At 59.8% G+C, this 109516-nt stretch overlaps 6 protein-coding genes across 18 annotated transcripts; 2 read left to right on the top strand and 4 right to left on the bottom strand.

Annotated features, from left to right (window-relative positions):
• Positions 1 to 567: 567 nt before the first annotated feature.
• CDK5 (cyclin dependent kinase 5) lies at positions 568 to 4850 on the bottom strand. The gene is made up of 12 exons (XM_004765944.3): positions 4700 to 4850; positions 3947 to 4035; positions 3787 to 3854; positions 3567 to 3627; positions 3414 to 3470; positions 2637 to 2732; positions 2438 to 2512; positions 2154 to 2250; positions 1901 to 1970; positions 1158 to 1218; positions 969 to 1049; positions 568 to 846 (listed from the first exon to the last, which is right to left on the bottom strand). Exons 1-12 carry the CDS (start codon positions 4734 to 4736, stop codon positions 760 to 762), a joined length of 879 nt encoding a protein of 292 aa, XP_004766001.1. The 5' UTR covers positions 4737 to 4850; the 3' UTR covers positions 568 to 759.
• Positions 4851 to 6559: 1709 nt separating this feature from the next.
• Positions 6560 to 22057, top strand: SLC4A2 (solute carrier family 4 member 2). 4 transcript variants are annotated; one of them, XM_004765951.3, is made up of 23 exons: positions 6560 to 6716; positions 8935 to 9048; positions 10782 to 10947; positions 11097 to 11338; positions 11431 to 11549; positions 12946 to 13181; positions 13269 to 13411; positions 14337 to 14517; positions 16321 to 16456; positions 16540 to 16705; positions 16887 to 17001; positions 17138 to 17322; positions 17424 to 17649; positions 17777 to 17992; positions 18082 to 18230; positions 18347 to 18541; positions 19380 to 19634; positions 19750 to 19839; positions 20048 to 20214; positions 20783 to 21036; positions 21127 to 21296; positions 21552 to 21725; positions 21822 to 22057. In XM_004765951.3, exons 2-23 carry the CDS (start codon positions 8998 to 9000, stop codon positions 21900 to 21902), a joined length of 3717 nt encoding a protein of 1238 aa, XP_004766008.2. In that variant the 5' UTR covers positions 6560 to 6716; positions 8935 to 8997; the 3' UTR covers positions 21903 to 22057. The 4 variants fall into 4 exon arrangements, with proteins under 4 accessions (XP_004766008.2, XP_004766009.2, XP_012918667.2 ...); XM_004765952.3 differs by lacking the exons at positions 6560 to 6716; positions 8935 to 9048 and adding an exon at positions 9577 to 9681; XM_013063213.2 differs by lacking the exons at positions 6560 to 6716; positions 8935 to 9048 and adding an exon at positions 9882 to 10258.
• A 91-nt stretch (positions 22058 to 22148) lies between these two features.
• On the bottom strand, positions 22149 to 26444 carry FASTK (Fas activated serine/threonine kinase). 4 transcript variants are annotated; one of them, XM_004765961.3, is made up of 10 exons: positions 26244 to 26444; positions 25045 to 25464; positions 24373 to 24552; positions 24103 to 24242; positions 23406 to 23619; positions 23144 to 23303; positions 22847 to 22938; positions 22632 to 22767; positions 22445 to 22559; positions 22149 to 22364 (listed from the first exon to the last, which is right to left on the bottom strand). In XM_004765961.3, exons 1-10 carry the CDS (start codon positions 26323 to 26325, stop codon positions 22257 to 22259), a joined length of 1647 nt encoding a protein of 548 aa, XP_004766018.2. In that variant the 5' UTR covers positions 26326 to 26444; the 3' UTR covers positions 22149 to 22256. The 4 variants fall into 4 exon arrangements, with proteins under 4 accessions (XP_004766018.2, XP_044942313.1, XP_044942314.1 ...); XM_045086378.1 differs by having other exon boundaries at positions 25658 to 26443; XM_045086379.1 differs by having other exon boundaries at positions 25992 to 26443.
• Positions 26445 to 26710: 266 nt separating this feature from the next.
• Positions 26711 to 29218, bottom strand: TMUB1 (transmembrane and ubiquitin like domain containing 1). Of its 3 annotated transcripts, XM_045086380.1 has the most exons (4): positions 29099 to 29189; positions 28575 to 28661; positions 27813 to 28231; positions 26711 to 27524 (listed from the first exon to the last, which is right to left on the bottom strand). In XM_045086380.1, exons 3-4 carry the CDS (start codon positions 28199 to 28201, stop codon positions 27173 to 27175), a joined length of 741 nt encoding a protein of 246 aa, XP_044942315.1. In that variant the 5' UTR covers positions 28202 to 28231; positions 28575 to 28661; positions 29099 to 29189; the 3' UTR covers positions 26711 to 27172. The 3 variants fall into 3 exon arrangements, with proteins under 3 accessions (XP_044942315.1, XP_004766012.2, XP_004766013.2); XM_004765955.3 differs by lacking the exon at positions 28575 to 28661 and having other exon boundaries at positions 29099 to 29218; XM_004765956.3 differs by having other exon boundaries at positions 27813 to 28661.
• Positions 29219 to 32002: 2784 nt separating this feature from the next.
• AGAP3 (ArfGAP with GTPase domain, ankyrin repeat and PH domain 3) lies at positions 32003 to 84219 on the top strand. 5 transcript variants are annotated; one of them, XM_045086374.1, is made up of 18 exons: positions 32003 to 32777; positions 58223 to 58281; positions 58541 to 58628; positions 58804 to 58889; positions 59011 to 59152; positions 59552 to 59686; positions 59838 to 59965; positions 61524 to 61682; positions 65124 to 65216; positions 68989 to 69093; positions 74324 to 74492; positions 78173 to 78286; positions 79905 to 80042; positions 81697 to 81851; positions 81934 to 82024; positions 82177 to 82399; positions 83053 to 83308; positions 83474 to 84219. In XM_045086374.1, exons 1-18 carry the CDS (start codon positions 32444 to 32446, stop codon positions 83678 to 83680), a joined length of 2682 nt encoding a protein of 893 aa, XP_044942309.1. In that variant the 5' UTR covers positions 32003 to 32443; the 3' UTR covers positions 83681 to 84219. The 5 variants fall into 5 exon arrangements, with proteins under 5 accessions (XP_044942309.1, XP_044942311.1, XP_044942312.1 ...); XM_045086373.1 differs by lacking the exon at positions 32003 to 32777 and adding an exon at positions 56391 to 56952; XM_045086376.1 differs by lacking the exons at positions 78173 to 78286; positions 79905 to 80042 and having other exon boundaries at positions 32004 to 32777.
• A 2402-nt stretch (positions 84220 to 86621) lies between these two features.
• On the bottom strand, positions 86622 to 106148 carry GBX1 (gastrulation brain homeobox 1). Its single transcript, XM_004765953.3, has 2 exons — positions 105062 to 106148; positions 86622 to 87880 (listed from the first exon to the last, which is right to left on the bottom strand). Exons 1-2 carry the CDS (start codon positions 105588 to 105590, stop codon positions 87327 to 87329), a joined length of 1083 nt encoding a protein of 360 aa, XP_004766010.2. The 5' UTR covers positions 105591 to 106148; the 3' UTR covers positions 86622 to 87326.
• Between the last annotated feature and the right edge of the window lie 3368 nt (positions 106149 to 109516).

The following is a 109516-nucleotide window of genomic DNA, read 5'->3' as shown; positions in this document are numbered from 1 at the left end:
AATGCGCCCCACTACTGCCCACTGCCCCTGCTCTTTCTCTGTATCCCAAATATGGGAAACTGGGGGCTGGGGAAGGGGGGTTCCTAATCTCACCACATCTCTGGATCTCTCCTGTCCCAGCCTACAGCCCCGGGGATCGGGATGGGGGTGCCGGCGATGAAAAAGGGGGGGGGCTGGGAAATGTACGGGTGGGATAGGGAGAGCCGTGAGGAAAAGGCCTGGTCCTCTTTTGCCCATTCTGGTGGGAACCCATCCTTACTCTGACACTGGCTGCCTACGCCCTCAAGACTAGCGCTTCTGGGCAGAGGGAGAAAGGGGGGTAGGTGTCAGCATAAGCACCAGAGCGGGGGTGCTGCTGCCCCCGAGCCCAGCCATCAGGGTGAGGGGCAGAGCCTCCAGCACCCGGTCTCAGGACACTTCGGGTAGTGGAGTTAGGACTGGACAGCGGGGCTGGGTCTGAGCTGGAAGCAGGGCTGTAGAGGGCAGGGCGCTAAGGCAGAGCAGAGACCCCGGCCCCAGCCCCGCCCCCCACCCCCCGGAGCCACTCTACCACCACATCAGCCAGACTGTGGGAAAGGAGCCAATTTATGAAATTAAGTAAAGTCCATGGAGGGAGCGACGAACACGGGCCAGAGCACTGCCAACCCAGCCAGGCCCAGCACAGCTGGAGCTCAGCACCCCGTGCCTCCCCTGCTTTTCCTCCCCTCCTGGGAGGAGGCTACAATTGGCCAGGCCCCAGCCTGGCCAAGGTCCTGGCACCTACGGGGGGCAGAAGTCGGAGAAGTAGGGGTGCTGCAGGGCCTCTTCTGCCGAGATACGCTGGACGGGGTTACACTTCAGGAGGTTCTGAAGGCACGGGAGAAAGGCACGGCGGGTTCGGGCTGGGTTAACCGCCTGTGGCCTCTTCCCCCCCAGTCCCCCCCCACAAATATCTGTGGACCCCACCCTCTACCCTTGCCCTCGGTCACCTGTAGCAGATCCCTCCCTGTGGCATTGAGCTTGGGCACGACATTCACCAGGGACGTTGTGGCCGGGTACATCGGGTAGGGCTGGGGAGGGGGGGCAGGGAGAGTCAGACCAGAGGTATGGGGGCTTGGAGCTGCTACAGCTGTGGAGTGAAGAGGCCCTCCACCCCCATCCCCCATCCCCCATCCCACCTTGTAGTCTGGCAGCTTGGTCATGGCAGGCCACTGCTCCTCAGTCGGCGTCCCCAGAAGCGTGTCCATGGGGTCAAGGGTCACTCAGGTGGAAAAAGGCAGGTGAGGGGCTCTTCCCCTCCTGGCAGGGGCGTCCCTCACATGCCCAACCCCAGTCCCCTCACTTTATCCCATTGCTCAGGACAGAGGTGGGGTTCAGCACACTCATGGTGTTCCTGGCGTGCCAGGCACTTTTCACACGTTCATACTCTGACCTCAACCCTGATGTCTGCTCCTGAGGACCCAGTCACCCCCTCCTCTGCCCACAAATAATCCTGTGGCTGCTTTGGGGTCCTTTGTCCCAAGGATTCACGTCTCCGCTGGAGGAGCATGCCTGTGGCTTCAATCAGCCTTGAGAACCGCATGCTCATGGCTTCAATCAGCCCGGAGAACCGCATGCCCGTGGCTTCAATCAGCCCGGAGAAGCTCGGGGTGTCCGCTGCCCTCTGCCTCCCACCCCTCGCCCAGAGCCATGCCCTCTCCTGGCCCAGCCCATCGCCACCCTCACTCCCTGCACTCTGGAGCTCCAGGAGCTCCTGACTCCCCTTCATTTTTTTTTTTTTTTTAAATAAACTCTAGGCCCAACGTGGGGCTCAAACTCATGATCCCTGAGATCAAGAGTTATGTCCTCTACCGATGGAGCCGGCCCGGTGCCTCCCCTGCTCTTGAGAGAGCTCGAGGGGAAGGGGAATGTCAAAGGATATCGGAAGATCCTCTTCAACTGGTCATCTACGTCGTTGCCGGGGAAGAGCGGCCGCCCCGCATTGGCCAGCTCTGTGAGAAGAGCAGGTGTGAGAGGAGAAGACACGCGAAGAAGCCCTCTTTCCCACGGTGCCCTCTGTGCCTTCTAGCCCCATCCCCAAGGGCCTCACTCCCTTCCCCAGAGGAGATACTCCGGACCCTATCTGTCCATGTGACTGGGAGAGGAAGCGGCTCTGCAGACCCCCAGCGTGTCACCTGCGAAAATGCAGCCGGCTGACCACATGTCGATGGATGTGGAGTACAGCTTGGCCCCAAAGAGGACATCCGGTGGGCGGTACCACAGCGTGACCACCTGGAGAAGACCCCACCCACAGCGACCCCCCGCTGAGAGGACTGGAGGGGGGGAGGCAGGGCTCAGCGAGGGGCAGGGGGTGGGGCAGAATAATGTTTTGGGTCCTGGAGAAGGGGATGAAGGTGCTCTGCTCGGAGGGGATCCCCTCCCCCCACCCCATATCCCACACCCCACATCCCCAGCTCACCTCAGCTGAGTAACAGCGGACAGGGATCCCGAAGGCTCGAGCCAAGCCAAAATCAGCCAATTTCAGCTCCCCATTCTGGGGGGGGATGGGGACAGGGAGAGGGGTTTGCAACAGTCTCAGGGCAGGCCTCCCGGCATGGCTCCCCTCATCACTTGTGACTTGAGTCTGCCCCATCTCCCACCTTCTCCCCAAGAGGTACCCTGTTTATGAGCAGGTTCTGGGGCTTCAGGTCCCTATGCAGCACGTTGCGACTGTGACAGAATCCCAGGCCTTTCAGCAGCTGGAAGAGGAATGACTGGGCGGGGAGGGAGGAGTAGGGGAGGGCATCACACCTTCTGGATAGAAAGCTGCCCTCCCCCCTAGATGGGTCCTGCTCCCTTCTTCACCCTCTGCTTTGTCTCAAAACCCCACCCATCTTTCAGTGATGATGGAGGACCTGCTTTGTACTGGGCTAGGTATTAATAAGTGAACAGTGCACAGGGGCCCTGATCCGAATCTTTCTGGAATTTACAGCCTAGTGGGCCTTCCTACCTTCCTGCACTGATCTCTCCCCTAAATGGCCTCGGGTAAGCACACACCCCAGAGCCACCAGTATATATATCATGCTCTATTATTAATCAGCACTACTTCCCCTGGAACCTGGGACAAGGCACTTGGTCTTGGGCCTAGAACAGTGCCTGGCACAAAGCAAAGAATCCAATAGGTATTTTCTGAATGAATGAATGAATCTCTTTGAATCTCATCTTCTCATCTCTCAAGTGCAAATCACATCACTGATAGCAGAGTGTTACTGTCAGATCAAAGAGCGAAGATGCTTGCAAAGAGGGAGGCTCCTGGAGGACAGAAATAGAGCTTGCTTATTCCCTGACACTCCAGCCTATCCCCGCTCAGGGCCTGAACTTGGTGCTCAGAGGGTGTAGACTGAAGACAGACTCCTACCCCGCCTCCCTGAGTCTCCCAGACACCAGCCCCTCACCTTCACAATTTCAGGATCCAGATCACCATTACAGCTGTCGAAATACTTCTTAAGGTCCTAGAAAGGGGTGGGAGTGGGGAACCGGACAGAGTTTGACCTCAGTCTGGGCCCCTGCACCCTCCCAAGGCTACTGTCCCCGGAATCCCCTTTCACCTGGTCACAGAACTCAAAAACCAAAGTCAGCTTCTTGTCGCTATGCAAGACGTCATGAAGCCTAGGAAGGAGGAAGGACTCAGCCAGGCATGTCTGCAAATGTCAGCCTCAAGTCCCGATTTCAGCCCAACCCTGATCCCAGTATCGGCCCAGCCCCTCTCTGAAGCCCCCCTCCTCCAAGTGACCACACAGGCGAGGGGGACCCTGCCCAGCTACACACCTGACGATGTTCTTGTGCTTCAGCTCTTTGAGTAGGCAGATTTCCCGAAGGGCTGAACTCGGCACTCCCTACACATGGGAGGGGGCCGGGCGGGCAACAGTCACATCCCACCCAGCCTGGGCCCTCAACCCCCTCCCTGGCCCTGAGGGTCCAGTCCTACCTCATCATCGTCGTCCAGCCTCACCCGCTTCAGAGCCACGATCTCATGGGTCTCCCGGTTTTTGGCCTTGAATACTGTTCCATAGGTCCCTGGGGGAAGAAGGTCAGGGGTGAGGAGGAAGATGAGACAAGGCCCCAGGAAGTCCCTGTCAGGGGCGCAGGCAGCGTGGGAGTGTATTTGTGCAGCCTGGAGGACTAAAGAGAGAGATTCAGCGTGAAGGCTCAGCATGGAGGAGCTCTGCCAGGGAGGGTGGGGGCAGAGAAGGTGCCTGCAGACGCCTCAAGGGTGTCTGGAGCAGGGAGAGGCTGCAGCTGCCGGCGTAGGGAAGTCTGTAATAAAGGCACTGCTTCCGGGGGTTCTGGAAATAGCGAGCAGGCCTGGGAGAAAAGTGTGGGCCGGTAGAAATGAGGTCGGCGGTCTGCATGGACCACTGAGGCTGGGGTGGGGGGTGGCGGCGGTGGTGGTGGATGAAAGCTCTGCCAGTGGTGCTGAGGCTCGGGGCAGGAGATGCAGGAAGTGCTAAGGTCGGCAGGTAGGTCTCAGGAAGTGCCAAGGTTGGGAAGGGGCGTCTGCGGTTAATGCTAACGGGAAGGAGAGGTGTCTGCAAGGAGTGTTGAGCTCGGGGCCAAGGCTGCAGCCAGTGCTGAGATCGGAGCTTGTGGGTATTGCTGACGGTAGAGGAGCCGGCGCTGCAAGGAGCGCCGAAGGGTCTGCAGAGGAAGATCTGGCAGGAACATCTCGTAGTCCCATTACCTTCCCCAATCTTCTCGAGTTTCTCGTATTTCTGCATCGCGGCAGCCGCGGGGACCCCTACGGGCCCTGGGTTCTAAGACTCCGGCCCCGGCGTTGCAGAGGAGGCGGCACCCCAGCCTCCGGCCCTGCCCCGCCCTCCTGTCTGCGCATGAGCTTCTGGGGCATGTAGTACCAAGGAGAGCCAGATTTCCCAGCAATATAAGGGGCATTAGGCACAGGAAGACTACAACTCCCAGCAGGCTGCGCGGAGGCTTTCTGCAGCACTCGCCTCCCAGGACTCCGGTTCCACCGCGGAGGAAAACCTTGGACTTCAAGTCCCAGAAAGCATCTCGTGTCCGCTTGCCGGGCCTCGCCGCGGTACTGCCGCGGCTCCCAGTGTGCTCTGCTCTTGTTATTCCTTTCTGTGATCACAACCTTCTTTTGCAAAGGGCCTCTCTGGGGCTACACATTCCAGAACGCAGTAGGGTGGGGGTGGGGCGCCCTCTGGGGTTTGGGGTTTGGCAGTCTGCATCCCCGGCCCGGATGGGTGCTCTCTGACCCGGCTGATGGCGTTGGGGTTCCAACGACCTCCTGACAACAGCAATACGGATTCCCACCTCTCCTCAGGCCATCTGGAGACCTCAGCGTTGATTGAGGAATGGCTCTGAGCCATGCCTTGATAACGACTTAGCAGGGACCAGCCGAACCACAGAGCTGGGAAGAGAGGCAGGTGTGCCTCTGGATTTAACGTAGACCAGAGACCCCTGTCTGCCCTTTGGGCCCCGTTTGTCGTCCCGGAGCCCACCTGACTGCAGCTGCTCGCAACACCGTGACGTCCCGAGGCAAGCTGGCTGGAACGCTGGGCGTCCCGCGGTACCTGCTTGGAGAACCCTGGCCCACCGGAGTCAGCCAGGGTGTGGCCGAGGGCTGGCAGGTTGACTACCGCCCTCAACACACAGAAGTACAGACAGATGCTACACTCGGAGCAGCCTTGACCTCATCCCTTAAGGAGTTGATTATAGATTTTCTTGCGCTCCTCTCTAATTGTCTCATGATTGCATTCTTGAGGGATGTGAACTGGACAAAAACAGCCCCAAACAGCACTCCTCAGCACCAGAACCATAGTTGGTGATAAACATTTGTCAATTAACTTGTTTATATCAGAACGTTCTCTGCATACACAATGCTGTGCTTCACCTAGTGGCATATTAAAAAAAAAAAAAAAGTATACTCTTTATCTGGAAGAATTTATAATTTAGTTGAGAAAAACCAGAAGTACAGAAATCTTTAGCGGCAGGTGATGATTACAGTAGGGTTCGAGGAGGGAGGTCGCCGCAGGGTATCACTGAGGCAGAAGTTCCCGGGTTCGGAAAGTCTAGGTCAGCGCAGGGTAATGGGAATCCAACCTCCAGGAGCCATTACCCCTATCGCTACCGCCCTCCCAACCCCCAACCAAAGACAGGGCCTATCCTGGAGGCACTGGGGATTTCTGGGGAGTGGGGGGTAGGGGGAGAATCTTGATCCCGAAGCATCCGTATTTCCAGTTCCTCCGCCCGGAATTTCCCGATCACCCTTGTGTCTCCGTTTCCCTGTCTGGGATATCCAGCGTGAGGCGGGCTCCTTTCCGCCCAGAAGTGCTTAATGCGGCCAAGAGACGGCGTCCCGGGGGTGCCCGAGTCCCAGGCGGGGAAGCCCGGGCGGCTGCCTCACGGGGACCGAGCCGGACAGCGGGCTGGCGGCTGGAGCGCCGAGCTCCCGGTGCCGGGCGGTGCCTGGAAGCGCGTCTCCGTCCACGGGTCTCAGCCCCCACTCCCCGCCTCCCCACCCGCTGCGGCGGGGCCGCGCACGGTGCGGCGGGGGGCGCGCACGCAGGGGGCTGGCCTGCCCGCGGCGCGGGGGAAAGTTGAGTTGGGAGAAGTTGGGAGCGGCGGGGGTGCGCCCCGAGGTGGGCACTAGGGAGTCGTCGGGAGCGCGCGAGGGCGCCGAACAAGGGGGAGAGACCCCGAGACCTCCGGGGCACGAAGTCTAGAGCAAGCGGGTAAGCCGAGAGGTGGCAGCGGAGGAGGGCCAGGGCCGCGGAGGGAGGAAGGGGGGGGAAGGAAAGGGGGGAACTCGGGACTCGGAGCAGGGAGGGAGTGGAAGTGGAGGAAGGGGCGGAGACTGGGGCGCGGGGAAGCGAGGTCTTGGGGAGAAGGATGCGGAGGCGCGCGAACTGCTGGTTCGGAACGGGATCCGGGGTCCGCTTATTAGAGTTTCCTAAAGTGAGGGTGCCGCGCCCCCTGCCACCAGGAGGGGGTAGTCTCGGAGGCGCCGCCGGCCTTCCCAATTCCTGGGCGGGCTCCAGACGACACCCCTCTCCTACGACCCTCTACTCTATTCTTAAGGCCCGTCCAGGGTGCCTAGGCTGGGGGTGTCCCCGGGCCGCTGCTCCGGACCTCCGGGTTGAGAGGTGGAGCAGGGAAGGGAGGGGGTGGCGGGTCAGATCAGGACAAGGGGTCAGGCAGAAGAGGGAGCGACTGGGTGGGGAGGGGAAAGACGAGTCGGGAGAGTTGGACCTGACTGGGGCTTGGGGGGGGGGGCTGACTTGTCTAGGTGGGAAGCCCTGTGCTTGGTGTTGGGGGCGGCGCTGCCTGAAATCCACTTTATCCTCCTCCCTCCGCCCCCTACTCCACCCTCACCAGCCCCACATCGAAGAGCTGTGGAATGTACGAGTTTACTTGGGGGGTGGTTAATGCCCAAGTGGGGGTCCGGGGTGCTAATCCCTTGGGCGGGAGTGGGGGAGATGCTAATCCTCTGGGCCGGTTGGGGCTGGTCCCCGGAATGTGCCCCCACCCCGGATTATCGGCACCGATGCTCTGGACAGAAGCTGCTTTGTGTTCTGGGACGGCGGGGCGGGGGTGGGGAGGTGGGGGAGTACACGGAGGGCACAGCCTGGAAGTAGGAGTGGGGCACCTGCAGGTGCTCCAGACACCAGCACCCTTCTCAGACCAGGGTCCCTCCCCCCAGCACCCCTCTCCCCCACACCAAACGTGACCTGGCTGAAGGCCTGCTAGGGGGAGGTGAAGAGAGCGTCAGCTGAGTCGGGAGTGCTTGCCAGGAATGTGTTGCTCCAGGCTCCCCCCCCACTGGACTGACCCCCCAGACCTATGTTGTCTGACCCCACACTGACCTCTCTTTTCCCCGAGTGAGCCCTAAGTCGATCAACCCGGATCCCCTCCCCCAACAACACACTGGGGAGCTTCAGTACTCCTGAGAACCTGGAGTGCCGCCCCCCCACATCTGCTTCCCCCACTAGGAATGAGTACCCCGACTTGCCCTGGGCAAGTTCCTTAACCACAGCTCTTCTGCTTTCCCACCCCACACAGTGCCCTCCGGAGACACCCCGACAGTCACAGTCAGGAGGCCAGCAACCCCGCCACTCAGATTTTCCTGGCCTCGGGCTAGGGGAGGGGAGAGATCAAGCACTGCCCCTTAGGGCTGAACCTCAGGGTTTCGGCGCCCACCCTCCCAGTTCATCACGTGCCCCTCCCCCATTATAAAGGCCTGTCCTGCCCGGTGCCGCCGTCTCCCTCCCTCCCACTGAGTGAGTGGAGTTGGGCTCCTGCCCCACCCCCAGGGAGCCTCCTTCATCAGGGGAGGGGGCACAGTCCTGTGTCTCCTCCCAGCCCTGGGTCTGTGTCTCTGCCACCCCCTTGCTGGCTGTTTGGGGCTCTCTCCAGTCTCTCCCTTCCTTCCCACTCTGCTCCATGGGGTGTCTCCCTTTCCCCAGGATGCCCCTCTCCGGGTCGGCCCATCTCGGTTGCCACAATTCGGTCACTGCTCCCGTTTCTGGCTCAGCCTGTCCTTTCCTTCCCTCCTCCTGCCTTCCCCACCCTGATTTCTGCTGCTTTCTCGGTAGGTCTGGGCCTTGACTCCTGCCCCCCCTTTCTGCAGTCTCTTGCACCTTCTCTGTCACCTCACTTGGCCTTCTGTGGCCTCCTCTGCAGCTCCCCCCACATCGTCTTCTCTCTGTTTTTTCTTTTCTTCCTATAAATAACTCTTTTCTTTGCTCTCTGGTCTCTATGGGGCATCCTAAAGCCCTTCACAGTCCAGAGGTTCCTGAGCAGCAGGGAGATCCCTTGGTGCCCGCTGGCGGGAAGTTCCTGAGACCTGACCTTCCCCGGGCTGGGCGTGTGTTGGGGGGGCGGCTGAGCAAGGCTGGGGCACTTGTGTGCCCGGCGGCCTGCCCTCACGTGATCTGTCCCCCCCCCCCCCAGGTTATGCCGCCACCTTGTTGCCCTGAAAGCCGCCGTGACAGTGAAAAGGGCTAAGATTTGGCCATGAGCAGCGCCCCCCGGCGCCCCGCCTCGGGCGCAGATCCTTTCTGTACTGTGAGTATTGCTGGCTCGCCACAGGTGTCTTGGGGAGGGTCTACTGGCAGACTGCGGAGTGTGTGTGTGTGTGTGTGTGTGTGTGCGTGCGCGCGCGCGCGCGCGCTCAGGAGGAGGGGGAGCCTCTGAGGGATTGGGGAGGGGTGCTTCCATCCCTCCCCTGGCCCCATCTGGGTCTCACGGGTCTGGGATGGGTATTGGTGGGGCGGTCCAGCCACTTCCAGGAGGGAACTGAGGCTATTTCCTGAAGATCCGGGTGGTTCTCTAGCCTCAGAGAGAGAGGAACTTTGGGGACCTGGGTCTCTAACCTGGCGACCCCCTTCTGACTCAGCCTTAGAGGCGGCAGCGTCCTCACACAGCGGTTCTGGGCAGAGTTTGCTTGCACTGACGCCGGCCCCTGGCCCCACGTGCCGCCCGGCCCGCCCTGCGCGGCCCCACGTGGCCACTGCCCCACGTGGCCCCCTCCTGATTTTCCTGGGGAGTGTAATGATTAACCCCAAGTGCCATAATCAGCCCCTTATTGGCCATCTGGCCCAGCAGTGCACGTGACTGGGAAAGGGGCACAGGCTGGTCCCCTCCCCCTCCTTCCCAAGTTCACCCCTGCCGGCCATGGACTTCCTCCTGCGGCCTCAGGTGCGAGGGGCTCTCAACCCCCCTGCCCCCCACCCTGGCTAGCTCCCCGCGCTCACTCGCTTCAGCCGCCTTTCGCCGCCTTCCTCCCGCTGCTAATTCCGGTGAGAGTGGAGCGGGGAGCTTGGGGAAGAGGGCTAGAGCTGCTGGGTGGGGGGGGGGGGGGAAGCGAGGAGGAGGGGTGGGAAGCGAGCCCCTGACTCTGGTATCTTGTGTCCAGTATCCCTGCTACTCCCTGCCGCTCCTGTTCCCAGCTCCTGTCCCCACCTCAGTGTCTCCCGGGGACCCGCCTACCTCTTAGCCCTCCTCCCCTTGGCTCTTCCTTGCTCTGGCCACTGGCACCTCCACGGAGGGGGGCTCCATACCCCGCCCTTGGAGATCCTGATGCCCTTGAGGTCCAGAAGCTCTTGAGCAAATATTTGGCGGTGCCGGGAGCTGAGACCGGCGGGGCGGGGTCAGGGGGTGCGCTGGACAGAGACTGTGGCCAGGCAGCAGGCTGCTTAGCTAGGCTGAGCTCTCCAAAGCCCTGCCGCCGGCCGCCACCACTGTCTGCAGTCCGCTCTTCTGCAGTATGACTCAGGTGGGGGGGGTGAGGGGCGGGGCTGGCGTGCCGAGGGGCCCCAGGCCTGTTGGGGTGCAGCCGTGGGGGGGGCATTCCTGACAAGGGGAAGCGCTGCATTCCTGATTCCTGGGGGGGGGGGGGAGACTAGGTTTCAGTTTGACTCGGGAGAGTTCAGGTGAGTAGGCTTGGGTACCTCCGGAAGTTACTTTTCAGGCCAGTAGTTGTGCTCCAGGCAGAGGGCTGCTCACCGTCAGCCATGTGAACTGGCCAGTTCCCACGCCTTACCTCGGGGCTGGAGACGCAGGATTCCTCCTGAGATTTCCCTCCTGCCCTAGAACAGGGTTCAGGTGTCTTGGAACCTAGGGGAAGGCTGCTTGGGGAGTGGGGCCAGTGGGGGTGGGGCTCTGGGTCCCTGGCACTCGGGAGGGGGGGGGAAGGCTGCTGGGAGGGTCCTAGAGCTCCAGCATGGCACAGGGTGGGGGTTCGGGGTACATCTCTTGGTGAGCCCCTGTGTGTCCTCCCCACCCCTGCATTCTCACAGCCGGAGCCGGAGAGCTTGGGCCCTGGAGCGCCTGGGTTCCCTGAGCAGGAGGAAGATGAACTTCACCGCACTCTGGGCGTGGAGAGGTTCGAGGAGATCCTGCAGGAGGCTGGGTCCCGAGGAGGAGAGGAGCCCGGCCGCAGCTATGGAGAGGAAGACTTTGAATGTGAGGGGGCGATGGGGAGGGGAGGCAAGGGCACTTAGGGTGGCCTGTCCCGCAGGGAAGGGGCCCAGGGTCTGGTGGGAAGGGCTCAGGACTGCGATGGCACGGAAGGAAGCTGTGCCCGCCTCTAGCCAGGTCCTTCCTCCCCGCAGACCACCGCCAGTCGTCCCACCACATCCATCACCCGCTGTCCACCCACCTGCCTCCGGACACCCGCCGCCGCAAGACACCCCAGGGCCCGGGACGGAAGCCTCGCAGGCGCCCTGGAGCTTCCCCGACTGGGGAGACCCCCACCATTGAGGAGGGGGAGGAAGATGAAGATGAGGCCAGTGAGGCCGAGGGGTCCCGGGCACTCACCCAGCCATCACCAGCCTCCACACCCTCTTCTGTGCAAGTGAGTTGGGGCAGGGCTCCTGGCGGGTGGGGGGGGTGTCTCTTCGGGGTCCCTGGCCTGGCCTCACTTGCCCCCGTGGGTTCCTGTTCCAGTTCTTTCTCCAGGAGGACGAAGGTGCTGACCGAAAGGCAGAAAGGACCAGTCCATCTCCTCCCCCACCAGTGCCCCACCAGGAGGCGGCTCCCCGGGCCAGCAGAGGGGCCCAGACTGGGTAGGTGTCCCCAGATAGAGACCTCCCCTACTGGTGTCAGTGATGTGATGTGGGAGAAAAAGCATGAGCCTCGGGAGCCTCAGATCAGGGTTCAAATCCGAGCCCTGCCCCTTTGGGCAAGTATAACTTCTTTGAGCCTTCTCCTATGTAAACCAAAAATAATAGAACTTTCTTACAAGGTGGTTGCAGGGATTAAAGGGGTGGTGTGAAATAAGGTCCCAGCATGGGTTACTCCGGCACGGGACAGGTGTGCAGGGGTGCATCGATTGGGGATTGGATATAAGGTCCCAGCATGGGTTACTCCGGCACGGGACAGGTGTGCAGTCAAAGCCCCTGCACTTCCTCCCCCATCTATGACGTCAGGTAGGGCGGCATCGATTGGGGATTGGATAACATCCGATCGGTAACATGGGGCCCCAAGGTGGGGGAGACCCCCCTTTCACTCCTAGGGAGCTGCCAGTCCACCGTGGTAAAATGGCATCAAAAAGTCACTATGGTGAAGGGCAGATTTGGTCCCTATCAGTGGGGGATTGGAGTTTGGGGGTGTTAGCCAGAGAAGTCTTCTTGGAGGAAATCACTTTGAACTGGGTCTCAAGGTCACCATTATCATGGACCTGCTGTTTCCTGGGTGCCAGGCAGCGTGAAGGGCTGCAGGGAAGGAGGTGGGGCACGGGCTGCCTGACTTGCTGGGGAGACAGACAGGGTGGCCGTCTGCAGGGGCTCGAGCGGGGAACTCGTGCTGGCGGGCAGCCCAGGGGCCCGGGGGAAGGCGGAGGAGCCTCAGGGAGCGCATTGGCATTGGAAAAGCAGGTCAGATGTGTGGGCAGGGGTGCCAGCAGGACCGAGAGCACTGGGGATGGGTGTAGGGGAAGAAAGCCTGACGGGGGCTCTGCTCATTGTGAATGGGGGACACAGGCTTGGAGCTGTGGGAGGGCAGTTTAGAATGACGTGGCTGGGTGCAGTGGCTGAGAGGAAGGGGACATCCTGGTTTGGGGCCAGGAGCAAAAAAAAAAAAGTAGGCACCTGTAAGGCCGAGTTCATGGGAGCCGCCTGCACTTTCAAAGTTTCTTCCATTTGGTTAGAAACTTGGGAGCCGTGACCCTCTTGAGCCCACGGGGAGGGGTGTGCGCCAGAGGGGAAGCAGGGCCCGCGCCGGTAGCTGTTGCTGTCCTCACCCCGCAGCCCCCAGGGGCTGGTCTCGGCTCTGCTTTGCTGCTGAGGGGTTGGTGGTCTGAGGCAGCTGGTGTGAAGAGCCCGGTTGCAGGGCTGCCCCTGCCTGCGGGGGGCTCACCGGTCCCCGTGCACGCCTACCGCAAGTCCAGGTGGGGTCCCCTCTCCGGATTTGTCTAGCATCCCCCTGGCCTGACTCTGGCTCACGGCGGCTCTGTCTGTCCAGAGTCCCAGTGGAGGAGGCGGCGATGGCTATGGCCAGCGGCACTGCAGGAGGTGACGACGGGGGAGCGTCCGCGCGTCCCCTGACCAAAGCACAGCCCGGGCACCGAAGCTATAACCTGCAGGAGAGGAGGCGCATTGGGAGCATGACGGGGGCGGAGCAGGCCCTGCTGCCCCGAGTCCCCACAGACGAGAGTGAGGCCCAGACGCTGGCCACCGCTGACTTAGACCTCATGAAGAGTGAGTGCTGGCCGGGCCAAGCCCAGGGCTGGTGGGAGCAGGAGTGAGAGAAAACGGGAGCCTCACCCTGGCCCCCGCCTCCTGTAGGTCACCGGTTTGAGGACGTTCCTGGAGTGCGGCGGCACTTGGTGCGGAAGAATGCCAAGGCATCTGGGCAGGGCGGCCGGGAAGGGCGAGAGCCCGGCCCCACGCCTCGGGCCCGGCCCCGGGCCCCCCACAAGCCCCATGAGGTACCGTTCGCCACTTCTTGCCCTTCCGTTATCTCCCTGTCCATTTCCAACCCACAGGTTCCCTGTCCCCCACCCACAGTAATAATCTCTAATACCAGGGCTGCTCTCTGCAGTTGTGAAGGTTGTACACTGCACAAGAGTCCTTGACATGGTTGATTCGGGTGTTAGAATTCTGATTCACATGTCAGACACCGTTGATTTCTATATTCTGGCCGTTTTCTGGCAGCTGGCCGTGAGGAGCATGAGGACCCTTTGGGCTGGAGGAGGCTCTGTAGAGGAGCTCAGAGCCCAGGGGACGTCAGCCGTACATCAGGCAGTTCCTTAGGGACACTGCCCATCGTAGGCTCCAGCGATCTGGTCCTCAAACCCACCCCTTCCAGTGGATTTTTTTGACCTTTTTTATTGGGGTCTGTCAGCATCCAGTGAAGTGCACTGGGGCTAAGTGTGCGGTTCAGGTGACTTTTTGCACATGTACACAGCCGGCTAACTTTGCCCACACACAGAACGTTTTCCACGCTCTCTCCCTTCGCGCCTCTGCTCAGTACCACCCGCTGTGACTGCTCTGGTGTCCTGCTCAGTACGACGTGTACCAAGTGCGTGTACTCGGGAGCATACAGCATTCTAGTGTGTGCGCCTGCGCGGTGATCCTTTATCAAGCACGTGCTACGCCATGTACGGAGCTGAGGGTTTTGTATGCTTTCTTTTGAGTCCCCATAAAAGGCCTTTGAGGTGGTTAGTCGTATTCCTGTTTTATAGATGAGGCAAAGAGAGAATCAGATTGGCTAGGATCAGGCGAGGCCCATACCCTGTGTGGTGCCTGGGGCCGTGCCAGCTCACGTCCCACCCCGACGCTGGCTGTCTTGGAGAGCAGTCCTGGGGCCCCTTGGCTCTGATCTTGCTGTGCCCTTGCATCTTCTATCCCAAGGTGTTTGTGGAGCTGAATGAGTTGCTGCTGGACAAAAACCAGGAGCCTCAGTGGCGGGAAACAGCCCGCTGGATCAAATTTGAGGAGGATGTGGAGGAGGAGACGGAGCGCTGGGGGAAGCCCCATGTGGCCTCCCTCTCCTTCCGCAGCCTCCTGGAGCTCCGCCGGACCCTGGCCCACGGTAACCTGCCCTGCCCTCCCCCCACCCTGCCCCAGGTAAATCTCGTGGACTGAGCCTGTTCTCAGAGGACCAGAGCCCCCCAGAGTGTAATGCTACCCCAGCCCAGGAAGGCGCCTCCTCGTCTCCTGACGTCACATAGCCTGTCATTGGCTGGGCTCTGTCATTGGTGACTGCAGGGCAGGGTTGACACCGCTCTCTTATCTGGCATTTTTAGCAAATGGCTCCTTAAAGTGATGTTTTCAGATAACCCGAGCTGGTATGTTTTTAAAGAATGTCGATGGAAATTTTTCTGAAGTGATCTAATCTAATCTGTAGGGCTATGTAAAGTGCAGTTTTTCGGTTTTGGGGTTTTTTCTTTTTAGCATTTTATTTTTAAGTCGTCTGTACAGCCGTCGTGGGGCTCGAACTCACAACCCCGAGGTCAGGAGTTACATGCTTTTGCGACTGAGCTGGCCTGGTGCCCCCAGGGCTATGACCTAGATATCAGACTCTTTGAGGTCTCTGATGTTTCTGCTCTGTGTCTGTGTCTGTTATCTCCTTCCCTTTGGAGAAGTCACTCCCAGTTGCTGTGAGAAGGCAGCTGAGGACTCAGAAACCCGCTGTCAGAACTGCTTTAGAACCAGGAGTAAATGGGCTCAGAGGGAAGCTGTCAGGCTTTGCGTAAGACGCCAACATGCACATGCCTTGTCGCTGTGCTTTGTGACCTCTGTTTCGGCTGCTCAGGGCCCTTTGGTTCTGTTAGTTGTTACACTCCTTTTTTTTTTTTTTTTTTAAAGATTTTTTTATTTATTTATCTGACAGACAGAGATCACAAGTAGGCAGAGAGGCAGGCAGAGGGAAAGCTGGGGAAAACAGGCTCCCGGCTGAGCAGAGAGCCCGATGCGGGACTCGATCCCAGGACCCTGGGATCATGACCTGAGCTGAAGGCAGAGGCTTTAACCCACTGAGCCACCCAGGCGCCCCTCCTTTTTTTTTTTTTTTTTTTAGATTTTATTTATTTGAGAGAGACCATGGGTCTCTCTCACGGGGGCAGAGAACCAGCAAGGGGGAGGGGCAGAGGCAGAGGGAGAAGCAGGCCCCCAGCCGAGGGGCTCGATCCCAGGACCCTGAGACCAGGACCTGAGCTGAAGGCAGACACTTAACTGATGGAGGCCCCCAGGCGCCCCCTGTTTTCGTTTAAATGGTTCTGTTTGTTGTCTAGTTCTGCGTTCCTACAAGTTGACCTCGACAGAAAGATGATCTGGTCACTTTTGAAAGGATTTCCACTTCTATATAAAATAGTAATTCAGAGCAGTGACCAGTGGAAAGATCTGGAAACTGTCCCATGAGCAGCTGTTGGACTTGGGGGAAGTCTAGGAGGCCAGGCTAGAGGCTGACATCTTCCGATGGCTCAAGGCCACAGATGGGCCGTGTCATGTTTGGAGGGCAGAACTAGGACCCTAGAATGGACATAGAGGAGGCAGCATGTGACTCACCGAGTGAGCCCTGAGTGGACAGCCTGGCGCGCCCCAGCGGAGCGCTGCGGCTTCTTGGAAGGGGCCTCTGGGAGGGCCCTGCCTCGGTGGCCTTTGCTGAGGCCCACCACATCCCTGTGGGAGAGAGGCTCGGAAGGAACGGACAGGACGGGTCAGAGACGTGATGGGGCTCGGGTCTTGAGCGCCGCTCACTGGTCTCTAGGCCAGTGCTCCGTCCCTGGACTGTGCTTACCTGGGCGCCCCCTCATCCCCGGTCCCCCCCCTCTTCCACCCGCTGCCCTCACTTCGTGCCTGGGGAGGAGGCCCGTCCATGCCACCCTTCTTCCAGGGGCTGTGCTTTTGGACCTGGACCAGCAGACCCTGCCCGGGGTGGCCCACCAGGTGGTGGAGCAGATGGTCATCTCCGACCAGATCAAGGCCGAGGACAGAGCCAACGTGCTGCGGGCCCTGCTCCTGAAACACAGGTGAGCCGCACCAGCCGCCCCTGCCCGCCCGCCCCACGCCGTGACCACCGCGCTCCTTCCCTCACCGCCCTCCGCTCTGCCAGCCACCCGAGTGACGAGAAGGACTTCTCCTTCCCTCGAAACATCTCAGCCGGCTCCCTTGGCTCCCTGCTGGGGCATCACCATGGCCAGGGGGCCGAGAGTGATCCCCATGTCACCGAGCCTCTCATCGGAGGTGTCCCCGAGACTCGGCTCGAGGTGGAACGAGAGGTGAGGGCTGGCACTGGCTGGTTCAGCTCTTGGCCGCTAGCGTGGGCGGCCAGGTAGTGTGCGTGATCCCAGCGTGGCGATGCGGTGGGGGGACTATGCGGGGTGGGGGGACTGTGGGGCGGGGGGGAGCCTACGGTTGGGGGGCCTGGCTGGGCTGAGCTCTGTTCTTTGGCTTCCCCAGCGGGAGTTGCCACCCTCAGCCCCACCGGCGGGCATCACGCGCTCCAAGTCTAAGCACGAACTGAAGCTCCTGGAGAAGATCCCCGAGAACGCCGAGGCCACAGTGGTCCTTGTGGGTACGTGGGCAGGTCTCGTGGGTGGGAGGTGTCGACAGCCTGGCCTGCCTCGGTGCCACCTTTGGGCTGGCAGCTGGGGGTCTGGGGGGGCTGGTCCGTGCCCTCCCTTAGCCCACGATGGCACCCCTGCCCCTAGGCTGCGTAGAGTTCCTGTCCCGCCCCACCATGGCCTTCGTGCGGCTGCGGGAGGCCGTGGAGCTGGACGCGGTGCTGGAGGTACCCGTGCCCGTGCGCTTCCTCTTCCTGCTTCTGGGCCCGAGCAGCGCCAACATGGACTACCACGAGATCGGCCGCTCCATCTCCACGCTCATGTCCGACAAGGTCAGGCCCTGCCCAGTGCCCGTGGGGACATGCCTCAGCCCCGCTCCGGGACCCCTGGCCCTTGCCCCGCACCCTCACCGGCCCCGGGCCTGCTTTGGCAGCAATTCCACGAGGCAGCCTACCTGGCCGACGAGCGGGAGGACCTGCTGGCCGCCATCAACGCCTTCCTGGACTGCAGCGTGGTGCTGCCGCCCTCGGAAGTGCAGGGCGAGGAGCTGCTGCGCTCCGTCGCCCACTTCCAACGCCAGATGCTCAAGAAGCGGGAGGAGCAGGGCCGGCTGTTGCCCCCTGGGGCTGGACTGGAGCCCAAGTCAGCACAGGAGAAGGGTACGGGCCTGGGGGCCGGGAGCCGCTGCCTGCGGGGGCTTGGGGCTGGGTGGTCCGGATGAGCATGGAGGAGGGGCTGAGCACAGAGGGGCCGTGGCGGGTGCCCTGACGGAGGCCTGGGTTGCAGCGCTCCTGCAGATGGTAGAGGTGGCAGATGCAGTGGAAGACGATCCCCTCCGGCGGACAGGCCGGCCCTTCGGGGGCCTGATCCGAGATGTGCGGCGCCGCTATCCCCACTACCTGAGCGACTTTCGGGACGCGCTCGACCCCCAGTGCTTGGCTGCTGTCATCTTCATCTACTTCGCCGCCCTGTCTCCTGCCATCACCTTCGGGGGGCTGCTGGGTAAGGCGAGGCTTTGGGATGCCGGCCATGCAGGCAGGGTACGCCCCGGCCCTGGCTGCCCACGCCTGAGCCACGTCCTGCCGCCCCAGGAGAGAAGACTCAGGACCTGATTGGGGTGTCGGAGCTGATCATGTCCACGGCGCTCCAGGGCGTGGTCTTCTGCCTGCTGGGGGCCCAGCCGCTGCTGGTGATCGGCTTCTCCGGGCCCCTGCTGGTCTTCGAGGAAGCCTTCTTCTCGGTAAGGGCCCACAGGCTGGTGGGGGGCTGGCTCTTCCTGCCCCATTCCCCGGACAGGCCCACACTGTTAGGCCCCGGGCTCTGGGCCCTGACTTTGATGGCGCCCCCCGCCCCCAGTTCTGCAGCAGCAACAACCTAGAGTACCTGGTGGGCCGCGTGTGGATCGGCTTCTGGCTGGTGCTCCTGGCCCTGCTCATGGTGGCCCTGGAGGGGAGCTTCCTGGTGCGCTTCGTGTCCCGTTTTACCCAGGAGATCTTTGCTTTCCTCATCTCCCTCATCTTCATCTATGAGACATTCTTCAAGCTGGTTAAGGTGAGCAGGCCCTGCTGGGAGAGCTGGGTCAGGAGTGGTGAGACCTTGAGGCTGGCGGGGAGCTGGAGCGCCTTCTGCCTCACTCTCACTCTTCGCTTTGGGGTGGGAAGTCCCAGGCTTGCCCGGAGCTCCCCTGGGCTGTGGGCCAAGGAGCCCACGGAGCACGGGCTGGTTCTTCCTTCTGGCCCCTCTCCGCCCTCTCTGGCACCAACATGCATCCTGGGACTTCAGGTCGATCTTAAAAACTCACGTATTTAATAACAAAGGTAACACATTCTTTTGTTAAAGTGGCGGACAGTCCAGAAGTGTCAAAGAGGAAGGCCCGTGAGATGACACACACAGTCACAGTCTGGGCCTCAGAGCCGGGCCATGTCAGGCTTAGGAGAGGACACGGCCTTGTGGTCCTCTGCTCCCCGTATCCTGGCCCTCCAGGCTGGCTGCAGCCACCCCCCAGCTGCCTGAATCCCCTTTCCCTTGCTCACATCTGGTCACCAGTCATTTTCTTGATCAACAAGACAAGCCCTGGGGCGCCTGGGTGGCTCAGTGGGTCAAGCCTCTGCCTTCTGCTCAGGTCATGATCTCAGGGTCCTGGGATCAAGCCCTGTGTTGGGTTCCCTGCTCCGCGGGGAGTCTGCTTCTCCCTCTGCCCCTCCCCCTGCTTGTGTGCATGCTCTCTCTCTCTCTCTCTCTGTCAAATTAATAAATAAAATTAGAAACCAAAAAAACAAGCCCCTTAAGGCCAGACCTGCCATCTCCTACCCTGCCTACCCCACTCAGCTTCGTCCGTGCCCAGTAATCTCTCCGCTTGGGCTGATGGAGCCTTCTGTTCTCTTCCTAGATCTTCCAGGAGCACCCCCTCCACGGCTGTTTGGTCGCCAACAGCTCTGAGGTGGACAGCAGCGAGAACAGCACGTGGCGTGCGACAGGAGCTGCGCTGGGACCGGGGAACGGGAGCTCTGCGGGCCCAGCCGGGCAGGGGAGGCCCCGGGGTCAGCCCAACACCGCGCTGCTGTCGCTGGTGCTCATGGCCGGCACCTTCTTTATCGCTTTTTTCCTGCGCAAATTCAAGAATAGCCGGTTCTTCCCTGGCCGGGTGTGTGGGCTGAAATGCCAGAGGGAGAGAGGTGGGGGGCGTGGGAGGCTGGAAGGGGTGACTGAGTCAGAGCTGGAGCGGGGCGGGGGCCTCTGAGCACGCTGCTTGCCCACAGGTGCGGCGGGTGATTGGGGACTTTGGGGTGCCCATCGCGATCCTCATCATGGTGCTGGTGGATTACAGCATTGAGGACACCTATACCCAGGTGAGCCTGAGCTCGTGGTCCGGCGCGGAGCTGCCGCCTGGCGCCAGGCTCCGGCCCTTCCCTTCCGGCTCAGCCCCAGAGCTGCCTCTTACCTGTGTGGACCCCAGGCCTCTTCTGCAGCACACCCTCGGCATTCGCCCTGCCCTGTGCCCCTCGGGGCTTCCCCTCCACAGTTCACCAGCCCTCAGCCCCACTCTCTGCCCTCCAGAAGCTGAGCGTGCCCAGTGGCGTCTCCGTGACAGCCCCAGAGAAGCGGGGCTGGGTCATCAACCCCCTAGGGGAGAACAGCTCCTTCCCCGTGTGGATGATGGTTGCCAGCCTGCTACCGGCTATCCTGGTTTTCATTCTGATCTTCATGGAGACACAGATCACCACGTGAGTGGCCCTGGCCCAGTACGGTGCTCCGCAGACAGAACAGCTCTGTTTGTGGAAGGGCTGGAACCCCAGCAAGGCCAGCCACTGCGGGGGACTGAGTGAGGGAAGCCCAGGGTGCCAAGCTGGCCCCTAGAATTTATTTACCTTTTTATAGATTCGTTTATTTATTTGAGAGCAAGCACGAGGGGGAGGGGCAGGGGAAGAGGGAAAGCAGCTCAGACAGACTCCGAGCTGAGCTCAATCTCACAACCCTGGCATCACGACCTGAGCCAAAACCGAGAGTCGGACGTTTAACCAGCAGCGCCTCCCAGGCGCCCCTGGAATTTATCCTGTAGGCAGTAGAATGTTCCTCTGATGTTTGCTGGGATGGGCACAGTGGGGGTTGGAAGCGGTCCTGAACCACAGAGAGGGTGGCACAGGGTGGGCCTTGCCCCAGGACAAAACTCTTCCTGACGGAATGGGCAGGCACCGCCGGGTTCCAGAAGCAGATAGCGGTTCCTGACTGGGTGCTCTGGGGAGACCTGGTGGTCTGCCGCGCTGGGCGTCAGGGCGCGCCTGTCCCCACCAGGCTGATCATCTCCAAGAAGGAGCGGATGCTGCAGAAGGGCTCCGGCTTCCACCTGGACCTGCTGCTCATCGTGGCCATGGGCGGCATCTGTGCTCTCTTTGGCCTGCCCTGGCTGGCTGCTGCCACCGTGCGCTCCGTCACTCACGCCAACGCGCTCACCGTGATGAGCAAGGCTGTGGCGCCTGGGGACAAGCCCAAGATCCAGGAGGTCAAGGAGCAGCGGGTAACTGGGCTGCTGGTTGCCCTGCTTGTAGGTGAGTTCCGCTCTCGCTCCACCCCTGCCCGGAGCGGTCTGCAGGGGTGGGGAGCACCGGGGCCAGCTGCTGCTCCCTTTCCTCCCCCAGGTCTCTCCTTGGTTATCGGGGATCTGCTCCGGCAGATCCCCCTGGCTGTGCTCTTTGGAATCTTTCTGTACATGGGAGTCACCTCCCTTAACGGGATCCAGTTCTACGAGCGGCTCCACCTGCTGCTCATGCCCCCCAAACACCACCCAGATGTGACCTACGTCAAGAAGGTAAGACCCCACTTGGAAGAGCCTCACGCCTCCACCCCCTCCTGGCCTGCGGGGCTCCCTCTCCAGCCCCCGTTTGGTCTGTGGGCACCTGGCTTTGGTAAGCATCCAAAAACGCACTTCCATCCCCATCCCCACGGAAGGAGAAAGGGCCACCTGTCTTCCACAGGTGGCAGACCATGTGGCCCTCTGGGGACCAGGGCCCTCCAGCGCTGGGGAGAAGCCTGGGCTCACCTGTCGTATCGCACCCACCCCCAGGTTCGGACCCTCCGAATGCACCTGTTCACAGCCCTGCAGCTGCTGTGCTTGGCCCTGCTCTGGGCAGTCATGTCCACGGCTGCCTCCCTGGCCTTCCCCTTCATCCTCATCCTCACGGTGCCCCTTCGCATGGTGGTGCTCACGCGCATCTTCACAGAGCGAGAGATGAAATGCGTAAGGCCTCCTGCCCCTCCCCTGGCCCCCGTCCGCCTCTGGGGTCCCTGCCGAGGCTGAAGTCAGGCTCAGCCTCCGTTCTCCGCCCCCCCACAGCTGGATGCTAATGAGGCGGAGCCAGTGTTCGATGAGCGGGAGGGCGTGGACGAGTACAACGAGATGCCCATGCCTGTGTAGCTGCTGCCCGGACCACCAGCCAAGGGACAGATGGACAGAGGGAGCAGGGGCTTGGGGTGGGGGGGGCTCTCTCCAGCCCTCCCTTGTTTTTATTTAAGTGAATAATTTAAAGTCCCCATACCACCCCCACAGTAAAGCGCTTCGGCCCCCACCTACCCCTGGCCTTCCGTCTCTGTGTGGGGAGGAAGCGTGGACGCGAAAGAGGGGGGCCCAGCCCACTCCCTGTCCCAGACACAAGATGCGCGATGAGGAAGGAAAGGGACTTTAATGAGAAACCAAAATATAGAGAGCCAAAGTGCAAACTGTCCACCCCCCTATTGGGGGGCGTCATCCTGAGCCCCATGTGCACGCCCCTCACCCCCCTTCAGGCCCCCAGCGGAGGCCCAAGGCCTGGAGCTTGTGCCTCAGGTAGCTCTTGAGCTGGGGCAGGCCTCTCTGTGACTCCAGTTCCTCGAAGGGTAGCTGCAGGGGAGGGGAGCAGCGGGTTACCCACATGGTCTGTGGGCTGGGCAGAGGGGAGGCAGGACGGTGGGGAGTCTCACCGGCAGGAGCTGGTAGCCCAGCAGGCCCAGGTGCCGCTCCCGTAGGGCCCGGGAGCCCAGCAGCACTTGGCCATCGCGGCAGAAATGCCAACGTTCCCGCAGCATGAGCACCACCCTGGAGGGGGCGGACGGAGGCTCAGGCGGGTGTCCACAGAGGCAGGGAGGCTCCCCCGCCCTCCTCCCTTACCTCTGGGCGGGGCCGTGGGTAGTGGCCTGGGAGGCGGCCTGGCCCTGGGCACAGGACCTGGGAGGGTAGGGTAGGAAGGGGTCCTGGGTCCTCACGGGAAGCACAGCACCAGAGCTGCTGACACACAGCAGGAAGTCTGGAGGGGGGAGAGAGAGGGCCACTGGCTTCCAGCCAAGGCTCTGTATCCTGGCCAGCCACCCCCCGCGGGAATTCACCTGTGCAGTAGCCTGGAGGCACGGTCAGGTCCTGTCGGTACTTCTCTTCCCCTAGCAGCTGGCGCAGGCCCTCTGCCACTATATCCTTGTGACTGAGTCAGGACAGGGAGCAAACACCAACAGGGAAAGGCTCAGGAGGCTGGACCCTGGGCAAACGCTTCTGATGTCCCAAGCACCGCCCCCTTCTTTTCTTCCCAACTTCTAAGAGCGCATCAGCATGGGTCGGCGTCCCCCTGGCTCTCCTACTCTGTGCTTCCTGCGGGCTGGTCCCCTCCCCTCCCCTGCTGCCCCATCCACCTGTACTTGCAGCGGGCACGGTCAGTGATGAGTGGCTGGGGGAAGATGGGCACTTGCTGCCTTCGGGGAAGGCGGGGACCCCGGTATCCCGGAAGCTCCAGCTCCACGGCCGTGTCTAGCAGGGAGAGGTAGCGCCGCACAATCAGGGCGTGAGGGGTGCCTGTGGGAAAGCAGGACTGAGGCTCGCGGGTAGCTGACTCCCACCCCCAGTTACTCTGCCCACTGGCCGCCAGGGTCCCAGCCAGCCCTCCCGTCCGCGCACCGCAGATGTGGTTGATGAAACTTGGGGAAAAGACAAAGTGCAGGGCCCTGAGGGGCAGACACCGCAGCTGGCACAGTGACATCAAGATGTTGACAGTAGCCAGGGGAGCCACCCCTGCTTCCCGAGCCAGGATCCTCTCAAGGCAGGGCATAAACTGCTGTTCCAGGGGCAAGTAGTTCAGCCGCCCAAAGGGCAGGACCAACTTCTGTACCACCTGTGGAGGAAGAGCAGCCCTTCACCCAGCACGAAACAGTTCTCCAAGATCCTTCACAAGCTGAACCTCAGGGAGGCTTGGCCTGCGAGCTTCTAAGGTCTCTGTAAAGGCAGAACAATCCCTCTACCCCGACGTACACACCAGAAGTTCGACAGCATAACCAGTGTCTTGAGCCCCATGGGATTAATCAAACCAATGGAGACATCGCTGTGGGGTCTGGCCCCGAAGCCTTAGGAGTGGGCTCAACGAAGCTAAGACAGCGCCGAGTGCGGAGAACTGCAGAGAACCAGGCATACACGCTGGGTGGGTGGACAAGCCAGGTGGGGGTGAGCAAAGACGACACCCCGGGGTGGGGGGGAGGGAACAGAGCACAGAGCCTGGCTGGTTGTCCACTGGCAGGCAGCCAGTCAAGCTGAACAGGGGGCCGGCCCGACACTGAGGAGGGCTAGGAGAGGAGCATGGCAGGGCGGGAGGCAATCCCACCTTGCTGCTGAGCTGGGCTTCCTGGACCACCAGGAAGTGGGCAATGGCTTCCAGAAGCTGGGGCTCCCGCAACCGGTGCCGGGCCAGGTGCTGGGCCAGGAGCACCATCACGTTGGGAGTCAGTTCCTCCGGCCTGGCCTCTGTGAAGAACACCCGTCACGCTGGACCCGCAGGCCAGTGCTCGACTAGATCCACTCAGCCCAGACACCACCACCTACCGCCTCCTGTCTTCAGCCCCTCCCGCCACCTGCCCTCAGTCCCCTCCAGCACCTGCCAGGCTGCGGATGAGATGCTGCCGGGGACGCCTCAGGAGATGAGGGCAGCTCAGAGCAGCTTCCAATCTTTGCCCACCGCACAGGTCGGGTTGCAGAGTGGGAGGTGGCTTCGGAGGGAGGCGGAACCTTCTCTCCTGCTCCAGGGCACACATCAGGGGCCCATCTGACGGGAAGCCTGAGAGGGAGAGGGTCAGAGGAGGCAGCCCTGGTAACGGGGTGCTGCTCTGTTCCAGTCATGGGGTTCAGTTGCTGGATTCCCAACCTTTCGGGTCTCCGTGTTCTGGATGGAAGGGTTGCTAGAGTGTGAGCAGAAGCACTGGAGAAACGTGAAATAACACGTGACTGTGAGGTCTCAGAACAGTCTGTGGGGAAAGACCTCACACCAACACGGCAGTAAGCTCTCATCGCACGCCAACGGTGACAAACAGTGGTGGCTTTCTAGAGCACTGTGTTGGAAGGAATCAGGGCTGGCACCCCTAGCTAAGCTGGAACGAATGCTGCTGGACTCCTGCTGTCTGCTGTGGATACGGGGGAGCAGCACCGAGCCTGCCCGGCCATGCGCCATTCCTGGCAAAGCCCAAGAGGTGAATTCTGTCAGTGATCTTGGGTCTTCTATGGTCTTTCTCTATTCTTCCGTTAACACCCACCCCCCAGACGCCCTCCTCACCAAGTAAGACTGCAAGGTGCAGACACACGTGGACGGTGTGAGGATCAAAGGAGGGGCAGTTTCGGATGATGAGTTGACTCAAGTCCTGCAGTGTGGCCTGCTCCACGGGAGGGGGTCGTGGCTGGGACCCCAAGAGCTGACCCAGACGACGAAGTGCCACAGGGTAGTGATGGGCGCGCACCTTGGTGGGGTTCTGGCCCAGCCAACGCAGCAGCTCCCCAGGGCTCCTCGCCTGTTCCAGAAGCCGCTGTAGCCCCTGCACAGGGCCTGCATGGAGGCCTCCTCCAGGAGGCCGGTCCCCCCACTTGCTGGGCCCCAGACAGCAGGGCTGTACTGGCGGGAGCAGCAGCAGGCCAGACAGCCGAGCAGCAGAGGCCTGGGCAGAGAGCAGGACTCGAAGCATGGAGTTGGGCGGAGACCCTGAGGGGCAGCCCAGAAAAGGGGGTGAGGTTTTCTCCAAGGAGGAGAAAAACCGGCTCTCTACTGACCTCACTGCCCATTCCGGGGGCCCTGGGGTCAGGGCAACCCACTCATGTTCACCCTTCCCTGTGGCTGCTCTGGTCTTCTTCCCCGCCCGCCCCTCTCTGCCTCCTTCCATCCTTTGAGACAGCACCTTCGGTGGAGTCAGCACAGGGCTATTTACAAAGCAAGTCCACATGCACTACGGATCTCCGCTGACGCTCCATACACGCCTCCGAGGTGGCAGGCAGAGCTGGCACTACCTCGATTTCACAGGTGGAGAAACCAAGGCCCAGAGAGGAAAACGGGTTAAGCCCGAGGTCACGGGTCGGGTTAGTGGTCGTGCCCAGCCTGGAGCCCAGCTTGCCCTGTCGATACGCCCTCCCGACCACCTCCCCCTCCCGCAGGAGGCGGCAGCGGCCAGGAGGGTGGAACGCGGGCTCGGCAGCCGGGCGGTCCTGGGTTCCATGCTGGGCGCTCCCACTTACCAGCTGCATGACCTTGGACAAGTGGCTTCGTCTCTCTGCCCAAGCCTCCTCGCCCGTGAAACGAGAACGCAGCGCCCACCTCGCAGGGCGCCCGTGGAGCCCGAGCGCGCAGCTTTGCAATGGCGCGGAGTCGGAGGTGTCAGGGGCCCCCACACCCACCCCGGCCCGGCAACGCCAGGAGACCGTGGTCACGGTCGCCAACACCAACTCCCGCGGCCCTCCCGCAGCCCGCCCCGTAGGCGCCACCCCTACATGGCTCCCCAGGCCCCGCGCAGGTCGCTCCCTCAGTCGGTCTCGGGGCCCGGGAGCCGGGCTCCCCCCGCGGCCTCCTCATCGGCAGGCCACCGAGTCCGCCATCTTCCCAGCAACCCCCGGACCGCGGTCCGGACGCCAATCGCGGCTCAGCCCCCGACCAGCACAGACGTGGCTCCCGTCAGGCCCCGCGCGCCCCTGCGTCGCACGCCCCGCCCTCCACTTCCGGGAAGCTGCGCGCGCCGAGCCGGGGCGGGGAGGGGCGGCGCCGGAGGCTGAGGGGCGGAGCCAAAAGGCCAGGTCGCTAAGGCAGGAGCGAAGGGAGAGCGGAAGCCGGCGGCGGGTGGTATGATGTTGGGATCCCCGGGGAGGGCCCGGTCTGCGTCCTTCACGCCTTTCCTCCCAGAGGGCAAGAGGTCCCTGCTCAACACCCCCACGGGGCCACACACCCGGACACACACCAGGAGTGAAAACTTCACAGTCATTTAATCTGCACATGTTCCACACAATCCCTCTGCCCCTCCCAGCTCCCCTTCCCCAGCGCCCCGCAGTCCTTAGGTCCTCAAATCAGCCCAAGGAGCTATTAGGGACTAGAGGTGGCTGGGTCCTGGCAGGATTCTAAGAAGGGCCCAGGGGTGTAGCCCGGCTCTGCCCGGGGCCAAGGCAGTGACAGCAGCTGCCTGACCCAGAGGAGCTGACTGTCAGTGGGGGCCGAGGGCCAGCAGCCCCAGCAGGTGGCCCAGAGGCATGGAGGTCACAAGGGGGGACCTCAGCCGACTCCCGGAGCGCTCTGCTGCGCAGGGCTGGGCTCCAGGGTAGCGGGAAGAGGCAGGCCGGAGAGGTGGGCCTGGGTAGACAACAGCGCCCACTGTGTCGCGGGGAGCAAGGTCCAGAGGGGCCAGCAGCGCTTCCGAGAGCCCGTGGAGGCACTACGGGCGGTACATGGCAAAGGCCAGGAGACTGAGGAGCAGGGTGAAGCCCGCCAGACCCAGAGTGGCGGTCAGGGGAAAGAAGGGCCGGTACTGGATCTGGCAGTACCAGAGGAGCAACAGAAGCAGCAGCAGCAGGGGCAGCAGCAGGCTGCCGATTTCCAGCCCGGAGGGGCCTGGCTCTGACCCCGGTGGGCAAGGGGGGTGTGGGGGACCGACGCGCGTGGACACGTGGCAGTGGAGAACGCAGTTGGGTGGGAGGTGAAGGCTGCCCAGGGTCTGGGTGTCGTCTCCTAGCAGCTGCCCTTGGTAGATGAGTCGCACCTGCTGTTCCCGGCCGGGAAACTGGGTCCTGAGGAGAGAGGGACCTGGGTAAGAGAGCAGGCCTCAGGCAATCCTGGTTCCTTGCCCAGACCAACACTCCCACCCCTCACCTTTGCCTCCACCCAGCACTCAGGTGGTGGCCTCTATGGGGGTCCCCTCCTGCTATAAGGGGAATGATAGGGGGAATGACGTGGGGACCTCAGTTCCTTCGTCTGCAGGAGGGGGAAGTCTCAGATCTCTCTGATGGCCCTTCTGGGTCTGTAATGCCTCCCACCCCAATCTTTAGAATTTCTTTCCTGTCCTCATCCCGGCTTACCTTTTCAGGGAGCCAATGGTATCGTGGGGCCAGGCCCTGGCCACCTGCTCTGAATCGTTGAGGAATTTCAGCCGTAGCACGAGGGGCTCCTGGGGGGAGTCCGGTGAAGTCGATGTCGCTGAGAGCCCAACGCCAGGCTCTGGCTGTGCAGCCTGACCTCTGTGTCTCAAGCTGGGGGTCTCGGATCCGGGGGCCTCCCCTCTGATGCTGCCGGTGACCGCCATGGCTTCACTGGGCTGTGCTGCTGCTGGAGTCCCTGACGGCTGGGGCAGTGGGTCGGCACCCTCCGCAGTGTGTGTTGAGACCCAGGCGAGAGCCAGCACCAGAAGGCAGGCAAGCACCGCGAAAAGGACGGTCACCTCATCACCCACCCCTTCAATCAAGGCCATGGCACCTGCCTTGCCTGCCACCTTACTGAGCTGGAGAGGTACAAAGAACCCATGAGGGGCTGGCTCGCTGGCCAACTTCACTCCAACAGGCTCCTGCCCCCACCCCACCAAACTCTCCCAGTCCTTATTCCTCTGTCCCATTACCCACACTCCACCTTAAGGCTCATACTGATCTGAAACCCGGCTGTCCCAAATTTCCCTCCAGTGCCCCTTCCCATAACCAAATCCCAAGTCCTACCTTTTTGTAACCCGAGTTCTAGGTCCTAACCATCTCCCCAATTCATTCAAACCCTGTCCCGCTGTAAGGGCCTTGATCTTCTATGCAACTTCTCCCCTAAATTCAACCCTCAGCAAACTTCACCCCAAAGCTTACCTAATCTTCCATCTACTATCCCAAAGTTCACCTTCTCCTTCGTCTATTTCACCCCAAAGCTTATCTACTTCTCCATCATTAAAGTTTCTGCAAGGGGGGAAGAAAATGGGGTTCTATGTCCCCCACCTCCACCCCCGTTATCATTTAACCAAACCGCACCCGCGGCAGGGGACTGCTTCCCAAGGCTTCCCCACACCATACGTCAATCTCCGCCCTTCGGCAATTCGGAGCTTCCGAAAGCTGCCATCCCCCCACCGGACTTGACCCCTCGGGTCTACTCAAGCCCCACCCCGCGGCGGCCGGACTCGGCGCCTCCTCTCCCAAACCCAGTCCGCAAGCGGCCCCGAGATCCCGCCCGGGAATCCGAGACTTGGCCCTCCCCACCCCCAACTCTTCCATCATCCCTCCCATCTTCCCGCCCCCCGGAGCCACGGGAGGGCACCGGCGAACCCGGGGCGGGGCCAGCGGGAGCCAGCTGGGGCCCGGGGCGGTGGGGTGGGCGCGGTCACCGCGCGGGGACTCACCGCCCGGCTCCGCCAGCTCCATAGCGGACCCTCGGGCACTTCCGGGCGGGAGGCGCCGAGGTCGCGGACACCTGAAGGCACCCCCTCCTTCCCTGCCGCCGCCTCGCGAAGCATTGTGGGACTTGTAGTCCCGCTTGGTGCGCATTTCCCGCCCTCTGCCTTGCTGACCCACGTGCCGGGATCCGCAGGCTAGTCGTGGTGACCGCAAGTCGCTGAGTGGCCGCGGGGGCGGGCTTAAGGGTTATGCCATTCTCCTGAGGTCCGGGCAACAGGAAGACCCGCCACCTCCCCCGCTGGCATCCAGGGCATCTGTCACTCTAAAAACCGACGTCAGCGAGAACACGTCAGAGCACCCGTGTTTCCAGATGCAGGCTCTGGGGCGCTCAGGTGGCCCCTACCGTGGTCTGTTGTTATGTCAGAGTGGGCGCCAGAAGGCACTGTGGGCCCCTTAAATTGACTCTTTGGCTCAGAGCCCGGTACCCATGGGCTGTCCCATCAGGTTGGCTGAGGACATTCATCGCCGGGGCTGGCCACAGTAGCTTGGGCTGCCCTGTCTCCTTGGTCCCTTCCTCCACACCGCCCCTGTAAGACTATGCGAGAAGACAGACCTTGGAATCTGGCACAAATGCTGATCTCTTATCCCGTGTTTATTAACTGTGTGACCTTGGGGGCACATGAAATCTCTTTGATCCGTAATTGCTTTGTTCCTAAAACATAGTTCATAAGGAAATTGTAAGGAAGAAATTAAGCGTTTTATTAAACAAGTATGGAAACGGTGTAAGGGAGCCATTACACACTAGGTATTTGTTTGCCTAGTATTACACGAGTACCTAGTTACCCAGTATAACACCAATACTCTGGGCTTGGAAACTACATTCTTAGTGTGTTACTGTGTAGAGGACTTGGATCCTCAGCCTGGCTTGGGCCCGCTAATATCGATGGCTCTTTTCCTACCTTCCTCTGGGCCACAGAGATCTCATGTGCTGGGTTTTATATGCCAGTCCTGGGGAAAAGCCACGTACCCTAGTGTTTCCACAGTTCATGCTTACTCGTCCAAGCAGGTACCCCAAGTGGGAACAGGTACTGCCTTGGGAAAATCAGTTTAGATGTATAACATGCAGATCTAACTTCTCTCTAGTTCTTTCCCTCCTATTCATTCGTTTATTCTAGAAACATTTATTAAATCTATACTATATGTCAGGCACTGTGCAAGATGCTGGGAATACAATGGTGAATCACACAGGTGAACTTGTCCCTGCCCTCACATGGCTCATTTTTGATGATGATAGGGGAGAGATACGTAGACGATCCCACCAGGCCTAACACAGATCTGTGCTGGCTGTTGGTGCAACACATAGGAGAAGCTCTTTTCCCTCAGCATTTCTCCTGGGAGCTACCTGGTGCAAATTCTTGCTGCCAGTTCTAGTTAAGCATCTAAAAGAGATGTTTGTTGTGGCTTTCAGAATTATACAGCATCAGAGCTAGGTGTTCTGCTCAATCACTGTATTTTGCACATGAAGCACAGAGAAGGAACAAGACATCAGTAAGGTCCAACATGTAGATAAGCCTGAATCTCTTAGGAGCTAGGGAAGCCCCAGGTGTTGAAAAGCTCACATCTGGTTCTTTTTCTTTTTCTTTTCTTTTCTTAAATAAGATTCCACCCATTTATTTGACAGAAAGAGACACCACGAGAGAAGGGAACACAAGCAGGGGGAGTGGGAGAGAGAGACGCAGACTTCCCCCTGAGCAGGGAGCCTGTTGCAGGGCTCTATTCCAGGACCCCAGGATCATGACCTGAGCCAAAGGCAGATGCCCAACGACTGAACCACCCAGGCGCCCCTGGCTCTTTCAATGGTACAAGACACTTGGGTGACCACATTGGTACCGGGGCAGAGTTGTATGAGTAGCCAGATGGGGCAACTCTTTGCTAGGAAAAGATTCAGCTTGGGTTGGGAAATGAAAGTGTGTATAAAAAGCCTGACATATGTCAATTGTGTCAGAGGACATCTGGGCACAGCCCTGGGAGGCTGACTGGCTGGGGCCAGGGCCCAGCACACACCCTGTCTTAGAGGCATTTTTGCAAAGGTTGAGGATGACCACTGACTAGCAGGACCGCAGACAGCTTTGGCAATTGCGATGCAGAGAAATCGAAACATGGAAGGGAGCTCCCTGGCCCCTCCAGGAGTGAACAAAAACACAAGATGGTCAAGGGGTTGAGGACAAATAAGAGAGCCATGCAGGCTCTGTTGAATCTTTTGAATGGGGCGAGTGGGGGAAGAAGGGATCCTTTTGGATTCCTCTCTCTTCTCTGCCCATGTACCAGCTGGTCTGGGGCGCGGCAGACGGTAAACCATCCAAGTCCCAGAGGGGAATCTTCTAGGAGAAGCCTGAAGATGAGCGAGGGGCTGTTGTTTAAAGCGCCATTTCCAAAGGCCTTGCTGATGAAGCTCTCAAGAAGTGGAAATAGAAGCTGGGGACCCAGATTTCCAGGCTCTGTGCTGCAGCCCGCAGTGGAGAGACCCGGAGACCATCAGAGAGAGAACCCCGGGGACAAGGCGTTCTCCAGGGATGATCGCGGGCGGGAACAGGGGAGCCTGTGCAGTCCTAAAGGCCAGACCCCTTAAGTGAGGCGCAGCTGTGCCTGGGCTGGCGGCCCTTCTCTGCCGTCCGCCGCGTTCATCAGTTACCTTCAGGCGCAAGGCACTGCTCGGGCACTGCCCCAAGATCGGACACCCCACCCAGACCAGAGCAGGGAGGCGAAAGAGACAGCCGGGGCCGGGAGGAGGCCAGAGCAGCTGTCCACTTGGAGCCGGTGGCCCTCAAGGCGGGTGTGGGTGGGGGCTGGAGAGCAGGCGGAAGGACCAAGGCTGGGTGGGAGGGGCCCGGGCGCCGGGGCTGGAGCGCGCGGCTTGTGGGGTGGAGGCTGCAGAGCCAGCGAGCGAGCGAGGGGCGGGGGCGCTGGGGCCGGCGCGCAGGAGGGGCGGGGGCGGCGGGGAGGGGGCCTCGGGCTGCGTGTGCCGGAGCTGGCGGGGGCGGCGGTGCGTGCGCATGACGCGGGGGGAGGGCCCGGGCCGCGCGCTCCCGGTCCCGTTGTTGTTGCCGCTGGAGGCTTCTCCGAGGCAGCGGGATCGCGGCGCCGAGAAGCGCCCTGCAGCGGCGGCCACAGCGTGCGCGGCGGCGCCTCCCGGCCTCGGCCCCCGGCCTCCAGCCTCATGCGCTAGCCCCGCGCCGCCGGCTCCGTAGTCCCGGCCCCGCCAGCCCCGCGCGCCCGCCCGCCACCGCCGCCGCCGCAGCGCCGCCCCGGGCCCCGGCCGGGCCCGCCTCGGGCCCCGCGGCTCCAGAGCCATGAACTTCCAGGCGGGCGGGGGGCAGAGCCCGCAGCAGCAGCCGAGCCTGGCGGCGCCGGGGGGCGGCGGCGGCGGCGGCGGCGGCGGCGCGGGGGGCGGCGGGCAGTTCGGCGGCGCGGGGCCGGGGGCCGGGGGCGGCGGCGGCCCCTCGCAGCAGCTGGCCGGCGGGCCCCCCCAGCAGTTCGCGCTCTCCAACTCGGCAGCCATCCGGGCCGAGATCCAACGCTTCGAATCCGTGCATCCCAATATCTACGCCATCTACGACCTGATCGAGCGCATCGAGGACTTGGCGCTGCAGAACCAGATCCGGGAGCACGTCATCTCCATCGAGGGTGAGCGGAGCCGGGGTCTGCGGGAGATGGGGCGCGGTGGCCCGGCTCGGCCACGCTCTCCCCGTCGGGGGTCCTCGCGCCTGAGATCCCGGCCACGCGGTGTGCTGATAGCCGGCGCTGCAGAGCGGTCGTCCAGGCTTCGCTGTATGTCGTCCGGGGACACCGGGGCTCGGGGCTGGTCCCGTGCCAGGCGACACGTTTTCTGCTCATAGTGCTCCAGGGCGCGAGGGTGGTGTCGCTCCCGGGACAGGTGCGCTCAGAGCCGCAGAGGTCCGGGGGGTTGGGGCCAGAGCTGCCAGGCCTGGCGAGGGAAGGTGGGCGCAGCGGAGGGCCTCGGCGGGCCGGGAGGTGGGGCCGCTGTCCCGGCCCTGCCCCGCGGCGGGGCGGGGGATCGAGCCTCCCGTTAGTGGATGGCAGCCTTCCCGGGCCCAGCGCCTGCGGGCCCCGGAGGGTGGCGCTCGCCGCGGCGCCCTTTCCCGAAGCACACCCCCTACGCTGCCGCTGCCAGGCGGGCGCGGGCCGGGCCTGGCGTGGGGCTCCGGCGGCGCGACCGCGTGGGAGGCGCTGGCCGGTACATCCGCGCCTTCGCCGGGTCGCACGCGCACCCGGGAACCGCTCGGGAGGCGGGCGCGGGACTGCGGGGAGCTGACCGACCTCCATGGACACGGTTCGGGCGTCAAATGCCTGAAGCCCGGGCCACTGCCCTGCCCAGCGCTCCTTTCTTTAGGCTCTTGGGCCCAGGACTTTGGCTGCCAAGGTGGGCAGAGGAAGTGGGTGCACGCTGCTGGCACATATCCCGCCCCCCTGATGTGGTGGGGACCCGCAGCACCCAGGGATAGCCTGGTGGCACTGTGACCTTTGAGAGCCCAAGGGGCAGACGGGCCTCACCCTGGGTCACCTGCTTCCTGTCTAGCTCCATTTGGAGGAGGACTTCCCACTGGCAGGTGGTGGGTTCCCCTATAGTGGAAATGCAGGGGAAACTGCAGGGGTTTTTGGGTGATGACATGGAGTTGTGGGCAGGGGCCTGTCCACTTCTTGGGCCTCACAGTTAGGGCCACGTTCTCATCTTCTGTGAGGCTCTGGGGGCTCCCTCTCCTGAACACTTCCGTTCTGCTTTTGGAGGCCCCGCTAGCCCGGGAAGGAGCATTCAGTATTTTGGGAGTAGAGGACCCCATTTAGAGCTCTCCGAACGTTCCAGTCTGACTTCCTCTGCCCTCTCCCCAGTCCTCTCTTACCTCTTTCCTCTCAAGGCTGAGTTTGCTGTGAACTAATTAGGCGACAGGAAAAACTCATTAACATGGATCTGAGTAAATGGCCTGAATCACCGTTGCAGCTGGGGACCTGGAGATGGCATTGTGCGAGCCCAGGGCCCCAAAGAGAGGAGACCGGATATTTCTCCTAGATCTGAAGCGGGTGGGGCAGGGAGAGTGGCCATTCCTTGTGGCTTCACTGCCCTTCCGAGGAAGCAGAAGTTCCCCATCGGCTCTGAGATACCCCCAGCTCCTTTTGTTGAGGAGAGTTGGTGGGATAGTCACGAAAGGGACAGGGACAGAGAGAAGAAAGACATCTGCTGCAGAGCACTCCCCCCGCCCCCAGCAGGGAGGGGCAGGAATCCGCTGGATTCCCATCCAGCTTCAGCTTCCTTAACACTGACCTGTGACCGTCCCCCCCCAACACACCCCAGCTCAGGCGGCCTCTGGCTGGGCATCTTCTGTGACATGAAGGCCACGGTTCCTGGGATGCACTGAGTTTTCATCCCAGTCTTGAATTCAACATGACAGGCAGAATTTCCCTTCTTAGAGCCCTCCCCCATGACCAACTTCCCCATTGCGGTTTGGAACCTCATGTTCTGTCTGCTTAGCCTGGAAGCTTGGTATCACCATCGGTGACATCCTGGGACCCGATGTCTCATTGTCACCAGGCCCAGCTGCTCCGCACACATCCGTTCTCAGCTCTCCTGATCCCTGCTTCCCTGCTCTTTCTTGGCAGGCCCTCCCACCTCTTCCTGCTTCTCCCTTCTCTCCCAGCCTCTCTCCTAGAATCCATCTCTAGGGCCCACCTAACCCCTGCTTCCCTACTTTTGTCACCCAGCTCTAGGCAGGCAGCAAAAAAACAACAAAAAAAAAACCCAACCCAGAAAACTCCTTCTCCAGTTTCTCCCTGTAGCCTTCCCGTAGCAGAGCCCCTTCTTGGGGGAGGAAGAACAGCTTCGTGCGTGCGTTTCCCTCTTCCCTGTGAACCTGACTGAGGCCCCCTGCCAGGACCCGGGACCTGGGTCCATGTGTTACATAACACTTCTGTAGCCAGAGGAGGCCCGTCTGTGTTTACGAGGGCCGAGCCTCTTAGCGGGAAGGGATGACATTTTCCTGGAGTATAATAAGCTTCCGCCTCACTCCGGTAATACTTCGGTGAAGGATTTATTTGTCCCAGCTCTGAAGGTGACCTAGGAGACGCAGTCAGAATCCATTTGGGACCGAGGGAACATGATGGCACCTTGCCGTCCTGTCTTCTCCCTGCTTCCTTCCGTCGCCTCTAACCCTGTGACCAGGGCGGGAGGAAGCAGAGGGACATTCAGCTGTCCTGTTTCAGGGCAGCGTTTGAGGTGGAATGAGACTGTTTCTGAAATGTGCCTTTTCCACCAAAGGCCAAGGAAGGAGAAAAGGTGCTCATCCTGTAGTTCTCCGGAATAAAAGAAGTGTAACCGGGTGCTGGGGTAGAGGGATAGAAGACTGAACCGCCGGCAGAGCCTCCGAGCCAGTCTCCCCTCCCTGGCTGGGGAAACTGAGGCTCAGAGAAAGGAGGGATCGTGTGGGGCCTCAGGTAACAGTCTGCGGGGAAGGGAACCCTTCACATGTGCTTGGGTCTCCCGGCTATGTCCTAGAAAGAGGGCTGCAGAGGAACTGGGCCTCGGGCCAGTTGGGGGACAGCCTGGGCACGTGGGACCTGCAGACGCCCGGGCCAAGTGAGCTAGGAGCCAGGATGAGTTGTTGGGAGGAGCAGCCTCGGGGGCCTGGAGTCCGAGCAGCGGTGGGCCCTGCAGCCCACAGGCAGGTCCAGGAAGCGCGCCGTGGCCTCCGTGGCCTCCGGTGCTGTGTGGCTGCCCCTTGGGCAGGAACTGGGTTTGGTCAGCTGGTGACTTGTTGCTGTCCCCTTTGTTTTTCTCTCAAGATGTTTTTTCTAAACAATGGAGCGCCTCTGAGCGTTCCAACGGCCAAGTCACCCTTTGAAGGCTTCCTTAGGCGCTGCTGGCCGGCCGCCAGGGCAGGGGGCTCTGTTACTCCCTGGGATTGACGGAGGTCAGCAGGTGCAGGTTTTCCTGGTGGGTTCAAGCCAAGGCTAGAGAGGGATCGTGCTTCTGAACTGTGGGCAGGGCGTGCTGGGTAGGGCTTGGAGGGAGCGGGCAGGGGGTGCCTGCCTCAGCAGCGAGTCTCCCTCGCAGCCCTGCCTGGGGCTCGAGTTCATCCCGCTTCCTCTGTGTCTAGTGACGAGACCCTGGCAGCGCCCTTGGAATGCTGTGACACAGGTGGAGCGCGGTTGCAGCCGTTTCGGAGGCAGGGAAGCTGTCTTCTGGGCTCCGTTGGTCTTCTGCCTCTCCCTCAGGGTAGCTGGTCCCCAGCCCGTGGTAACACCCACCTGGGGGAGTTGCCGAAGTACACGTTTCCGGTGCCGCCCGCAGGCGATCTGATTCAGTAGGTTTGAGATGGGGGCCCAGGGGTCTGAGTTTGTCACTTACCGGCGTGCGTGCGGGTAATCAGTCAGCTGCGGGAATGGGGTCTGGGGGGGGGCCCGGAGGCTGAAGTAGGGCTTGGCACGGAAGCGCTCTAGGAATTTTGAAAAGGAGGGTATCTGTGTGGGTGCTAGTGGCCGGGGAAAGCCACTTTTGTTCCAGATACATTTATTTAGTTCCTACTGTGTGGCCCAGTTGCATGGAGCCCAGTGGAAGGCTGGGAGGAGGCAGAGGAGGGGGCCACACGGGCACTCTGGACCGCGGGCTGAACGGAGCAGCCCGGAGGAGGTGCTAGATTGGGGTCTGTAAGTGGTGGGAATAAAGCCCAGATTTTAAGAAAACCAGGGTCCTCCAGACCCCTTTCTTCAGGGTCGCAGGAGAGGAACTGAAAGACTGCCTCTGCGGGCTGTAGAACTTCAGGAGGCAGAGAGGTGGCTCATTCTGCCCCCTTCCATGCTGTCCTCTGTCATTGAGCTGCTGCTCTCTGCCTGGAGGAAGACCCCTACAAAGAAGACAGTCGTGGCTCCTAAGCATCCTGTAGCTCGGCCTACTGACTTTCCTCTACCTTTTTTTTCTCAGTTGAATGTGTACGCCAGGCATGGGGCTCCCGGGGCAGAGCAGTCTTGCAGCGGCAGCAGGGGAGGGAGAGGGTACGGTGGGGTGTTCGAGGAACAAGCAGGCTGGTCTGCACGCCTGGGGCACAGAGTCTGGGGGGACAGGGCAGAGGACCCTGGTTGGGAAGTTTTTCATGCTTTGTCCTGTGTTGATTTATTTACACCGCACCATGTTCCAGGGAGCACTTAAGGCAGTGCAGAATCCTGCAGGGGCTGGGTGGGCGCGTGAGGGTTGAGGCAGGAGCATTAGGGCAGGTGGCGGTGGAGAGCAGGCTCTTGAGGCTGCGGGAGGTGGGGGAGCAGGTGGGGGGAAGCCGATCTGCAAGTCCGTAGTGTCCACACTGCCTTTGCACGTGAGCCTACCCTACGAGCCGGCAGGGAGTCCGTGACCTCGGAACCTCAGGAGTGGAGGGAACAAAGATACCCTTCTGGAAAAGCAGGCTTAGGGGAGTGGAGGCCTGGGGGCGGGGAGGGGGGCAGATGTGGGGCCATGAGAACTCCCGTGTCCTTGTTCGACATCACCGGAACCCCTAGCCGGGGACCTTTGGCTCACCTTCTCTTTCTAATCTGCAGGTAACTTGAAATTGGTTTAACCAGAATTGCTTTCCTTCTGACCCCTCGCTGACGTGCAGGCCGAGGGGTAAAAGGAAGGTGATCTCGGGATATGGGGCTGAGCCGTGGGGTGATGGAAGTGGGAGAGGGCGGTGGGCTGGAGCACCTGATCGAGGATGTACGTGTTGGCTGGTCCCGTGTCCCCTGGCTTAGCATTGTCTGCCTGCCTGCTGGATGTTGTCATAAGGCCTTTGCAACATGTGGCGGGTCACTTTCTAGGTATGCAGGTCTCTTCCTTAGTTTGCAAAGCCTGGGCCTTAGATTGAGTAACTTGGAGCAGCGGGAGCTGGTTTTCCAGCTGCACAGCGGGTGCCTCCCCTGTGGACGTGGATGGACAGATGGGTGGACACACGGACAGATGAGCTTTGCTGGGTCGGACCGGATGCCCATCAGGCCCCCTAAGGTGCCTCTCAGGGAAGCTCTTGGACCTTCAGTTCAACCTTTGGATGCTTAGAATACAACTTAAAGAGAACTTAGGGGGACGAAGTTCTTTCCTGCTGTAATCTTCTGATGTCTTGAGTCCCCAGTCAGATGGTGGCTCAGGGACAGGTCTCTCCCCTCCCTGAGCAGCATAGAATATACTTAAAAAACATTTAAATAGATGTGGAAATGGCCAAAGTAATGCCTGCTTATGATAGCAAATTCAGATGGAGAAGGAAGTAGAAGGAATGTGCCCAGAGGTACGTGCCGCCGGCTGCCCAGTCCGGGTCTGTGTTCTGCTGTCACTTATCTGCTGCCAGCGACTCTGTGATTGATTTGCTTGTCATTGGCATTTCCTGGCAAAGGTGGGATTTTGGTGGAAAACATCCTGCAGGGAGAACGGGAGGCCCTGCGTCCCTCTCATCTGGTAGAACCCTGTGGGGGACTTGGGAGACCGGGGTTCTTGTTCCTGCCAGGCTGCGACTGGCAGGTCACCGGGTGCTTGACCTGTCTTCTTTTTATTATTATTTTTTAAAATATATTTTATTTATTTATTTGATAGACGGAGGTCACAAGTAGGCAGAGAGGCAGGCAGAGAGAGAGAGAGAGAGAAGCAGCAGGCTCCCCGCTGAGCAGAGAGCCTGATGTGGGGCTCGATCCCAGGACCCTGAGATCATGACCTGAGCCGAAGGCAGAGGCTTAACCCACTGAGCCACCCAGGCGCCCTGACCTGTCTTCTTTCAAGACTTGCATTCTCTTGTATCTGTGCAGCTTGCCGTGACTTGGCACACGGTCCTTGGACCACCTCAGTCTTTTGTTCTCTGGCATCGGGTGCGGCCTGTCTGCCATGCAGGCTCCCAGCAGTGGTCCTGGCTGAGCCTGACTTCCTGCACGCAGCCCTTGACCGGCGCTTCGGCGCTGGCTCCCCTCAGGGAACTGGTGATTGCAGAGCTCCTCTGGGTGAGATCTGGGCGTTAGGCAGACACAGGGGTAAATAACCGAATCTCCCCGCAGGGTGGTGCCCCATAAGGCTTGCCGAGGGTGTGCCTGGAGGGGCTCATGGCGGGACCTGGCGTGGAGCGAGCACGCAGGGAGCGCCTGCCGCTGTTTTAAAAGGCTGCACACAGGGCGCCTGGGTGGCTCAGTGGGCTAAGCGTCTGCCTTCAGCTCGGGTCATGATCCTGGGGTCCTGGGATGGAGCCCCGCGTCAGGCTCCCTACTCGCCGGGGCGGGGAGTCTGCTTCTCCCTCTGCTGCATGCACTCTCTCTGTCAAATAAAGAAATAAAATCTTTAAAAAAAAAAGTACAAAAAATTAAAGGCTGCAGGGTGCCTTTTAAAGACATTTTGTTGTTTTTTTATTGTTCTTTTTTTTTTTTTTAAGAATTTATTTATTTATTTGACACAGAGAGAGAAAGAGATCACAAGTAGGCAGAGAGGCAGGCAGAAAAAGACAGGGAAGTGCAGAGAGCCTGACTCGGGGCTCGATCCCAGGACCCTGAGATCATGACCGGAGCCAAAGGCAGAGGCTTAACCCACTGAGCCACCCAGATGCCCCTTTTTCCTTGTTGTTTTATTTTGTTTTGGTTTGATGACTAGTGATAGTCAACATTAAGACGATTTTGGTCATTTGCTTTTTTTTAAAATCCTGTTCATGTCTTTTATTCATTTTCCTTTTGGTTTGTTATTCTTTTCCTATGGCATGTGAGATAGTTTTAATCTCTTAATGTGAACTTTTCCCATCTGTTGGCGGGAAGCCATGGCCTGGGGCCCTCAGGCAGCACTGGGTTGGGTTGGGGGGCGCCCAGACCCCCAGTGGAGCTGACCGGGCTGACCTCTGGGCACCGAGAAGAGCGACCCCATGACACGTGGTTTCAGAGGGATATGTCTGCACTGTTTTTTGTGCTTGTTTACAGTGGGTGTTTTTCTTTCTCTTTCTTGTCTGTCGGCACCCCTCCTTGCCACCGTTGGTGTGCCCGCCTATGCCACTTTCTCTTTTGCCTTAATTTGATGTTTTGATGGCTTGCAAACCCAGAGCCCCAGCTTGGAGAGTGGGATTCGGGCCGGTCCCAGCCCCTTGCGGTGTGTGTGTCTGTGTGCACAGTGGGGCAGGCGAGGCTGGGAGATCGGGGACCCCCCTTGGGGCTTGCCCTGCTCCCCTGCTGCCTGCTGCGTCCCAGCAAGGGGCCAGTGGCCTTCTGTGCCCTGAGGATTTTTGGTGAATCAGGCCCTATATGAAGGCTCTGGAGCCTTTGGTGCGAAGAACTGTGAAGCTTTGGTGCCTTTTAGTTGTGCCCAAGCACTCCTCTGCTCTGTGATGGCTTCTAGACTATTCTAGACTGCTTTACATCGGGTGATGTGGTGGAGCGAATGCTGGGCATCCTTCCTCGTCTGTTGGGGTGGTGGTTACGGAACCTGGTTCTGGGATCACGCTGCCTAGATTCGAATTCCAGACTTACCAGTTGGCGGCTGCGCGACCTGCGGCGAGTCCCTGAGTCCCCCTGTGTCTTGGCTTCCGTGTTGCCAAAATGAAGTGAGCAAGCGCCCGTTCCCTCGTGCAGGTGTGAGAATGAAGCCGGCAGGTTCACGCAGAGCTTTTAGGTGGTTGTCATTCCTTCGGAAGTGCCAGTCCTGTGCTGGGTCCTGGCCCGTCCCTCATACGCCGGGTGCTGGTCGCTGCCTTCGCAGGGTGGGCGTGGGGACTGAGGGCACAAGAGTGCGTGTACCTTGCACAGTCCCCATGGCCTGTGCCCCTCCTGGCACTTGGAATCTCCGCTGGCAGAGTTTGGTTAAGTTAGTACAGCCTGGCGGGGCGAGGAGCCACCCCAGGATTTGTCTGCAGTTCCGGCAGATGGGCCCAGACCCCGGACCACAGCTTGTCCCAAGGAGTGTGTCCCATGGACCAACCAACATTGCTGTTACTTGACTGGTTGCCTGCTGACTCAGTCCCGCACTGTCTGGTTTTGGAGACATCCCTTAAATTTTCAAGTAGCAGTATTAAGACAGGTTAAAAAAAAAAAAAGAGGAAATGAAGTGAATTTTAATATTGTATTTTCTTTAAGCCAGTGTACCTGAAATGTCATCATTTCCAGGTGCAATCAATATGAGAAGTTATTAATGGGTTTTTAACACTCTTTTCTTTTCTCACTCTGTCTTCGAGCTCTGCCCGCAGCACCGCTCCAGGGATGGGCTGAGCCTCCAGCGCTCAGTAGCCGGGCAGCCCCGGGCCGCCGCGGAGAACAGCTCTAATTTTAGTCGGTGATAGACCAAAGAATACCTGTTTGTCCTAAAAAGTGAATACAGAAGTGCATCCTTTTTGACTTTGCTTTCTCAAGTATTGATTAATAATAATGTGCCTTGGGGCACCTGGGTGGCTAAGTCGGCGAAGCGTCTGCCTTCGGCTCAGCTCCTGATCCAGGGTCCTGGGATCGAGTCCTGCATCGGGCTCCCTGCTCGGTGCGGAGCTTGCTTCTCCCTCTGCCCCTGTGCTCTCTTGATCTCTCTCAAGTAAATAAATAAAATCTTTAAGAAATAATCCTAGGAACGGGCTTTTCCCGCAGGCCCGGCTGTTCTCCACAAGCCAGGCTACAGGGCTGTGCCAGCCGCGCACCTGCTCAGCCGCGGTGATTGATAGCAGACCGATCGTGGACAAGGGACTGATTCTGTAGTAGCTTTCCGTGGCGGTGCGTTTTCTGAAAACCTGAAGACCACCTCTGTGATGAGGACGCCGCTGCAAACCCTGATCCGGTTATGGGGTTCTCACGCTCCATACTTGGGAGCCACATTCGTGTGGTTCTGCCCCAGGATGGAAGGTGGGGTGTGAGCCCAGGCCCCCTTCTTGCAAGATGAACGCGCTTGTCATGGCCCCTCGCAGGCAGGGCCTTGTTACGGGTGGGTCAGCCTCAGGCTTCTGTGTGGCTCGCTTCGGTGCAGCCCCTGTGTGCCCCCTGCGTCCCCACACAGCCGCCCTGCTCCCTCTCAGGCCCAGGCCTCTCTATTGCCCGCAGGAGGGTGATCCTGAATTCAGGGTAAGGGAGGAACGGCGGGCGGGGAAAGGCATGGCCAGCTCCTTCCCTCTGCTGCAGGACGGGCCCTTGCGCTCTGGGCTAGTGGCTCTACCCAGGAGTGGACATGCAGGCAGGTGAGCTCTCCGTGGTCAGGACTCATGTGAACAGCACAGTCTGTGGACTGGCTGTCTGTCTGCATCTCAGCCTGCCACGAGGTCGCCCGGACTGCTGGCTTGGCGGGGTGCACACAGTCCGGGGACAGGGTGCTGACTGCGTGGCTTGGACCACAGTGCACATTTGGGAGAGCAGCGCGCCCAGCCCTTGAGGTCTGCAGGACAGGAGGGTTCAAGGTCACTGGGTAGGGTTTTTTTTTTTTTGCATCGCGGCGACCTCCTTCCAGTGCACCAGGGGCGGTGGGCTGTGTGATCGGTCCCCTCCAACCGTGACCTGTGGCAGTGGTGCTGAGATGCGTGTAACCAGCAAATGTCACAACAGCCTCTTCGCTGCGTCCTGGCATTTGAGGCAGGGGCTGTTTTGTAGGGATTTTCAGTTTATGTTTTGTCCTTGATTTCTGCTGAGTTGTATGTATATATGATAGCGGGATCCGTATTTATATCGTAGCGGAGAGGTTGTAAATGTGTGCATACTCTGGGAGACAGGCGGCAGAGAATAAAGCCCCCCTTCAGCCAGCAGCTCTGGGCTGGCTTCTTGCTGTGTCTCAGCCCACGTCCCTACTGCGCAGTAAGGTGGCGTTCCTCGCTTCGTCTGCTCAGAGGTGAGGCTGGCAGTCCCTCGTAATGTCTTTGATGGGACATCTCCAAGCCCCCTCAGCCAACCTGAGAAGACAGGTCTGTCGTTCTCCCCAGCCTTGGCACCTCTGGGACAAAGACCCTGCCCTGAACCCGTGTTGAAACGCTCTCTTGTCCTTACCTGTCTCCTGAGTGGGTCCCTCCAGGGGTTTGTTACTGCCCTAGAGAAAACAGCCTGACAGAGGCCGGTCCGTCCAGCTCCAAGGCCCCCCTTTCCAGTTTCGTCCATCACGGGGCCTAGAGCATTCGGCGTTCTCACCCCAGCTGCTGTGTTCTTCACTCGCCGTGTCCCCTGTGGACACGGAACCCTGAGCCAGTCTTGCGCAGGCCTCCTGGCCTCACAGAGAATGCTTGACCAGCAACCAGGAGGCCTTCCTGCTCGGTACCCAGCCCGCGTGCCCTGCTGGGCACAGGAGGTCCTTCAGACACCCTCCTGCCTGTATGACCGTGCGCTGTCCTGCTCCACGGTCCCAGCCTGGTGGGCCGCTCGCTGGCCTGAGGAGCAGCGGGCAGGTAGAGCTGTGGGCCAGCGGACCTCTGACAGCAGCGCCGCCCCCCGGGAGCAGAGCTGGAAGTCGGGAGGCCATTTCGGGTGGGGGCCAGCTGTTGTCACGAGGCCTTGTGTCTTCTCACTGGCAGGAGCGTGGGGCAGGGCCCCCACTTGAGTCTTGGCAAGGCAGGCTTTCGGCCGCCCTGCTCCCGCGCCGCAGACCTGCGTGGAGGGGCGGCAGGAGGGTGGGGGGTGCCTGGTTCTCTGTCCTCCCTCTTGGAGTTCATGTTCCTCCCCAGGGGGTCAGAGCTGGGAGATCATTGAAAACACGGGTGTCCTGCTTTCTGGTGTGTGCTGATGACGGGTCAGCTGGCTCAGTTCGGGAGAGGGACCCTGTGCTCTGAGGAAACCTCCCCGGGAAGCATGGAAGTGGCCCTCCGTCCATCAGGCCCCCGGAAGGGTAGGCGAGGCGGCCGAGGAGCCAGTGACTTGTTGAGATGTAGGCAGGGACTGGCCCACCCCGGGTGACCCTTGCTGCGGGTGGCTGGATAGGGGACCGTGGCTCAGGCCCTGAGGGCGAGGCCTTCCCTCATCTCCGGAGCCTCAGGTGTTCACGCATCCTGCACCAGAGAAAGCTCAGCATCGCGTCTAAGACAGGCGGCGTCCTCGGCGGTACGCGGCTTCTGCCCCGCGAGCTCGTGGCGCAGGACGGCGAACCGGTGCCCCGGCAGCCCGGTGGCTTTGATCGGCAGTGCGAGACTCTGTTTTACTGGAATACTGATTTTATTATGAAAATTGCTGGCGTAGTGTGTTTTTAAACCATTCGCATGTGCCACCCCACACGGCGGGGTACTTGGTGTTTGTGCTGCAAATGTCGTAAGACTGACAGCTCTTGCAGCGGCGCTCGGTGGGGAGGGTGGGGGGTGGCCGGGTTCTCAGTGAAGCGTGGCGGGATCGGATCTGGGATCTCAGAAACATCCGACTAACCAGATTCACTTCCTGTGGGAGCTCCGGACGCGCCTGCTACTGCCCTGCGTGCTTCTTCGTGGTTCTCTGGACACCCCTGCAGGGTGAGTGTGCCCCCCCCCGCCCCTCGTCCGGCACATGGGGGACAGAGATGGAAAGGGATGTGCTCAGGGCTGCTTGCTTTTAGGGGCGGAGGCAGGACCAGACCCAGGAAGTTTGGGCTCAGCCCGCAGGTGCTGCTGCGCCGTGAAATAGCTTTCAGGGGCGCCTGCGTGGCTCAGTCGGTGAAGCGTCTGCCTTCCGCTCGGGTCATGATCTTAGGGTCCTGGGATCGAGCCCTGTGTGCTCAGAGTTGGGCTCCCTGCTCAGCGGGGAGCCTGCGTCTCCCTCCCCCTCTGCTCCCCCCTCCCCTCGTGCTCTCTCTCTCTCTCTCTTTTGCTCACTCTCTCAAATAAGTAAATAAAAAGCTTAAAAAAAAAATCCAATACAGGAGAAGATTAAAAGAATATTGTCTCAAGAGATTCAGGGGCTATGAAGGGTTCCCTTAAGCCAGATAGGAAACCCAGAATTTATAGAGGAGAAGACGTGACAGATTTTCTCCCCAGCTTTTTATTTTGGAAGAAACCACCGGCTCGGAGGGCGTTTGCTCCTTCCTCTCCCATTCCTTCTGGAGGTGGGCGCGGTCGGCAGCTGCACGCGGCCTGGCGCTTCTCCCGAGGCTCGAGCTGCCGGCTCCAGGCGCGGGCACGTTCTTGCAGGAAACAGAACACCACTGTCACACCCGAGAGGCTTGACGGGAACCCTCTGACGTCATTTCAGAGCTCACCCCTAAGCAGATTTCCTCGTTTCCCCCCAAATACCTTATATGCCCTTTTGGTCTTTCCAAATCAGGACAGGATGAGGCCGGGCCAGATTTCTTGGAGAAGGTCCGTGGGTTTGGATGTTCTTGCTGCCTGGCTGTCTTGAAGTTCTCCCTCTGTTCCTGGAGCTGCCCAGGACCTGGAGTGAGGGTGAGGCGTTGATGAGATCCAGGTTAAACCCTTTTGACAGGATTACCCCCTGTCCTGTCGTGTCACATCTGGCCCTGCTGTTCCTGCTGTTCAGGAGTTAACCGTCTGGAAGGTCCATTTCCTCCCACTGGGTGGTTGCTAAGTGATCTGTGGGCTGTTGCTTGGGTACCAGGGAAGTCAGCGCTGCCAGGGACCCTCCCCTTGCTGGGGGGCGGGGGTCTGCATGCATCAGCAGTCGGTGCCTGTGAAGGGGGATTGGGGTGGCCACGTGCTGATATTCTCAGGTGCGCGTTCCCTCTGTGAGTCCTAGCTGATGCCCTTCCTGCGCCACGAGCTTCGTCCCAGCCCACCCTTTCGTATCCTCGCTCTGGTCTCACGGTTTTTTGTTGTTGTTGTTGCTCAGATGTTCTAATATGACCCATTACAATATTAACAGATTTAATTACATTTCTGTGGAATAGAGTAGGAAAATTTGCTTGCCATGTACATATGCTAGTTAAATGCTTAAGATGCCTGTGATCGAGTTTCTGCAAACTGTGAGGAGGAAGATGTTTTAAATTCCAGAGGGAAACGGGCAGAGCAGAGGACCAGAAAGATAGTTCAGAGAAGAGGAAGTGCACGTTGTTGGTGATCGTGAAAAGATGCTTAATATTAACCTCAGGAGTAATCAGGGACTCCCATCAGAAGAACAAGTCCTGGGCTCCCCTGTCCTGTGGCAGGAGGCAAACACACAAGTTTCGAAGCTGGTGTGAGGGCTGGTGTAGGCCTGCCCCCCGCCCCCGGGCTGCTGTGATGGGGAGGGAGGCGGCGAAGGAGAAGCCCTTGGACGCTATCTATTAACACACAAAATTTATCTGTCTCTGAACCCAGCTGTTCTACTTTTTCCCCTTACAAAGAAGCAGCTAATGGTGGTTTAAAAAAAAAAAAAAAAAGCCACCAGAATGCCCTTGAGTCGGGGAATGGTGGGATGAGATTGGAGTGTATGCACGGTGGAACATTCTGGAGATGGCCAGTCAGGGTGAATGAGAACATTGCCTGGCCGGGGGCACAGAGGTAAACGTGTGGGGAGCGGATGGTGCGTTTTGGTGCCGTGCTGGAGGCTGAGTTCTGTTCTGGTGGGGGGGGAGACTGGACATTCATTCTGGAAACTTCCGCCCATGGGGAAGTGCCAGGGGACCAAAAGCCCTTCCTTGAGGGTGTTGTGAAGGTGGTTTTATATTCCAAAACAACATTTTAAAAAGACGGAACGTGAACATTTATTACATGTACTAGTTCTACCCACTTTCCTATCTTGTGTCTCACCCAGAGTCGGAAGGCTCTCGCGAGTCCTTGATAGAGTGCGGGGACCCCAGAGCAGCTGCAGATGTGGGGGGCTGGGCGCTGGGCAGAGCGAGGGTTTGGGGGGTGAGCTGCACGCGTCCTTTCCGCGGGAGGCCCTCACCCCCAGGTGGGACAGCGCTCTGCTGCTGCCATTTCGTTTCCTTTTTACAGAAATCGTGTACTCCCTGTACACGTCGTAGACAACACAGTAAATGCGAGAGACAGTTTGCAGAAAAACAGAAGTGGAAAAAAAAAATCACTGTTGTTCCTAAACACCCCAAGTCAGCCATTGTCCTTCTTTGGATGTGTTCCTTGCACATGGGCCCGTGGTCCATACAGTCTTTCTTAAAAAACGAAAAAAGACCGGAAGTGCCGTCGCCACCTGTGTGAGGGAGAAAAGGCTTTGCCGATGTTGTGTTAAGTGGTCGTGCGACGGTCGTTGCCTTCCTGATTTCCGTGTTGCCTGGCGTTTGGTGTTGCTTTCACTTGTTTGGAAGCATTGGACGTCTTCGGCCTCTGTCCTTAGCTCTGTGTCCAGCGGTCCCCGCGGCGGCACAGATTCTGGCTGCCAAGCCTCTCTTCCCCATCATGCCCCCCTCACCCCCATTGAGCCACTGCTGGAACCCCGGCCTCAGGTGCTCGCACCGGGACCGCCATGCACCCCAGCCCACTGGCAGGGCTTTGGAAAATGAGCAGCAGAATTCACATTCTTTTTTTTTAAAGATTTTATTTATTTGTTTGAGAGAGAGCATGAGAGGCGGGAAGGTCAGAGGGAGAAGCAGACTCCCCATGGAGCAGGGAGCCCGATGCGGGACTCGATCCCGGGACTCCAGGACCGTGACCTGAGCCGAAGGCAGTTGCTCAATCAACTGAGCCACCCAGGCGCCCAGAATTCACATTCTTAATTTCTATTTACTTGAGTATCAAATGAAAATGAGTGGTTTTCCCTTGTATTGGCCATTTGTACGTTTTTTACTGACATGGAGGTTTTATGTTTGGTTTTTAAGCAACATTTGTGATACTAATCCACTGACCTAGCTACCTTCTCCTGCCCTCCCTACAGGTGTCAGTTTCCTTTCTTTTTTTTCTTTTTTTTTTTAAGGATTTTATTTATTTCTTTGAGGGAGAGAGAGATCACAAGCTGGGGGAGTGGCAGGGGGAAGGGGAAGCAGGCTCCTAGCTGGGCAGGGAGCCCAAGGTGAGGCTGCATCTCAGGACTGTGAGATCATGACCCGAGCAGAGGCAGACGCCCCTCAAGTCCCTTTAATTCTATTTTTCTTAGGGTTCTTGTCATTTTTAATTGTTCCGGATTTTTTTATGTTTCTGTAGTTGAACTTACTGATCTTCTTTCTCCTGTGCCTTATTTTTTTTTTAAGATTTTATTTATTTATTTATTTATTATTAGAGACAGAGAGAAAGAGAGCGAACGCACAGAGGGAGAGGGACAAGTAGACGTCTGGCTGAGCAGGGAGCCCGATGCGGGGCTCGATCCCAGGACCCTGAGATCATGACTGAAGCCCAAGGCAGCCACTTCACTGCCTGAGCCTCCCAGGAGCCCCTCTCCTGTCCTCTAAATCCGACAAGCCTCGAACTGTCTCCTGGCTCATCCCCTGCCCCACGCAGACTTCCACAGCTGATCGGCTTCCCCAGCTGCCCAGACCCGCATTGCACAGGCTCAGCGTGGCCATGAGGGTGGGGGGCTTGGAGAGCGGAGGTCTCAGGCTCCAGAGGGAATGGGGGTGTGGGTAAGCAGAGCCTTTGGGCACCAGGGGGTGTAAGGAGGGTGCACAGAGGGGCCCCGTGTCCCTTCGGCATGTGGCCTGGCACAGCACTCAGACCCTGCGACCGGGTGTGGGCGGACTCTGGGCAGGTGGGGAGGACAGCGGTCGTTTGGCTCAGAAAGCTCGTGGTCCCCCAGCGAAGGGAAGCATCTTCAACTCAGGAGCGGGGTTTCTCACTGACTCCCTTCCCCCCGACCTGCTGGCCCGGCCTCTTTGTGGCTCTGTCTACACGGCATGAGAGCGAGGCGTGCCCAGGGCGCATCAACCCCTGATAGCCCCCTTTTGTTGGTCAGAAGTCATCATTTGAGCTGGTCTTCTCCTTCCTAAGTGTCATGTTCACAGGCACCCCGGGACGGGTGGCTGCAGATGCTGCATCAGCTTCTCTTACTCAGGGGGCAGGACAGGGCCAGGAGTTTGGGAGGTAGGGAAGGAGGAAGCGCGGGGGGTGTCTTTTTGGACACCCCTTTTTGGCTGGTCTTTGCCACTGTGCGTACCCAGAAAGGAAGACAGGTCGGGGCTCCCTGCAGGAGAAGCTCTGTGTCCTCAGAGATCTTGCCGGGCCAGGGAGGCCCAGGAGCTCAGGGCAGCCAGCTTGGGTTCAGAAGCCATCTGCAGCCACTTACTAGCTGGTGAACTTAGGCTTTTTGGCCTCTGTGCCTCAGTTTTCACATCTGTATCTTGGGGGAAGTTACCTAACTTTCTCGGAGCATTATCGTCAGAAGTAAATGGGTCACAGTGTATCAGGTATTGAGTGTGGCTGATTGCACCAGTGAGTGGCTCTCACTACCAGGGGATCGGCAGTGTCCTGTGTTCTGCTGCCTTGCTTGTACAGGGCACCAGAGGTGGCTGTGCTGTCCTCAGGGATGGCCTGTGTGTGCCCCGGAGCCCAGGCCCCAGAGGAGCGAGAGCAGATTAGACATCAGCTTCTACAGCAGAGACAAGATGAACTGGGGATCGGGGTGGGGGGGGGCTGCAGGGCATGGAGCCCCCCAGGGCTTCGTGATGCCAGCGGGCATGGGCTGACTGTCGGGGCCAGAGCCGCTGAGCTGGCAGAGGTAGAGGGAGGCGGCCTCTGTGTCCAGGCCCTGCCGGAGAGGCCTTTGGCTTCCTAAGACGCGGAGCGCTTGCGGGACCCCCTGCCCCCAGCTCCGCAGCCCCCCAGCCCCAGGAGTGGCAGGTATGGCCTTGGCAATGGCGCAGAGCCTGAGGAAGTAGTTAGCCGCTGTGCTTGGAAAATCTGTAAGGGACTTCAGACACTCTCTGGTCTGTTCTGTTCACTGGACTCTCAAATTACCCAAGTCTTTTTTTTTTTTTTTTTTTTTTTTTTTTTTTTTTTTTTTTTTTTTTTAATTTTGTTTACTTGACAGAGAGAGATCACAAGTAGGCAGAGAGGCAGGCAGAGAGAGAGGGGAGGAAGCAGGCTCTCTGCCGAGCAGAGAGCCCGATGCGGGACTCGATCCCAGGACCCTGAGATCACGACCTGAGCCGAAGGCAGCGGCTTAACCCACTGAGCCACCCAGGCACCCACCCAAGTCTTTTATTTCCCTCCGCTGTAGCACATACTGGCCCTCATCCCGCTTTCCTGGGGCTCTGCGCTTGCCTCCGCGTCCCCGGCTCTCAGCCACTGGGCACCACTTCTCTCGCTTTCCAGAGCTCCTCTGTCGCGGAGCAGAGTTAGCGAGATTATTATACTTTATGGAATCTTTCTTTTTATTTATTTATTTAAGGACTTATTTATGGGGACATCTGGATGGCTCAGTCGGTTAAGACTCTGTCTTTGGTTCAGGTCATGATTCCAGGGTCCTGGGATCGAGCCCCGCATCTGGCTCCCTGCTCAGCGGGAAGCCTGCTTCTCCTTCTCCCACTCCCCCTGCTTGTGTTCCCTCTCTTGCTGTCTCTCTCTCTCTCTCTGTCAAATAAATAAATAAAATACTTAAAATTTAAAAAAAGGATTTATTTATGGAGAGATTGTGGGAGTGGGGGGGTGTGTGCAGACGGAAAGAGTCTTTAGGCAGACTCCTGGCTGTGCATGGGGCCCCACACGGGGCTCATTGAAGGCTTGATTCCACAACCCCAAGAGCTGAGCTGAAACTGAGAGTTGGTGAATAGCACCACCCTGGTGCCCCTTTCCTTTATTAAGATGTCTTACTTTTGGAAAAATAAGGTGAAAGCAGACAAGCGACCATACTGCCTTTGGGAGCCATGGGACAGGAAGCAGATTTTTAGCCTCATGGGCTTACCCTGGACCTTGGTTCAGTTTTTTTTTTTTTTTTCTTTAAGGATTTTATAATTTATCTGACAGAGACACAGTGAGGAAGGGAACACATGCAGAGGGAGTAGGAGAGGGAGAAGCAGGTTCCCTGCTGAGCAGGGAGCCTGATGCGGGGCTCGATCCCAGAACCCTGGGATCATGACCTGAGCAGAAGGCAGACGCTTAACGACTGAGCCACCCGGGCACCATCCCCTCTTCTTGGCTCAGTTTCGAAGGAAGAGAACAGTTTTTTTAAAAAATCTAAAAAAAAATTTTTTTTTTTAGAGAACACTTTTAAAGACACATGAAATGTAGGATATATGTCAGAACTGGGATGGAAAGGCAGGTAGCCTTTAGGGAGCATGCACAGTGTGGTACATTCGGAGTCTGGAATCCTGCCCCGAGCGAGGCAGCGTGGTAAGTGTCCACCCCGGCCCTGCAGGTCGGAGGAGTGCGGACGCTGGTGAAAAGCCGACTCTCCTTGGCAGAGCACAGCGTGCACAGGACCCATGCTCCTGGTCCTCCGTCTGAGCAGGGAGCTGTGTCTGTCCGGGTCCCCCTTCGGGGTTTAGGATGTGCCACGGGAGAACGAGCTCAGGAGGCCGTTCAGAAGTCCTGAGCCTCGCACAGAGCTTGTGGCCAGAAAGAAAACCGAGGAGACTAGTGTGGAGCAGCGAGGGTGCTAGAAGGCTGTTTCCAGGTTGGGGGACTGCCCAGAAGAGGGCGCTCTTGGTTTCCTCCCTTTGTCCCCCACCCCTGCTTGCCCCTTTGGTCCTCTCTGCTTCTTCACAGGGAGGGCGGGATGGAGCCACAGGAGGGCTCTCTGGTGCCCCGACCTTGGGAGATGGGGGCGGAATCCCAGGTCCCCTGAACAGCCCCGGAAGGGCACGGGGACCAGGCCGCTTCTGTGCAGTCACACCTGCCTGGCCCCTGGAGCCCACCCTCTTGCGCCCCCTGCTCCCGGGCAGCGCTCATTCTCTCCAGGTCTGGAGGCCACAAGTCGGGTAGGAGTGGGCTGGCCCGGCCGCCTTTCCTGCGAAGGCCTCTCTCCTCGGCTTGTGGACCACCGTCTTCCTCCGTCGCGCTCTCCATCATGGTCTGTCTGTCTAGATTACCCCTTTCTATAAGGATAGCAGTCATAGGGGCGCCTGGGTGGCTCAGTCATGAAGCATCTGCCTTCGGCTCAGGTCATGGTGCCAGGGTCCTGGGATGGAGCCCCGCATCGGGGCTCCCTGCTGTGCATGCTCTCTTTCTCTCTCTGTCAAATAAATAAAATCTTTTAAAAGGGGGGCAGCAGTCATAGGGGAATAGGGACCCACCCTACTCTGACGTGACCTCATCTCAGCAAACGCCCTATTTCCAAATAAAGTCACCTTCTAAAGGACTGGGGGTTAAGACTTCAAAATACAAATGGGGGGGCACAACTGTGTCTGGAACAGCTTTCAGCAGATTTTCAGAGAAGGACATGATCTAAGGGGTCCCAGGGGTGTCCGAGGTCTGCCAGCACGGTCTTGGGGTGGAGAGACGCGGACTGGCAGTGGCCAGGCCCGGGCTGCTGTGTGACTGCCGGCATGTCCCACTAGGCTTCTGACTTGAAGAAAGCTGGTTTCATTTGTTCCAGCATCTCACAGGAGTCACTGCTCCCTCTGTCCCCCGGTAATGGCTCCTTTTCCTGTTCCCCTGCTTTGTGCCAGGCTCGGTGTTGGGCCCTCCACAGTCACGGCGCTGGTTTTTGTAGCAACTTCAGGGGCAAGGTGAGATGATTTCTGGTTTGCTAAACCCCGAGACCCAGTGAGGTTAAAGTGGCTGTAGACTGACACACAGCTAGTAGGTGCCAGAGGCTGACTTTGAACCTGGTTCTCTCCACTCCAGAGCACCCCCCGCCTCTCTACTGGGGCTCTTTGCTAGACCATTGTGCCTGTGATTTATCTCCTTAGCTGACCGTCCCAGCCAGGGACCATCTCTTAGAAGTCGGCCTCCCTCCCCAGAGGGAGAACCGCTGCGGTGGTCTCGTGGGCGGTGCTGTCTCCTGCCCCCATTACAGTGGGAGGGGGAGTGGGGGAGGGGCGGCAGCCTAGAGTGCCCCCCCACCTCCGCTTTGGACTCCCCGGCCACCCCGCCTCTGGCAGCCCTGGGTGTGGCCCTGGCCACCTGCCCGGGCTCCGGCTCACATCCCGCCCCCCTTCCCACCACCTTGCTCCCGCCTCCCTCCCCGCCTCCCGCCCCGCCTCGGCCTCAGGAAGAAGATGCTTTGCTGCCACCTTGTGGGCACGGAGAGCCCGGCGGCCTTTGCAGGGCCTGTGAGGCTCTGGGACCCCTGGGAGCGGCGGGAAGGAGCCCAGGTCTCTCCCTCCACACCACCACGTGTGCCCTCCGGCCTCCTTCCCTGCTGCGGGGAAGGACGTGCACGGGCTCTGGGCGGTGCACGTGGCCTCAGCCAGGCACGCCTCAGCACTTATCAGCGGGTCACCCCCGGCAAATATTTGAGCGGAGACTAGGTCCCAGGTCGTGTGGGGTGTGGGGGCTGGGGGCCACCCTTCGCTCACAAACAGTGCTTGGTTTCCGTGCCCCCCCCCATGGCACAGCTTCACAGACGTCTTTCCCTTCCCGGCTCCGTGGTAGTCGGGGTCAGTCATGTCCCCTTGCCACCCCCAGGCCCGGGCCCGTCCCCGCAGTGGGTCCAATCCACCCGGCCCTGGACACCTCCAGAGTCGGCTCTTGCTCTTTTCCGACTTCCCAGCTCCTTTTCTGTACTCTCTGCTCCCAGGGGGGTCCGTCCCCATCCTCCCGCAGAGAGCACACTGCGGGGCATCATGGGACACCGTATTCTTAATTCCCCCCGAAATGGCCGTGGAGCCTCTCAGCCCTCACCAGCAGGGCTGGCCTGGTGTGTCTGAGGACCTTAGCAGGCTGAGAACTCCCGTGAGGGCTAGCCTCGTGGAATTTCTGTCCTGTTTACAGCATCCCGGCTTGAAGCTTTTTAGGATGGCCCTAACTTCTTTCGGGCCCTGTTGAGTGGAGCTCTCTGGAGCAGAATCTTGTCAGGCAGAACACAGAGACCTCGTGCAGACAGGCCAACAAGGGAGAGAGATTTGTGCCTTCGCTCTTCTCCCTAAGGTCCTCTACTGGCCCGATGGCCCCGGGGATATTTCTGTGTCAGCAGGTGTCCTTCTCTGGCTAGCTTCTGTGGGTCAGGAAAGGCTTCTGGGAAGGAGGGAGGCAGCCAGGGGAGGAAGTGGAAGCTGTTGCCGGTTTGGGAACTGACCCAGACTGAGCACTTGGCCTGGACTAGATTCCGCAGGTGCCGTGGGAGCCACCGGGAAATGGTATGGCCTCGGAGAACGTAAAATGTTCTTCTGTCTTGGGGACGAGGCACCGGCGCCTGTCTTCCCACAGTAGATATGAGTGTATCTGGGGGCCTCTGCCCCTTGTAGGCCATCGGGGTCTTCTCCTGCTGAGACAGCCAGCAGAGTTCTGAAGCAGCCTGTCCCCAGCTGGGCACCTTGTCCCTGTCCCTCCTCCGTCCCCGGACAGAGCTGCTGTCCTGCACTTGGTTTGGGGTGGGGAGGGTTCGTAATGAGCAGCCCTGTTCTTCTGTGGGGGGGGAGGTAATTCCCTGTGTGTCTGTGAGAGAGAGTGCAGACAGACAGATAGGCAGATAGGGAGATGGAGTGTGGGAGACTTAAACGTGGGGAACTGATGCAGGACTCCAGGGCTGTGTTCTCGTCCCCACGCCTGAAGGATCCTGGGAAAGCCTCGTCCGTGGAACCGTCTATTAGGTGGGGAAAACGCATCCTGGGGAGGGAGAAGCCATCCTCATCACTGTTAATAAGTAGTCCCAGGAAAATACGAAACCACCCCCAGGGGCTCTCCAGGCCTGGGAGATCCAGCCCGGGACTTGAAAGTTTCCAGCTCTGGGCTCTTCGGAGCACCTAGGATGGAGAGGCCCTGCCTTCCTCAGGCATTCCCTCACCCCAGCCCCCTCAGGAATGTGCCACTTTTATCTTGTAGTTTGCTTCTACCCAGAAGGGTGGAGTTCTGAGGCTGAGATGGACACTGGGAATTGGGCTGGTGGGGGCAGAGTGGGGGGGTGGAGGAAGTTGGGGAGTAGTGTTTCTTGGAAGCCCATGTAGGCCCTCCCATCCTTGCCACGACCTGAACTCGTTTCTCAGTCCATCTCTCAGTGCGCCCGTGGTCTTCAGGACCATGGTCGACTAGCTCATCTGCAGGGCCTCGGACAGGACTGATGTTTAAAATGCAGTGGAAAGCACAGCGGGGCAGCTCCAGCTTCCTGCCCCCTTCCTGGGGTGAGCCCTGCATGAGCCTCTGGTGCAGCCCACACTCAGTGAAGAGGCGTCTGTGCTCAGAGAGGGTGATCGGGCTCTGGCCAGCACTGAGGGCAAGCACTTCGCCTTGGCCAGCCGACCTCCAGACCGCCTCTGAACAGGAGGGGAGACCCAGGGAGCAGGAGACTGGAGACTCTGGGACACAAAAGTGAGTCACTCTCCCAGAACTGTGTAGTCCAGGACTGAAGGTTACCTTTTGACTTTCCACTGCCCTTAGGCAGGACACTTCACTGAATCCAGATAATTTTATCGTCTCCAAGGGAGAAGATGACCTCTGCCATTAACAGAAGAGCTGCCCGCCGCATCCCGCAACTCTCTTCTGGAGCTTCCCAACCTCAGAGTGTCTCAGCCAGAAACTAAGGCCCCCCATTTTACAGACAAGGAGACTGAGGGTCAGAGAGGGCATATGACTTGCTTCCTGACTCCTAACTTAAGTTTACTGCAATGCCAGCCCTGTGGTGTTTAACACCTGTTTGGTCCTTTAGAGCAAGAGCAAGTGGCCCACTTCTATTCAAAACAGGGCCCGGTGTGTAGTGTTCAGGACTGTTATTTATTTGGCCGGCTGCTAATGACAGCTCCTCACCTACTTGCCCCAATCCGAGGAGGAGCCCTGGGCTGGAATTTCCTGTTTTCTGAGGGCTCCGGGGGCTGCCCCAGCAGGCTGACTCCCCTGCCACCCGCCGCCGTTCCAGGGTGTTCCAGGCCAGGCTTGCCGCCTCTCCTTGCTGGGCCGGCTCCCGGCCTCTCCAGGTCTGGGCTTGCCGGCTGCGAGGTGGAAGCGTTGAGGGACTCCGTGGGCCCGACACCAGGTGCCCAGAGGCCGGAGGTCCGTGCGCCCCGGCCGCGGCCCCGGCCCGGGCCCCGCCCCGCGCCCCTCGCCATGGGCCTGGCCCTCGCCCCCGGGCCCTGAGCATGGAGCGGGGCTGGCCGCCGGGGGACAGCTGCAGCCGGGAGCGGCCCGCCGTCTGCCGCCGCGCCCTCAGCGTCTGCGACTCGCTGGACCTGCACGGCGCCCCGGCCGGCCGCGCCGCCGCCGCCCTGCAGGCCGCCCTGAGCGCCGCGCGAGAACAGCCGGCGCGGCCGCGGAGCGTCTGCTCGGGCGGCCCGGGGCCCCCGCCCTCCGGCGCCCGCAGCCTGCTGCTCGGCCTCCTGCGCCCGCGCCTGGGCCGTCGCGGCCCCGCCGACGGCCCCCCGCCGACTCCCGGGCCCGCGCCCTCGGGGCTCCCCGGCTCGGCCGCGCCCAGCCCCGCGCCCAGCCCCGCGCCGGCCCGGCGCAGCCGCACGCGGGGGGCCCAGACGCCGCGGCCCAGGCCCACCAGCATGACGTTCCTGGAGGTGAACCGCCTGGAGCTGGCGGCGGCCGAGGGCGCGGGGCGGGGCTGGGCCGCGCGGGGAGCGCGGGCTTCTTGCGGGGCGCCTCGCTGTGGAGCAGCCAGCGCTGGCAGGTGCTGCGCGGCGGCGGCGGCGGCGGCGGCGGGGGCACCCCGAGTCCCCGGCGCGGCCTGTCCGCGCTGAGGAAGAGCTTCAGCTTCCGCCTGCGCCGCGGCCAGGAGATCCGGCGCGCCGAGTCCGGGCTGCTGCCCCGGGCGCGCACCCGCAGCGACGGCGACGCCGGCTCCCTGGGCGCCTTCCCCAGCCGCCGCGACCTGCTGCTGGGCGCCGAGGCCCCGCGCGCCGCCGCGCCCGAGCCCGGCCGGCCCCGCACCGCCGCCGGCCTCTGGAGACTCCTCACCAGCCGCTTCCGCCGGAGGGAGCCCGCGCCCGCCGAGCCGCTGTGGAGCCGCCGCGCCGCCGCGGCCCCCGGGCTCCTGGGCGCGCAGAGCGGTAAGGCGCGGAGCCCGGCCGGGGAAGCCCTCTCCGGTTGGAGGCCCTTGTTGAGCGCGGGTGTGAGAACGTACCGAGCCCGCCTGGGAGAGGTGGGTGTGCCTTGCGGGCGGGGACCAAGGGAGACCCGCGACCCGGCGCGCTCTGGGTGGCTCATGGGTCCCAGAAGGTGGCTGTGGCCCGGGAGGACTTGCAGGTGCGTCCAGTCTGGGTCCCCTGCCACCGGGTGCTGCCTCTGGCCCTTGGCATGGTGGAATGTGAGACCAGCACGGAAGGGCGCCTTCCTGCCTGCTGGCACGCGTGGCACTGGGGCCGGGGAGGGGGAGAGCGCACTGTTCTGGCTTCCAGGTGGGCTTGAGTCCTCACCTCTAGCTGCCTCTGCCCGAAAGCAGAGGGACTGCCTGTGGACCCGATCGATGGTGATGGCTACTCTTTGAGACAGCCGGGGGAGGGGAAGCGGGCAGAGAGGCTGGCGCCGGTCAGGGCCCCTGGAGCTGGCTGGTGGATGTCCATTACCATGCAAAGAGGAAAGAAAAGGGGTCTGGCTGAGGGGCTGCAGGGAGCTCTGGGGAGCTGGAGGCTTCCCTTCCCCAGGACACCGCCAGAGGCAGGGTAGAGAAGAGAAGGGCCTGGACCTGAATGCGGGCAAGCCCAGGAGGCGGCTGTCTGGGAAAGAAAGTGGTGGCCTCCCACCGAGGAGGAGTCTGGGGAGGAGGGCCAGATAGCTCCCCATTCACCCTGCGCCTCACAGAACAAGGCCAGGTGAGGGCTCCTCCCTCTTCACCCCTGCCTAGGAATGTGGTGGGTGGCCCCACCCTTCGAGGGTGAGCTGTTCCTACTCGCTGCTACGGGAGGCTGGCCCCCCTGCCCAGCTGCCAGGTGCCCAGCCCAGCTTGGGTCTGAGCCGAGAACCACTGGCGAGGCCTCTCGCCTGGGGTCTGGGGCTCTGGTTGGGCCAGGCCCAGGTGTGGCTCAGGGTGGGAATCGCTCACCTTGTCGGAACGGAAGGGAGAGGAGGGACACAGGTCCCAGCTGGGAGGGCTGGGCCCACGCCTCTCAGAGTCCTCCCTGAGGAGCATCGGTGCGGCATCGTCTCTGGAAGGATTTTCCCACTGCTCTTTAGAGAACCGGGTGAAGGCTGGGGTCCCATTGGGACCGTGCTGTGTTCTGGCCTTGGCCCAGGGAGGGGCAGTGTAGGAGACAGCTGGCGGTGGGTGGTCCAGGTGTGCGTGCCTCCCCAGTCCTGATGGGGGGGCCTTCTCTCCTGCAGACTCCTTTGTGAACAGCCAGGAGTGGACCCTGAGCCGCTCGGTTCCGGAGCTTAAAGTGGTGAGTGAGATCTGGGGGGGCCCCAGGCCGCCCTGGGACGGGGTGGGCACAGGCCAGTGCAATGGGTCCGGGCGATGCTTCCCCGGCTTCCAGTCCCCGCCTTCTCTGGATTTGGCCTTTCTCTGTGGCCTCCCACTTCTGTTCTGCTTTCTCTTCTGGCCCTTCCTTCTGGCCCTTCTTCTGAGGGTCCTCCGTCTTTCCTGCCCCGTGTCTTCTCTCTCGCCCCTGACCACTGCTCTCGCTCCTTCCTCTCTCGCAGGGCATTGTGGGGAACCTGTCTAGCGGGAAGTCGGCCCTGGTGCACCGCTATCTGACAGGCACCTATGTCCAGGAGGAGTCCCCGGAAGGTGAGCGTCACAGGCTTGCCTGGGCTGTGAGGCTGGCCGCTCTGCCCCCTCTGGCTCCTGGCTGTCGTCTGTGCCCGGGGGCTGGAGCCCCTCAGCCGTCCGGTCCCTCCTGTCTCCTCTGTCGGTAGCTGTGGGCTCCCCCCGGCTTGGGGCCTGACCGTGCACTCTGTCCTAGGGGGTCGGTTTAAGAAGGAGATTGTGGTGGATGGCCAGAGTTACCTGCTGCTGATCCGAGATGAAGGAGGCCCCCCTGAGCTCCAGGTGATGCTCCTGCCCTGGCCCTGGGCCACTGGTTGGGCCTGGGCAAAGCTGTGTGTGTGCAGAAGGGTGCGGCGCCCGCCCAAGAATGGGTGTGGGTAGTAATTCTGCTCGGTCCCCCTAGTTTGCTGCCTGGGTGGATGCGGTGGTGTTCGTGTTCAGCCTGGAGGATGAAATCAGCTTCCAGACGGTGTACAACTACTTCCTGCGGCTCTGCAGCTTCCGTAACGCCAGCGAGGTGCCCATGGTGTTGGTGGGCACGCAGGGTGAGCGGGCCCGCTGGGCCGTTCTGGCGGGGGGTGGGGGGATGGAGGTGCGCGGGGCCAGGGGAGAAAGCCCCCTGCTATTATCGCTTGGTTCTGAGCCCCTCCTCTGTCGCCTCAGAGCGGGCACCACCTCCTTGCTCCCCGCGTGCTGGACCCTCCCCAGCTGGGGCCTCCCACCTGTGTGACGATCGTGTCCACGTCTTGGGGGATGCGTAAATGGAGCGGCTAGCTCGTTTCCACTCCCAGTCGGAGGCCGAGCTGGAACGAGGCCTGGACGCCCGGATGCTCGCGCTCTGCGTGGTCCGCTGGCACCCTCGGAGCCCACGCTGCCTGCCTGTCCCCGTCCGTGGCACCGCTTCTCAGCAGGCTGAGTAAAGGCCCCCCTCCCACCTCCCGCAGATGCCATCAGTGCCGCCAACCCACGGGTTATCGATGACAGCAGGGCCCGCAAGCTCTCCACGGACTTGAAGCGCTGCACCTACTATGAGACGTGCGCGACCTATGGGCTCAACGTGGAGCGTGTCTTCCAGGATGGTAACGCGGGCGCGGGGCTTGGGGGGGGGCACGCCCAGAGCAGGGGCCCAGGAGGCTCTGTGGCCGGTGGGGCTGTGCGCCCGGGGGGCAGCTCTAAGCTGGGCTTCTCCCTTTTCCCCAGAGGGGTAACTGACTCTGCTGTCCCCTGCAGTGGCCCAGAAGGTAGTGGCCTTGCGGAAGAAGCAGCAGCTGGCCATCGGGCCCTGCAAGTCACTGCCCAACTCCCCCAGCCACTCGGCAGTATCCGCCGCCTCCATCCCGGCCGTGCACATCAACCAGGTGCGGCCAGCCTCCCTGCCTCCCACGCGCGTCATCCCCTGGCCCCCGTCATCCTGTCTGCCTGCCTGTGTGTCCCACACACCCCCCGCCCCTCCCCTTGTCCCCTGTGTGGTCTCCCGCCTTGTGATTAGTGTGAAAGCGCTGGCTTGAGCTCCCCGTTGCCTGCACGACTGGCCCGGCCTCCCCTGTGCCCCAGAGTGACAGTCTCCCGCTTGTCCCCGTCCCTGCTGCCGCCTGTCTTGCCCCGGAGCCCCGGAGGCTAGCTCGGGAGCCGCTCCCCGTGGAACCATACTTGGGGGGCACTGAGGGGCTCTCCCAGGCCTGCTCCCTCCTCACCAGGGGGCCCTGCAGTTACAAGGGCAGCACGGGTCCCCCTAGGGGCCAGCGGCCTTTGTGCCGTGTGGGGTGTGAGCCGTGTGTTGAGCCACGTCCCGCTGGCGTTCCTCCTGTGTCTCCGCTGGGGATGCCGGCCCACTTCCTGCTTGGTTAATTTGGGGCCCTCGGCATTCGGGCCGGTGCTTCCTTCTGGAGCTTCTGCAGTCCGTCCCCTGCTCTGCAGAAAGCCCCGCCATGGGCACAGGTGCGCTGGCTTCAGCAGTCCAGCCGACCGTCTCCGCTCTCTTTCTGTCGAGAGCTGGAGTCTCGAGGGCCCCCGGCCCCCCGGCTTTCCGATGGCGGCCCGGTTGCCTTTCCAGAGGCCCTTCCTTCGTGCTTCGGGAGCCAGCAGGGGTTTCCGTGGGAGCGTCCCCACCTGCAAGGAAGGGAGAGCGCTGGGTCTTTCCGCGCGCCAGCCAGCAGAGGTCGGGCGTGATGGCCTGCGGGCCCTGCCGTGTGGCTCTGTGGCCAAGGGGCAGCCGTTGGGGGCATTTTGCACATTTTGTGCAGGGGAGGACTCAAGGAGGCTGTCAGGGCGGGGCGCGTTCTCTGCTAGCGAGCCTCCTGCGGGCAGCGAGGGAGCAGGCCTCGCTGTGCCGCGCGTGTGTCCTGGCTCCCGGGAGCAGCTGCGGCCGTGCGCTTTCTGTCCCCACCCTGTGCTCCCTGTGCTCCCCTCTGTCTCTCTTCCGTTCTCCCTCTGTCCCGTATCTGCTGCTTCCTCTGCGAGCAGTCTCGGCTCCTGGCCACACTCGGCCTCGGCTCTCACGTAGCCCTGCCCCCGGCGCACACGCTGTCCGGGAGGGGACCTCAGCCTCCCTGGGCACCCTGCGCCCAACCCTGACCTCCCACATCTTCGGCCCGTGTCACAGACTTGGGGGCTCATCCAAGGGGACCTGCTCCCTCATGCCCGACACCGTCCCCCGCCCCAACCGTGAGGCAGGGCTCCCCTGCCCCTGGCACTTACCCTGACCCTATTCGGCTCACGGGCAGGCATGGTAGCACGCCTGCGGGGACCCTAGCCAGGCAGCCCCGGACCGCGGGGGCTGGCTCGCGCCGGCCTCCTCTCCTGCCCCGCGAGCCCCAGGCCAGGTCCCCCCACCACAGGGGCCCCCAGCTCCCGCCTGCCACCCGGCCCCGGGCCCGCTCCCCCTCAGCAGCCCTCAGCAGCCCTCTCTGTCCTCAGGCCACGAATGGCGGCAGCAGCGCCTTCAGCGACTACTCCTCCTCAGTCCCCTCCACCCCCAGCGTCAGCCAGCGGGAGCTGCGCATCGAGACCGTGGCGGCCTCCTCCACCCCCACACCCGTCCGCAAGCAGTCCAAGCGGCGCTCCAACATCTTCACGGTATGTGCCCTGCGCGCCGCCCTCCCACCGGCCCGGCCGCTGGCACTGGCGAGGCAGGGCCCGGCCCCCAGCCCCCCACCGGGAGGGCGCAGGCCAGAGCCACGGATGCGGGGCCACAGCAGCCCGAGTCAGCAAGACGCCATCCACACAGACACACGCCGCTTCTCTAGGCTCCTTCCCCGTGCCCTCCTGCACATCCAGACTCTTCTAGACGGTTTCTCTGAGCCTTCAGGGGACCGCCTGCGGCCAACACACACAGGCCCTCCTGTCTCTGCCGCACACTACCCCCCACCCCTTCCAGCTCGGGGGGCTTGTTGGCCCCAGCTGGAGGCAAGTTCAGACACGTCTGCTCTGATGCCCCCGGCACCCTCGATTCCACAGTTGGGGATCAGGCCCCCACGGCTTTGCCCGAGGCTACACGGAGGGTTAGCTGGCAGAGCTAGAACTGGGGCTCAGAGCTCCTTGTCCACATCCCGCTCCTTCTCCCTGACCTTAGCTTCCTGCCTGCTGTTACGGCGGCTCCGCTGAGGGCCTAGATGACTTCCCCTGGGTCTTGGCTCCTGCGGCCTAGCCTGCACCCCACTGCCCGGCCTTGGGCCCCCATACGGGCTCGTCCTCTCCCCTCTTAGACCTCCCACGTGGGACCCACATCCCTTGCGCAGCTAGAGGCCCAGCCCCTCGACCCCTGGGCGCCCCCAGTCTGCTGGCTGTCCAGGCCCGGCCCCTGAGACCCAGTGCCTGCCCCACACTCTCAGCTTCCGGCTGGGACTCGGCCGGGCCCTTCTGGGAGCCCTGGGTCAGGCGCAGGCGGGGCAGCTGCCCGTGCGGCTTCGCAGGAGATCCCTCGGTGCTTCCGCGTCAGTCCGCGCGCGCCTCTCTCCGAGCAGCAGGGCTTGGCTCTCGGCCTGGTCCTGGGTCCGGCTGGCCCGGCAGGCCCTGCCAGGCGCTGAGGAGCCCCGTCCAGACAGAGCCCGTGCCCCCAGGCCTCGTCCATTCATTCTCGCCTCCGCCTGCCCAGCACACCGCTGCCCGGTCTGCCCACCCCTGTCCCCGCTGTGCCTGCCTCGTGCCCCCTCCTCGTCTCTGCTGATGGCTGCTGCTGCGCATGGCACTTCCCCAGCCCCAGCCTGCCTCGACTCGAAGCATCTCGTTTCTGTTCATGCCCATTGAGCCACGCACCGCCCTGGGCTGCCTGCTTGTGCCCACCGTCGCAGAGCCCGCTCCCCGGGTGCCTGTGTTTGCGGTGGCCGCTGTCTGCGCCCCTGCTCCCTCTGCCCCATCCAGAACCTCCCACTTCCTCCGCTGCCGGGCCTGCTGTCCTTCCTGCCGCCCTCTGCCCGGCGTGCACGCCCGGCTCACCAGCCTCCTCGCCGCGGCCCTCCCGCTCCTGGCCCCGCGCTCCCCGCTGCCTGCTGGGCTGCCTCCGCCTGCCGTCCAGTCTCCCCCGGGCCCTTTCCCTCTCTCCATCCTCACTGTGGCGACCTTATTTTTTCCTTTTCATTGTTTCCATGGTGACCTCCCTCGCGCCATTGTCCACGAGGAGGCCTCGAGACCCGTCCGTCTCTCGGGGTGCGTCTCGGGACCTCCCCACCATCGTCGCTGTCGGGGTCACCTTCTTGCCCTTGTCATCGTCCCCAGCAGAGCCACGCCTGCTCCGTGGCCGGTGTCCCTGTGACCCACCCCCTGGATGTGGCCATCGATGTCCCCAGTCTCCCCCGTGACCTCATGTACTCATTGTGTTGCCACTCTTGCCCTGCTTCCCATCCTGGGGGGCTGCCCCTCTGGGCTCCCAGGGAACCCTCTGGTGGTTGGTTGGGGGCCTCTTGGCTCACCAGCCTGGCCGTGGCAGGCTGCACCCCCCTCCCCCCATGCAGCTCTTTGGTCCGGGGGCCTGGTGGCAGCGGTCTCCTCCACCTTCCTCCTCCCTGGCCCGTAGGGGCAGAGGCTGTGGCGTCCAGGAGAAGCCCGGGGCAGGTGCTGATGGTGGGGCTGTGGGCAGAGGCCTCTGGCCCGGTTCTTCCCGCTCCCGTGGTTGTGCGTCCCCGACCTGCAGGGGGCAGTCCTGTGCCCCCAGCCTGTGCCCTGGGCTCCTGGTGGCCTGGGAGAACAGGAAGGGATGGGGGCCCCAGCCGCCCAGTGGCGATCATTCCCGATGAGCTGGACCGCCCAGCGGCCCCTGCCGCCACCGCCTCGTCCTCGTGCTCCTCCTCCTCCTCCTCCTCCTCTTCATCCCGCTGCCGCCTCTCCCCAGGCACCTGGGTCTCTGCCCTCACCAGTGCTGACCGACTCGTGTGGGGCTTGAGTATAACTTGCCAAAATCTTTATTCTTTCGATATTTGCAGATATGTGCCACTGTTTCCAACTTTTCATCAACAAAAAGGCCTTTCCAACTCCTTCCAAATTAGAAGACCAGGTGGTGACACACAGCACCTCTGGACATTCTCCCCTGTCGGGGCCGGAGGCGGGCCGGGCCCTGGGACTGCTCTCAGATGAGAAGCGGCCGCCGTGCTCCCCACTCCAGAGACCCACAGGAACCTTTGTAACTAACCCCCACCCCCAGGGAAGGCTAGGAACGCTGGAGCCCGCGGCTGGGGGCTGCCGGGGGACCAGGCCCAGCTGGACGCGTGCGCCAGGCTCGCTGCATGGAGAAGAAGGGAGCTCGGCCCCACGCCCGGCGCCAGGCCAGCGCAACAAGGCCCAGAGGGGCGGGGGCGTCCAAGCGCCCGGCCCGGCCCAGCCGCTCCTGGGGGGAGCTTTCCTGCCCCTCCCCCCTCTGCTCCTTCCTGCATGGACTTCTGCGTTCCTGCTCCGCTCCTCCGGACGCCACAGCCGCCGCCGCGCGCTTGCCTTTCCCCCCCTTGGCCTCCCCGTTTCCTAGGATCCGCGTTGGGGCGGGCTCTGCCCCAGGAGCCCGGCAGGGGCGCAGGGCCTCTTCTGGCCTCTCTCCTCTCTCTCTCCATCCACTGTGCCCCTCGGGCCTCGCCGACCGCGCTCGGTGCAACGTGCCGTGTGGTGTCTGTGCCGCAGACGGGCCACCGCCCACTCACTTCTGGACTTTGCTCTCCCTGGTTATCGTGCCCCGTGCGCCCCGCTCTCCCTCAGCCCCACCGTCCACCTCTCCTCGCCCCCTCCCTTCTCTTAAGCCCCAGCCCCCTGGGCTGCGTGCGGGCTCCTCGCGCCCTCGCTATTCCGTGTCCTTGCTCTCCTGTAAGGGGCGGGCCTGGCTCAGTGACCTGTGCTGCTCTGTATGGTGCCGTGTGTAAGAATAAACCCATTGGACTACTCGTGTCTCCGTTCCTTCCCGGTCCCGCCGCCCCGGCCCTGCCCCTGCTAGGGCCTGCCCAGGAGGAGGGAGGCGGGGAGGGCAGGGGAGTGCAGGTGGGCTGCTGTCCCCCGTGGGCCCTGGGCCCCCCGTAACACGCCTCTTCTTTTCTCTTGCAGTCTCGGAAGGGGGCTGACCTGGACCGGGAGAAGAAGGCCGCCGACTGCAAGGTGGACAGCATCGGGAGCGGCCGGGCCATCCCCATCAAACAGGTCAGCATTTCTTTCCCTGGTGGCCAGAGAGTGCTGGACATGAGGGACAAGGCTCAGGGAACATCGGACGATGGTCCTTTTGTTCCGGGCCCCTGGGGCATGTGGCCTGAATGTCTGGGAGGAGCTGCCGCCTGGGCTGGAGGCATCCCTTGGCTGCTCTGGCGGCTGTGGCAGCTCCTCCGCACGGCCACACGGGGGCAGCACAGAGCCGCCTGCCGTCCTCCTCGGCTCTCCTGCTGGGCGTTAGGAGTTGGGTAGCCCCCGCGGACCTGTCCCACTCCCCCACTCCCCACTCCGGGAAAAGGAACTCCCGGGAGAGCACCCTGAGGGGCACGCCGAGGGCAGCTCCCTGCCCGGGGCTCATCGGTGCCGTTTTCTCCGTGGGAGCCTCTGTTCCCTGCAAAAGCTGAGTTGAGCCGCCCCCTCCCGGGCGCCTCCTTTCCGAGTCTCTGCCTGGCAGGGCTGGGCCTCCGGGAGCTTGGAGCTTCCCAGAACCCCCGAGTGGGTCCAGGGTCTGGAAAAAGACCTTGAACACAGTAGGGCGTCCTTGTGCGGAGATGGTGGTGTGTGGGGCAGGGCTGTGGATGGTCAAGGTTTGGCCCTCCAGGCCGGGCCTTCTGGGGGCCGTGGGCAGTCTGACGGAATTCCTCTGTTCATGTGGGGTTCTGACCCACGGAGAAGGTCCGTTCAGAACGGAGAGCCCAGAGAGGGTGTCCGGTCCCGGAGGGCGGGTGGTGAACTACCTGTCGCTCCAGGCCCTGTGTCCCTGCTTCCGTCCGGCCCTGGGACGTCTACATACAGGGCCTGGCAGGCGCAGCTCCGGCAGGATCACCTGGGGAGGCCGGGGCAGTGCCCAGCCTCCTCGCCGGTCTCTGTGCGTCTGGGTGCAGCATCGGACCCCACAGACCTGTGGATGGTGTGACTGCCTGTCTCCGGGTGGTGCAGACCCAGTGCCTCACGCAGGCCGGACACTCTCTGCTTGGGGCGCGAGTGCTCTCGGAACCGGATGCACGCAGGACCATGTAATGCGTGAACGAACGCTACTTCCAGGGTGCTTAGTTTGAGATAAGGGTAGCCCCGGATGTCTCCTTCCTGTTTGGGGTACAGGCTAATTTGTCAGTTCCCTGAATCCCCCACATGGAGGGCAGGGGGAGCTGAGGGATGGGGTGGAGCCCTGTGAACTTGCACCTGGGCTCTGGCCCCCCACCCCAGGCCGGCTGGGTCGCCTGGCTGGTTCAGGCCACTAAAGCTCAAGGACCCCCCAGTAGGGGCGGACCCTTCGGGGGGTGGGAGGTGGGGGGGTGGGGGAAGCAACCTGAGGTGCTCTTGAGCCACAGCGGGGGTCCTGGTGTGGGGGTGGGGACCGTCCACGCTCTGGTTTTCACAGCCCCTTGGACCTTCCTGGTGCTTCCCCCCAACCTCCAGCTGCCCAGGGCCCACGTGGCCCCCTTCCCGCCCTCGTGTCCCGGTCTCCCCAGCCCGTTCCTTCCCCTCCCCCCCACTCCTGCTGGGAGTGGAGATTGCATTTCAGTTGCCATTTGCATTCCCAATCAATCCGGACTCCGCAATTAAGCCGGCTGGCGGAGCTGGGAGGGAGGCGGCGGCGGAACGGGTCCTCTGGGGGCTGTCGCCTCCGCACCGCTCCCATTCTGCCCCAGATTGCTTCCTGCTCCGCCGTGCGCAGCCGGCCGGCCAGGGAGGGGAGCAGGAACCCCCGTAGCTCGTCTCCCTCCTTGGAAGGCCGGGTGTGCAGGAATGGGAAGCAGGCCTGGCAGCCGGGCCTTTAATGCTCGTTCCGCGTCCCGGCGCGCGGGTGGGCAGGTGCGAGGCAGGTGAGAGGCGGGCCGGGGAGGGGGCGCTGCGAGTGGGCGGCGGGTCCAGTCCCTGGCCAGCTGCGCTCGCTTTCCTCCTGCCAGTCCTCCCACGCCCCCGCGGACAGCGCACTTGCTGAGCTCATTAGCACCCGGCCTGGGCGAAGGAGGGGCCGGAGCGCCGGAGTGCTGGGTAGGAGAGGGTTCCCTCCCAGCAAGAACCCCCGCACCCCCCAGCCCGGCATCCTGATCCCGATTCTGTGTCTGAAAGAGGGAGGAGGTCGGTTCTCCCTACCCTCCGGGGAAACTGAGGCCGAGGCAGTCAACGTGACTTGTCTGATATTGAGGGCTAGCTGGGGGCAGACACGGGAGCAGAGCCTGGCTTCCCTCTCCCATGACCCAGAGCTGGGAGGGACCCAGGAGGGAAGGGCTTCAATGTGAGGCAGGTGAAGGGTCCAGTGAAGGAAGGCAGGGCTCCAGTGGGAAGGATGTGAGAACAGAGGCTCGAGCAGAATCCCCCGCTGAAGGCCGGGGGTGTGGAAGGGAGGCAGAAGAGGAGCAGCTGAGCTGTGGCCGTGGCCCTCCCAGCCGTGGCCCTCCAGCCCTCCCGGAGGCCCCAGGCGGAGGCTGGGGGCTGCCTTCTCCAGAATGTGGCCCTCGGTCCCGAGGGGTGTGGTCTGCAGGCAGGGCGGAAGGAGCAGCTGTACTCGTGTCTCATTTCTGGCCAGGGAGGGGGTGGATGCCATGCCCAGAAGCAGGTCACTGAGGCTCCTTTGCAGACCACAGGGCAGGGGTCCGACTGCCTTCGGGAATATTCTACCCATACGGTCTAGTGAAGGTCCCATCGATACCACTTTGTTCAGTTGCTTCTTATGAGGACGGGGTCTCTCCCACGGAGGGGGACCAAGACGCAGAGTGTGTCCTCGAGTGATCCAGAACTCCCAGCTCGATATCCTGTGGCCGCACCTCCCACGACGGCATCTGTCTTTTGAGGGCGATGGAGAGGAGGGAGTGGTAGCAAGATCGGAAACATCTGCTGAGGCGGGAGACTGTCGCCCCTTCGGGGTTCCCACGGGGCAGATCAGGCAGGAGGGCCTGGTGGCCCCTTGGCGCACCTGCTCCGTTCAGGACCAATCCTTCTCTTCGGAAGTGTGAGAGATTGGGGGTTTATCCCGCAGCCTGGGGCCCAGGACCCTAGCCGATGCTGTTTCCTCACACTCGAGTCCCTCGATCTCTGTTTTTTCTTCCTCGTCTTAGAACCACGCCTCCGTCTCTCAAGGAGGAGCTGGTACAGAGTCACACCTTCGAGCTCCCCCTTTTTGGTGCCCGCTGGGGTGGACTCCGGGTGCTTCCCCTGCTCTCCTAGCCTCTGCTGGCCCTGATGCCTCCCCGCTTGAGACCCTTTTGTGGGGCTCTCCCCTCGGGGGCGTTCTGTCTGGTCGCTGCCCTCTGGCTTCCCCGGCGCACCTCCAGAGACATTTCTTGGGCGTCTGCTGTGTCCGGGGCCTGGTCACGGTGCTGAGGGCGTGTCTGTGAACAGGACACACGGACAGCCTCGCTCCCGCGGGGCCCGTGTTCGTCCCACCGCTCCTGTCCCCGCAACACTGAGTCTCATGGGCTCGCCCAGAGAGTCCCGTTCTGGGCTCAGTGGCTGGGGCTCGCACTGCGGTGTCTGGGGCATTCTAGGGATTTCTGCCCTGTTCACCCTGGAGACATACGGCTGGAGCGGCACTGCCCTCCAGGTGCTGGCCTGGCCCCAGGCCTTTGGGGAGATGGGGTCGGTGGGGGGAGGTCCATGGGCCGGTTGGAGGTAGCCACCGGCTCCTGTCCTCATAGTCTCTCCCCTCTGACAAGGACAGGAGGTGGAGGATGTGTCACAGTGACCTTGTGTCACTGTGCGCTTCCTGGGGCCTGTCACGTGTGGGGCTGGCGCCGGCCCCTGACCCGGCCTCTGTCCTCAGGGCGTGCTGCTGAAGCGAAGCGGCAAATCCCTGAACAAGGAGTGGAAGAAGAAGTACGTGACGCTCTGCGACAACGGGCTGCTTACCTACCACCCCAGCCTGCACGTGAGTCTGCGGGGGGGCCCTGCGGGGAGCTGGGTGGCCCGGGGGGAGGGGGCGGAGTCTAGGCCTCAGTGAGGGGAGCCTAGCGGGGAGCAGGCCTCAGTGAGTTCGGGGGCACTTGCCCTTCAGAAAGGACTGCACTGGGGTGGCTCGGGAGCCTCACAGACCCCGAGACGCCAGCCCGGGCCGAGCACTTAGCCACGAAGCCGGCGTGGTGGCGGAGCCCTTCGGAGAGAGCACAGCCCCCGGGAGCGGCTGCCTCGGCAGCCCACGTGCTCCTTGTTCAGAGAGCTGGGCTGGGCCCGTTTCCATGGAATTGGTGAAGTTGGGGTGCCGGTGGTTGTCAGCCAGTTGTCTTAGGGGAGCCACATCAGCAGGGGGATCCCTGGGTTCCTAGGCCCTGGGGTGACCATTAAGCCGGGGCTGCCGGGAAGGGCACGGGTCATCTGGGGAAGGGGAGCCCCGGACTGGTGGTGGTGGTGGGTGGAGGGGTCTGGAGGGTGTTGGCCTCTGCCGTGGCAGGGTGTCGGGGCGCGGCAATGGCGGAGTGGCCCCGTGATGGCTCCCCTACCCTTCCCGCCTCCCCCCTCCCCTCGCTGCGTGGCTCCCGCACACAGCTGTCACCGGAATCCATCTCTGTCACCGCCCCACTGTGGGGCTAATGAGTTCTCCTCCGAAGCCCCTCCGGCACAGCACGTGGGCTGGCCCCACCCCCGGCCCGGAAGCTCAGGACCTGCCTCAGAGGGCCCCTGGTCCGTCTCTGAATCTGCACGAGGTGTCAGGCCCGACCCAGGGGGTCCTGGGGTCCCTGGTGCCAGCCCTAACTGGGGCCGAGAAGATGCACCGAGGCCGGGCCTGGGGGGAGCTGGTGGGCAGTCCCCTTCCGGTCAGGACGGAGCCCAGCCTTACCCTCCTGGGCTTCTCCCTGTCTGACTCCTGGAGCGCTGGTCCTTCTCCCCCTTAACTCAGGGGCCAAAGGCTGCTGGCCCGACTTGGGCGGCTGCCTCGTGCACAGACCTGGTCCTGTGGCTGAGTCCGTGAAAGGCAGCGAGGCATAGGTGTCTTAGGAAGTCCCGGGGCCTCCCGCAGGCTCTGGCCTCTGTCCCGGAGTGGTGGCAGAGCTACCGCGCCCCAGCCGAGAGCAGCCACTGTGCCTGTTCGTAGGCCAGCCTCGTGCCTCCTAACTCCCAGCCAGTCGTACTTGTCTGTCCCCCCCCCCCCCCCCCCCCCCCCCTGGCCGGCGGGGCTGGGAGCGAGCCTAGGGAAGCAGCCCAGCTTCCCCCCACCGTGCTGGGGTAGCCTTGGCTTTCCCCCTTCGCTGCCTCCGTCCCCGTTCTGTCTGCTCTGTGCTGCTCAAGTTGGGCCACGTCCCTTCTGCTTGTCCCCATGTCCCAGGTGTTGGAGGAGGCCCAGTGTGGAGCAGAGGGATAGGAAAGAGGTCTTGGGACGTGGAGGAAAGCGTTGGGTGCTTGTGTTTGGCTTGGGTTTGGGAAGGGAAGGGAATGCTTTTACGCCCAGCAGTTGAGCGAGCAGAACCGCGACCGCCTGGATCACCCTGCCTCTGGCTGAGCTGGTACCTGGGCCTGTGACTTTGCCGCAAAGCGCCATGCAGGTTTTTCTGTGCTACACCCAGAGTGCCCCTCTTCGGGGCTGGCTGAGAAGGTGGCTGGAGGGTTCACACCATCCAGGCAAGTGTTGCCTAGACTGTTGATGAGGAGGACGGAGGGCACTGACGGGCTGCCTGCCTGGGCCGCTCGGAGGAGCTCAGATGCCCTTCCGGCGTGTTGGACTGGGTGCGGCTGGGTGCGTGCAGGGGCCCGGCACGGAGTCCAGGTGCCGTGGGCTTCCAGGCCCGTCCTTGCTTTCCTGCAAGGTGAGTCTTAAGAGGCAGGTGGCTCTGCTGCCCACCCCCTGACCCAGCCAGGCCCCCTCTTGTCTGGGCCACGGGGCCTCAGGAATAGGTTGAGGGAAAGGCTGGGCTGCGGGCACAGGCGCTCCGTCTGCTCTTCACTGGCTGCCCGTCGGCTCTGGCATCAAAATGTAGGTCCTCCTGCACACGAGAGGCCAGGAGGCGCTGGCTCACGCGGAGAGCGGCAGCCCTGCCCCGTGGATGCTTCTCTTCCTGTCCGCGACACACAGGTCAGGTGGGAGAGGTGTGGGGACGGCGAAAGTAGGCGCGAAGGCCGCACGGGGGTCGTCCCGTGCCACCGCGTGAACAGGGTCAAGTCCGTGCTAGCGAAGGCCTCCCGCGCCGTCTGCCCCTCGCTTCCTGACCTCCTCCCTTGGTGGCTGCCCTTTCCCAAGCGGCGCGGGCTTCTTGGTCCACGGCTGCAAGCGGGCACCCCCCGGCCGGCTTCCCAGGAGGTTCCCTCCACGGGGGAGCTGTGCGGAGGAGGGGCCGTGCGGGCCCCCCAGAGGTGCACACGCCCCTCGCGGCCTTGTCTGCTGCCATCACGGCCCAGGGGTGACTCACCTTCTGCCGGAGGAAGGGCTGCCGGGCCGGCCTCGAGCCTCACGCCCCATCCTCGCCTGGCCCGAGAGAGCCCGCCACGGCCTCCCCCATTTGCAGCCCGCGGAGCCATTCACACAATCACCTTCTGTTAATTCTATCTGCAACATCAATTAAATTGTTTGTAGAAACTAATTGAATGTGGCTTAATCACACATCTTAATAGCTTTCCACGCTCTGAACTCGTTGTTAATTCCAGTAATAAAACGAGATGAGAACGCTGGCTGGGTAATTAGCGAGGAGGCTGGGGAAGAAATTGCTGTTTGATGGTGGGTAATAAAGGCAGCCGCGGTGACCGCTCTCCTGAGCCGCCGCCGCCGCCGCCGCGCTCCCTGTTCTGCTGACGGAGGGAAACGCCGTCACGCTGCCCCTGCTGTCCCCGTCCCTGCTACCGCTCCGCGCGCTCCGTGCGGGGACGCTGTCCCCGGGTCGGGTGCTGGCTCCCAGCCTGGGGCTGGAGCCGGGCATGGGGCCCAAGGGTCCCGGCCCGCAGTGCCACGAGCGCCGTCTGTCCGTCCGCTGTGGTCCGGCTGCTCCCGGGGACCAGGCCCCTCACGGCCGCCGCTGACTGGTGTTCCTGGTGCGGGGTCGGCGTCTGGCCATGTCCCGACACAGGCATCCCCAGGCTGTCTCGGGGACTGTTGCCGCGGCCGTGACCTCCTTGTGAACTAGAGCGGCCCGAGCCCCTCCCCCAGGAGAGGGACTGCAGCTGTGCCTTCGGCCCAGCCAGCTGTTGACAGTCGTCTGGAACAGCGGATCCAAGATGTGACCGTGTGCAGGGACCCGGGCCGGGTGCGTGCCAAAGCCGGGTCAGTGGGACGTGGGGCCCGAGACTGTGAGGTGGCCTCATGCTGGACGCCGGGCCCAGAGCAGGACCCCAGGGGCCCTGCAGTGCCTGGGCGGGGGGCTGAGTTTGCTGGGGACAGACAGCTAGAGGGGACACAGGGCGGGGGCAGGAAAGGACCTCCTGGGTTTCTTTCCTTCCCCGGCACCAGGGCACGGAGGCTTCGCACAGGGCCAGAACCCTGACAGCAGGGTACAGTTTGGGGGGGCTCATCACGGGAGTCCGTCCACGGGTGGAGACTGCTCCCCCGGCCCCCTGAGCCCAAGGCTGGGCCTGGCACCTTCTATGCACAGACGCAGCCCCGAGCTGCGTGGGAGGGAGCTCCTCCGGGCGCCCGCCGCGGGGGGTCACTCTCCTCGGGGCCCGACTAGGTCCCTCTGTCCTGAAGGGCATCTCCGGGCCTGGCCAGTCCTCACTGCAGCTGGCTGGGGCCCAGGAGATCACTGCACTCCCGTCCCCACGGCCCTCCCACGGGTCCCCTCCCCCGATGGCCCGCCTCGGAGGTGAACCTGGCATGGGGTGCCACTTCCTTGTTCTTGTTTCTCTTCCTGGCCGGACACTTGCACCTTCTCATGGTTCCTTGGTGCCGGGTGACCGCTTTCTACTGGATGTTCTCTTGGTCCCTGCTCGGCCCCTGCCCTTGCCTTGCTTCCCAAACGGCAGCGCTCTCCACCTGCGCTGTCAAGTCGAGGACGCCGTCCCTTCCCCCGAAGCCAAGGGGTGAGGAGGTGGGAAGGCTGCTGGGCGACAGGAGGTCTGACGGGCGCGCTAGACGGACCCCCGGACCGGGTCCGCGGGGAGCTGAGGGCAGGTCCTGACGGAGGAGAGCAGATCAGGGTCTGAACCGGGGAGCTCCGGAGATCAGTGGACACCTCCCACCCGGATTCTGCTCTCCGGAAGGGATTTTGGCCACATTTTATCTGGGACGTGAGCTGGGAAGGTACTAGAAACAGGGAAATGGGAGATGGGAGTCTGCCATCGGGCAAGGAGACCGCAGCAGCTGTGGGGAGAGCTCAGGCCCTGGCCAGGCTCGGGGTTAGAGCAGGAAGCTGACGGGCCGGGCTCTGCTTGGTGGCCCCACGTGGCCGCTCCACCATGGGCCTCGCAGGCCATGTCCAGATGGCAGGAATGGTGGGGGCCTAAGGCGCCAAGTGGCTCCCACCCTCTGGGGCCCTCGGGGGGCTGACTGAGTGCCTGGGCCTGGGACATCTGCCTTCAGTGCGCAGCCCTGGGAGTTCACAGAGCCTGTTCTTGAGTCGCTTCTCCCACCTTCTGACGGTGTCACCTCGGGCAGGTTAGCCTTTGTCAGCCTCGGTTCCTTCAGCTGTAAAGTAGCCCTGGTCACCTCTGCCAGGAGGGTCACGTGAGGGGCGGTGTGCCCCTGTGGGCATGAATGCCCAGCCCTGTGAATGGGCAGGGGCTGGGGGGGGGGCATGATGATACCGGCTGCTGTTACTGTGCTCATCAGGCGCCCCACTGGCGTCTGTGGAACCGGGGACCTGTCTCTGTGCTCCGAAGGTTTCTTTTTAATTGTTCAAGGGATGCTTATCGTCGGGCACTGTTGTCAGGAAGTGAGGGCTGTTCTAGGCTTTGCGGTTCCCTGCCCTCAGCTCTGGGGTCCAGGCCTTTCTCTCTGCCCTGCTCCTGCGCCCTGCTGCCTGCGTCCCCCTAGAGCTGCCCTGGGTCCCCAGTACCCTGGGTGTCGCCCAGACCTGGACATCCTCCGTAGGCTTCACTGTCCTGCTTTCTAAACCTCGGGCCTCCCCTCCCCTCCCCTTCCCTGCAGCACCGGGGAATGGGGGGGATGTGTGAGCTGGCGGGTGAGCGCCGGAGACGAGGAGCGGCGCTAACACGTGTTCGTCTGTCTGCGTGGCCCCTAGGATTACATGCAGAACATCCACGGCAAAGAGATCGACCTGCTGCGGACCACAGTGAAAGTGCCAGGAAAGCGCCTGCCCCGCGCCACCCCTGCCACAGCCCCAGGCACCAGCCCGAGGGCCAACGGCCTGGCCTCGGAGCGCAGCACCTCGCAGCTGGGCGGGGGCACAGGTGAGGGGCTGCTGCGGGCAGGGGTGGGGGCGCCCGGAGAGCGAGGCCGCTTTGCTCGGCGAGATCGGGGAGGGCGGCTGTGGAGGCCCGAGGAGGTGGGCGCTGTGGGGCTTCCCTCTGTCCCAGCCAGCCTGGGTGCTCGGGGCTCCCGGTGTGCTCGTCCCCCCGAGTCCTGCTCAGCCAGATGCGTTTGCCCGGGCGCTGGCCTCTTGGGACCAGGTTGAGGGAGCGGCCGGCACGGGGCCGGGCAGGCGGTGTGGAGATCGGGATGGGGCCAGACAGCCTCGTGCTGCCGGGGGCCGTCTGCGGTCCTGGCACTGTTTCTCCTCAGCGGGAACCAACCGGGGCGGGTGGCGGTGGGTGTGGGGTCTCGCATGCGGAGCAGCATCGCAGCCCGGCGTGCGCAGGGGGGCAGCGGGGGGGTGGACGCGGCCAGGGCTCCCTGGAGCTCACCTGGCGAGCACGCTGGGGTCTGCAGCGAGAGGTCGGGTCTCTGCTCAGAGAGGACTGAGCTTCGGGAGAAGCTGGAGGCCAGGCGGACTCTGCCACGCTTCTGGCGGGGTCGGGAGAAGAGCTAGAGGCCCAGAGACTCGGAACTCACGGTGTGGCAGCTCTTCCTTGAGCGCCGCTTACCTTTCTAGATGCCGCTGTGAGTTTGGGTGAATGATGCTTAGGGGTCTTTCTGTCCCCAGCTCTGCCTGCCTCGCTAGGCCCCTGGGGCTCCTAAGCCACTGTCCCTCCCCAGTCCCCAGGCCCCAGATCTGCCTTGGCATTTCCAAGACTTCACTCTCCCTCTGCTGTCCCAGGTGACTGGACCCCCTTTTGCGCCCAGAAACAGCTGCTTACGACACTGTCCTGCCCTCCCAGGGGCTGCCAGCGCGTCCCTGCCCCGGGGTGCTCTGCTCATCAAAGTCCTAGGCCACTAGGGACATTCAGTTGATGGGAGCTGGGTGCTAAGTCTGGAGTGGATGGAACAGGCCCTCTCAAAAGGCTGGTAGGACCCACACTGCACAACTCTGGGTCCAGAGAAGAAGGCCAGACGGTGGCCTCCTTGTCGGAGGCACAGGGACACCTGGCTCCCTGGCCCGTGGCCTGTGTTCGGCTCCGCTGGGCAGTCGGGGGTCACAGGGAGGGGCGGGGTGCCGTTGGCTGATGGACACGTGTGCCAGAGCTGCTCTAGGTCAGGCTCCTTTTGCTCCGTGAAGCTGCGATGCTCCGCCCCATTCGATGGATGAGGAAACAGGCTCAGCGAGGCTCAGTAACTTGTCTGTAGAATTCCGCAGTCAGTGGTAGAGCTGGGGTTTGGACCGGAGTGTGCCTGACTTGAAAAGCCATGTTTTACCCTCTAAGCCACCCCGAGCTCGTAGAGAAGCCCGTGAACCGTGCAGAGGGAGAGCTCCAATGGACTAAGGGAAGGAAGAAAGCTAGTGAGAAAAGCACCCCCTCTTTGTGGGGCAGGCAGTGGGGGGCACTGCTGAGAGCCTCCCATGGGGGTGCACTGGGGCAGGTGGGGGGGGGTCCAGTGGTAAGAACTGTCGCCCCAGGCAGTCCTCAGGGCTCTGCACGGAGGGCTATGTCTGGGCTGCTGGGAGGTCACGGGCGAGCAAGGGCAGGGCCAGGGCCCTGAGCTCTCCCGGAGCTGCACCCACAGGTGCACAGTGAGAGGCAGCCTCTGATCTGGCTTGGTGCGTTCGTATCCCACGGAGGAAGAAGATATCCGTACTCTGAAGCCGGGGGTGGGGGGGAGCCTTGCCTGGAAGTCAGGTAGCAAGACTGGGCTGTTTCCCCAAAGGGAGGGACACAGTAAGACACTCTGTCCTGTCGCAGTCCTGGACCCTTTGAGCCTTCCCCTGGGGGGCAGAAGTGCACACGAAGAGACCCACGGTGCCCTCACCCGCAGGACGACCAGCACCCACGGACACACGCCAGCCTCCCCCGAGCCCGTGTCCCCTCCACCACACACGCCAGCACCGACCTCATGCACACTCACACATGTCTCCCGCTCACCGGGCGATGTTAACATCTCATTATCTTTGTTACTGTAATTACATTATCCGCTGCTTTATGCAGAATTATCCTCCGAGGACTAATTGATGGCTCCATGTTTAATTCATTAATCATTAGCATCAAATTCGACAATTACAGTGCACACTGATTGTGGGATTGCAGGCGTAATGAGGGAAGAATTAACAAAGAAAAGGGAAAGCACTTTCCCTCCCTCGGGGTTTTGAGTTGGGGGGCTTGGGGAGGAAGTGGGGCCTGGGGTGGCTTTGGGTGGGGCTCGGGAGGAGGCAGGGAGAAGATTTGGAGCCCAGGAGGGGACGGATGCAGGACCGGGGGCAGGAGCAAGGTCTCTGAGAAGTTTGGACCCGCGTCTGCCTCTCTGGAAGGGCTCCTGCCAGGGAGCCGGGGGGCCCCTGAGGGAGGCTGAGCTGGCAGGGACCCGGGAGGCCGGAGTGCCAGGGAGGCGGGGTTCCGGAGAGGGAGCGGCAGCGCGCTGCCTGGAGGGGACTGGAAATGGGGTCGGCTGGAGGGCGGCGTGGGCACCTCCCGTGTGCTCGGGAGCACTCACTGTGGGTCTGGTCCTGCCTGGGGTGTTAGGACGAGCACAACAGAAATCCAAAACCCGCCTTCCCCCTCTCCGCATCGCATGGTCCCCGGAGCATTAGGGATGTCCGGCCTGTTTCTTTACCTTCTAGTGGCTTCCGCCCAGGGCTTCCATTCTTAGACTTCCAGAAACCCCACCGGTGTCCTCCCGGCACTGGTTTGAGGCTGAGTGTGCCGCCTGCTCTCGCGCACTTCGTCCCGCTCCAGGCCCTGTCTCTGCCTCCTTACTAACCTCGGCCCCTGGCCTGCTCTCCTGCCTTGCGTTCCGAGGTGTGACACCTCGCTTATGGCCCCCCCGGCCCCCCGTCCTCAGACTCCCCACCACCGCCGCCTTCGGGCCTCGGTCTCCGTCCGTGGTCCTTATGTGGACTGAGGGGAGAGGGCAGTGGAGGTCCTCGAATTGTCGTGGGCTCCGAGGCCCCGTGGCTCTCCCTTGGGCTCCCTGCAGGGACTGGGTGCTGAGGGAGGCGGGACAGCTCGGAGGGCACAGGGGACCCTGCCGGCCCGGGGCCTCGGCGCTCCTGGAGCCTTTGGTTCCCCTTGGCTCTGCCATTCTTCCCTGATGGGAAACGAAAGATTAATTTTCTCCAGCCCAACAGGATAATTACTAATACTAATTAGACATAATTACTTGAATCTGATACACTTATTTCTCGTCAGAATGGCATCAAAGCTGAGGCAGAGCTTTGGCATATGCGGACTAGAACGTGGGGTGCAGGGGCCTGGTCCGGAGGCGGGGGGGGGGGGGCTGGGGGCGATGGCCAGACAAGGAGCACCACGGAGAGGGGTCAGCGCCACGTGCCCCCTTCTCTCGGCTCCCAGGAAGGGGACGGAGGTGGCGAGGGGTGTGAGATGCGAGACCAGCTGCCTCCTGAGGTGTCAGGGACCCCAGGCGAGGCCTCTTGGTCTCCAGTAAGCCTGGCCCAGTACTGGTAAAGCCCTCATTTGGGGTCAGTATTCTGCCAGAACTTCCTGAGTTCTGCCTGCAGCGTTACTTTCAGGAAGGTCTGTGTACCCCTCCGCAGCCTCCCTTCCCAGTCTGACCCTCCCCCCTCCCCCCACCCCGCCCCCAGGTGCCCCCTACTCGGCCAGCAACCCGGCCTGGGCTGGCCCTCGCCCTGAGGGGCTGCACCAGCGCTCCTGCTCCGTGTCCAGCGCCGACCAGTGGAGTGATGCCCTGCCCCCAGGTACGCAGGCCCCGCACACAACACAGGAGGGCAGGCTGGCCGTGTGGGGTTGGAGCCCAGGCCAAGGGGAGGGCCCCTGCCAGAGCTTGTCGCAGGGGGCCGCAGGCCCAAGGCGCGGCTCTGAGACACGGACTCCAGCCCCCATCTCTTCTCCAGCGGCCCAGGCCAGCTTCCTGCCCCTTTACCCCTTCGCTGGCCCTGGGCCCTGCCAGCGGCCGGCCAGTGCCTGAGACCTTCCCTTCCCTCCGCAGCTTCTCTGCCCACCCGCGGCCGTCCCTAGGCAGCGCTGGTGGCGGCTGGTGGCGGCTCCCGCTTCCCCATCAGCCCCCTGCGCACCAGCTCATCAGCCTCACCGCGGGGGGGGGGGGGGGGGGGGGGACAGGGAAGCGGCTGAGCGGGGAGGTTGGAGGCTGGGGGCTCGGAACACGTTTTGATGGCGGCAACCTGCCCGCCACGGAGAGGCGGCTTCCTGGATGATAGGGTCCGGGATCCAGAAAGGCAGTTTTCCTACCCGCGCCGCCTCCAGCAGGCGGGGGCCCGTCCCGTCCAGCGGGCCAGACTCTCCCTTCGCTCACCTTCCTCTGAACTTCCCTTGGCTTGTCTTACATTCCCTCCCGTTTCGTCCATTTTTGTTCCTTGCTCACACATCTCCACTCTTCCCTTCCCCCTATTTTTAATACCTCTTTGGCGCACGTGGACACACACACACACACACACACACACACACACACACACCCCCCCCCCCCCCCCCCCGCAATCTTACTCCCATCGGTGTCCCTTGGCCCCTGTCCCCTCCCGGGCAGGTCCACTCCGCCCCCTTCCCCCCCAGCTGGGCAGTAGGTGCCCGGCCAGGCCCGAGGCCCATAGACTCTTTTCCTGGACCTTCCCCGCCGCGTCCCCCTGGCAGAACTAACCCCAGTCTGAGCCCCGAGTGCAGGAAGGAAGGGGCGCTCGCAGCACAGGGCGGCAACCCACCTCCCGACCCAAGTCTGAGCCTCCTTGGGGCGAGTGACTGTGGAGCCCTTGAGAAGGGGAGCTGGGGGGCTTCCCAGCGTCACTGTCCTGACTGTGCGGGGCCTGGATAGGGCCCCTCTGTTGAGTCTGGAAGGAGGCAGGCAGGGAGGGAGGGAGCGTGTCTGCCTCTAATGAAGTTTGACATTTAGTGGTGAGCGCCGGGCGGGGTGTGGGAGACGGGAGCTTGATTAGCGCGCTCTAATTGACAGTAATTAGGCAGCTCCCTGATTGTTTCTAATTCTGCTATTAATTGTGAGGAGCGGGGAGTGTGATTGAGGATAAATTTGGTGCGGAGCTGCTGGGGCTTCAGCTCCCTGTGAGTTCCCTGGGCCGCCTGCCGCCCCTCCGGGCTGCGGAGCTCTAGCCAGCCATTCCTCCTCGCCTTCATCCTGCCCTGCCCGAGTTCCCCACACTCCCCTCTCTCCCCTCTCCTCCTCCTCTGGGCTGGGGAAGCTCAGGGGTTGGTTGGGACTGGCCTGGCCTGGCAGACCCCTCCCTCGGGAGCTGGGGGTGGGGGGGGCGCTCCCAGTGGCACTAGGCAGGTCACATGCTCTGCCCCCCACCCTCCCCTCTTCCCACACTTCTCCAACTCTCCCCTCCCCAGCCAGTGGCCCAGCTGAGGTGCTCAGTTCCAGCCCCAAGCTGGAGCCTCCCCCATCTCCCCACTCCAACCGGAAGAAGCACCGGCGGAAAAAGAGCACCGGGACCCCCCGACCAGACGGCCCCAGCAGTGCTGCTGAAGGTTAGGGGGACCTACAGGGAAGCCGGGGCACAGGAGGCGGGCTGTGGGACTCGGGGATAGCACTCTCAGAGCAACCCCATTTTCTCCGTTCTAAGAGCGAGTGCTGTGTGTAAGTAACCGTAACTATAGTTCCACTTCTTTTGGTCATCCGGACTTGGTATCTTAGAAAAGCTCCTCCTTCTGCCTAACTAAAACCCTTTCTGCTAAAACGTGAACCTTTTAATCCTTGGAGAAGGTGAAAGACAGCAGGTGGCTACTCCAGTAACTCTTCCAGACTTGCGGGCAGGACCCGTGTTTCCTGTGGCTCTTGTATCACCCACTGAGCTTGATGAGTGCTGGGTATACAATAGGTGCTTAATACGTGTGTAGGAGCTGGCTAAGTCTCTCCTGACTGGTCTTCAGGTTAAGGAATTCCAGCTCCTCAAGGCGTTTCTCGTAATCTGGTGTTAATCATAGCACTCCTCTGATTTTCTCCAAAGTCTCTTCAAAATGTTCCTCTTCTCCATGGTTGGAGTCTTTCCGCTCCCACCTAAGTCTAAGCTAGACCGATGCGCAGTGTCTCACTTCTCCGATTGCCAGGGCAGGGGTGTGGGCCGGAGGGTGGAGATGGCCTCCGTGGGGAAGAGCTACCCCTCTGGCCTACCTGTGGGAGAGTGATGCTTAGCGGTCCTGGCCGGAGCCCAGCTGCACCAGGGAACCGGGCCCCCCACACGGGGCGGCGATTCTGTGGTTCAGAGGCTGTGTGGAGAGCAGGGCGATGTGGGCTGGTGGAGCCCGGGGAAGGAAGGGGCATCAGCGTCCTTCTAGGAGACAGTTCCTGTCGAGGGTGCCCTGAGAGCAGGAGCCCAGCAGGAAGACTCCCAGGGACAGTGTGTCCCTGGGTAGAACCTGGGACCCAGGCCTTTGGCTCTGGCTCCGCGTGCCTCCCCCCAGGCCCGAGTTCCCTCCGCAGCCCCCGGGACACATCCACACCGCTGGTTAGGAGCTGTTCAGCCACAGGGTGGTGGCCGTTGGTGTGGGGATTCGTGTGGCTCTGCTGGTCTAAGCGGAACGGAGCTTGGGGTCCCAGTGCAGCCCACCGTGCACATCACGGGCGCTGTCCTAAGGGCCCTGTCTGCTCACCCAGCCCAGCTCGTGGGGAGAACGTCTCCTCTCCCCATCCGCTTGTCCTTCCTGTCTGTGCCCGGGGAGTGGGGGAGGGGCCGCTCCCAGGAGCCCCACGCCCGACGCAGTCAGGAATATTGGGTTTAATGAGCTGCAAAATGAGGCGGCTGCAGCTGACGCGTACCGATGGTGCCCACGCCCGCCTCCCCCGCCCGCTCCCAGCATCGCCTCCTAGCACCCCGCCGCACCCTTCCCCAGACGCTCCCCGCTGCTTTCTCCAGGGAGCGTCCCGCTCCGAATTGCACACCCTCTCCGGCGGGGCAGGGGGGCGGAAGCCACGCACCCCGCTTTGCCTCCCTGCAGTCGGGCTCCGCAGGTGGTCGGGCGCGGAGCGGGTGAGGGCCCCTGCGCACGGCTGCGAGTGGCCCCGGAGCGCGGCCTCGGGGCCGGGATGCCAGGAGAGGAGACCCTGGGGGGGCGGAGCCGTGGTGGCGGCCGTGGCAGTGGGGCGCCCTGCCCTGACGGCGGCGATCACCCCCGTCTCCCACAGAGGCCGAGGAGTCGTTTGAGTTCGTGGTGGTGTCCCTCACCGGGCAGACGTGGCACTTCGAGGCCTCGACGGCAGAGGAGCGGGAGCTGTGGGTCCAGAGCGTGCAGGCCCAGATCCTCGCCAGCTTGCAGGGCTGCCGCAGCGCCAAGGACAAGGTTGGCACGGAGGCCGCACGGGGGCGGGACCCCAGGCGGCCCCGTGACTGACCGGCCGCCCCTTGTCTCTCCCCTGGCGCAGACTCGACTGGGGAACCAGAACGCGGCCCTGGCTGTGCAGGCCGTGCGCACCGTGCGCGGCAACAGCTTCTGCATTGACTGCGACGCCCCCAGTGAGTGCGGAGGCCAGCAGGGCCGGGTCGGGTGGGCTTCGAGAACTGCGGCCCAGAGGCTTGTGGTCGGCCCTGAGAGAAGGGGGGCAGTCTTTCCTGGAGTCTCCGTCTGGCTGCCCGTGGACCTCACGATGCTTCCTGTCCTCCCCTAGATCCAGACTGGGCCAGCTTGAACCTGGGCGCCCTGATGTGCATTGAGTGCTCGGGGACCCACCGACACCTGGGGGCTCACCTCTCCCGGGTCCGCTCCCTGGACCTCGACGACTGGCCGCCCGAGCTGCTGGCTGTCATGACCGCGATGGGCAACGCCCTGGCCAACAGCGTCTGGGAGGGGGCCCTGGATGGCTATGCCAAGCCCGGGCCGGACGCCTGCAGGTGAGTGGCCAGGGGCACGGGTTGCTGGCAGAAAGGGCGGGGCGTTGGCGCCCCAGATCGGGGAGACAGGGCTGGCGTGGAGTGGCGACAGTCATGCTCTAAGGGTTAAAAGTGGCCGTTGCTCTGCTTGGCAGTTGGCCCCTTGGGGTGCCCCTCCCCCTCCCCGCCTGTCACTCAGGCTCCTCACAACAAGAGGCCCTTTCTGAGCCTTATCAGCAGGTCAGGGGCCAGCGGGAGGCGCATGCGCAGCGCCCTATCGCTGGTGGCGTGAAGGCCCGAGCCGGAGCCCGGAGATGGGGAGAATGGGTGGGAGATAGGCTGGTGCGTGGGCCCCGTGGAGGCCCCCCGCCCGCTTTGTTCCAGCAGGGCCAGATAAGCCGCCGGGGGAGCCCTGCCCGGAGTCCCGCTGCCCTCTCAGCCCCCCCAGGGGCCTCCCTTCAGTGTTCCTTCCTTTCAGCTCTTTCCACCCGCCCTGCACTCCCCCTGCGCGCCCTCCCGCCTCGGGCCTGTCTCTTCACTGCTCTGTCCTAGGCTTCCTCTGTTCCTTCCGATTTCCCCCTGGGGTGTCGCGTCGGTCCCCGAGCACCCCCCCAGCCCCCGCCCGTTGGCTCGGGCCCTTGCTCGGCTCACGCCCCGGTGGGCCTGCGTTGCAGAGAGGAGAAGGAGCGCTGGATTCGGGCCAAGTACGAACAGAAGCTCTTCCTGGCCCCGCTGCCGAGCTCGGACGTGCCGCTGGGCCAGCAGCTGCTCCGGGCCGTGGTGGAGGATGACCTGCGGCTGCTGGTGATGCTTCTGGCTCATGGGTCCAAGGAGGAGGTGAACGAGACGTACGGGGACGGCGACGGGCGGACGGCTCTCCATCTCTCCAGCGCCATGGCCAACGTCGTCTTCACGCAGCTGCTCATCTGGGTGAGTTGTGGGCTCCCCGCGGGCCTTTCCAGTCCCACCCTCGAGGGCTCCTCGGACCTGGCTGAGCTTTTCGCCCCGGCCCTCGGAAAGCCACCTCTCCTTCTTGCCCCAAGAACCCCCACTGTTCTTGCCACGTCACGCCGACTGTGACACTTTCTTCCGCAGTACGGGGTGGATGTGCGGAGCCGGGACGCCCGGGGCCTGACTCCGCTGGCTTACGCGCGTCGGGCCGGCAGCCAGGAGTGCGCAGACATCCTGATCCAGCACGGCTGTCCTGGGGAGGGCTGCGGCTTAGCACCTGCCCCCAACAGAGAGCCCGCCAACGGTACCAGCGCTTCTGCGGAGCTGCACCGAAGTCCTAGCCTTCTGTAAAGCCCGCAGGACTCCGTGGCCTGGGGCCCCGCCTCCCTCCAGGCGCTGAGGGAAGCCAAGGCAGAGACTGAGAAGCAGGGGCGCGCGGAAAGGAAGGAGAGGAGTCGAAGAGTGGGAGAAGAGCGCAGTGGGAGAGACAGAGGGACCAGAGGCGACATGTGCGACTCGAGCTGCCGCAGAGAGGGAGTGGAGCTACTCTAGCCCTCTACCCTACGGTGCCACTGCAAAGGGACGGGACCCTTTGGAGGTACCTGTGAGGAGAGGGGAGCAGGACCTCTCCCTCCTCCAGAGTCCTACCTTCCACTGCCAGCCCCCTAGAAGCCTTCATCCTAAAACGGAGCCTGGACGGACAGACAAGTCGGGGGGTGCTGGAGGAAAGAGGCGAGGAGGTGATCGGAGAGTCCCGTGTAAATGTGTACATTGGAGTATTTATGTTTGTGTACATATCTGGTGTGTGTGTGTGACGAGCCAGTAAACCAGACGTGTGTGGCCTGTTTCCCCTCCTCTATCCACACCTTCCAGAAGAGCCCATCCGTTCAGCTCTGCCTGTTTCTGTGCTCCTGTCTTCTCCTGCCTGTACTCTGGGACTGCCTTGAGTGGGTCAGCAGCACCGCCGCCCCCTGGACGGGGTTCGGGGTTCGGAGCTCGGCGCCGCCTCCCCCTCCTCCCACACCCAGCCCCTGCCCTCCGTTACTGCCCCCCCCCACCAGCTGCTGTCCAGTAACCCTGTGCCACACCTGGCGCCAGCCAGAGCTCACCCAGAGAGGGGACAGAAGTATCATCCCCCTTCCTGAGTCTGGAAACTAGCTCTACAGCCAGACAGACATCCAGGCCACAGGACCAGAATTCCGAGGATACCACAAGGGTAAGTGGCTAGATGTTATCAGGCCAGCCCTTCTCTAGGGACCCACGCCTAGGCTTTGCTTTGGAGGAAAGGGGAGGAGGTAGGTTACTGATGGCAGAATAGCCACTTGGATTCCCAGCAACATCTTGCCAAGCTGCGGGCAGAACCCTGAGCTCCCGGTTTTCCCTGATCTAGCCCTGACTAGTCCTGATCCTAGAAGGACCTGAGGGAAACACCTTTATACCTTTCTTGAAGGATGAGAACTTGCCAGGTTAAGGTCCCCGCTCTCTAACCTTCCATTCCTATAACCACTTTGCTGGTGGTCCTTGTTTTCTGCTGGAACTTAACTGAGCTGGGTGTGCCAGGGCTGGCGCACTCCGGGGGCACCTGCCTGCCTGCAGGGAGATAACCAGGCAAATGCTACACAGAGAGGAAACCAGACTGTGTTTTCTTGATTCACAGCCCCTCTGCAAGGCCAGTAAGAGCCTTAAGCAAAGAGAAGAGCAGAATTAAACAGGGCCTTGGGTATGTATACGAATGAGTTCCTGGGCTCAGAAATTATTAGCAATAATCACTTCCTTTATTTTACCTAAGGAAAACCAGCCACTTGAGTGGCTGAATACTGCCTGGTATAGTTTAGGAGGCCTCATAGGTAAATCCAGAGGAAAATGGTCACCAGGATCTTGGTGTCCCCCTGGCCCCCACCTGCCCTGGGGCAAAGAGCCAGAGAGCATCTGCTCTGCCCCTAGACCCTAGACCTAGACGTGAATTCCCAACTGCCAAAGTGACAACAGCTCCTGGGCTCACCAACCACTGCCTGGCTTCGCTCCTAAAAAGAATCGAACCCTGTAGGTTCCTTATCTGGGCAGAGACCACCTTAATCTAGGTCAGGAATGGGGCTGGCCTGGACGGTGTATTTTAGCCTAACGGTCAAGGCTTGCTGAAATTTAGCCCAATAGAGAGGACCTGCCCTGGATCTGTGCGTCCCAGCTAGGGAGCTGCGGCGCGGTGGTGAGTAAGCAGTCACAGCCCCAGGCCGCGTTCTATTGGGTCGCCCAAACCAGGCAGGAGGAAGAGACGGCCAGGGAAGGCCTGTCTGCTCCTCCGAGGCGGGCAGCAGATGCTTGAGTAAGCAGTGGCTGGCGGGCCACTCCTGGAAGCGGGAGCAGCTGCCGTTTTCCAGGGACAGTGAGGAGGCTGGCCAGGTATCTGACCCAGCTTGTGTTTCCCTCCCTGACCTTGACCTCCTGAGTCTCCTCGCCCTGCCCGGAGAATTGCCAGTTTCTCCTCTCAGTGGCTCTGTTCTCTGCCCTGGCTCTCCTCCCGACTCCGCGCAGGCTGCGTTTCTCCCCGGGAAGCCCTGCTTACCATGCTCCCAGCTGCGGCTGGTTCCCGTATCACTGCTCTTTCCCCCGGGTCTGCAGCCCCGCTGCACGGCTGGCCCAGGAGAGGAGCCCTTCTGCGAAGGTGGGGGAAATGGCAAATGACTTTAGTTGGTCTTGTTTCCCCTCGCAGTATACCCAAGTGCCCCTGAAGGCTCCTGACCTCACGCTGACTTTGTCCGCTGAGGCGGTCCTTCGTTTGCTTTTAGAATCCCAGCCCCGAAGCTCCCAGGCCCTATCTCTGCGGCTTCCCCCACGGTACACAATTGTCCCGAACGTCACACATTCGCGCCTGCCTCATCCCCTTGCAGTGGGCCCTCTCGACCCATCTCGTTTTATAACCGAGGAGGATTGGGGATCCCAAGCTGCGTGACCCACACGATGGGGAGAAGGAGACCTCACGATTAATGCAGTAAGAGCAGAACTGGAAAGGAGTCTGACTCCAGGCCCTCCCATCTGGAAATTCCGAAAGGTGGCCGAGATGGACTCGGCTGCTGAGTCCTCTGCGCGGAAGAAGGGGATTGAGCTCACCGGTGATCCGGGTGAGCCCCCAAGCTGCCCTAGTCACGGACAGGACTGGTCACCTCTACTGAGTTAGAGCCTGGACATCCCTCCACCAACCCAGGGTCAACCACTTTGTTTCCCCTCGTGATACGAAAGGGAGCAAATCTCTCCTGACATCTGCCAGCTCTCACCAAGAGAAGAACGCAGAGATGAAGAAACTTGCCTTGTTTAATGGGGAGAGAGAAGCGCTGTGGCGGGAGCATGGGTCGAGAGGTGTGGACTGCGGGAAGCACCCAGACGGGAAGTGGAGGTAGTTGACCAGGGGAGACGGTTGTGCTGAGGGGTTCTAAGGAGGTTAGGGACAGTTGGTTTCTTCGTGTGCCCTGTCCGACAGACCAGACAGGCCCCAGCACGAGGCAGGCAGGTGGACCTGAACCCTGGCTGAAGATGGAGGGGACAGTCCTTTCCCAGCCTCGGGTTCAGACAGACAGACGGAGGCGGATAGCTCCACATATACAAACTTTACAGAAAATAAATAAGGAGCTGCGATCAGCTTGGCTAGGCTTCATCCTGAATTCTCCCCACCCCTGTGAGAAGTCATTCCTGGGAACCTTCCAGGCCCTGGCATATTAGAACCCACCCCCTCCCCAGGAGCCCTCCTCCATCGCCACAGCTCCTCAGCATTGAGCACCCAAGCCCCTTGAACCCTGAAGCCCCCAGCCTGAGGGGCTCTGGAACAGGCTCAGGGCCCAGGGCCGGTTGCCAGGAGAGCACAGCTAACACTGGATTTAGTGGCCGCCCGAGCCCCCCTCCCAGGGCCAGATCACAGCGGGAGCCCGCTGGGAGCACAGAACCTAACCCAGTCTCCAAGCGGGCCGGGAACGGATGCTTTGCTTCCGAAATCCTTGGGAGCCCTTCAGGGCCGAGCCCCCTGTTCCATTTGTTGGTGCTGGCTCCGCACCGCAAACCTGTTGACGTGCACGGGAATGGGGACGACAATCTTGGGGTTCCTCACGGGCTCCCCGGAGCGGCTGCTCACGTTGCCGGCTTTGATGCGCTTCCACTTGGCGCGCCGGTTCTGAAACCAGATCTTGACCTGCACCTCGCTGAGCTTGAGCGCGTGCGCGATCTGGGACCGCTCCGTCAGGCTCAGGTACTTCTTGCAATGAAACTCCTTCTCCAGCTCCAAAAGCTGCTCACTGGTGAAGGCTGTGCGGCGCCGGCGGCTTTTGCCCCCTGGAGCTGTGACTCCTGGGGCCACCGGTGCCCCCTCCTCCGCTCCAGTCCCCAGGCTTCCCTTTAGCTTCGGTTTCGGTCCCAGGAGAGCCGCGGGGCCCCCTGCAGAACTGTCCAGAAAACCGTCGTCTTCGCTGTCACCGCCCGAGCCCTCTTCCTCCTGCTCACTGCCTGCTGGGTCTCCTGCTCGGGCCTCCGGCTTCTCCTCATCGGAGCTGTACACCTTCCCCTCTGCTGCGGGGAGCGAAAACCAACGGATGGGCAAGGAGCAGGCGAGGAAAAGGCAGGCAGGTTGGAGGAGGCACGTGGGGCCATGGCCAGGCGCGGACAGGACGGCAGCAGGAGGAGAGACAAGGAAGGGGTGAGGTGGGGAGGAGGGAGACGAAGACAGCACATCCGGGATGTGGGGTGGGGAAGAGGTCAGGGAAGACAAAGAAATGGAAAGAAAGGTATTAACCAGCACAGATTTCACTGTAGCAAGTGCGGGGAGGGGCGGCCAGTGCACATCAAAGGGACGCCACTCCCGGCTTCGGCTTCCGGGCCCCGGCCCCGCCTCATTTTCCCGACCCACTGGCCTTCCCAGCTTTCTCCAAACCCCGGGCCACGGGCTTTTCACTCACTTGCCACCCTCCAGACCCAGACAGCATGGGTCCCAGCGCCAAGCGGTGTGGGCCTGGCTCTCCAGCCTTCCTGCTGCTCTAGGCAGGACGCAGTGCTAACGTGGTGTAGACGGGGAGATCACACTGCCGGCCTGTTACTCTCCGGGGGACCCTCACCTGCCCCGGGCTTGAGCTCTGCTCTGGCTTCTGGCTTCCCACTTCCCCTCTTCCCTAGATCCAGAATCGCAGAACCTCATTTCCAGATGGAAACTTAAGGGTCCTCTGACTCCCCATTCTCACCAGCCCCGCCACGGCAAATCTGGGCCCAAGAAATGTTACCAAGGGACCTGGGTGGTGTCCTTACCCTACCTCCGGTTCTCCTGGACCAACCCAGCCGGCGCCGAACGCAGCGCCCTCCCAGCGGCAGGCCACCCGCGCCGCGCACAGAGCTTCTCCCCGGGCCTCAGCTCTCCTAGGCCCCTTCCAGTGTCCCCTCCTCAACCGTCAAATGACCTCTGTCTCCCAGCCAGGATGCAGGAGCAGCACACAGCTGCTTTCTGCTCAAGTTCCGAACCGGAGGCCGCTGAGCTTGGTGTCAGCGGGACGAACTGGAGGGAAAGCGGCAGACGACGAAGCACGAGAAGCGCAACGAGGGGGGACGGAGGGGGACAGAGGGGACGGAGGGGGACGGAGGGGACGGAGGGGGACGGAGGGGACAGCTGAAGAAATCTGACTCACTGGGTCGGTGACAGGTTACAATCACAGCCATAGCCGATGTTTCACATCTATATGTAACTCTAATACTTAATTCACTCATCAGTTTTAATCTCATCCGCGGACAGTTTTGTCAGAACGGCAAGTGACCGATCGCAAATGTTCTCAGCAGCAGAGTTGTACAGCTGCCTTGTTTTCTGCCCAAAGAGCCAATAAGGCACGAAGAAAAGTCAGAAGGAAACTGGCCAGTAGGGAAGCGAACAAGAGGAACCGGGCGAGCGGGACACCAACGAGTGAGCTCGCTGCCCCGGAGCTCGGGTGTGAAGGGGCTGGGGTTTCCCCAGGGCGGAGGGCCTCTGTCTATAACCACCGCGCGTCACACGGACGCGGGTGCGAGAAATGACCCGAAGTAAAAGAACTTCAGGGAACAGTGAGATGCCCTATAAGAGGAGTAGGCCGTGCGCTCCGAATACCTTCCAGCCCCTCTCCAAGTGCCTGTGCTTCAGAAGGAGCCTCTCGGGGTCTCCAGGACCAGCCCGGGAGCCCTCCCCAACCCAAAGCCCCTTCCCGGACGCCAGCAAGCCACACCTCGTCCTGGTCCTAGAGCCGTGTTCACACCTCCCGGGAGGCCAGACTTGCCACACCTCGCCCTGGTCCTAGAGCCGTGTTCACACCTCCCGGGAGGCCAGACTTGCCACACCTCGCCCTGGTCCTAGAGCCGTGTTCACACCTCCCGGGAGGCCAGACTTCTCAGCCCCTGTCCCGATGGCCCGTCTCCCTCACTCAGCGTCCTTCACACCTCAAGGGTATTTTCAGCCCCAGCCCCTGCCTTTTCTTCCTGTCGGGCTTCCTTTAATTTCAAAACCCCTGTGGCGCGCCCTGGTTTAGGCTCATGCAGCCTACCCACCCCTGCCCTGCCTCCGTGAGTGCTCTCCGCTCCCTCAAGCACCCGCGTGACATCTGTCCGTCCGTCCCTTGGTCTGTCTACAGAGGTTGCTTCTTGCCGTCCGTCCCGCGCTTCCTCCCAGACCTCATTCTAGCCAAACGCGTGCTGTTTTCTGCAGGAGTCACAGCCTTGGTTCTCTCCCTCACCGGCGACTCCTCCCCATGCTTTCTTCCATTTTCACAGAACTCAGGCCTGCCATGTCCCAGGCGGAACTCCTGACGACCTTCCCAGCTTGGTTAGTGGGAGTTCCAGCCTCCTGGTTCCTCTCTCCCCACCTGCCCCACTCCCGGAGCCCGTCCCCACTCCCGGGGTCCCCTGCAGCCGACAGTCCCCGTCTCCTTCACGTCCCGCCGGGTTCATCTCCCTGTTCTCCAGACTGGTTTCCCTGCTCTTGGCCTCCCCTTCCCGCCCCTCCCCTGCCCCTGCTCTCCTCTCCCCTGCTCTTTCCCCAGATGACTCTTCTGTTGAGAATACTACACTCTCCGCGTAGATTTCTGCATTCGCTCATTCCTGGTCTCCCTCAGGTCCGTACTTCACCTAGATGTTCCCCGATCATCCTCTTAGAATGGAAACCCCCAGTACTTCTATCTGCCTTTTCTGCTTTGTTACGATAGTACACGTCACCCGCATTATTCATGTATTTAGTTGGCTGTCTCTTCCTATTAGAATATGAGCTTCCTGAAGGTAGGGAGTTCTAATATATTTTTTCACTGCTGTGTCTTCATCTAGAAAATCATCTGCCCAGAGTAGGCACTCGATATATTGCTGACTTGTTGACTAAATAAAAAACGACTCCCAAGCACTCTCTCTCTCCTTTCCTCCTCTTCTCTCCGTCTTCTGTCCGCACCCCTGTCCTTCCTACCCCAGAGCCTCTCCTAAAATAGTCCCACAGCCCCCGCCCTCCAGCGCCCAGAAGACATTGTCTCCATGAGTATCACTCTACCCACTTTCCAGTATGACCTCAGATCTCACGTTAACTGGGCAGAAGCCCACATGCAGTGGGGATCTATAGGATCTTATGCTAAAAGAAAGAAAGGGAAATCCTTCACATCACTACTAACTCCTCTTTCGATTTTTAAAACCCAGTACATAACAAAAAAGAAGAAGAAAATCTTGTAAAAACTCAGTCCAGTATTACATATTCTAAACAGCTGCTAAAAAGGCAGAAACTAGATTTCAGAGCTTGAAGGATGAAACCATTTCGCACAGCTCCAAGCACCCAGGGGGTGTCCAATAAATCTCACCGACGATGACTGAGATGAAGCTCCCAGGCTCCTGGATCTGGCAGGGACCTCCCGGGATCGTGCCATCCATCCCTCTGTCTTCAGACAGATTCCATCAAATCAAGCCCACAGAAGCAGACCTCCCTCAGTGCTGCTTTCAAAGCCATAATAGGGACACAGGTCCTCAACCTCTCCTGGTTACTTGATCCCGGTGGGAGGCAGAACGGCAGGGGCAAGAGTTTCTCTCTGAGCCTTTATGATCGTGACCCGGAGGGCTCGGATAAGTAACTCTTAGAAGGAGGTGGGGGTGGGGCGATACGGGAAACCAACCAGGAGGGAGAAATACAGCTCCGCCCTCCAAGGAGAGGGTCTCGGGCAGTGAGGGACACGGAGATGTGGGAAAGAAAGGGCCAAAGCAGGCAGGAAGAGGACTGGGGCAGGAGACAAGTGGTAGGAGACTGAAATGATGAGTCAGAGAAACTGAAGGGGCCGGAAAGTTTAGAGAAGGGCCAGAAAATGGGGTGGGGGGGTGGGAATCGGCGAAAAAGAGAGGGAAAAGCTTAAAAACAAAACAAGAAAAATCACACCCCCTACCTTCCTTCCACCAAGATAGAGCACTTTAAGCCACAATCGACACCCGAAGAGGACACATACTCAGCGGAATCAGACGGGCCCTGCAGTAGCCCAATCCGTAACAACAGAGCGATCCTGAAATGGCTGACTATTTTCTTATGGACTAGCTACAAAATAAATGCAAGCTACTTTCTTTTATCTGAATTGTAATGAATATTAATAGTAAATATAATCAAACAAAATAAAACCAAAATTGCACACAGAACACTGTGTTGACTAAATACTGATGGAAGCAAATCTTTCTGATAAAATTTCTAATTACAAAATTTGATTTAGAATAATTGGACTTGGTAGATATAATGTCCATAAAAGCAAATTACTAATTGCAGATGCTAAAATTGGTTGATATGAGGAGGAAAAAAAAACCCTTGATCCACAAAATGAGACTTCATTGAAAATTCTACATGGGAAATGATTCTGATGAGAATAATTTTTAGCAAAAGGAACATTTTTAAATTGGAAACAATTTGACTATGTATATAGGTAGGCCAAACAGATAGGAAGGTTCTGTTCTCTGTGTGTGAAGATGAGGTTATTGGTAATACAAGAAAATGTTGAGTTTTCAGTTTGTTCCTTAGGTGTCTGGAGTCTCAGAGAAGTGTGGTATCTACAGCGTGGGGCAGACTCTTACCAGGAAACATCTAGTGTTCTTGTCACTTCTCCCAGGGGACGCTATGACCCCGAGAACCAGAAACCACCAGGTCTGCCCCACGGTTGTCAGGTCCTGCCTGGGGCACCTTCCCATGTCCAGAGAGTGGTACTTGGGCTCCAGGCATACACAAGGCATGGGGCCTTGTTTCCAAGAGGACGGGAAGCAGCACCAGAGAGCTAGAAAAGCCCGTCTTGCGAATGGATCTGGTCGGGCTGGGGAAGAAATCACAGAACCCACAGTAGGTATTCTCCAGAAAAGTAATAAATAGCAGCAGATTTGCACCATTTCCACAGCTATGGTCACCAAGAACAGTGGGCTCGGGTTGTGGTGCAGAAAACCACTTTAGACTCCCAGCTTTGAGAACCCACAGAACCCCTGTGCTGCCCCTCGCTCATCCTCTCCTGTTTTAGCTTCTATAAAATCAACAGCCTTGACTATCCATGGAAGAGAAGCCCCCCCGCCCCGCCGTTACACTCGGTTTTGACTTCTCTTCCCTCTACTTCCAATGTGACTTCCCCCTCACCCTCCCCGAAATACTGTCAGGACCATAAGTCTCCCCTTGATCGTCCTGGGCCAACTACTCAGCTTCTTAAATCCAGGAACAATTTGGGGGAGGTCAAAAGGTAGAAAGAAACCTAAGTCATCCCTCAAAAAAAAGGCATGTTTACCACCATTACCACCACTCTCATTTCTAAATCTTCATCACGATGCCCAGGACAGAATTATTTCTCTGTTCTTTCTGGAGACAGTACTTTCTCCCATCATTTACAACAATTAGTTCACTTCCAATTTGTGTTTCACTCGTTCCTGCTAATTTCATGCTACTCCTCCTCCCTAGAACTTCAGATGCAGTAAGGGACATTCATTTTCAGCGCACCTGGGTGGCTCAGTGGGTCAAGCCTCTGCCTTTGGCTCAGGTCATGATCTCCGGGTCCTGGGATTGAGCCCCGCATCGGGCTCTCTGCTCAGCGGGGAGCCTGTCCCCCCCGTCCCCCCGCCACCGCCTTTCTGCCTACCTGTGATCTCTGTCGAATAAATAAAATCTTTAAAAAAAAAAAAAAAGGAACATTCACTTTCACTTTCTCTCCACTCTTCTGATGACCCTTCCACATTCCTTACTCCAAACTGACATGAAGATTTTTCTCTACACCATGGCAATCCAGAACCCCTCCGACCTGGAAGACAGGTTCGGGGCACTTTCCCCACTGCTCAGAACTCCCCTCGTGACGGAGCAGCCCTACCGTTGTCAGTAACAAGGGCACCCTCGTTATCTTCGACATTCCACAACATTTTCACACATATTATTTACCTTGAAGCAACTCATTGAAACAGAGTAGACCTACTGGTAGCACTAATAGAAGGTTGATAAACTTATTTCAGGTGAAAAACTGAGTTTCCAAAAGATGAGATGATTCTCCTAAGTCACACGGCTACAGACAGATTAATGTCTGGAGACTTGGTCCCTGAAATCTCCAACAATGCTCCTGCTACCCCTTCCCCTCCCATTCCAAGTAAATGCCCAGACGCCTCATCAGATAAATACCCGTGCCACCAAATCCAGTTGGGGTTCAGACCTCCTCCCTCTCACTTACCCTCCAGAGCCTTAGCCTGATCACTAATGTCTCCCCTTACGCTCAGAGGCGGCTCTCACGGTTGACATAGGAGCGGCCCCACTCACCAAATTCCACCTTTGTCCTCGAACAGGCTATTTGTCCTGTCATTCCAAGAGACAAAATTCCTACCAGATCTGTTTTTTCCTTCCATTACTGCTTTGTATGATGTAACCCTATCAGTCAGCATTCCTTTTATTTAGAAATATATTTTCTCGTTTAAATATACTATTGCTTGGGTCGCCTGGGTGGCTCAGTCAGTTGAGCGTCTGCCTTCGGCTCGGGTCGTGACCCCAGGGTCCTGGAGTCGAGTCCCACATCGGGCTCCCTGCTCAGTGGGGGGCCTGTTTCCCCCTCTGCCCGCCACTTCTCCTACTTGTGCTCTCTGCCAAATAAACCAATAAATTTTAAAAAATAAAAACACTATTGCCAAGCTACGGAAACAGTTTTGGTTTAATATCCATCTTTTTCCTAGCTTCTAGTTTACGAATGCATCCCCCCTCCCTCAAGCGCAGCTCTTCCTATCCAGGAACCGGCCGAGGAACAGACACTTTCCTACCACACTCCTGTCTCCACCCCTTCCTCATTACAGAGCTCCCTCTCGCTGTCTCTTCCATCACTCCTAGAGCTACCTCTCTAGCGGGGGAGAAGGTTTTTCTCCGTGAGACTGAAAAGGAGTTAAGATACATCCCTGCCTTTCTTTCCGGGGGAGGTGGACATCTGCTTGGGGTCTGTTTTTGTCTCCTCGGGGTCCCTTCATCCCTTTGTTCCCTAATAACACCCCCTTCCTCTGGGCACTGCTTCTCATCAGCTACCTAGTACAGTGGGACCGTCAATCACATCTCCCCACCTCTGTGACAGCGTAGGCACGTGACCTGCATCTGACCAATCCGAACATCCTATCTCGCCCATCTCCCTGGAGACTGGACTCAAGCTAGTCAATCAGTTACTCCAGAATTTTGTATAAGCCAGAATCCACTGGGGTCTCAACCTGGGGTTATAAAAAATTAGATCTGCTGATGCTTGTGCCTCCTTACTTCTCTTAAGGAGGGAATGAGGCAAAGCAAGAGAGGGGCCGGGCTGAAAGGGAAGAAAGATCTAATAATACCGTTTGCATTTCTGGATCCCCTCAACCCCTGTACTTAGAGTCCTGTGAATCAATCATTGACCATTTCAGCTTAAATTGGAGTTGAGCTACTGTCACTCTCAAACCAAAGAGTTCTCCGTGCAATGCCGTAACTGGAAGTGACAACGCTCACGTGACCCCAGGGAAAGTAAGTCTCTCCTCCTCACTCGCACAGCTCTCCCATCCCAAGTAATGCTCCCATGTTACCTGAAATTATTCCTAATAACACCACCTAACCTTCCACCAGTTTGAAATTCACTTGGACTTTTAAAAAAATCTCCCTGGGGCGCTTGGGTGGCTCAGTCGGTGAAGCATCTGACTCTCGATTTTGGCTGAGGTTGTGATCTCGGGGTCGGAAGCTCCAGCCCTGCGTCAGGGGCCACGCTCAGTGGGGAGTCTGCTTCTCTCCTTCTCCCTCTCCCTCTGCCCCACCTCCCACTCTCTTTCTAATAAATAAATCTTTTTAAAAATTTCCTTAATCCATCTGAGTATGAATTATTTTAATCCAGTAGCTTTGCTCCTAACATCAACCTGAGATCAGTTATATGACAGAATAGGAACTGAGGTGAAGAAAGGAGAGGTGGCTTGTTTTTTGTTTTGTTTTGTTTTAATATATACAATGTAAAGAAAAGAAGAAGAAGGCCCCAGTGGGCAAAATAGGGCTTTGGGTGGTCTTGGGATCCACAGAGAATGTCCCAAATTGGAGACAGAGAAACCAAAGGAGGGAGAAAGAGCCAAAGGAAGGATGGAATCTACCCTTCTGAGATGCAGACATTGGTTCTCTCCTGGCATTCCCTGCAGAAACAGCTCTCAGAACACAGTGCGGTTTCTGTCATTACTTCCAGCTGCATTTCTCCTTATCAATAGAGAGTGTCACGTTTCCTAGCCAGTTCTTGGTAAAGAAGTCTTCCCCAGGGGCGCCTGGGTGGCTCAGTGGGTTAAGCCTCTGCCTTCAGCTCAAGTCATGATCTCGGGGTCCTGAGCCCCCAGGTCGAGCCCTGCATCAGGCTCTCTGCTCAGCGGGGAGCCTGCTTCTCCCTCTCTCTCTGCCTACTGCTCTGCCTACTTGTGATCTCTGTCTGTCAAATGAATAAATAAAATCTTAAAAAAAAAAAAAAAAAAGAAAGAAGTCTTCCCCAACTTAATACCCAGCTACGCTCCCCATCCATTTCCAGTACCAGAGCGACACCATAATTCCTTGCACACCGAGTGCTTCAGGATGCTGGCAAATATCTTCTCGTTGAACCCTTAACGTCGTGAGGTCCCTGTTGTTGCGCTGTTCTGCTGGTGAGGGAGCTGTGACCACAGAGGTTAATATTGGGCTGTTGAGTTTTCTCTCACAAAAAAAAAAGAGGGTCGCATCAAGGTCTGTACCCAAAGCCCATGCTTGGTCGCCTGTGCCTCCCCCATCTCTTTCGCAAACACTGAATTCTCACGTCGCCCATCACATATATCGTACCAGATGAAGAGATAATAGAGAAGTCCGGGAACTGATTCCACAACTTCTCTTTTCCGCACTCCCCTCCTTCCTCACCAGGTAAAGTCGGACACAAGAGATCCCCAATCTTTTTGGCCTCAATAAGATCGCTCACCTTCGTGAAATGTTTCTCTCTCTTATTTAATAGGACAAACGTACACAGCCACAGCTCCAGTCACCCTTCCCCAATCCAAAATGACAAAGCCTTTTCCATCCTAAAGCCCAGCCCTGATTCCACCTCAAGATACCCACATCCCAGCCTGAACTCCTCTTGGGCTACCACAACTCAGCACTGGCAAGGAGAGAACTTTCCCCAACCCCTTTGCTCACGGTGCCTTTTTTTTTTTTTTAAGGAAACAATGCATTAATAAAGGTATCCTTAAAGATAAAACAGAATTATAGAGCCGGAAGTGACCTTGGAGGTCATCTGAGTCAAAGCCCTAATTGTACTGATGAGGAAGTGAAGCGACAGAGACACGTGTGGCCAGGGTCCCTGAGTCCTGAGCTCCCAGGAGCTGCGCATCTCGTGCAGAAAGTGGCCACCCGTTCCAGCACAAAACGCTTCCTGCCTTCGCTCTCAGGATGACTTTGTCTTCCTCCCATTGCTCCCAACGCAGACTTGCTCTGTGATACCACTGCCTCCACAGTTCAGGCAAGAAATCCGTCTCCCATTACCCCCCGCTCGGAGGGATCTGTCTCCCTGTCTCCTTCCTCAATGTTCACACCCCAGTCTCTGTGAGGCTCTGCAGCCCCCTTGCTTTTAACACAGATTTCTAGTTCATCACTCAAAGGTCATTCGTTTCCCTTCCATGCTGGGAAGGGAATGGAGATGCTGCTTCCCAAGGACGTGCGTAACTGCCTTGTCTCCTCCTCCTACGACTTAACTCAACGTGCGGGAACCGCTGCTCTATCACACCAGATTCAAGCAGCTCTTCTCCCCGACTTCCTTCTCCCAATTAGCACCTCAGTACTTCTTCCACATGACTCTAAGCTGCCAACTTTCTCCCATATTTCCAGTGAAAAGCCCCAACCTCTTCTCTATCACTCCCAAGACAGACCTCTTTGCTCGCCGTCATGGGCAGTGCGGCCGTGGGTGCCATCACCTGCCTCGAGGGCTCTGTCCTTTCCATTGGTTTGGAACCAGGGCTTCCTCTCTCCTACCCCAGCGTGGGGCATATTTTTTTTTTGTTCCCTCTAGATAAAAACTCTTTCCCTGTCATCGTTCCTGTTTCAGTTTCCCTCTTGTTGTACATCGGCTCCATTATGCTGTCATTTCTATTCCCTAATTCCCACGTCAAGGCAAAGATCCTCCTTTCCCGGTTACTTTCGAGGCAAAATTTCTGCCTGTAGCTTCCTGTCATTACATTCGTCTCACGGCAAAGCACTTGGTTCGCCATACCATGCTCCTCCTTTCAATTAAAGTATTTCCCCCTTTGGGGCACCTGAGTGGCTCAGTGGGTTAAGCCTCTGCCTTCGCCTCAGGTCATGATCCCAGGGTCTTGGGATCGAGCCCCGCATCGGGCTATCTGCTCAGCGGGGAGTCTGCTTCCCCCACTGCCTGCCTGCCTCTCTGCCTACGTGTGATCTATCAAATAAATAAATAAAATCTTAAAAAAAAAAAAAGCATTTCCCCCTCATTATTCCAATTACTGCCTTGCTCCCATTACTCCCAGCACAGACCATCTATGCCCATCGCTCTGAGCACAGGAATTGTCCTAATCATCTACACACACCCCCACATTTCCATATGCCACCGCAGGGATCCCCCTTTTCTACTCAAGCCTCCCAACTCTCACCTTCACTGTGGTATAAGGCACCTCAGTATTCCGATCCTCCAGATAAAATGTTCATCTTGTCGTTCTGGGATCTCGGTCTCTCAACCAGGGCTCCGTAACCCTATTTGTGCCCTGAACTCCTTGGCAGTCTGATACAACCTATGGACCCGCTCTTAGAATAATGCTTTTAGGTATATAACATAAAACACATAGGATCACATCAGAAGCCAACTATAGAAAAATGCAGTTTTCAGATACTTAAAAATGAATTTGTGTTATAATCATATATGTTTATTAATTCATTAAACAAGATGCCTCCAAAGACTATACATTTATAAGAAAATACCTGTAAATTCTGCTGGTGACACAAATATCTGTAATTTCTTTTTTTTTTTTTTTAAAGATTTTGTTTATTTGACAGAGTGAGACACAGTGAGAGGGAAGAGAGCAGGGGGAGTGGGAGAGGGAGAAGCAGGCTTCCCATCGAGCAGGGAGCCCAACGCGGGGCTCGATCCCAGGACCCTGGGATCATGACCTGAGCAGAAGGCAGATGCTTAATGACTAAGCCACTGAGACCTATAATTTCTGTTGCTGAAACTACTGTGGTTTCTGCTCTACACTCGTAACTAAAGAAAATGCAAATTTTAGTTAGAAGTTAGTAAAAATAAAGACATACTTTTTCCCTACCCCATAATGAGTAGATCCATTTATAAGACCATGAAATCCGTGTTAGAACCCTACTTTAAATATTGAAGCTAGAAAAGGAAACTTTTATTTTATGGAATGGAAAGAAACATTAAAAATAATCTCAATCAACCTCTATGTTACAGATGAGGAGACTAAAGCCTAGAGATGCTGTATGACTTCGAATCTCCCACGGTGTCTGGAGTATAGTAAGTCCATCACAGACACAATAAACGTTCCCTGAATTGAAGGAAGCAATTGGCCACGGTTGTGCAGCTAAGGGACAGAGCTAACACCTGAGCGCATGTGTCACACCTCCTTGATAAAAGTTCTTTCAATCTTATCATTAAGTTAATGCATTAAGTTAATGCCACATGTGCCTTTCTAGAAATGCCAATGGAACCAACACTCTCACTGTGTGCCTTCCTCAGCATTTCTAGGGAATCATCGGTCTCCATCCATCACTTCCAAGAAAAATTTCCCTCCTGTCTCTAACAACAGAAGTCTCTGATTTCATGTCACATTATTATTTCCCATTTTTTCTCTCATCAGTAAATACATCTGGACAGTCATAATGGGCACCTAATCAAAAATTAATTGATGGGGCACCTGGGTGGCTCAGTGGGTTAAAGCCTCTGCGTTCAGCTCAGGTCATGATCCCAGGGTCCTGGGATCAAGCCCCGCATCGGGCTCTCTGCTCAGCGGGGAACCTGCTTCCCCCTCTCTCTCTGCCTGCCTCTCTGCCTACTTGTGATCTGTCAAATAAATAAATGAATAAAATCTTTAAAAAAATTAATTGATGGGGCATCTAAAATGTTCTCCTGCTATAATCAGGTGCTTTGCTTACAGCAATCAGCCCTCAAATTTCGTGCTCCTAGGAAGTTTCCCTAGTCTCCTTGCAGGATTTCCATCATTATTGCCAATCACTGCTCAGAAATTAGCCAGTTTGGGGGTGCCTGTGTGACTCAGTTAAGTGTCTGACTCTTGGTTTCAGCTCAGATCATGATCTCAGGGTCCTGGGACTGGGCCCCCTGTCAAGCTCTGTGCTCAGCGGGGAGTCTGCTTGAGATTCTCCCCCTTGCCCTCTGCCCCACCCCTGCTCACTTGCTAAGATAAAATAATTTTTAAAAATTAGCTAATGTTTTTTAGTTTGTTTTTTTTTTAAAGATTTTATTTATTTATTTGACAGACAGAGATCACAAGTAGACGGAGAGGCAGGCAGAGAGAGAGAGAGAGGGAAGCAGGCTCCCTGCTGAGCAGAGAGCCCGATGCGGGACTCGATCCCAGGACCCTGGGATCATGACCTGAGCCGAAGGCAGCAGTTTAACCCACTGAGCCACCCAGGTGCCCATGTTTTTTAGTTTTTAAAATAATGTTCACTACACTGCCATCTCCTGATTTTGTTCGATCATATTCTCTTTCCTAGATCAACTCAATGTTTTCTTTCCAGATGTTTTCTTCACGATATGCTCAACACAGCATTATCTGTCATGTCAATCTCACTGTATTTTTATCATCCATCTAACAATTATATATGGATTATCTACCATTCTTCACTTTAAAAAATATTTTATTTATTTCACAGATTTATTTCACAGATTTCACAAATAAATTAATATATTATTTATTTATTTATTTCACAGAGATCACAAGTAGGCAGAGAGGCAGGCAGACAGAGAGAGAGAGAGAGGGGAGGAAGCAGGCTCCCTGCCGAGCAGAGAGCCCGATGCGGGGCTTGATCCCAGGACCGTGGGATCATGACCTGAGCGGAAGGCAGAGGCTTTAACCCCCTGAGCCACCCAGGCGCCCCCATTCTTCACTTCTTAAGTCTTTTTCAAGCAATCCAACTCCTGGGATGCCTGGGTGGCTCAGTGGGTTAAGCCTCTCTGCCTTTGCTCAAGTCATGATCTCAGGGTCCTGGAATCGAGCTCCGCATCGGGTTCTCTGCTCGGCAGGGAGCCTGCTTCCTCCTCTCTCTCTCTCTCTGTCTGCCTGCCTCTCTGCCTACTTGTGATCTGTCAAATAAATAAATAAAATCTTAAAAAAAGAAAAAAAGTTGTTCAAGCTATCCAACTCCTTTCTCCCTGAGTCATTGCTCTGAGCCCCCCAGTTTCAAGTTTCCTCCTGCATTTCTCCAGATGGACAGACCTCTGTCGTTCCCCCAGCACAGGATCACCTGCACGCAGTGCTGCTCAGAGAAGCAAGTGCACATCTGCAAGTCAGCTTTGATGCCTCTCAGCGGAGCTCACACGCAGCTCCACATGCAACGGAAGCATCACCGCCCAACTCTTTCAAGGCAGAATTCTCTTTTCCTTCTGTCATGTAGCGTTTACTGCTGTCTCTTCTCCCTTATTCCTAATACAGTGAAGTATTTGTTACCACATAATTCAAAGCTCCTTTTCCCTATCACTTTCACAGGACTCTGTCCTCACGACTCTCTAGATCTCTTACGTCGGTGAATACACGTCACATCTGCCCCCGTGAGGCAACTGACCACATGAAACGTGGCTAATCTGAGCTGAGATGCGCTAAAGGTAGAAAATACAGAGGGATTTCCAAGATAACATGGAGGGAGGGTATAAAATATCTCCTCAAATTTTTTTATATTGAGTCACGCTAAAATAGTATTGGATAGATTGGGCTAAATAAAATGTATTATTAAAATTAATTTCACCTGTTTATTTCTACCTTTGTAAGATGGCTCTTAATGTTTTAATTACATAAACAGCTTGTTATTCAGCACTACTCTGGGCTCTTCTGTTGATTCACACTTTTAAATCTTTTCTATGAATTCAAAGTTCTCTCCTCTTTAACCACTTCTACTAAGACACCGTCCCCAATCATCCTGTCCCCACATTCTAAACCTAGAATTATTTTCAATCTACCATTCTCAATGTCTTTTCTACCCATTATTTCCATACATGGTATTTCTTTTTGCCTGTTAATAGAGCTTCTGCCCCCACAACTGAATCATAATAAAGTTATTTTCTTCATTGGCAGTTGTAGTAAGGTGGTGTCTCTCTCAACTCGAAGCAAAAAAATTTTTTTAAATAGTAATTCCCAACAAAAGAGCTTCATTCATCATTCTCCAGATTGGCCTATCCTCACTATAATTTCATTAAACAGGGCTAGTCACTGTAAAACACTAAACATATGTCAATTAATAATTTCAGACCCATGTCAGCCATTCACACTAGAACAGCAATTCCTCCTCTGTCGTTTCAAAGACAGCATTCTCTCTGCAAACTCTTCTAATGTTGAGGTTTCAATCTCATTATTCAAGCGAAAACTCTCATTTCACAATAAATACTTTAATACAATTCCCAAAATAGAGTATTCATTTTCCCACCATTTTCAGCACAGGCCATGGGTCATCACTCCCCAAAACTGAATTTATGTCTAACATTTCTGGACTTTCCTCCTCTTTTCTGAACTACTTCCTGGGGGGAAATAAATGATGACTGGGCAGGGGGACACGAGCGGCGCAATGAGGCGGCGTCAGGAGAGTCTGTCCTGAGAATGAGAAGACGTGTGGGGGTCACAGAGAGATCGCCCAGTCACTGTCCTCTTCGAGGGCTTCTTCGGAAATGTCTCCTGCCTGCCGTGGCCCACACGCCCCGCTATAAACCCTTGATGTGTATCTCCTTCCGATATGGTGATTACCTTCACCACCACCAGCTCTCAGCATTCTTCCCCGGGAAGATCTCGCTCCCGTCATTCTAGTCTTTCCTCCAAGAACAGGTGTCTTCTGATGACTTCCCCTTAGATTATGATCTCTCCATCATTCTCGGTATACAAATTCCAGTTCACTATCACTCCCCGTGGGGAGAAACATTTTTTAAAAATTACTCCTGGTGTGGACACTTCCCTGTTTCCGACCCGGACATGGAGTTAGCTCCCTCCCAAGCCTCTCAAAACAGAATTCTTTCACACACACATTTCTGGTACAGACGTGCTGTTCCCTCTTCACCAAGCCCAGGCTAGAAATCCCTTAGACTTCTCTCTCCCAACAGATAGACGTCTCCTCGCTCATATCCGCTCTCCGGACAATCAGGGGACAGAGTGCATTTGCTGGTCCTTCCTTCCCTCCATTCTTCCTTCCTCAACGTTTCTCTTCTGTTCCTTCCCTCTGCTTACATCTCTCTCTCTCTCTCTCTGCCCGGTTTTACAGCCAATATTCTATTTGCTTCAGGAAACGAGCCTTCATTTGACAAATGGGTCAAAATAAACAAGAGAGGGCAGCCCACAAGAGGAGGACAAGTCCTCCCATGGCGTCAGCATCCCCTCCCCAGGTCCCCCTTCCCTTGGCTGTCTGCCTTCCTGCTCCCGGAACAGCGTTATCTCTTCCTCAGGTGTCTGCTTGTTCCTCCAGCTCCTGTTGCCTCCAACGCCATCCCGGTCCGCTTGCTCTTTTCTGCCTTAGGACTATTATTCCGAAAATCCTACTGAGCCGTTCTTCTTGGGATCGTCCTGCCAGCTGCTTTCCCCTCCCTCCGCTCGCTCGCTCCTCCGGGCCCTTTTATCTTGTGGACATTTCCTCCCACCTTCCAGTTGCTGCTAATTTCCTTTTGATCCCCCTTAGGGGGTGCTGCTCAGACTTCAGTCACTGGATCCCCCTGGCCTAACCAGGTACAAAACAACAGCTGAATCCTCAAAGCCAAAACGCCCAAGGCTAAAGGGGAAAAGGAGGGAAGACAGGCTCTGTAGCAGCACCTGGGGTCGGGAAGAGCCGTCAGACCTGAGCCGTCAGACCTTCGGACAATTTCACGGAAGGGCCCAGGAACCTGTCACCAGGAGCTGTCTTCTCTCAACAAAGCACAAAAGGACTCTCAGATCTCCTTCTTGCCTCTGCTAGAGTCAACCCCCAGGCCTCCTGGGGTCACTTGTACCTGCTAACCTGATATAAGGAATGGTTAAGCAGATGTGGATTCATCCTGGTGCTAGATAAGTTTAAGCTTCAGGAGCCCCATGCTTGTATGCAGCCCCTTTTTCCTAAACAGAGCCTACTACATTGTGTATGCTCTGGATCTCACCACACCAGTATCTGCCCCCGGATAGGGGGAAGCTTTTCCGGCAGCGAGAGGTTGAGGATGGATGAGGAAGGTCAGGAGGACTCTGGGTAGCTTGATTCTAAACGGGGAGGGCATGCCTCTGCCTCTCTTGAGAGGGCATCTTCCCATGGAGAAGCCAGGATTCCTGCATTATCTCTTGGCAGAATCTCCCCAGTCCCAGAATCTCAGCCAGATTCTCCACTCCAGGTGTCTGTGCCACGCCCAAGCCAGCCCCGCCCTTAACTTCCATCTTGACCTCCCAATCGGTCCTAGGACGGCAGGTGCTAGGCCCCCTGCTCGCTAATGTCCCCTTAGGTCCCCTACTCAGTTCTTCAAGACTGATTTCTAAATACGACAATTCAGAAATGACCTCTACTACTAAGGCAAAGACAGGTCACCAGCTGGTCACCAACTGGTCACCACAGCTTTAAGACCCTCCCTTTGCCCCTGCACTCACAGAGCCTATTTGGGGTCAGCCCAGTCTTCTCCGAAGCCAGAACTGCCATCCCCTTACTGAACTGCCAGCTGCCTGGGTGCCCCGTCACCGTAGGGTCTTGCTAGTGTGTCCAGGAATCCCACACTTGCAGCTTCTCTCTTCTCCCCAGAGGAGAAAAATGAAGGGATCCTTAAAAAGAGAAGTGGGAGCCAAGTCTTGAAGACTAGAATGCAGGGAGGAAAGGTACTGATTTGGAAGGGAGTACTGGTGAGGCTTCAGGCACTCTGGATGACCCAGCAGGGCAGCCGCTTCGGGGATCCAGAGCTGCTGCCTTTGGAACAGAACTGGAGGTGGTTCAACAGAACCCCCCATCTGGGGGTCTGGGATGCCAGGGCTCCAGGCAGGTGCTGAGATTCTGAGCAAGCTGCTGCCTGGGATTTCCAAGTGAACGAGCCTCCCGCCCGGCGCCCTGGTCGGCCCAGCACTTACCCGGCAGACTTGGGAAAGTCTCTGAGAAGTGCGGAGGTGGGGGCGGTGGGGGCTCTGCCACTTTCTCCCGGGCGGGCAGCAGCTCGTCGGCTTCCAGCCCACCCTCCGGGCGTCGGCCGCCCGGCTCGGGGTTGTTTCGGGCGGCAGTGGCGGCGGCGGCAGCGGCGAGCTCCTGGGGCCCGTAGAAGGCGTCGGGCGGCTCCGCGAAGCTGGGCAGAGCGGTGGTCAGCGCCACCATCGAGGGCACGGCCTGGCCCAGTCCCGCGCAGAAGGTGTTGGTAAGGCGGCCGGCAAAGGAGGCTAGTGGGGCGAGAGGCGGGAGGCCGGCCGGCAGCGGGGCAGGGGCCAGCGCCTGCGGCAGCACCAGCGGCCGGTAGGGCATGAACATGGGATAGCCCGTGTACAGCAAGTGGCCGGAGCGAGGCGGCGGCGGCCCGATCAGGGAGTCGATGGAGAAGGCAGTGCCCGGGCCCCCAGCACTGCCCCCGCCGCTGCCCCCGGGGGCACCCCCGCCTCCAGCTCTCTGCATCGTGCCCGGAGCTGCGGCCGCCCCGGGGCGCTCCCCTCTGGGCGCCGCCGTGCGCCCCGCGGCTCGGGCGCCCCGCGCGGACACGCAGGGCTCGCTCCCAGGCTCCCGGCCGAGGTGGCGGCGGGGCGCGGGCTCGGCGCAGTGTGGCTCCGGCGCCGCGCTCCCTCTCTCTCATAAGGAGGGAGGGGGCGGGCGAGCGGGCGGGCTGGGGGTGTCGCCCTCCGGACTCATCCATCTTCCTCAAATTACGCTTCACTTCCTCCCTCCGCCCGCCGCTGCCGCGCCCGGCTCCGCTCCCTCCGCAGAGCCCGTTCCCAGCGGCCCGGCCGGCCGGCCCGGGACCCCCGCCCGCCCCCCGCGGCCCAACCAACTATTATTAATGGAGATTGATGAGGCCGGACACGCCGCTTTGTGAAAGTTTGCGGCCGACGAGAAGGCGGCGGCAGCTGCTGGGCCGGTGCCCCTCCCTCCCCCCAACCCGCCCCCTGCTCAGCCCACCCTGCCCGGGCGTGGACGTGGCGCGGGACGCGGGGCAAGCAGGGCGCACCGGGCGGGGCGGGACCAGGGCGTCCTCCGCCGGCCCCTGGGCCAGTCCCCCGCGTGCCTCCCCGTCCCCGACGCCCCTTCCCCCGCCGCCCGGAGAGCAAGCCCCAGCCACGCGGGCGGGACAGGACCTCCGCGCCCCCTCGGGCGGCGAGGCGGGAACGGCAGGGGGCGCCGCAGCTCAGAGCTCTTGCAGGGGGGCCCCTTTCCCCTTGGGAGTTTCTTCCCGACCCCATTCCCCTCTCCTCGGGTCTCTCTTCTGATACTGGCTCTTCCCCTTCCTCCTCGGTCCCTCCTCCCAAGCGCGGACTAAGTCAGCTCCTCGCGGCAGCCTCTGTGGGCCATTTCCTGGAGGACACACACTACGCCAAGTACTCACCATCGCGCTCACCTTTCCCCCATCCCTTACGTGCGGTTCCTCCCTCCGCTCTCCCCTTTCCTCCCGCCCTCCCGTCCTATCCCTGTTCCCATCTGATTATTCCTACTTCTCTTGCCCTATCCCCGTTGTCTCACTCTATTTTTTCTCATTTCTCACCTATATCCGTATCTCTTGTCTGTCTGTCTATCTCTGTCTCCCTCCCTCTCTCTCCCTCTTCTGCTATTAATTTCCCTGATTGGCTCCCAGGCTCCAGCACCGCTGATGAGCCCTATTCATTCCTGGGCCTGACACTCTCGACCTGCCCTAGCTGATTGCTGGGGGCTGGCCCCAGGAGCGCTGATGAGCCCCAAGGGTCAGCGGCGCTAATTATTCGCTAATTGCAGATGACTCTGCTCACCTCCCCCATTCTCTAACACAGAAACACAGCGTCTTTTACCACCCCCACCCCTGTTCCCAGCGGTATAGTTGTCAGTCTAGAGGCAAAAGTCTCCGGCACTCTTGCTTGATAGGAGGCCCAGGTCAACCGGCAAAAAAAGACTAACGACAGGCAAGTCAACAGGAGCGCGCCCCGCGTTTCAGGACCCAGAGCGCACCTAGCTAGCTACAAGGGAGGTCACCTGGCCGCTGGGAAACTGATTCAGGTGGGGCCCGCGAGAGCCAAGCTAGTTAAAAGTAAGAGCAAAGCTGGGCCAGTTCAGGAACATGCAGCCTAGTCTGGGAGAGTTACTTGTCTCAGGTGAGAAGGGAAACCTGTGCCTAAGGGTCTTGGTTTTTCTGAGCCAAGGCCGAGCGGGCAGGAGCAAACTCTGGATCTCAGAGACATTTGTCCAAATCAGGAGTGTTGTGATGGCCTAGTGACCACCACTAAAGTCAGACTGACAATTACAAAACAGCCTCTGGCAAAGACACGGTCAGCGGGGTGGGGCAGAAAACGGTGGGATCCTGAGAAGACGTGTCTTTGGTTATGCTGGACAATGCACCAGACAGGTCAAAGGAGAAATGGGTGGTTTCCATGAAGTCTTGATCTGTCCTGGGCTGTACGTTAAACTCATGAAACCTCGTAGAGACAAGTCTGCTGGGAGAACGTCTGCCACGGACAACGTAGACGGGCCTCACCTCGGGTCCGGGAACCCTGCCTCACTACTAGGGTTCTAGGATGATCTTTGTACATCCTCAAGATCTTCTTCAGAACCCCTTGTTAAATTAACCAAGCACTTCGTGGTCCCAAGAGGGAAGACCAGTCTTCAAAAGTGTACTGTACTTCAAAAATGACAGGTCAGTACTTGGTTGGACGGCTTTATGGTGTGCGATACACAATAGGAGCTTTATTGACTTGATAAATTACGGAAGGAGCTTTGGGTTACAATCCCTGAAATTAAAGCAATATGAGCAGTAACAACACCAATCAAATAAAGCATGAAGGAAGAGACTTTTTTTTTTTTTTAAAGGAACTGCATTCATTTTGTTTGTTTGTTTTTGGTATAGGTGATAAAACTACATAGTACAAAATTCCAAAAGCTCAAAAGGGTATATATATTAAACATCTCCCTCCCACCAGTAGTGCCCCCCAACAAAAGGCCACTTTAATAAGACTGTCACTCTCTGGTAGGACTGAATGGATCATGCACTGTCAAGGACTCAAGGTTAAAGACCCTCTGGTCTTGAAGATGTATGTCACCCAGCTCAAGCCAAGAGCTTATTGCCCAGAACCAGACTTAGTAAAGTGAAATCCTCTGCTCAAGCTGGCAGAGGGTTCAGCCTTAAAGCCTGTGCCAACAAATCCCAGCAGGCCACCAACTCTGAAAGGAGGCAAGTGAAACCCCAGGGACTTTGTATTGCCCTGGTGTGCCGCATGTCTGTGAGACACTGTATTTTGTAACCCGTTTATGTCCTCAACCTGTCCCCTGCCATGCTAGGTCATGAAGTGTGACTTCTGCATAGTCTTTTACATTCACTAGCTAACCAGGATAAAAGCCACATACATAGGGGCAGCCGAAGCAGCCCATTCCCCTTCCCTGACCTTTTGCAGGCTGTGGAACCGAGGCCAAATGGTCAACGGAAAAAAGCACGGGCTGGAGTAACAAGACTTGGAGTTAAGTCCCTGTTCGGAGCCTCACAGAGCCAGGTAACCTTGGCCCCTCGGACTCAGCTCCATCTATGAGAACAAGTGATTAGGATCTACTCTGCCTAGCCCAGGAGCCAGGGCAAGGATCAAGCGAACATGAAGAAATGTGTTTGGACATCCCTTTCCCTCCTGTACTAAATGGACGAAGGGAAGTCCCTGGACCAGCGGCTCTCCTTCCCTTCCCCATCAGGACCAGGGGAGACGCTGTCACCATCAACTCTGAACACAGCCGGCTCCTCTCTTTCCCAGGAGAAGGCTGTGCTGCTCTTACCGAGCCCCCCCCACCCCGAGGCCCGCGGCGGGCAAGCTCTCTTCTCGCTGTCCACAACAGCCCTCTGCTTCTCGGACTGTCCACATACTCAAGGATTTCACCCGCTGGGTCAAGGCTTGTAAGAGGAGTTGAACCTACCCTCTTCTGCTTGTCCCTGTATCGGACCTCCCCATCTGGCCTCCCCTTCTTGGTTTGGAAGGCAGCCCCTAGGATACGAGGAACGAAGTATTCTAAAGTCAAAGCCGAAGTATCTGTACCTCCGCCTCACTTATTGGCGGGAGAGAGTCCACTGGCGATGGGCGTCGGGCCCTGCTCGCGGATACCCTCTGGTGGCGGCAGCGCGCAACTGCGTCGGCGTGAGCGGAGAGCGGAGTGCTGCAGCGCCCCCTGGCGTTAGTCCGGGAGACGTGCGAGGGCACAGGAGCCCGACCAGGTGAGCCCTCCTAGGGCGCGCGCCCTGGGCGCCCCTGCTGGATATCAAACTGGGAGCGCGCTGGTTGGGCGGGGGGAATTGTACCCAAGAATCTTAAAGTCTAGTATGCGTGCGTGTAGGTTCATGTATATTCTTCGCGCCCAGTTACTTGAACCCCGTGAATCTGTTGTCTAAA

The sequence above is a fragment of the Mustela putorius genome, unplaced genomic scaffold, assembly GCF_011764305.1.
Source record: "Mustela putorius furo isolate JIRA1106 unplaced genomic scaffold, ASM1176430v1.1 tig00000929_pilon_pilon_pilon, whole genome shotgun sequence".
NCBI classification, from domain to species: Eukaryota; Metazoa; Chordata; class Mammalia; order Carnivora; family Mustelidae; genus Mustela; species Mustela putorius.
The sequence above is the reverse complement of the archived record's forward strand: the minus strand, read 5'-3'. Positions and strand labels throughout refer to the sequence as shown.

Bases quoted from the DNA above. Each gene is read 5' to 3' on its own strand.
- CDK5 (XM_004765944.3), bottom strand. From the start codon at position 4,736: ATGCAGAAATACGAGAAACTCGAGAAGATTGGGGAAG. The intron at 2,733-3,413 runs GTGAGGGGCTGG...CTCCCCGCCCAG, and splicing joins TGGATCCTGAAATTGTGAAG to TCATTCCTCTTCCAGCTGCT. The intron at 1,219-1,900 runs ATATCCTTTGAC...CCCCATGGACAC, and splicing joins CAGTTGAAGAGGATCTTCCG to GCTTCTGGGGACGCCGACTG.
- SLC4A2 (XM_004765951.3), top strand. From the start codon at position 8,998: ATGAGCAGCGCCCCCCGGCGCCCCGCCTCGGGCGCAGATCCTTTCTGT. The intron at 11,550-12,945 runs GTAGGTGTCCCC...CTGTCTGTCCAG, and splicing joins AGCAGAGGGGCCCAGACTGG to AGTCCCAGTGGAGGAGGCGG. The intron at 20,215-20,782 runs GTGAGTGGCCCT...TGTCCCCACCAG, and splicing joins ATGGAGACACAGATCACCAC to GCTGATCATCTCCAAGAAGG.
- AGAP3 (XM_045086374.1), top strand. From the start codon at position 32,444: ATGAACTTCCAGGCGGGCGGGGGGCAGAGCCCGCAGCAGCAGCCGAGC. The intron at 58,890-59,010 runs GTGATGCTCCTG...CGGTCCCCCTAG, and splicing joins GAGGCCCCCCTGAGCTCCAG to TTTGCTGCCTGGGTGGATGC. The intron at 82,400-83,052 runs GTGAGTGGCCAG...CCTGCGTTGCAG, and splicing joins CCCGGGCCGGACGCCTGCAG to AGAGGAGAAGGAGCGCTGGA.
- GBX1 (XM_004765953.3), bottom strand. From the start codon at position 105,590: ATGCAGAGAGCTGGAGGCGGGGGTGCCCCCGGGGGCAGCGGCGGGGGC. The intron at 87,881-105,061 runs GTAAGTGCTGGG...CGCTCCCCGCAG, and splicing joins GACTTTCCCAAGTCTGCCGG to CAGAGGGGAAGGTGTACAGC.
- TMUB1 (XM_004765955.3), bottom strand. From the start codon at position 29,212: ATGCTTCGCGAGGCGGCGGCAGGGAAGGAGGGGGTGCCTTCAGGTGTC. The intron at 28,232-29,098 runs GTGAGTCCCCGC...GTACCTCTCCAG, and splicing joins GGAGCTGGCGGAGCCGGGCG to CTCAGTAAGGTGGCAGGCAA. The intron at 27,525-27,812 runs GTAAGCCGGGAT...CTCTCTCCTCAG, and splicing joins ACCATTGGCTCCCTGAAAAG to GACCCAGTTTCCCGGCCGGG.
- FASTK (XM_004765959.3), bottom strand. From the start codon at position 25,702: ATGTGGACTTGCTTTGTAAATAGCCCTGTGCTGACTCCACCGAAGGTG. The intron at 22,768-22,846 runs GTGAATTCCCGC...TCCCCCCTCCAG, and splicing joins GCCTCCAGGCTACTGCACAG to ACTTCCTGCTGTGTGTCAGC. The intron at 22,560-22,631 runs GTAAGGGAGGAG...CGCCCCCTCCAG, and splicing joins ACCCACGGCCCCGCCCAGAG to GGTGGTGCTCATGCTGCGGG.